Here is a 124,703-nt window from a genome sequence, read left to right on the forward strand (position 1 = left end):
ACCTAGATAGGGAGCCCCGGGGGCACTGCCACGCCTCCTATCATCCCAGAGGCTCCCCTACCTTCTCTCCTGACTTCTTTCCTCTTTGCCATCCCTCCTTCTCCATGTCCGCTTTCCCATTACCTGCAGGGGCTGTGACTCCCATCCAGACTTCTCCAAGTGTCAGCTTTTACCCTGGGTGAGATTATCAAAGGTAGGTCTCTCCTTAAGGTGAATTCTTCTGCCAGACTCTTTCTCCACTTCCTTATTTGACTCTAGATCCTTGCTCCTCTCAGTGGGGTCCTGGACCACCAGCAGCAGATCTACCTGGGAGCTTGTTAGAAATGCAGGGTCGGGCAGGGCGCCTAGATGGCTCAGTGGGTTAAGCCTCTGCCTTCAGCTCCGGTTATGGTCTCGGGGTCCTGGGACCGAGCCCCATATTGGGCTCTCTGCTCAGCGTGGAGTCTGCTTCCCTCCCCCACCCCGCTTTCTCTGCCTGCCTCTCTGCCTGCTTGTGATCTCTGTCTGTCAAATAAATAAATAAAATCTTAAAAAAAAAAAAAAAAAAGAAATACAGGGTCCCAGGTTCTACCCAGGCCTGCTGAATCAGAACCCAATTTTAACAAGATCCCAGGGCATTCATGTACACTTACATTTGGGAAGTGTTGCTTTAGAGACCTTCCCCTGCCCCAGTGTTCCATACTTGCTTCTCCCCTCTCTCCAACCCTCAAACATACCTCTCGCTCTCGAAATTTCCAGCAGACAGCCTACCTCTTACTTAATGGAGAGGGCCCGGGGAACGGTGGCAAGATCCCGCTGTCTCTCTCAGCCGTTCGTGGTTTCCATCCATTCTCAGTCTCATCGCCCATTCTATTCTTTCCTTGGACCCCCACTAAACATGCAGGCTCAGGGACCTCTTTACTAAGTCCCAGCTTCTGCATCTCCTGACGTTGCCCCATCTGATCTGTTTGTATCTTGGTCTTCCTTTCCTCAGCTCAGACCTCCCCATTCTTAAAAGAACTCTCCCCTTGTCCCCGCCTCCTCCTTCGACTTGTGCCCCTCCTATTTCTGAGAGTCCCCAGGAGCACTCCACCAAGGATGTCCTGCCAGCCCCCATCAGGCCACTCCCGGAGCCCTAATGGTCTGGCTCCCTTCCAGCTCTGCCGCTGTGTGCACTGCACTCAGGCCTCAGGCTCTCTGACTCCCTGCAGCCCTGGGCTCTCCAGCCCTCCTCCTTCCCACACACACCCCAGGGAAAGCCATCCTGAGGACCAGAGCTCTCTGCCTCTCTTGCTCCTGTGAGTGCCCCAGGCTGCTGGGCCATGCTTCCTTCTTCCTTCCCCCCTGCCAGAGAGCTCGTGCTGGTCCGCAGCCTCAGAGGCCGTCTTGGGGACACGATCTCCTAGTGTGGGCCTCCATCCTGTTTCTGCCAGTCCTGGTGAGCACAGAGCTGGCCTCAACTCTCGAGGAAGCACCTGCCTCCACAGAGGGTCCCTAACACAATAGCTCTATCCCCCGGAGCCAGAAATGAGGCCGCTTGGTCTGGCAACCCAGCTCTTCCTCCCGTCCTCCTCCCTGTGTCTGTCCATGGCACCTTCTCCTGATATCCATCAGGCTTAGGGGCAGGAGCTCATCTCTGATACTAGCCCCCTCTCTCCAGCAGCCCACCCCAATCACCCTCTGTCCACCTGCCGTCACTTGCTTAGAAACTTACAATTGTCTCTAGTGGCTCCCCAAGTAGACATTTAGGGACCAGTTTAGGGACCGTCTAAGCCCTTTGATGCCTGATCCACCTGTCTCTTGCCAGTCTTCCCTCCATTCCCTTTCTTGCCTGGCGCTGAAGATCTTACTCTTTCCCAAACACAGGTTTGGAAACACCAGCCCTTTCACCTGGCTGTTCTCTCCGGAGCGGGGGTGGGGTGGGGTGGGGGGGGGCAGTGTCCTCACTATTGCCCCGCCTTTCTTCTCTGGGAGGCTGCAGAGTCCGCATTCCTTTTCATGATGGTGGAAGGGCTTTGCTGTTGCAGATCTTCGTGGTTCTGGAAGACTCTCCCCAAAGTAGACTTGGGGCAGAAAGAGGACTTAGTGGCACTGAGCTAAAGTCATCTTGGAAGGGCTCTTTACTTGGACAGTTTTCTGTTCTCTATTAACCACACGGACTAGAAAGAAATCAACCAGGATGGTGTTGGTGGCTTCCTAGGGTCTGGAGTCCCAGAGAACGGCTTTCTGGGTTAGAGCCACTGGACCAAGGGGCAAGCCTGCTGAGTGATGAGGACATCAATTGGGCCAGCAGGTAGAAGGCCAGTGAGCAAATTCTGAGTCAGTCCCTGTGGTTGGAGGTAAGTATCTTTACTTTAGACCCAGCAAGGCTGGTTCTTGGAGCTCTGCGTGCATTTTTATGTTTTGTGTTTTCTGGGCATCACAGTGTGGCAGTGAGAGACTTGTGAACACTCACTTATCCAGAGTGAGTGACCTGGGCCGTTAGAGATGCAGGGGCAGGGACTGGGGCAGCTCGGAAGAAGGGCCCGAGCCTGAGATCAAGACAGTGCATGTAAAGGTCGGTGGGAGCTGAATGCGTTTGCTGTACCTGCTTCAAGGTGGAAGCCTTTAGCTTCCACCTGCAACATCACAGGTGATGTGGAGGAGCATGGCATTTTTCCTGGAAGCCTGGGCCTTAAAACTGTATTTTGAAGATTTTGTTTATCTATTTATTTGAGAGAGAGAGAGAGAGAGAGAGAGAGAGAGAGAGCACGCGTACACGCAGGGGGGACAGCAGAGGGAGAGGGAGAAACAGACTCCCTGCCAAGCAAGGAGCCTGATGAGGGACTCAATGAGGAACTCAATCCCAGGACCCCTGGGATCATGACCTGAGCCAAAGGCAGATGCTTAACCGACTGAGCCACCCAGGAGACCCCAAACAGTGTTTTAGAAAACCAGCAGAACTCACTCTCTTCAAACACGGATGCAACACGACAGAAAACAGATCTAAGGTGGTGTATTAGGTAGAAGGCTCCCGGCCAGGCTGTGTGTTGGGCCATAGCGCCCCCTGGAGGTCCCAGAGCGTCAGTTACTTGGATCCACTTCAAGGTCAAGTTTTCTTGATAGGCATTAACGAGAAGACAAAAAAAAAATATTAAAGCATCCACTAAATACGGTTGCCCACATGTTCCAGGAGGAAAAAGAAAATGCCTGGGGCCATCTCAGAAGGTTTCTGGGTGGGTATGCTCCAGCTTTCAGCCTTCCTCCCAGTTGACTTCCCCCGTTGTTATGGGAAAGACCCACACTACATGTGTTAGTTTTGCCTTGGGGTCCCTCCCACTCCCAAATCTAGGCTGAATTACTCAGTGTTGAATTATACACAATGGGAGTCAACACTTGGGCAAAAGAGCAGAGGTCCCATCTCCAGTTTCTAGGCTGGAAGAAAGAAAAGACTGCATGTCCCTTCCATTTTCCTGGTTGTCCACACTTCTACTGATCACAAACCATCTCAAAGACAACCAGTCTCATGCTCATTGACGAAGAGGAAGGGAACTACTTTAGCTTGTAATATATATATTAATATATAATATGTATTTTTATATTATATATATTATTATATTATATATATATTATATTATATATATATATTATATTTACACATGGGACAAGAGCAAATTCCTTTTCTTATGGTTGTGGGATGGTCAGCAGGAAAGAAAGCCATCATGTTGGAAGTAAGAGTAGGGTAAGGGGTGAGGGGAGTAGAGGAGGGTGGGAGGAGGCCCATTTTTCACCTTGTTCTGGGTGAAGTAGGGAGATGGCCTGGCAAAGGCCAGTTCTCCAGGAGGCTTAAGCTTCAGGGACCCTCATTCTCACAGACCCCTTCCAAGGCCTTTGATATCTCCTTGCAGAGTAGTTCCCATGGTTATATATAATTATGTATTCAAAAGTTTGTCCTTTTCTTCTGAAAGAGCCATACCCTCTCTGGTTTTATGAGCTTCAGGCTCCCCTGAACCCCCAACCTCCCACAGGACCTGGAGTTGGGTAGGAACCATTCAGGTAAGAGATAATGAAAACCTTCAACAAAGGCAGGTCAATGGGGGGAAATGAGAGGAACAGAGGAGAGAGATGCTTTCATGAGAAAGGACTGTCACTGACCGACCTGTAGCTCTTGCTGCTGGGGATTTCTGTCTCTTCTCTGGTGTCCATAGTGTTCAGAACAGTGCCTGGTGCACAAATCCTTGAGTGATGACTATTTGTCTGGGAGGCAGAGGTCAGGAACTCACGACTAATTAGGTATGAGGGGGGTCATACAGGGTGCCCCAAATAGACGAGCTTAGCATGCCTTCCCCCTGTCTCCCAGCCCTGCTCTGCTGCGTCACCCATACCCACTCCTGGGGTAGAAAGCATCAAGGCCTCTGCTTTTTTTTTTTTTTTTAAGATTTTATTTATTTATTTGACACAGAGAGAGAGAGATCACAAGTAGTCAGAGAAGCAGGCAGAGGGAGAGGGGGAAGCAGGCTCCCCGATGAGCAGAGAGCCCGATGCGGGGCTCGATCCCAGGACCCTGAGATCATGACCTGAGCCAAAGGCAGAGGCTTTAACCCACTGAGCCACCCAGGCGCCCCAAGGCCTCTGCTTTTTAACCTTCAGTGGCCACTTGGCCCGTTGGAGCCAGGTCCTTGGAAAACACCACAGGGTGAAAAGGACTTGGGGTCTAGAGACTCAAGTAGGCATAGTTGATATAATCAAATATTCTCGCATAATTATCCTCAGCTTCACTTCCTGGGTAAGCCTGGGATGGCGAGGGTCCATTGGTGTGATGGCTAAGTGTTTAACAACCACCTCTCAAAAAAATAAACCTGATTTGTAAACATTGGCTGATTTTCCTTTTTTTCCTTAAGATTTTAATATATTTATTATTTGAGAGAGAGAGACACAGCCAGAGAGGGAACAGAAGCAGGGGGTGTGGGAGAGGGAGAAGCAGGTGTTCTGCTGAGCAGGGAGCCTGCTGTGGGGCTCGATCCCAGGACCTTGGGATCACGACCTGAGCTGAAGGCAGATGCTTAATGACTGAGCCATCCAGGCACCCCTGCATTTGCTGATTTTCATGAGCTATGTTTCTGCTACGGCTCATTTAAAACGAGTAATGTGATGTGACTGGACATGTGGGGAAGAAATACACACAGTAGGTTCTCCAGAGCCCCATACGAACTGAAACTAGCATGCCCCGGTGTGGGCCCGGTGATAGAAGTCCCCTACCACTTGAATAAGAGTGGTGGACAAAGAGTGGTGGGTCAGGCTGTATGTGGGCCTTTCTTTTTACTGGTGAGATTGCTTCAGGTTGGGTGAAATGTATGTAGATAATCGATTTGGCCCAAAGCCCAATTTTTAAAAAAAATTTTTCAAAAAATGCTGATTTTTAAAAATTAAGGTATAATGCAGTCATACCACATGTATACCTCGATAAAGTTTTTGCACATATATACCCATATAGCCCCTGCCTGTATTAAGATACAAGCCCTTTGCCACATCCCAGCAGTCTTTCGGGTTCCTCCTTCTTGTCAGTGCGTGCCCCATAAATGAGTTTTCTCCATTCTGGAGTTCGTCTAAATGGTATCATGCACTGTGGAGTTTTTTGTATCTGGCTTTTATTCATTGTTAGATCTGTGAAAGTTTATCCATGTTGTCATGTGTAAGAGTCTTCCCACTTCTGTGTAGTATTCCTAGAGCTGACTTTTAATAACTTTAACTCAATAAAAGTTTTTGTTTTCATGCTTCTCATGACTGTTTCTGTCACTCATCTATCAAACCGTGGATTCCATAGGTTGGCTCTCCTGGTCTCAAAATTAGTCCCATGATGCTCTGCTTCTCCTTGGCCCTGACTCAGCCTCCACCACTTCCTCACCTCCCAAAACATTGGCCATACCCCTCAGAATCCCTTCTCCGTAATTAGTCCACTTCTTCCTGTTCTCAACATTTCTTTCAATGCTTCTGTCCTCTCTAGTCTTAACTGACACCTGCATGACACTGGTTATGGACTGAATATTTATGTCCCTCTGAAATTCCTGTTCTGAGCCCTAGCCCCCAACGTGACTGTATTTGGAGCTAGGCCCTGGGAGGTGGTGGTAAAGGTTAAATGACATCACAAGGATGGGGCACTAATCGCATAGGGTTGGTGCCCTTGTGAGGAGTGGAAGGGAGAACTCTCCCCCTACCATGGGAGGACACCGTGAGAATGTGGCCAGCTGCAAGCCAGGCAGAGCGTCCTCATCAGGAAATGAATTGGTTAGCACATTGAGCTTGGACTTCCCAGCCTCCAGCACATAAGACCATAACTGTCTGTGACGCAAGCCCCTCATCCATGGTATTTAGTCCTGGCATGCCAAGCAGACAGCGCCAACACCCAAGGACAGCCCTTCTCCTGAGGCCCTTTTTAGCACTGACCATGTAAGTGTTTGGAATTTGAACTTGCCCTGCTTTCAAGCTAATAAGTTAACCTGTTACTGGATGTGAATGTTGACCTGTTCATGGATGCTGGCTGAAGACATACGATTCCTGGATCAGAGACAATGAGCTTTATTACTCACAGCATAGCAAGTAGTGAAAGCATCCTGTCAGCATCAGTTGCCTTGGCCTCCGAGTCTTCCAGGGGCCAGACAGGGGAGCCCTCTGGGCGCTGTGCATGTGGCCGGCATGAGAATGGGGAAGCTGCCCCTTTTGTAGAAATCAATAAGCAAGCTCTTTGCCCTTGAAGCAACCTCAAGGTTGCTTGCTGCACACACAACCCCGAGACCTACCCGAAGCACAGCAGTCAGGGCCTTATATTCCTGGCATGCCCAGCACAAATGTACAGTGATGCACAGGGCTGATGTGGTTTGCCTCTCCTAACAATCGGCCCTGCACATTCGTGGCTGACTTGAATATTCACAAGAGTATGTCACGCCGTCCGCCACGCTGATTAATCTGATCACAGAGCCTGGGACCAAAGCTGCTCAATCTGTCTCATACAGAATTTAATTAAGTCTACTATCTATAGAACTTGAAGCATCAAAATGAGGCCAACTTTGAGTATTGGCTTCAACCTGGCCACCTAGTGTCCCAGACTCAGTCACCAGTGAACGAGTCCCAAGGGCGATCCAAGGGGGAACAGTAGGTCTAATTTCAGATGGTTGAGATATAGTCTAAACCCAGGTTACAATCCATTACAATTCTCACAAGTGAGTTTTAGATTAATCTACCGACTTTTGATATCACTGCCAATAATGATGGGAGGCAGTAGATGGGCCAAAAAGTAATCCCCATCCCTAACGGAGAGCCATTCCATGGCCCACATACAAACATATGCCTCCACACACGTCACCCCAGTTCAAGATTTGCGGTGAATTCTGATTGGTATCTCCATTGTGCAGATTGGTTAAGCTCTGTGGGCAGTGTCACCAAATCGGTGCAGCCTCGGTTGCCATATATGACCCAAGAACACTCAGGTGACATGAAAAGCGTGTGCATCTGTACCCGTCAGACTGCAACAAAGTTGTACTGGATGGCGCGTTTGTCCAAGGTCAGGGAAGGGGAGGTTCGGCATTTCGGAGCTACCATCATTGGCAAAGGGCACAACCGAATAGTCTAGGACCAGTCATGGGGATGTGAGTTTCCTGTTTCCATAACACGTGGACACAGGACGCCAAAACCAGAAGGGGTCAGTCAGGCTGACCGCTGAAATGTAACTCGTATAAACCACGTGGTGGTTTTGCCAGGTTGCGGGGCTAGACTGGGGGAACACAGAGAAGGTCAGTCACCCTTTCCTCCCTGCACCTCCTGGCATCTGGGGTGTCCCCAGGCCTCTGCACCTGTGGGACCAGTGTCCATTCAGTAGTAGCTAGCACTTTGCCTTTTCTCCAGGCTTTCCCTACTGCACCCTGACCTGTTATCTGGTGGGGCCAGGTGTGAGTGGAACCAAATGCACAGAGACCCCTTATATCTCCAACCTTGGCCTCTGTGGGCCCACGTAGGGGGACCTGGCAAGCAGTGTACTCAACTACGTCATCATTACCTTTATGACCTAGGCTTGTGTAAAGCCATTGGACAGTCCAGGGGGCTAAACCAGAGTGAAGTTTGAATCCCCTAGATCCCCTCTGCCAGGCTGACAACCAGAGGCTGTACCAGCTAGGCTGGCCTGGGGTTGTCCTTGGGGGACAAAAGGAAGCACTATTCCCAGGACTAATCTGAATCCCAAATCTTCAGAAAAGGGCTATATAACTGCCCCCCTCTTTTGTCCTGATCATTACTGGAGAAATGGCTGAGGGATGGCTGGGGACAACTATGCTCAGTGACCACACGGTCTCACTGAAGTGTGTGGACCAGAAGGAGAGGAGGGAGGTAGTCAGAGGCTTGTGAGTAATTTTTGAGGCAGCTATTCCAATGCCCAATAATATGGAATGCCTGCAGATGGCAAGGCGCATGGCATGGCCATCAGATACCTTGACTATGGGCCCCCTGTTGTGTGGCTTTTGCGACAAAGGGTGCATCACTGTCAGGCTGTAGAGAGTGTGAAAAGCCAAAACTTCACATGGCTCAGTTACGAGGGCCACAGAAATGTGGCCAGTCTCCTGGTCAGATTAAGGTAGGAACACGATCACCTAAAATGGACCCCCATTCAGAGGTAGTCAGTTATCTAGGAGCAGACAGGAGCAGTGCCCCATGTGATATGGCTTCTTTACAGTGAGACAAGCAGTCTAATTTCTGGGAGGCATCACAAGTTTTATAGTGCCTCTGCAACGGAAACAGACAGTTCTCTATTTTGTGTCCTGTCCACAATTGTGGCTGTGTTGCCATGTCTGGTGCAATGATGGGTCTAGGCAATGGTGGCAGGTGTATGGCCAACGCAGGCTGGGTTGGCAGCCTGAATCCCGCAGGTCATACTAGAGAAGGGTCCTTACCATGGGCATTCCCATGAATGACCTGGGGTGTGTGATTGGCAGATAGATCTGTTTCCAATTCACAGCTCCTGTGAGAAATGTCTTTGATCTGCCGGTCTCCCCCATGGGACTGCTAGGTCATTGATGACAAGACACAATGCAGTAAAAGTGGGCCACGTTTCATCAGGGGAAGTATCGGCGAGAGCTATCAGCACTGCTTTGAGTTCTGCACATTGAGCTGTGCTGGTGCTGGGGTTGAGTGTGGACATCATCAGGGGTGAGCGTAGCCAAACCACCAGCGAACCAGGCAGGCACTTGGGGGACCCTCTGTGAATCGAGGGCCCCACTGAGCTAGCAAGCGATACTTCAGGTGATGAAGTGAGGAAGGGAGTTCTCCCCAAAGGGATTGCTACCACCCTTCCACGTACAATTCGGGTTATGTTAGGGGCAGGCCAGCTGTACTCTTGAATAAAGCATTTCCATTGGACCGTTAAGGCCTTTTGTGCACTTCTCTTGATAGCCGCCAAATCCAAGCTAACCTATGCCAGAATGCGGGACGTTAGGTGTAAAGTGATAGGACCAGTATGGATCAGTAACAAGGTAGTAGTAGGGTTTTTTCCGTTGTTCTTGTTTTTTTTTTTTTTAAAGCGATGTACTTCACGACTGTGTCCGGCTGGTGGCGCTGTTGTACCCGGAAAGGGCCTTTACGTAATTGCAGCCATAGAGGCTATTTTCCCGTTCACCTTTCTCCTCTTGGAAGCCTGTAGTTTGTTCCATTTGGAGTGCTCAGGAATCACTTGTGGACAAGCAGCAGCCTCCGAATGGGCAAATGCGCTGACACTTAGGGGCACTCACAGCACTAGCCTGAACAAGCACCAATACCAATTATATTTTCAGCAGTGGCATCCCCAACGCAGAGCATTGGCCCAAAGATCCCAGCTACAGGGCGGCTTTAATTTCCCTTCCCTACTGCAAACGTTGCTCAGAGCCCAGCCGTTGAAGATGGGTGATTTTTTTTTTTTTTTTTTACCTTATGGAAAAACAGACCAAGGAGTTTAGTGTGTGCCAATCAGGAGCTGTAGCAACAGTGACAGGAAATAGGAGATTATGCTATCCACCTCCCTTTTTTAAAAAAAGATTTTATTTATTTGTCAGAGAGAGAATACACAAGCAGAGAGAGCAGCAGGTAAAGGGAGAAGTGGACTCCCCACCCAGCAAGGACTTGGATGCCGGACTGGATTCCAGAACTCTGGGATCAGGACCTGACCCAAAGGCAGACACTTAACTGATTGAACCACCCAGGCATTGGGAAATCATGCTATTCCAAGGCAGAGGGGTGGGGAGGTTGGGGGGCTTTTGGGGAGATGCGGGGGCGTGGAGGACGGATGGAGAAGAACAGAAGGTGCTGGGGGGTGGGGGGGGCTAGCCCATGGGACAGCAGTGGGGACAGCTGGTAGGCTTTTATTTTCTCTTGGCTTCTGGCTATAGAGTTGACATACCACTGGCCTCTAGTGTCAGCCCAGAGAGCCCCTGAGCCCGGGGTCATTTTGCCCCAGTCCCACACTGCATTCCTTGGTCCCTTCAGCCATCCCAGCTGCATCTATCCACAGGACATGGTGGTGACAGGCTTGGTAAGGTGACAGGTCCTATAGAGCTACAAATGTCTGAGCCCATCCCTCCATGAAGTTCCCAGCATACTCCACTTTTTCATCAAAGCAGCTGAGGGGGGAGAGGGATCGGGGTGCATGGAGGGACAGAGCAGGTCCTTGCCAGCAAGCAAAGTTTTTTGGTCACTTGGGTTTGAATGGCTCACCCAAATACATGTGTAATGCTTTTGGTTCAGGTTAGGTTCTGTGTCAAACATACTGACCGATACCATTTATTTCAGTTTTTGAGTCCTTTGACTCAGCAGCCAGAGCCATACTGTCACCCCACTGTCATGACTTCTCTTCCACCTCCTGCGCAGATGAGCGTAAGCCAGAACCAAAGTGCCATTCCGGGGGCTTGTTTCAATCCTATCTCTCCCTGCTTTATCTCATTAACAGGTAGGCCATTGGGAGGCCCTCACTGGATCCCTCCTCACCCTGCCACCCACCACTGTGGGAAGAGAATTCACTAACATATGCCAGGGAATCTCTTCTTAACCCTTGGCCTGGTCCACAGGGTCCTTCCTTTTCCAGAAAGGCCATGTCTCCTTTAGCAACACATCCTCACTGCCAAAACCATCATGGTCTGGCATCTGAATTTCTCCTGTGGATCAGTGATTAATTGGCCTCTTACAGTTTCCTGGATGCTGGCCAAGATGAGACTAAGGAGTTTATTACTCAGGGCACAGCAAGCAGCATAAGCAGAGTTTACATCGCCTCCCTTTCCCCCCAAGTCCCACAGGGGCAACGTGGAGGGCCTCAGTGGATGCTGTGTATGCAGTAGGTTTGTATTGTATCTGAGAACACTGAGCCTGGGGAACCCAGGTCTTTTATAGCAGAAAATAATCAAGCCTGCTCTTTGTCCTAGAGGAAGGTATTACCACATTCCTCAAAGCTGCTCTGTAAGCACAAGCCTGAAAAATGGCACAAAGAACAGTTAGGGACCTCACAATCTTGGATACCCATAAAGAATGTGCAGGGACACTCCAAGCTCTCCCCATAGCTCCTACCCTGTGTCCATTTCCAGGCCATGCTTGTCTCTTTTTAATTTTTAAAAATGATTTCTTTATTTGAGAAAGAGAGCGGGTGGTGGGAAGGGCATAGGGAGAGAGACAGAGAGAACCTCAAGCAGACTCCCCTCCAAGCATGGAGCCCAACTTGGGGCTCCATCCCACCAGTCTGAGATCATAACCCAAGCTGAAATCAAAAGTCGGAGGCCTACCTGACTGAGCCAGGTGCGCCTGTTTTCAGGAATGGTTAGAGCGGTCAAAACATGGGCCCATCAGGTCATGATCCCAGGGTCCTGGGATCAAGCCCCGCATCGGGCTCTCTGCTCAGTGGGGAGCCTGCTTCTTCCTCTCTCTCTGCTTGCCTCTCTGCCTACCTGTGATCTCTGTCTGTCAAATAAATAAATAAAATCTTAAAACAAAACAAAACAAAACAAAAAACATGGGCCCAGATCTACATTTTATTATGGGCCTCCTTTTGCAACTGGACTGCTTCACTATGAACATACGTTTGCAGGGACAATGAAAGATATAGTTACCAGATATGCTCACCAGAGTGGGTCTCATTTTGACAGAAGATTTGGATGGGATTTTCGTGGCTTACGTGGAGAACATGATATTGTTAAGATACTGGGAACCAGAGGACCAGAGGACGTAGCCAAAATGGGGATTGTAGAGCATAACAATCAGTGCCAAGCAATCTGTGAAGTGATATTGTGGAAGTCCGCTGTTAGAAGGGTTGGCCAGTGTATTGAACTTGACAATGACTACAACTACAACACTCTGTATCCACAATTCATGGAATCAGTCTAGTGGGTCTTCAAACAACTCTACAACAAAGGGTTTGTGGATAGAGGTGTGGATAGAAAGGCCTTGTGGATAGAGGTATGTCCTTCTCTACCACATGCAACATTCCACTTTCCAACTTTGAATCTCACCAGAAATACAAGGATGTTCAAGATCCTTCAATATTTGTAACTTTCTTTTTGGAGGAAGATGAAACTGTATCTTTGGTTGCTTAGATAACCACTCCCTAGACATCTTAGTAACCTTGTCCTGTGTGTTAACCCAGATACACAGTATATGAAGATTAAAATGTTTTTCAGAGGAAAATTACGGATTTTCACAGAAGCCAGATTATGAGCCCTCCATAAGATGGAGAGTGACTATGAGATCCTTGAAAGACTCCTGGCACCTATCTCAAAGAGCAAGAAATATAGGCCTCTGTTTGACTATTTTGTGCAGGTAAGGAGAATGGTGCTTTTACTGGGCTTGCTGATGGCCCTGTGCAGGAGGTGAAGGGCCCTGGAGTGGCCCACCAGGCTCTTTACTTTGGTGCTGATGATTATTGGGTCTGTGTGGACTTCAGCATCATCTGGAGAGACTTCCCTTGTTCTCCCTATGGATGCTTGAGGTTGTTCAACATCAGAAGTGACTGATTTCACAGGACAGCATGTGAGGGATGTTGACAGAAACATTAAAACATCATCAGGACCCTGAAAAAAGGAGGCCGACTTCTTGTTGCCAGTACCTTCACTCAGAGCTACCCTTCTTGCTGGAGGTTGGTCACTCCCCTCGTTTACAAAGCAGGGCCTAGCTGGTAGAGAAGTTGGTTAGACTGGTTGCTGAGGAATTAATGACCTGTGTTCCTAGGTCCCAGGGTTTGTATGAGAAAAGTGTTTAGGAAACTTGCTGAAGAATGCATGTGACTGGGCAATTTCCAGAAACAGGTAGTGGGGCACCCCTATCCTCAAAGTGATGGCTTTGAGGAGGCAGTATGTCGGGACTTGAAGAACTTGAAGAACTTGAAGAACTGTCAGGAACAAAGATCTCTGATCTGCACAGAGAGAACATTGACCATCTGACCATCCCTGCCTGCTGTGAAAGTTGTTACACCACATCTCTAAAGAGTTTGACCGCTGGTTCAAGAGTGGCAGCATGCCTTATGCTAAGTTTCATTATCATGTGAAAACAAGAAGGAGTTTGAGGATGCTGAGACCAGACCAGAGGATGGGTTTACACTCTGGTGGTGCTGGCCATTGCTCTCTTAGGACAGTGTCTTTTAGGAATGTGATTGTGAACAGGCTCATCCTGGAGAGTGCTGGCCAAAAAATGAGCAAACAAAATAAGAATTATCTGGATCCACTTTCAATCATCCATAAATATGGTGCCAATGCCTTCAGATTGTATCTTATTAACTCCCCTGTGGTGAGAGCTGGAAGCCTAAGCCTCAAGGAGGAGGGTGTGTGTGATATCTTGAAGGATGTGCTGCTCCCTTGGTACAGTGCCTACCGCTTCTTCATCCAGAACGTCCTGAAGTTGCAGAATAAGGAAGAAATGGAATTCTTCTACAACCAGAACATGGCTTAAGAAAGTGCCATCATCACAGACCAGAAGGTCCTGCCCTTCACCCAGGCACTTATTGGGTTTTTTGAGACCGAAATGACAGCTTACAGGCTCTATACTGTTGTGCATTGCCTGATCAAGTTCATGGATGTCCTGATCAACTGGTATGTCAGGAGGAACCAGAGAAGACAAAAGGGTGCAAACAGGGTAGAGGACTATGTTATGGCCCCTGGAGACCTTGTTCAGTGTCCTGTCTTCCCTGTGCAGACATACGACCCCTTATACACCTTTTCCTACTAAACTGATGTCCTGGGATCCAAAGATGCTGACTGACCCTATTTCTGTCCAGGACAGACATACTCAGCGTCCACTACCTCATGCTGCCCTATGTTTGAGAGGAGCTGATTGACAAGAAAACAGAGGGTGCAGTGTCTTGGATGTAGTCTGATTGAATGTAGGTGAATGATTTGAGCCTCCAAAACCATTCTGATAAAGTATCCTTTGAAAGAAATTGCGGTTATCCCCTCAGGATCCAGAAGTCTTACTGAGACCAAGTCTTTGGAGAAGTCTATCGCTGAGGAATTGAATGTTTGAAAAGTTATACTATCTACAGACAAAATACATGTGTGACATTCCCCTAAGGGCAGATCCTGATCCCATGGTCCTGGGGAAGCCTCTGAAGGGAAACTTGAAGGCTGTGATGTGTCCATCAAGCAGCCAAGGGATGAGTTGCTGGAGGGCTTCCAGGAGAGGGACCATTATTGCAGAAGGCAGGAACTGCACGAAGAGGATGTTCGTCTCATGTACACCTTTGATCAGACAACAGGAGGGATGACCCTCAGATGCTCAGGCTTTGGTTCTCTTACATGGATGAAGGAGTAGCTCACAACCAGAAACTTCACAGAAAGTGCAGTCTGGTTGTAACTGATGAAATAATAGTTTATTATGAAGCAAAGTCTGCAGGGAAGTATCCGAATGTTACTGAAAGCCACATGGAGTTCATACTTGCCACCATAAAGGCTCCCTTGAAGCCGTATCCAGTTCCAACATCAGATAAAGTCCTTATTCGAGAAAAAAAAAATTAGGGGCACTTGGGTGGCTCAGTTTGCTGGGCGTCTGACTCTTAATTTTGGCTCAGGTCATGATCTCAGGGTCCTGGGATCAAGCCCTACATCAGGCTCCACGCTAAGCATGGAGTCTGCTTGTCCCTCTCCCTCTGTTCCTCTCCCTGCTTGTTCTCTCTCTCTCAAGTAAACAAATAAAATGTTTAAACAAACAAACACAGTTAAAGGGGTCTGACCTGAACATTACACTCACCAGAAGATCATCCCTGCCTGGCCCTGGTTGTTCGTACATCCATCATAACATTGGTACAAATGGCAGCAAGCAAGGTGGGAGGATTGCTTCTGGAAAAATCCAAAAAGCAACAGTAGGTTACATCTTTTAAAACTGAAGTATTGTTACTAATATTTTGGTGGAAAACATACAGAGCTGGCGGTCCTCCATGGTGAAAGAGAAATATGAAACCAAACCGACCTACAGAGTCTCACCGGAAAAAGCCTTAGGATGGCAGCAGGGTCTGCCTGCGCCATGGTGGAGGGCCAGGCACTGATCTCTGCCAGTGCTCAAGCTGCAGCTCCTGAACAGGCATGGGAGAGCGTTTCATAGGAACAGTGGGTACTCTCCTACTGGAAACCCCCCTTGGGTAGACTTGACTTGCGGCCCCCAAGGTCTTCTGTATGAAGCTGCCAACGCATTCGGCCTTCTGAGCAGGAAGCTAAAACTGTTTCTGAATGAGACTCACAGATGAAATGATGAAGAAATCCCCACGAAGACTTTGAACCTGAAGATGTATGTTTCTATATTCCTGACAACAGCCGACTTCTGACTTTCATTATTAATGCGTTTCAGGCAACCTCCCCCTGGCACATACCTGTCCCTTACACACATACACTGAACACAGCCCCTTCAGGGGCATGTATCATGTGCTGCTTTTGGTCTAAAACTAAAATGGGATTGACCCATCATGTGACTTGGAACCTCCCAGTAACATTCACACTTAACCCCAAATACCTACCCAGTCTTGTTGTGGGGAGGCTACAGTATTACCTGAGCACTTCAGGGTTTATGTCTATGCTTGAAGTCTTCAAGTGTAGATGGCGGAAGTGATTTAAGTGGCATAGTGTGTGAGTATACATTCTGTGGCCTTTTAAAACTTATTTCAGACCTCTTAAAGGAATGGGCAGTGTTAAATATTTCTTTTTTAAGATTTTTATTTATAATTATTTTTTAAAAGATTTTATTTGAGAGAGTGAGAGAGAGAGATAGAGAGAGCATGAGCAAGGAGAGGAAAAGGGAGAAGCAGACTCCCCACCAAACAGGGAGCCCAATGCCAGGCTCGATCCCAGGACCTGAGGATCATGACCTGAGCCGAAGGGAGACGCTCAAATGACTGAGCCACCCAGGCACCCCAATTTCTTTCTTCCCTTAAATTTTATTTGTAAGTCATCTCTACACCCAATGTGGGGCTCCAACTTGCAACCCTGACATCAAGAATCACTTGCTCTAAGAGCCAGCCATAGGCGCCCTGAGATATTTCAGCTACCTGGATTTTCTTGATGGAATATTTTAAGTCTCAGTAAATCAGAACAATAAACTTTCTCTCAGATAAAAAAGAAATCGGAGAATATCTTTATCATCTTTAGAGGAGGCTTCTGAAACAAAAGCCAGAGCTTCGAAGACAAAGACTGACATGTTTCTTTATCACAGAGGATACAGAGATGCTGTAGGACATTTCAGTGTCATTAACGGGCTGGTGGCCTCTGCTCTTCTGCCGGGTCTTTCTTGCTGGCCAGAATACAGACATGATGGCTGGAGCTGTAATAACAGTCTTAGCTCTTGAATGAACTTGGGAATGGAGGCCTTGCAAGGAAGGGTAACAACATAAGGCATCTGAGCCTCTGACACCACAGGGGGCCGACCTTGCTCTGAACCACTAGCACTGAATTATTATATCAGCCAGAAGTAACACCCTCCCTTATTTGGGCCATGGTTATGTTGTGCATTGTTCCCTGCACCTGAATCTAATCCTAACTGAGACACCTGCCCAGCCCCAAGTGCAGGGTCATGAGGAATGTAAGTCACTGGTTCTCAACTCTGGTCCACTTTTAGAATAATCCAGGGAGCTTTTGAAGAACATCAGTATCTGGGCCCCATCCCAGATTGTTACATTAAAGCTCTGACAGTTGGGTCCAAACACAGTTGTTCTTCTTTTTTTTTTTTTAAAGATTTTTATTTATTTATTTGACAGAGAAAGACACAGCGACAGAGGGAACAGAAGCAGGGGGAGTGGGAGAGGGAGAAGCCGGCTTCCCACCGAGCAGGGAGCCCGATGCGGGGCTCCATCCCAGGACCCCGGGACCATGACCTGAGCCAAAGGCAGACGCCCAACAGCTGAGCCACCCAGGTGCCCCTTCTTTTCTTTTTTAAAGATTTTATTTATTTATTTGAGAGAGAGAGAGAGAGCGCATGAGTTGGGGGAGCAGCAGAGAGAGAGGCAGAAGCAGGGTTCCCACTGAGCAGGGATCCCGACAAAATAGTATTTCTGGATGAACCCAAGAGTTAGCTTTCTCCATGAAATCACACACATGATAAATTCACATCACCATCCCAATAGAGTTCCTTGGTATTGCTCATAAACTCCTTTCTACTCTCTCAGTCCTGAGACTTGCACCAACCTTACTCACCACTCCTCACTGTACATCAACTCCTCAAACATGCCTGCTCTCCTAATCGTGCCCCAGAGAACCATGTTCATTCTCACCTCCACCGGGCAGGAGCTGCCTTGTTCAGATCCTCCGCCAGCTGGTGCATCCAGTTTCTCACCTGCTTTGGGTGTTAGTTGTTAACTGCTCACAGCTACCCTCTTCTCTGGTGGGTTGTCTGTGGACAATGGAGCCTCTGAGAGCCACACATGCCGGGAAGGTTAGGCCATGAAGGGCCTAGTGAAATGAGGAATGAAATGCAATTTCTGTTTGTGACAAAGTCAAGGGTACTACAGGTAGCACAATTTCATTCTACCTTCGTAATGAAAGGAAATGCTAAATTTCAGTTGGAGGTGAGTAAGAATAAAGATGTGATTTTTGGATTTTCTCCATCCAAGTTCATGATACTGACTTGTATTCATGGATGGCTGTAGGCTCTGTGGACCCCAGGTTGAGACCCCCATACTAGAGGATTTGTAGGCCTAGGAAACTGGCATTTGATTCACTCAGCCTCACACTACATGGTTCTTAACAGTTAAATAGATTGTTTATCAGTTAAACAGTCCCACCCCTGCCCAAGAGACTGTTTGAGGAACTTTTCAAGGGTCATGACTAAAATTCCCCATTCTCAGGCAGTATCAGTGAGAGATGCCTTCCTGGGGACTGGGAAGGTCAGGAGAGCTCACCAAGCTCACAGGGAAGACACACTGCCTTCAGACAATGATGGTCTCATCTTCTCAACTTGAATCACTTGGTACCCTTCATCAGTCCTTTTCACCCAGGGGACAGCCACATGGTGTCATATCAGGTAGCAGATACTTGAAAGTCAGGCTGGGCTCAATTAAGAGCAGAATGTCTTAGGTATTGCTTCAATGTCAGGCTGGGCAGAATTTAGGGATGAAAATAATGTTGTAGTTATCCTCAAGAAAATTAATGTTTTCTGGGATGAAAATTAGATTATCGGGGTACCCGGATGGCTCAGTTATTTAAGTGTCTGGCTTTGGACCAGGTCATGATCTCAGGGTCTTGGGATTGAGCCTCAGTGGGGAGTCTGCTTCTCCCCCTCACTCTCCCTCTGTGCCCTCTCTCTCTCAAATAAATAAAATCTTAAAAAACAAAGCATTCAGCTATTAAAAAAAAAGAAAATTAGATTATCACCAGAGATTGGATCAAGATTGTACATCTTTCTTCTTTCCCACCCTAAATTTCCCAAAGTAACAAAAAATAGAGATTTTTAAGAAGAGTAAATCTCTCACTTTTTCTTTATCAGAGTGATATTTGGAGGAGTAAAATGGTGGTGAATGGCAATAGCAGCATGGAAGTTGGGACTAGGGAGTCTATGGGAACAAGGTACTGATACACTCTAGTTTTTGTTTGTTTGTTTGCTTGTTTGTTTTTAAGTAGATTCCATGCCCAGCCTAGAGCACAATTTGGGGCTTGACCTCGTGACCCCGAGATTAAGACATGAGCAGAGATCAAGAGTTGGTCACTCAAGCGACTGAGCCACCCAGGTGCCCCTGATTCTCTCTAGTTTTGATTTGTTTCATGGAATAAATGAATGGAGATTGAGGAATAGTAGTATACATTAATAAATTATATTAACTATAATATTTATGGCAGCCTTATATCTACACAGCACTTTTCCTTTGTTCAAGACTCTTAACCATTATCTAATCTTTAAATCTATAAATCTTTTCATCCCATTACTGTAGAGAATGCTCTGTCTGAAGGAATGCGTACATTCTTTCAGAGAAAGAGGTACAAAGTCTGTACTTGATCCCTAAGATTAGAATGACTACATTTCCTCCTTGGGCTGCCAGAATGCCCTGCACTTTTTCCAGATGGATGAGGTATATAAATTACAGAGAACCTAACTAGTATGTGGCTTTCAGTGTGTGTCATCTGGAGGTGCTCATTGAAAATGTATTTCCTGGGGTCCCCAATCTTGAGACTCAGATTCTGCAAGTCTGGGGTAGAATTCCTAAGTCTGCATTTTTTTTTAGAAAATTTTTTTAAAGATTTTTATTTATTTATTGGACAGATAGAGATCACAAGTAGGCAGACACTTGAAGAGAGAGTGGGGGAAGCAGGCTCCCCACTGAGCAGAGAGCCTGATGTGGGGCTTGATCCCAGGACCCTGGGATCATGACCTGAGCTGAAGGCAGAGGCTTTAACCCACTGAGCCACTCAGGCACCCCCTAAGTCTGCTTTTTAAACAAATGCCCCTGGTCCACTTGGACAGGAGATCCAAAAATCACACTTCTAGAATACTGGTTTAGGCAAATCCTCTCTTGCCATTTTGGTTTTAGTCAGGTCACCTGTAAATGACAAGTGAGTGGAATTTTTAAAATTAGTTGGGGAGCCCCTGGCTGGCTCAGTAGAGCATATGTCTCTTGATCTCAGGGTTGTGAGTTCCAGCTCCCTGTTGGGTGTAGAGGTTGTTTAAAAATAAAATCTTAAGGGGCCCCTGGGTGGCTCTGTGGGTTAAAGCCTCTGCCTTTGGCTCAGGTCATAATCCCAGAGTTCTGGGATGGAGCCCCACATCAGGCTCTCTGCTCAGCAGGGAGCCTGCTTCCTCCTCTCTCTCTCTACCTGCCTCTCTGCCTACTTGTGATCTCTGCCTAATAAATTAAAAAAAAAAAAAATCTTTAAAAAATAATAAAAAAAATTTTAAAAATAAAATCTTTAAAAAAAAATCAGTTTAAAATACCCCTTTGGTCACACTTACATGCTTGACGTAATTTCTGTCTCCAGTTAATGGTCCTGCCCAGGGTAGTTGAGGCCTGGGACACACTATCAGAGCAAACAACAAGGCCACATAGGAAAAAACCAAGAAACTTGATTAATACGGAGTAACTGGGCCGGCTAGGAGACTGCAGGAGAAACCAGACAGACACCTTCCCCCATAGGCTATATTGTGTTCATGTACTCTTTTAGTGCCTCATACACGAATGTTCAGCGAGTACTGGCTAAGAGAGAAACAAAGACATAGACACAAAAACATGAAGAAAAGCCAGATTCCTTGTTGTTTCTCAACCCGTTGAACTCAGATACTCGCATGAAATCGCATATTCTCCTTCAGTGTTAGTTTCAGCATAAATATGGAGCCTGAAAACCAAGCAACAGACAGAGCACTTGTGTCTCCCATCAGGCTCCAGGGCAAGGGGTAAGCAGAAGACGGGGAAAGAGCCAGAGACGCAGGAGAGGACAGGCGGCGCTGGTGGAAGGAAGAGAGAACCGCCCACTGCCCCTCACCGCTGTATAGTCCGGACCGGAAGTCGGGGTGCCAGGCCACGCCGGCTTCCGGCGTCACTTCCCCTGGACTTCCTGCTGAAAACATGGCAGCTCGCATAGGTGTCCGCTGTTTGACCCGAGTGAGGCCCGGGTCAGGTCGGGCCGAGGGCGGGCGGGCGGGGAGGCGGCGGGATTGTACCGGGTTCACAGCGGTACTCGGGGGCTGGGACTCCCATACCTGACCTCACAGGCGTGTGCGTCTGTGTCGCAGGCTCTGGTCGCCGCCCCGAACCCCGGGGCATGGAGGAGCCTGTGTACCTCGGCCGTGGCGCACGCCGCATCGCGGAGCCAGGTAAGGGCAGGTCCGACTCCTGCCTGCCCACTCCCCTGACCCCTCATTCCCTCTCCCCGGGAGTCTGTGCCCCCGCCGCAGCTCTAGCTCTGACGGCACTGCTTCCAGGCTGAGGACATGAGAGTTGAGGGAGCCTTTCCCGTGACTATGCTGCCAGGAGACGGCGTGGGGCCCGAACTGATGCACGCTGTCAAGGAGGTGTTCAAGGTGAGGGCCCTGGGGGAATCAGCCAGCACGGACTATGGCGTGGGTTGGAAAGGACTGCTTACTCGTTCCTGACCCAGAGATTTTTGGTACGTGTTCCCAAAGGCTGCCTCTGTCCCAGTGGAGTTCCAGGAGCATCACCTGAGCGAGGTGCAGAATATGGCATCTGAGGAGAAGCTGGAGCAGGTGTTGAGTTCCATGAAGGAAAACAAGGTGGCCATCATTGGTATGTGTGTTCCCTTGCTACGCCACCCACGTGCCCCTTAAAGTCATGTGAGCAAATATTCTTTAAGCTTCTTTCCGCATATGCTAACACATTAAGTCCCCCAAGCTCCCATCACCATTTTGTGGCCGTTTGTTTCTTCTGTCTGTTAACTCAGGAGTGGAGAGATCATGTGAGCTGCCTTTGCAGGAAGGTATCAACGGTTTGAAGTCTGTCAGGGGGCTCCATCATGGGTCATCAAATCTTGTTCATTGTGTTTCTAGAATGCCTCTTCTAGCTGCCTCTTTTCTTCTGTCTTCCCCTCTGCTTCTTTGCTTTAATCTCATTTGTTTGTTTGTTGTTTGTCTTGGGGGCTTCCGGTCCTGCCCCTACAGTCCTCCCTCTGCATCTCTTCTTTTGGAAAGACCAACATGACTTTGTCAGGCCCAGCCTTAGCTTAGGAAAGTAAGTTTTTCATAAGCTGACTCTCACTTCTTCTGCCTTTATTTCCATAACACTTGTTCTGTGCTTTGGTCACACTGGACCGTTAGTTTCCAAATACGTGTACTATCTTGACTATCTTGACTTAGTCATTACTTCTGCCCAGAATGTTCTTTCTCGGATGCTACCTGTTAGATTAGTTCTCACTTACTGTATTACAGTTTCCTAGGGCTACTGTACAAATTACCTCAAAGCTAGGGGCCTAAAATAACAAATCTGTTCTGACAGTTCTGGAGGCCAGAATCCCCAGATTAAGTTGTTGGAAGGGCTTCCTCTGAAGGCTTCAGGGAGAATGCTTCTTTGCGTCATCCAGCTTCTGGTGGCTCCTGGTGTTTCTTTCTTGACTTTGAGATGTATCACTACGATCTTTGCCTCAGTCATCCTATGGCTTTTCCCTCTCTGTATCTGTGTATCTGCTTCTCTTTGTTTTCCTGTAGGAAGACTTACTGGATTTAGGGTACCCTAATTCAATTTGATTTCATCTCAATATCCTTAATTGTGTCTACAATCCCTATTTTCCCAAATAAGGTCACATCATATATTCCCAAATAAGGTCACAAATAAGATCCAGGAATTAGGGTAAATGGTAATGGACATACCATTTGGGGGTCACTATTCAACCTACTGTACTCACTTAACTAAAGGCTTGGCTGAAATGCCAGCTGTTCTATGACATTTCTAGATGTTACCACAGGGAATTTCTTTCTTCTTTTTTTTTTTTTTAATATTTTATTGATTCATTTGACAGAGAGAGAGAAATCACAAGCAGGCAGAGAGGCAGGCAGAGAGAGAGGAGGAAGCAGGCTCCCTGCTGAGCAGAGAGCCAGATGCGGGACTCGAAACCAGGACCCTGAGATCATGACCTGAGCCAAAGGCTGAGGCTTAACCCACTGAGCCACCCAGGTGCCCCACCACAGGGAATTTCTACTCGGGGTTCCTGTACACGACGTTAATACCTCGCCCATGGTATTTATCATGTGTTTTGTGTTATTTGTCTTCCCCGATGTATTGTTTGCCCCTTGAGGACCCGAATTGGGTATTGTGTTTTTTGGTTGAAATCCCTAGTGCCTAACGCATGGCCAATATTAAGTAAGTATCAGTTGAAAAAATGTCAAATGGGTAGACAGGCATACATCAAGAAAGGTCATAGGTTCCTTAGCATTGTTTCTCAGCCTATTAAACCCAGGCTCTTTGATCACATGAAAATGTTTTTTGTCCTTCTTTTAGGTCACCTTGAAGTTTCAATGTAAATTTAAATAGAGTAAAAGTAAAACACTGTTTTGTTTTGTTTTTTAATTAACATATAATATATTGTTTCAGGGGTACAGGTCTGTGATTCATCAGTCTTACACAATTCACAGTGCTCACCATAGCACATACCCTCTCTCATGTCCATCCCCCAGCCACCCCATCCCTCCCACTCCCCTCCACTCCAGCAACTCTGTTTGTTTCCTGAGATTAAGAAACTCTTATGGTTTGTCTCCCTCTCTGGTTTCATCTTGTAAAACCACTGGTTTTTTTTTTTTTTTTTTTAATATTTGGCATTTTTAATTTAGGTTTGTTTTATTTAAGTTTAATGTTAATTCCATGCTGTGTTTCAGTAAGAACAATACAGATTCTGTATCTGTGGCTCCAGTCAGATATCCAGTAGTACAAATTAGCTTCAAGTTACACATACTGAACAAAAGAGGTTGAGCGAGCGAAGGAGGGAGGGGGGGCCCAAAGGGAAAGGGAAGGAGAAGAAACAAAGAATTGAACACGCATGCAGGCTTTTCCATACCACCTTCAATGCTAACCTGCTTTAGAGGGAGAGTATAAGTAGGCAAGAATGAGCAGCCACGGATTGTTGAACTGTTACCAGCACCATGCTTTTCAGCAACGTTTCAGCAGAGTTTGAAACACTTTACAGCAAAACCATTACAACTCTCCAAACAATCTTTAACCACTTCAAGCTAACACCCAATTAATTTTAAACATTGGTATAAAATTCAATTTAAACAATTAGAAAAAGGAAAAATGATACCACAATGCCTCTATAGTGTGATTAACCTCTCTCTTAGATGCTTGCATCACCTAGAAGTCTAATGGATTTTAAATGTAATTTCCATTTCTAATGGTGATCTTGCCACATCTGGCAGGAGACAATACAGTAATGCTGAAAAAGCCTCTATGCAGTCCTGTTAGTGTCTTAAAGAACCTAAAAGCTGGGACCAGTAAAATCCACAGAAATTCACTCTTGCCTTTAAGAACTTTTGAAAACTGTTTAAAAAAAAAAAAAAAAACCCAACAGGGCAGGAACCTAAATTCTGAGACCAAATGTAAAAGTCAGATTTGGTGGTTCTCAGTGACAATGGGGGAATTTCCAATGGGAGTGGGATGGGAAGGAATGGGGTAGTCAGAGATGGTTTCTCTTGTTGGCTTTTATGTCTCACTGATTTTCATCTTCCACATCCTGCAGCGCTTCTTTATTCTGCTCTTCACCATCACCCTGCATGTCTGAAGTCCATAGTGTCAGATTATCACGTAACAACTGCATGATAAGTGTAGAGTCCTTATAGCTTTCTTCACTCAGCGTATCCAGTTCTGCAATTGCATCATCAAAAGCTGCTTTTGCCAACCTGCAGGCACGGTCGGGGGAATTAAGAATTTCATAGTAGAATACGGAAAAGTTGAGAGCAAGACCTAAGCGAATTGGATGCGTTGGTGGAAGTTCTGTCATTGCAATATCACTAGCAGCTTTATAAGCCACTAGGCTGTTCTCCGCAGCCTCCTTCCTGTCATTTCCTGTGGCAAATTCAGCCAGATACCTGTGGTAGTCCCCTTTCATTTTATAATAGAAAACCTTGGACTCGCCAGTGTTAGCTGCTGGAATGAGGTGTTTGTCCAGTACATCCAGAATGTCACAACAGATTAACTTTAGCTTAGTCTCAACCATTTGCCGATATTCCCGAATCATTTTTAGTTTGTCTTCTCCTCCCTTGTTTTCTTCTTTCTGTTCAATGCTGCTGATTATTCTCCAGGAAGCTCTTCTAGCTCCAATCACATTTTTATATGCAACAGATAGGAGGTTTCTTTCTTCAACTGTCAACTCCACATCCATCCCTGCTACTTTCTTCATTGATTCCACCATTTCGTCGTATCGCTCAGCCTGCTCGGCCAGCTTCGCCTGGTACACCAGATCCTCCCGATCATCCATAGCGGCAGCGGCTCCGGCAGGGTCTGCGCGACGGATGGAAGCGGATAGCGTCTCCGACTCTCTCAGCCTCTCGCTCCGTCTAAAACCACTGGTTTTAACAGCATTTTTCTTTGCCTCCAGAGGCACTTAAAAGTCACAGATTTGGGAGTGGGAGAGGAGTCTGGGTTGCATCTTGTCACTGAGAGGATCAGACACTGATCTGGCTTCCCTTGGGCTTGGTGTGTGCCCTACCCTGACCCTTTTGTTTATGCAGGAAAGATCCATACCCCGATGGAATATAAGGGCGAGCTAGCCTCCTACGATATGCGGCTGAGGTAGGTGGTGGGGGCCATGGGTCAGAGGAGTCCTGGAGCACCAGACATGGTGCTAATGGCTCTGCCCCACCCCCAGGCGTAAGTTGGACTTGTTTGCCAATGTAGTCCATGTGAAATCACTTCCTGGGTACAAGACTCGACACAACAATCTAGATCTGGTGATCATTCGGGAGCAGACAGAAGGAGAATACAGCTCCCTGGAACATGAGGTGAGGCCCTAGAAATTGGGGAGGTCAGGGGTGAAGGTGGGAGAGTGGCATAGCTCCTTCCCTTCTTTTCAGGGTCACCTGGCTGCTTCTCTCTTCTTACACAGAGTGCAAGAGGTGTGATTGAGTGCTTGAAGATTGTCACTCGAACCAAATCTCAGCGGATTGCAAAGTTTGCCTTTGACTATGCCACCAAGAAGGGGCGGGGCAAGGTCACGGCTGTCCACAAGGCCAACATCATGTGAGGGACATGGCTTTGCATGGGATAGGCTCCCAGGAAGGTAGCCCGTTGCACTCTTGACTGAATTTGTTCCCTTTGTCCTCACGGACAGGAAACTTGGGGATGGATTGTTCCTGCAGTGCTGTGAGGAAGTTGCTGAATTGTACCCCAAAATCAAGTTTGAGACAATGATCATAGACAACTGCTGCATGCAGGTAATGTCCTCCCCATGTCTCTGCTCTCATGGTGCCGGGGAGGGGCCGGTAGCAGAACTTACTTCTCTTGTATATGCCACACATTTTGCCCCCTAGCTGGTGCAGAATCCTTACCAGTTTGATGTGCTAGTGATGCCCAATCTCTATGGGAACATTATCGACAATCTGGCTGCTGGCTTGGTTGGGGGAGCTGGTGTGGTCCCTGGTGAGAGCTACAGTGCAGAGTACGCAGTCTTTGAGACGGTGAGTGAGGTCCCCACTTCCCCCAGCTTTCTCTGCATGCCTGTCTTCTGACTTGAGGTCCCTTGATAGCTGCCTCCCAACATGCTCCCTTCCTAAATGACTGCTGTGCTCCGTCCCCTTCCCCATGCCTTTTCTCAGTGTCCCTGGCCTGGTTCTCTCTTCCCTTATGCCTTTCCCTGACCTCAGACTTTGCATAACGTCTGCCCCCAGTGACTCTCGTCTGCCCTCTGTCCACAGGGAGCCCGGCACCCGTTTGCCCAGGCAGTGGGCAGGAACATCGCCAACCCCACAGCCATGCTGCTCTCCGCTTCCAACATGCTGCGGCACCTGAAGTGGGTATCTCGAGAAGGTCATGGAGGGCTGGGGCAGGAGGCAGGGTGGTGTTAAGGGGGAGCACAGTGGAGGAGATTGGGAATGCTGTGGGGAGAATCTCAGTTCCTTCCTGTCCACATTGACAGTCTCGAGTATCACTCCAACATGATTGCGGATGCAGTGAAGAAGGTGATCAAGGTTGGCAAGGTGAGTTAGAGAGGCTGTGGGTTTCAGGGCCTTAGCACTCCTCTTTGGGGAACCTGAATTGGGGCCGCCTTTCCCTCCAGGTCCCCAGAACATCTTCTGCTCTCTGATCTTCCCCTGTGGCTCTCAGGGCTGTTCTTCACCTCCCTTCTGGCTGTTTCATCCTCTGGCTCTCCTTTGCCTCTTGGTTACCGTCTGCTATTCCCTCTTTCCTGCTCCGTCCATTGGCTCTTTTATGGCCGCCTGAAGGCAGCACTTGCAGCTCTTTATCCAGGGAGAGCCCGGGGGACGGAGGAGCAGAGGGACATAGCAGGCAGGATGAGGCCCAGGTGGCACCTTCACACCTGGAAGCCTGTCCCCGTCTGCATCCCTGGCCGCCTTTCCCCGCACCTGGTCTTTCTCCAAGGCATCCGTGTCCTGTCTCTGATTCGCATTCTCCATCTCACTTCACGCTCAGCCTCCCTCCCATCCTGCCCCGGCTGCAGCACAGCTCCGACAGGGGCTCTGGCCCTCCGCACATCTGGCCGCCTCCTTGCGACTGCCGCACTGCATCTTCTTCCTGGCCTTGCCATCCTTTCTGGGATTCCATTTCCATCACATTGCCCTGTCCCCCCTTCATGGGCTCTCTTCTCTTCTTCCCCACGGCTGTTGCCGGTGGTGGCTGTAGGTGCGGACTCGAGACATGGGCGGCTACAGCACCACAACCGACTTCATCAAGTCTGTCATCGGCCACCTGCACCCCCATGGGGGCTAGACCCCTTTATTCCCTCCAACCTCACAAGGACCATACTACCTACACCTCCCTTCAGTACAGTGGACCAGAGAAGAGTTCTTAAACCTTTAGACTATAATCATCTGGGCGGAGCCTAGGTTGTCCTGGGGCTGGCTTCCTTAGGGAATGGTGTTACCGGGTGGGGGGCGGGGGAGAGGTTAGGGATGGGGCCTAGGCAGGCCACAGGGATGATGCCAATTCTCCCCTACAGGTTCGAACTTCTGATATGGGTGGCTATGCCACCTGCCAGGACTTCACTGAGGCGGTCATTGGTGCTCTGCCTCAACCATAGGTCCCACCCATAACCATGTAAGGTGTCCAATAAAAACACATATTGACTCTTGTGAAGTTGTTTTTTATTGGGATATAATGGTGGGTTGGGAAAGGGCATGGGGGCTATACCTCCCACCAGGAAATGTCCGACCTAGTCTTCCTGGGCTAGCTTCTGAAGCTTTTTCTTTTTCTTGGAGCTGCTGCTCTTGCTGCCAGCAGCTTCCTCAGGCCCACTGCTGAGTGGCTCCTCCTTGGAAGAGAATTTCCTCTTTTTCTTGGGGATGCTCCTGGTTCCTGCCTCTTCAGCATCACTAACTGGTTCCTCTTTGGGGGCAGATTTCTTCCTCTTGGGAAGACTTACACTGCCAGCTGTCTCTTCAAGATCACTACTAACCAGCTCCTCCTTGGAAAAAGATTTCTTTTTCTTGGGTTTGGAGACAGGGACAGATAGGTCTTCCATTCCATTCTCCTGTGGAGTCTCCTGGGGCTTTTGCTTTTTCTTCTTTTTGGGTCTTTCATTTGTCTCCTAAAGAATGAAATGGGTATGAAACCATCATTCATTGTATGAACACACACATGCCTATTAAAACTGCAGCAACTAAGTAGTTGGGCATAAAGACACGGAAATGATGTGAAAATCACCCAGTGTTTCTGGGATGGTTTAACAGACATTGGAAATCCACCCCAAAGGTGACTCCCACTTAGAAAGGGAGAATGGTCATCTAAGCCCGTGAAATAGCTTCTAGAGAAACCCACAACAGAACCATCATGCCATGTTGCAAAGGGGACCCTGAAAAACTACTTGACAAACTGGGCACTCCATGAAAAATCCCAGGGGTGGAGGGACCCCGATGTTGCACTGTGGAGACCCCTGCCCCAAGCCCCACTAGGAAATGGCACCGCCTCCGGACACATGGCTGAGAACGCGCAGAGCAGGGATTTACACTACCCCCGGTTGAGGACTCCTGGGAGGCAGCCGAGGACAGAACACTTGCCCAGGGACCCGGTGTGCTACAACCAGCTCTCTGGGCTCCTGAGCCAGTTCTCTCAGCACCTATCTCCTTCCTATAGAATCAAGAGGTAGTTGAGATGTTTCAGGTCCTTCTTTCAGTCCAAAAGCCTGGACCCAAGACCATGGCTTGAGGTAGTACATCCTTTGTTCTGCTGTCAAGAACCCTACATCCAGGGTGTTCGCCCTGGGCTGAGGGCCAGCCTGCCTACTGACCTCACACTCCTCCGGGGTACTGCTGCTGTTCTCCGAAGATGCGAGCGCCAGGGCGGCCAGCCGTTTCTTCTCCTTCTTCAGCCGTTTCTTCTCCTGCTTCTCCAGCTTCCTAGCCATCTCAGCAGCCGCTTCCTCTGCCTGGCCCAAAGAAAGGTGCTGAAGAGGCCCTGAAGACTGCAGGCTTTCCAGGCCTCCCTTCTGGCCTCCCTGGATCAGGCTCATTAAATCAGTTTTTTGCCTCCACTCTACGAGGTCAGGCTGAGCCAGCTCATCACTTCCAATGGCCAGCTCTGGTCCTCCTCCCACCCAGCAAAGTCCAAACTGACCTGAACCATTGCTTCCTTCATGACATCCAGATTCTTTCGTGGAATCTCTCCCGTCTCATAGAATGACAGCCGCTCCTCAACTTGCTCTCGAAGCTTCTCCCCAAATACACTTGTGGGCACCTCTAGATGTGTGTGTGTGTGTGTATGTGTGGATAAACAAAGCTTGTCAGCCCCTAAAGGGCCAGCTGCTCCCCGCCCGGTTTCCCCTCTACCCTCAGCTTCACTCAGACCCAAGGTATCAACACTCACTGCTAGGTGAACTGCTGTTGACGAAAAATACTGCCATCATTGTAGAAGCTGCTAGGTAGTCAGCCTTCCCTCCCTCCCAGCCCCTTCTCCTCCAAGTCCCCCCCACCCATACCAGAGAAGCAATCAATTCGTGAGGCAATACTGCATTTGTTTGCCAGGTATCGGGAGATGCGGCCTTTGTTCTTGGCAGCTGCTCGGCCAATGAAGGTGGAGTGGAAAATGAGTCCATATTTTGGGGTGTTACCCCTTGTCTTCAGGGCTCTGGGAGAAGAATATTTAGTGGGGAGTTTTAAGATCAGAAATTCTAACCCTGCTAGCCAAGGCAGCTCCTCCCCTCCCCTGTACCCTTGGTGTCCAGAGCGAGCCTTAGGCCGGTGACCCCACCTCATGCCAACCCACAGCTCCCAGAAGCAGAGGGAAGGCATCCAATGTCGCTGACCTGGAAATCTGGTCCCTTTGCTGGGCCCTGGGAATCACTCAGACACCAGGACTGGCCATCACCCCCATAGCAGAGGTCTGTACAGGTCAGGGAGCCCTGGTCAGCCATCACCGTGATCCCCAAACAAGCAGTGGGCACCAGAAGTGGCACCTGAGTGCGGGCAGGTGCCCTCACTGGTACCTGAACAGGGCCTTTTCAGCCCCAAGGATCTGCACTGTGGACGCTGGATACTTGGCCAGGTTGGTGAGGCTGCCAGCATGAGCAATGAGACGTGCACCTACCTGGAAAAGGAGTCAAGGAATTAGAGAAGCTGGAACTGCCCATCTACCAACTGCCTAATTCTGCTTCACCTCATCAAGTACAGCTGGGGAACATAACAGAGGGTCAGGAAACACAGCAGTATGGACCTATGTGGTAACACTTCTTGGCCCTGTTTTCTGCTCCCTGTGACGCACCGCTTCCCCAATCAGGGCTGAGAGGCTGGGGGCCACTTGGCTCATCTTGGACCGCAGGTAAGTATGCAGGCTCTGGCGGTACTCTGACAAAGACACCACACGGCTGGAGAAGCTCTCGATGTTTATCAAGTCGATGGCCGATATGTCCATGCCTAAGGGACACCCAGTGTGAACGCGGGACCAGATATTCACAGCCCCAAACTTATCTTGGCCACCAGGGCTGTACTGACCCATGGAGGATCGCGAAGCATCCAGAATAGCCTTAGCCTTGGCCCCATCCATCGTCAGCTCTTCCAGCTTCTCCAGCTTCTCTTCGTTCAGCTCCCTCCGGTTGCCAATGAACTGAGCAAGGCGGCAGTATGTAGCGTTGTCGTTGATGATCTTCACCAGCTCAGGAAAGTGATACCCATACCACTCCCTGCAAAGGGCCACAATCACTCCCAGCCGAGAGGGTAGGTCTCAAAACCTCAGCCCTCTCCATAGCTATTCTTTACCCAGAGAAAAGGGATCAAGACCAGTACAAAACCTAAACTCCATGTCCCCCCATTCACAATACAGTCCAGGCAAAAGAGCCTGGGCTGGGGTGTATATGGGTGGATTTACTCTGCCTCCTCTTTCTGTACAGTCAGTGTAAGAACACAGCCTGTGGTAAGCACTGGGAGGCTCGCCCCACCCCATGTTGTTCTACCCACAGGAGCCAGTCCTGATTTTAGCATTCCAAATTCGCTAAACCACAGGGCAAAGACCCCATTTCTCAGGGCTTGCTTGGGCACTTTACCTGACACGCATGGAGAAAGTATTGATGTCCTTATCCAGCTGGTCCAGGAGGCTGATGGACTGGATAATCATATTATCCACCCGGTTCACATTAAACTTAACTTTGGCACGAGAATAGCTGTGTCCCAGCCCCAACTGGGCTTTACAAGCAGACAGATCTGTTAGACCCTTCACCAGGTTGTGGAAATGCAGACGAACCCCTGGAGGAGGGCAAGACAGTGAGCTAGAGAAGGCTCTAAGCCACCTCTGGCACCCATGAGTGCCAGCCAAGCAGAGAGGCTTCCCAAAAGCAACCTTAAGCACCCTGATTAAGTTTGCAGATCCCCCTCCTCAAAGATGTCAAGAATGCTAACAGGTGGTCCCACCTCGCAGGATCTCCGCTATCACGCCTCCAGTCTGGCAGTTGTACCCTAACTCCTCTTGTATAGCAGCACCGATCTTGGGGTCTCCAACCCCCAGGAGCACTTTCTTCTTTTTGGATGGCAGGTGAGTCTCCAAGAGCAGGCGGAGGTCCTCATGAACAACACCTCAAGGCAAAGAACAGAGCTCCCACTAATATGCTGAATAATGCTTAGATCATATAAGGAATCCTTGCCCCTTAACCGCTGACTGAGTGACAAACGGATTCTCACTGGTCCCACAGAGCATGCGGAGATGGCATGCCTATATCCTTCCTTGCTTCAGGCTTTGCTCAGAGACATGGAGACATCAGTGACTGCACTCAGGGGATTGACAGACTCAAGTCATCATTGCAAAGCCTGCATCAACCACAGGATGTACAAGACTAACAGCACGTGTGTTAAATACAGAACGGAAACCTTAAACATCCCCAGGGGGACTATGGAGACAAGTATTTATTATCTGATTTGCCTTCTGGGGCCAAACCTTTTTCTTGGCTCTTCTGTACCAAAATTGCCTTTTCCAATTACTTCAACAATGACCAAAGAACTACCTTCAGCATTAAACCACGCCTCCCTACCAGATTTCACTTAATCAATTATCACTCACAAAGCCTAGGCCTGGATTGTGCACCTCAAATATTTAGTATACCATATTCCCCAGACCTTGGGCTCTGTTTTTTGTTTGTTTTTAAAGATTTTATTCATTTATTTGACAGAAAGAGACATGAGACAGGGAACACAAGCAGCGGGAGTGGGAGAGGGAGAAGCAGGCTTCCCCCCAGCAGGGATCCGGATGTGGGGCTCAATTCCAGAACCCCCGGGATCATGACCTGAGCCGAAGGCAGATGCTTTAACAACTGAGCCACCCAGGCGCCCACCTTGGGCCGTTATAAGCCACATCCTGTACCGGCCAAATACTGCCCAACATGCATCAGATTTAGAACAAACGAGCCAAGGAGATGAAAATGCTATCGCAAACTCCCACGAGGATAAAAGCAGCAGCAACTGAACCTCCGCTCATCTCCCTAAAATACTTGGTTGTGGCCAACTCACCTTCGGACACAGCGTTGGCATTTTCCAAGGCAACCTGGGACGAGGCAAAGGGACAAAAGGCCACGAGACGAACGATGTTATGGAACTTGCCCAGGTTGAGCACGCACTCCTCTACCTTGTGGGAGAAGAGAGCATAAGCGGTTTTCTTCCTTCGCTCTTACCTCTAGGGCGCAGTAAAGCAGCGGTTTCCAGCCCTGGTCACAGGTACCAAGCAACCGCACGCTTCGTAAATGAGCCGATTATAGGTAGGCCCTAAATCCCGGTCCGCTTCACCGTACGGGGTGGAGTCCGGGGGGCTTACTTCTAAATGCTCCTAACGCGACCCTAGTCGCGAAAGCGGGTACGGACCCCCGGCTCTGGGGCTTTCCGGCCCAGTGCAACCCTTGATGCGCTGCCGGCCACGTGGGAGGGCGCGGTGCATGCTGGGGCACGGGGGCCCGAGGGGCTGCGGCGATGCCGGTGAGCCCGCCGCTTTACCCACCTGCGGCAGCAGCAAGCTTATCTCCTCCACCTCCTTCAGCGCCAGCAGCGCGTAGCCGACCGCGTGCTCGAACAGCACGTGCAGGAGCACCTGCAAGAGAGCCGCGGCGCGAGCATCAGCGCGGTCCCAGTGTTCGCCCGTCGTTTTCCAGGGCAGGCTCGGGCCCCGACCCCGGCCCCAGCCCGGGCTCCCGCCCGCACCCAGGCCCAAAGCTCGGCCTTCACCACAACCGCAGGAACAACCACTCCTCACCATGGCGCCCGCTCCCGGCCCGGCTCGCAATGCGGCTAGCGGGCTCTGGCGCGCGGAACGGGGCTCTGGAGGCCACGCCCCCGCGCCGCCGGCCAATCACAGGCCGGGGACGATACCTTTGAGGGCCTTCGGAGGGGTCCGCCACGGTGGTATCGTCCGGAGCGCGGGAGGGGGAGCGCGGGCGCGCGGGTGGCCTTCCGGCTTCTCCTGCGGCGCCGGCCGGCGTGGTTGCCGGGGATGTGCGGACTGGGGCGCGGCCCTGCAGGCCTCATGGGGGTCCTGGGGAGTGCTTTCCCGGATATTACAACCCCTCAGGTCTTCAATCGTAGAAATTCTAGATGGCGGAGCTCGGCAGTCGCCGGGCGGCAGGCCCCTCGTGGGTCACGGCCACCATTCCTGTGCAGAAACTTGCGGAGCCCGCTTTCCGCGGCGGGGGTGACCTGGGGCCAGGGACTAATCCCTGCGCCCCCCAGTCCCCGGGACCCCTGCGTCCCCGATTCCCACTCGGGACCCACCCTGCTCCCGCCGACCGAAGCGGGGCCTGGGGTGCGTCGGCGTAGACCGGGAGGAAACGGCTTCTTGTGCCCGGCTTCGAGCTTTTCGGTTGTATTTTATTTTTTTAATGTTTATCACAGGCGATAAAGTAGAAAAGAACAACGATCTCACCGCTTCCTAAGTCGGTTTCTGGTTCCTCTACAAGAAGAACCAGCTCCTTTTGAAGGACCACGTGTTGCTCGCCCCGTGGAACCCTCAGCTCCAAATGAACTGGAGCTCCTTTCATGTACTCGACGGCGGGTTCTGTGCATTTTGGCGATTATTTTGAAATTACCTTTGCTTTAATAATTAATATTAGAATGATAAAGCCCAAACTTGTTTATCCTAAAGTGGTGTCTGTACTGGTAAAGAGCACAAGCCAGAGGGAAAGTAACAGGGAGAAGCAGACTCCCTGCTGAACGGGAAGCCCAAGGCAGGTCACTATCCCAGGACCCTAGAATCGTCACCTGAGCTGAAGGCAACCACTTAAATGACTGAGCCATCCAGGCGCCCCTTATAAAATCATTAAGGGGATTTTTATTCTGTATAGTCTTATAACTGAAGTGCATTTATACATTTAACATATTTTCTTCTTAAACAATTCCGTTACTTGGTAAACAAAATCCAAGTAGCAAGCTCAGTCTTAAAACTTAGTACAGTGAATCTTAAAGTCTCATAATCTCAATATCGCTTAAAACGTGATGGAATTCTGTTACATATATTTAAATACGGTTATGGGTATGAATCCTCTCACATTTAAAAGTAAAATTGCAAAATTAATCTGTTACATACATCAGTATGTTAAATTCTCTTAAATTATAAATACCAAATTAAGCAGATGATCCCAAAATGTAATGGGAAATATTAATTCTATGACTGATTTTTTTTTCATTATTTCTATATTTAGTGCTAAATATTCCTGGGGTTTCAGGTGCTTATCTACTAAAGTAGAAGTTTTCAAAGAACAAGTCAGAATCCATTAATGGATTGCAGAATTAATTTAGACATTCTTTGCCAGCATTAAGAAAAATAGGATGAAAGAGAATAGAAATAAGAGTATGTTACATACCATATTGATCTGTAAAACTTTGCTTTAGCTAAACGTGTATGTAAAACACGTGTGTACACATACAAATTTAATAGTATATATATGTTACATAAACATACATTTCTGTGGATTAAATACAAGGAGAGTCACGGAGCTGGAAGTTAGCCACAGTCATGCTTGGGAAAGAGTTGAGTCCTCTGGTTACATAGGAGCTGTACTGGGACAGATGCTAACTCAGAAATGATGGAAGAAAACTGCACTTCCACTGGTGAGATACAAACGCATGATTAGATGGGATGTGGGGTAAACACTGAAAATATTCTTTTGGGTTCCTCACTTCCACCTCTTGTACTAAGCTATCTCCCCAATACTTCATGATCTATCCGCAATGGGCATTTCCACAGTGTGTGATATTAGAAACCATACCTTCCTTCCCTTTGGGCTGGGTTCATAACTACCGAGGTTCTGTTCTTCAGCACCAAAGCAGACTTTTGCAAAACTTTTGGTTTCCCCTTCTCCAAGCCACCCTCGTGTTCATTGCCGGGATGATCTTAAACCCAATCATGTTCGGTTTGCAAGTGCTCATCATGGCATGAAGTCATAGGAAGATTAAGGGCTTGGTATATCAGAATCACCTGTGGGAGCTAGTGTCCAAAAATGACCCCCCAGTGATCCAGTGACCTCCTGGGCTGGGTCTGTGATGCATTCTTGGCACTAGAACGTGGCAGGAGTGATTCTGTGCCCTTTCCAAGCCTCAGCCTTTTGCATTCTTGGGGGCCTTGAGTTACCTTATGAGAAATTCAGCTACTCTGCTGGAAAGACCACATAGAGGAGGAAAGGCCCTGATGCTTCACGGACAGGTCCAGCTTTCCCAGCATCTCAACTAAGCCCAGCCTTGCAGCTGTCCCAAGAAAGGAGACACATATAAAGCCGTTTTGTGTGTTCCCAGCCCTTGCCAACATCTGACTGCAGCCATGTGAGCAACCAGAAACAGGACCAGCAGAAGAACCACCTAGTTGAGCCCCACCTATGCACAGAATTGTGAGAAATAATACATTGTGGTTTTCAGCCACTAAATTTTGGGATGATTTGTTAAGCTGTAATAAATATGAATCCGACCATAAACCTGGGTTCAGACCCCAGTCCTACTACTTGTGATGTGACCTAAGTGAATCACCTTCCTGAGCTTTCATTTATTCTGCAGAATGAACACTGAGGATTCATTTATCCCTTCAACAAACATTTTACTGGCCATCTCCTAGGGGCTGGGTATGATACAGGGGTGGTACTGGGCAGATAGTAGGTACTCAACAAAAGTTAGTGGTCTTTCATCTTCTTCTTTTGTACCTTGGTGATAAATAGCCTGATGACATTTCCTTGCATCTGTTCTCAGGTGAGCCCCACTTCTCCCATTGCCTCCCATAGAATCTACCGTAACTGAATTTTTTAATACATCCCGCTGCCATAATTTAATTCTACCACTTCAGCCACTAACTCACCCATGTTGACAGATCACCTGTAGCACGGTTTAGTTTTACATGGTACAACAGGGATGCATACCATTTTTCTACTGCCGGTGGTAGTGGATGGATGGTTCATCATCTGTCCCTCTGATGAAACGTTGCTGGAACCTGGAAAATACGTAAGCTTGCCGATTATTTGTACCTCCTTTGGCTCATTAATTTAAACTTTTCTTCTTACATATACATTACCCTCAAAATACTGCTTTAGTGATAGTCTGCAAATTTTCCTGTGCAATATTTTCCTTCTAATTCACTTCCACAGGAATTCTGGTTTCTGCTATGCATGCTGTTATGACCCACATGTTGTTTGGGCTGGTGATAAAGGCTGTTGTCCTCCTTGTTTCTCGTTGCTGCTTTCTAAGCATTATTTCCTTCTCCTTCTCTTTGAAAAACCTCGGCCACCCATCATTGCTTGGTAGCATCTGATTTTGCCTTGTGAAGGACATTGCTTACCTTTTGGGTAAGGAATCAAGATGCTATTGATGAAAAAGTTTGGGGTGCTCCAAGCTGGTGAGCTTCCTAACCTCAGATTTACTACCCCGATTGTATCGTTCCAACTCAGTCTTACAGGTTCCCGTGTGGCCCCAACAACTGGCATCATTATATGTGCCTGAGGCCCAGGGCTCTCCTTTCAGTCTGCAGACACCTCACAGACATGAAGGTGGAATGGTGACAGCGGCTGGGAGGAGGGAGCAGAAAAATGAGCCCAAAGCTGCCTCCACTCATCTTCTCAGAACCAAACTAAACAACTGAATCCAGCTAGTCTTTTTTGGTCTCCTGGGAACATAGGTAAGTTTTGAATTAGTGAGCACTTTGGACATTGTGTGATCCAGCATCCTTTACAGGTGAGGAATCAGGATGTTCAGGAGTCAGGTTGAGGGGATCTGAGTATTCACGAAGCTACAGAATCAGTTAATTCTACCATTTGTTAAAAAAAAAAAAAGAGGTTTTGGGGCACCTGGGTGGCTTAGTCGTTGAGCATCTGCCTTTGGCTCAGGTCATGATCCCGGGGTCCTGGGATCAAGTCCTGCATTTGGCTTCCTGCTTTGCGGAGAGTCTGTTTCTCCCTCTCCTCTGCCTGCCACTCCCCCTCCTTGTGCATGCATGCTCTCTCTCTCTCTCTCTCTGTCAAATAAATAAAATCTTAAAAAAAAAAGAAGGGTTTTTGTGAGCCTGTAACATCCCAGGTACGTAAGCATGGCACCTAGAAAGCTAGGTGCTGGGGATACAGTAGTCAACAAACCAAGTAAGTCACCGCCATCACGGAGTTCACATTCTTGAAGATAAAACCATTAAGTAAATATATAGTGCATCAGGCGCTGATGTGTTCCAGAAGGTGGTGTGGTGTTACCCAGGTGCTCAGCGAAGAGGCAACACTGAGCCGAGATCTTAAGCAAGGGAGTCAGCAATGCAGAGCTCTGGGAGAGTAATATACACAATGATAACACTAACCTGTGACTTCTGACTCCAGGGACTTTCTGATCCTGGGACACTGGACATGAGCAAGTACTGAGGCGCAGTAGTGTGGGAGGCTGACCGGAAGACCACTTGGGCCAGTGTTCCTGGGGAAGACTTCACAGCTATAATGGTAGTTCTGGGTAGTCACGGAAGAACGTGTAGGTCATCTAGAGATCTAGGATGGAATGAGCGTGGAAGCAAAAGCCAGCAGTGAAAGAAGGAATTGCTAGAAATGTAAGATTCATCCTGGTCAGTAGTTGGACAAAAGACTGGAGGATCTAGTATGTAAGACCCAGAACCTAAGAAGACTTGAAGGAAAGCCAGGATGGGTGGCTTGGGTCAGAACTCTTGTTTTCCATCGCTCAAAGTTTGATTGGAGACTAGTTTGAAGGTGAGATGCAAGACAGATTTCCCAGAAAGTTCCAGCTGAAAAAGTGTCCTGCATGGGCAGAAGGTCTGAAGGGTTGAGGGTTTCCCAGGTGTGTTCCGGGTTCAAGCTTGAAAGTCCTGTGGCACCTGGGGCCTTTTCTTTCTCCGTGTAGGTGGAACTGTCCACTCACCGGGAAGGATCATACTCTATAGCATCTAGTCCTCTTTCATTTAGACCAGGCTGTGGCTCACTGTGTCATCTTGGTGTAAATTAACCCAGAGTTTTTACTCATGGCAACGCTAATGGGCACCTATGGAAATGGAATGGGCTGTTTAAATTCCAGGCTGTAGAGAGCTTCGGGAAAGGAAATTGTGTGAAAGAACCACAAGATGGCGACTCTCTACACTCATTTCTAGAATGGAAAACCCTCCCATAGAATTTGAAAGACTTCTAGGAATTCCTTGGCCCATTTCTCAATCATGGAAAAAACCCCTGCAACAGTAATGAGTTACACATATATACAGTAATTATTCCCATAGACACAGAAGAATGAAAAGCATCTAAGGATGGTCCTCGAGCTCAGCGTTCCTTGTCTTCTGGGTGCAGCTTGTAAAGCCCAGTGTAATCAGGATTGTAGGGTAAACGTTTCGTTCAGCCAGTGCTGTTGGCATTCAGAATCTGAGCCTGAGGAATGTTTGATCTTACCCGTGCCTGTGATCATATCTCTTACTTATAAGCACAGAGCATGGGGCTTGACACTAGTCTTACCTGTGTCCACTTGTAGAATCTTCATAAGAGAATTTGGGGGTGAGGTTTACGTGGCTCATCACCCAGATGTGGTTCAGTGATAAAGATGTCTGTATTCTCTGTATCCCTCACCAACCCCAACCACGATCTTGAGCCTTTCTTTGCATTTTCCAAACTAATACTGCATCAAAGAATTATCTGGCACAATGCTGCAGAGAGCTGTCTTTAATTAGCAATCCTCAACACTCAAAAAGAAGCCTAACTTACAAAATTGGACAGCACTCACACACCTGGGGATTTTGCCCTTGAAGATTGTGTTTTAGTTTTGTTCCCTAGGAACAAAAAGGGATAAAATCCCTAGCGACTCTGTAGGTTTTAATCGTATCTCTTGGAAACAGTGCATGGGATTATAAAATATTCATCTGATCCTCTCTGTCTTCAATCTGCCGAACTTAGTCTGTTTCCATTTATTTTGATTCCTGATATATTCTTTTTCTATCATTTTACACACTTTCTCTTTGCTGTGTTGTTTTTTGTTGCTTTGCTTTCCTCCCCCTCCTTCTGGGAGGGACTGTTAATCTAAGAATATATTTTTTTAAGATTTTATTTATTTATTTGACAGACAGAGATCACAAGTAGGCAGAGAGGCAGGCAGAGAGAGAGAGGAGGAAGCAGGCTCCCCGCTGAGCAGAGAGCCCAATGCAATGCGGGGCTCAATCCCAGGACTCTGGGATCATGACCTGAGCTGAAGGCAGAGGCTTTAACCCATTGAGCCACCCAGGTGCCCCTCTAAGAGTACTTTATTTATTTATTTATTTATTTTTTAATTTTATTTTTTATAAACATATATTTTTATCCCCAGGGGTACAGGTCTGCGAATCGCCAGGTTTACACACTTCACAGCACTCACCATAGCACATACCCTTCCCAATATCCATAACCCCACCCCACCCCCCAACCCCCCTCCCCCCATCAACCCTCAGTTTGTTTTGTGAGATTAAGAGTCACTTATGTTTTGTCTCCCTCCCAATCCCATCTTGTTACATTTATTCTTCTCCTACCCCCTTAACCCCCCATGTTGCATCTCCTCTCCCTCATATCAGGGAGATCATATGATAAGTTGTCTTTCTCCGATTGACTTATTTCGCTAAGCATGATACCCTCTAGTTCCATCCACGTCGTCGCAAATGGCAAGATTTCATTTCTTTTGATGGCTGCATAGTATTCCATTGTGTATATATACCACATCTTCTTTATCCATTCGTTTGTTGATGGACATCTAGGTTCTTTCCATAGTTTGGCTATTGTAGACATTGCTGCTATAAACATTCAGGTGCACGTGCCCCTTCGGATCACTACGTTTGTATCTTTAGGGTAAATACCCAGCAGTGCAATTGCTGGGTCATAGGGTAGTTCTATTTTCAACATTTTGAGGAACCTCCATGCTGTTTTCCAGAGTGGTTGCACCAGCTTGCATTCCCACCAACAGTGAAGTAGGGTTCCCCTTTCTCCGCATCCTCGCCAGCATCTGTCATTTCCTGACTTGTTCATTTTAGCCATTCTGACTGGTGTGCGGTGGTATCTCATTGTGGTTTTGATTTGTATTTCCCTGATGCCGAGTGATATGGAGCACTTTTTCATGTGTCTGTTGGCCATCTGGATGTCTTCTTTGCAGAAATGTCTGTTCATGTCCTCTGCCCATTTCTTGATTGGATTATTTGTTCTTTGGGTGTTGAGTTTGCTAAGTTCTTTATAGATTTTGGACACTAGCCCTTTATCTGATATGTCATTTGCAAATATCTTCTCCCATTCTGTCAGTTGTCTTTTGGTTTTGTTCACTGTTTCCTTTGCTGTGCAAAAGCTTTTGATCTTGATGAAATCCCAAAAGTTCATTTTTGCCCTTGCTTCCCTTGCCTTTGGTGATGTTCCTAGGAAGATGTTGCTGCGGCTGAGGTCGAAGAGGTTGCTGCCTGTGTTCTCCTCGAGGATTTTGATGGATTCCTTTCTCACATTGAGATCCTTCATCCATTTTGAGTCTATTTTCACGTGTGGTGTAAGGAAATGATCCAATTTCATTTTTCTGCATGTGGCTGTCCAATTTTCCCAACACCATTTATTGAAGAGGCTGTCTTTTTTCATTGGACATTCTTTCCTGCTTTGTCGAAGATGAGTTGACCATAGAGTTGAGGGTCCATTTCTGGGCTCTCTATTCTGTTCCATTGATCTATGTGTCTGTTTTTGTGCCAGTACCATGCTGTCTTGATGATGACAGCTTTGTAATAGAGCTTGAAGTCCGGAATTGTGATGCCACCAACTTTGGCTTTCTTTTTCAATATTGCTTTGGCTATTCGAGGTCTTCTCTGGTTCCATATAAATTTTAGGATTATTTGTTCCATTTCTTTGAAAAAAATGGATGGTACTTTGATAGGAATTGCATTAAATGTGTAGATTGCTTTAGGTAGCATAGACATTTTCACAATATTTATTCTTCCAATCCAGGAGCATGGAACATTTTTCCATTTCTTTGTGTCTTCCTCAATTTCTTTCATGAGTACTTTATAGTTTTCTGAGTATAGATTCTTAGTCTCTTTGGTTAGGTTTGTTCCTAGGTATCTTATAGTTTTGGGTGCAATTGTAAATGGGATGGCCTCCTTAATTTCTCTTTCTTCTGTCTTGTTGTTGGTGTAGAGAAATGCAGCTGATTTCTGTGCATTGATTTTATATCCTGACACTTTACTGAATTCCTGTACAAGTTCTAGCAGTTTTGGAGTGGAGTCTTTTGGGTTTTCCACATATAGTATCATATCATCTGCAAAGAGTGATAGTTTGACTTCATCTTTGCCGATTTGGATGCCTTTAATTTCCTTTTGTTGTCTGATTGCTGAGGCTAGGACTTTTAGTACTATGTTGAATAGCAGTGGTGATAACGGACATCCCTGCCGTGTTCCTGACCTTAGCGGAAAAGCTTTCAGTTTTTCTCCATTGAGAATATTTGCGGTGGGTTTTTCATAGATGGCTTTGATAATATTGAGGTATGTGCCATCTATCCCTACATTTTGAAGAGTTTTGATCAGGAAGGGATGCTGTACTTTGTCAAATGCTTTTTCAGCATCTGTGGAGAGTATCATATGATTCTTGTTCTTTCTTTTATTACTGTGTTGTATCACATTGATTGATTTGCAGATGTTGAACCAACCTTGCAGCCCTGGAATAAATCCCACTTGGTCGTGGTGAATAATCCTTTTAATGTACTGTTGAATCCTATTGGCTAGTATTTTGGCGATAATTTTTGCATCTGTGTTCATCAAGGATATTGGTCTGTAGTTCTCTTTTTTGATGGGATCCTTGTCTGGTTTTGGGATCAAGGTGATGCTGGCCTCATAAAATGAGTTTGGAAGTTTTCCTTCCATTTCTATTTTTTGGAACAGTTTCAGGAGAATAGGAATTAGTTCTTCTTTAAATGTTTGGTAGAATTCCCCCGGGAAGCCGTCTGGCCCTGGGCTTTTGTTTGTTTGGAGATTTTTGATGACTGTTTCAATCTCCTTACTGGTTATGGGCCTGTTCAGGCTTTCCATTTCTTCCTGGTTCAGTTGTGGTAGTTTATATGTCTCTAGGAATGCATCCATTTCTTCCAGATTGTCAAATTTGTTGGCGTAGAGTTGCTCATAGTATGTTCTTATAATTGTCTGTATTTCTTTGGTGTTTGTTGTGATCTCTCCTCTTTCATTCATGATTTTATTTATTTGGGTCCTCTCTCTTTTCTTTTTGATAAGTCTGGCCAGGGGTTTATCAATCTTATTAATTTTTCAAAGAACCAGCTCCTAGTTTCGTTGATTTGTTCTATTGTTTTTTTGGTTTCTATTTCATTGATTTCTGCTCTGATCTTTATGATTTCTCTTCTCCTGCTGGGTTTAGGGTTTCTTTCTTGTTCTTTCTCCAGCTCCTTTAGGTGTAGGGTTAGGTTGTGTACCTGAGACCTTTCTTGTTTCTTGAGAAAGGCTTGTACCGCTATATATTTTCCTCTCAGGACTGCCTTTGTTGTGTCCCACAGATTCTGAACCGTTGTGTTTTCATTATCATTTGTTTCCATAAATTTTTTCAATTCTTCTTTAATTTCCTGGTTGACCCATTCATTCTTTAGAAGGATGCTGTTTAGTCTCCATGTATTTGGGTTCTTTCCAAATTTCCTCTTGTGATTGAGTTCTAGCTTTAGAGCATTGTGGTCTGAAAATATGCAGGGAATGATCCCAATCTTTTGATACCGGTTGAGACTTGATTTAGGACCAAGAATGTGATCTATTCTGGAGAACGTTCCATGTGCACTAGAGAAGAATGTGTATTCTGTTGCTTTGGGATGAAATGTTCTGAATATATCTGTGATGTCCATCTGGTCCAGTGTGTCATTTAAGGCCTTGATTTCCTTGTTGATCTTTTGCTTGGATGATCTGTCCATTTCAGTGAGGGGAGTGTTAAAATCCCCTACTATTATTGTATTCTTGTCGATGTGTTTCTTTGATTTTGTTATTAATTGGTTTATATAGTTGGCTGCTCCCACGTTAGGGGCGTAGATATTTAAAATTGTTAGATCTTCTTGTTGGACAGTTCCTTTGAGTATGATATAGTGTCCTTCCTCATCTCTTATTATAGTCTTTGGCTTAAAATCTAATTGATCTGCTATAAGGATTGCCACTCCTGCTTTCTTCTGATGTCCATTAGCATGGTAAATTCTTTTCCACCCCCTCACTTTAAACCTGGAGGTGTGTTCGGGTTTAAGATGAGTTTCTTGTAGGCAACATATAGATGGGTTTTGTTTTTTTTTATCCATTCTGATACCCTGTGTCTTTTGATTGGGGCATTTAGCCCATTAACATTCAGGGTAAGTATTGAGAGATATGAATTTAGTGCCATTGTATTGCCTGTAAGGTGACTGTTATTGTATATTGTCTCTGTTTCTTTCTGATCTACTACTTTGAGGGTCTCTCTTTGCTTAGAGGACCCCTTTCAATATTTCCTGTAGAGCTCGTTTGGTATTTGCAAATTCTTTCAGTTTTTGTTTGTCCTGGAAGCTTTTATCTCTCCTTCTATTTTCAATGATAGCCTAGCTGGATATAGTATTCTTGGCTGCATGTTTTTCTCATTTAGTACTCTGAATATATCATGCCAGCTCTTTCTGGCCTGCCAGGTCTCTGTGGATAAGTCTGCTGCCAATCTAATATTTTTACCATTGTACATTACAGACTTCTTTTCCCGGGCTGCTTTCGGGATCTTCTCTTTGTCACTAAGACTTGTCAATTTTACTATTAGGTGACGGGGTGTGGACCTATTCTTATTGATCTTGAGGGGGGTTCTCTGAACCTGCTGGATTTTTTTTTAATTTTTTTATTTTTTCAGCATAACAGTATTCATTATTTTTGCACCACACCCAGTGCTCCATGCAATCCATGCCCTCTACAATACCCACCACCTGGTGCCCCCAACCCCCCACCCCCCACCCCTTCAAAATTCTCAGATCGTTTTTCAGAGTCCATAGTCTCTCATGGTTCACCTCCCCTTCCAATTTCCCTCAACTCCCTTCTCCTCTCCATCTCCCCTTGTGAACCTGCTGGATTTTGATGCTTGTTCCCTTTGCCATATTGGGGAAATTCTCTCCAATAATTCTCTCCAATATACCTTCTGCTCCCCTGTCCGTTTCCTCTTCTTCTGGAATCCCAATTATTCTAATGTTGTTTCGTCTTATGGTGTCACTTATCTCTCGAATTCTCCCCTCGTGGTCCAGTAGCTGTTTGTCCCTCTTTTGCTCAGCTTCTTTATTCTCTGTCATTTGGTCTTCTATATCGCTAATTCTTTCTTTTGCCTCATTTATCCTAGCAGTGAGAGCCTCCATTTTTGATTGCACCTCATTAATAGCTTTTTTGATTTCAACTTGGTTAGATTTTAGTTCTTTTATTTCTCCAGAAAGGGCTTTTATATCTCCCGAGAGGGTTGCTTTAATATCTTCCATGCCTTTTTCAAGCCCGGCTAGAACCTTGAGAATCATCATTCTGAACTCTATATCTGACATATTACCAATGTCTGTATTGATTAGGTCCCTAGCCTTTGGTACTGCCTCTTGTTATTTTTTTTGTTGTGAATTTTTCCGCCTTGTCATTTTGTCCAGATAAGAGTATATGAAGGAGCAAGTAAAATACTAAAAGGGTGGCAACAACCCCCAGGAAAATATGCTTTAGCCAAATCAGAAGAGATCCCAAATCGTGAGGGGGGAGAAAGGGGATAAAATGGGGTTCAGAAAGAAAAAAGAAAAAAAAAGAAACTATTAAAAAAAGAAAGCCGATAAAAAATATAAAAAGGAAAAATATATATATATTTTAGATAAACTATTTAAAAAACGTTAAGAAAGAAAACAGTAAAAGTTAAAAAAATTTAGCAGAAGAAGAGAAAAAAATTGAAAAAGAAAGAAAAAAAATTAAATTAACTGCAAGGCTAAAGACTCATGGGGAGAAAGCCATGAGTTCCGTGCTTTGCTTTCTTCTCCTTGGAATTCCGCCGCTCTCCTTGGTATTGAAACTGCACTCCTTGGTAGGTGAACTTGGTCCTGGCTGGGTTTCCCGTTGATCTTCTGGGGGAGGGGCCTGTTGTAGTGATTCTCAAGCCTCTTTGCCCCAGGCGGAGTTGCACCGCCCTTACCCTGGGCCAGGCTGAGTAATCCGCTCGGGTTTGCTGGGTTTGCTTTCAGGAGCTTTTGTTCCCTGAGCGCTTTCCGTAGAGTTCCGGAGGACGGGAATGAAGATGGCGGCCTCCCGGTGTCCGGCCCGGAGGAGCCGAGAGCCCGGGGCCCCACTCCTCAGTGCGCCCTCAGAGAACATCGCCCAATTACTCCCATCACCCTGGCCTCGGGCCGCGCTCCGAGCTGACCGAGCCTGCGACCGGTTCAAGGTAACCCCGAGTTTAGAGCTCACTCCTCGGCTCTGTCTCTGTAGCCAGCTTCCCCGTTCTAATACCGGTAAGCTCTGCGACACTCAGACACCCCCGATCCTTCTGTGACCCTGTGGGACCTGAGGCCGCGCTGACCCCGCCTGGGCTTCACCCTAGTTAAGTCTCTGGAGCGATGTCCCTCAGCGGAACAGACTTTTTTTTTTTTTTTTTTAATTTATTTATTTGACAGAGAGAAATCACAAGCAGGCAGAGAGGCAGGCAGAGAGAGAGAGGAGGAAGCAGGCTTCCCGCCGAGCAGAAAGCCTGATGCGGGGCTCGAACCCAGGACCTGGGATCATGACCCGAGCCGAAGGCAGCGGCTCAACCCACTGAGCCACCCAGGCGCCCCGCGGAACAGACTTTTAAAAGTCCTGATTTTGTGCTCCGTTGCTCGGCCGCTCGCCGGGAGCCGGCCCCTCCCCCCGCGGTCTATCTTCCAGTCGCTTTGGATTCACTTCTCCGCCAGTCCTACCTTTCAGATATGGTTGATTTTCTGTTTCTAGAATTGCTGTTCTTCTCTTCGATCTCCCGTTGGATTTGTAGGTGTTTGCAATCTTTAGATAAGCTATTTAGCTGATCTCCCGCTTCCTGAAGTAGTCTCAGCTGCTACTTCTCCGCCATCTTGACTCCTCCTCCCTCTAAGAGTACTTTAAATTAAAATCTTCCATTTGAGGTTTTTGAAGCACACAGGTGGTGTGGGAATTTAGATCCTCTGTGTGAGGGTTGCCTTGTGGATATAAATTCTCAAGGGAGACTTTTTCTCCCCACTTGCTGCCAAGGTCAAAGGAGACAAGTGTCCCTTTCTGCAGTGCATGTTTCTTATAATCCCTTACAGGAATTATATTATTATATATAATCTAATATATAATAATGTATATATTATTGGGTGGAGCTCTATAAAGCATATCTGAAGCATATCTGAAGGGAATTTACTAAACGGAGGGTCACCAGCATAGCAGACCGTGCTGGTACCTGGCCCAGCTCCCCCTACTGGCTGGTGTCTCACTCTCCAGTTTCTGTGAGTATGACAGGTGTCTCCTTTGACCTTCACCCAAGGTGTGTTTCGACCTATGTGAGTCTGTGTACAGAGGAATTGTTGTTCTTTATGGGCATTCCGACAGAGAAAATCCAGAGTCTCTTTCATTCCCCCCCCAGTAAAAATGTATAAACTCGGGTGATATCAGTAAGACAACGGTTGTAGTTCTCTGGATAATTTGTTAAATTTATTGTTAAATCATTCTTAGGAGAGCTGAGGAAAGAAAGAGAGGCGGGGGGAGGAGAGAAGGAAGGAGGGAGGGAGGAAAGAAGAAAGAGTGATGTTCATGCCTGATGGCTCCTGGATAGGCTGAAGCTAAGTGTTAAGATGGAATGAGCTAGCAGGTCAAACCCAAGAATGCAGAGATGATGGGACTGCTTTCTAATAACACGTCCCCACTCTAAAGCCAGAGCAGCACCCTTCCTCTCTTACCCATGCCTTCTTCCTCTGCCTGTTTCCCAGCTCACGGGAAGTTTCCTGCTGCTTGAGGGTCCTGGGAGCCACCATGAGCCAATTCTCTGAAGAACATCTCTTGAAAAATCTTTGAGTTGTCTTGAGAGTGGTCTTGCAACTATTTGAATTAGGAAACCTCCTGTTAAACTATTTCCATAAATTCTTGGATAAGCCCCTTCAAGAGATGGAGCCTAATTTCCTTTCCTTGAGTGGAAGCTATACTTAGTGACTGAGTTCTAATGGATAGAAAGTGGTAGGATTGATGGTGTAACTTCTGAGACTGGTTATAAAAGGCACATGGCTTCCTATTTGTTCTCTCTCTTGTCACTAGCTCTGGGAGACACCAGCTGCTGAGTTGCGAGGACACCCCAGCAGCCCTGCGGAGAGGTCCATGTGGGCAGTAATCAAAGTCTCCTGTTAACAGCCAGCAAGGAGTGACTCCTCCTATCCACAGCCATGTGTATGAACCAGCTTGAGAACAGATCTTCCAGTCCCAGTCAGCTCTTACAGGGCTGATAGCCGCACCTGAGATCTTGCGCTCTACCCAGAAACAGAACTGCTCGGCAAAGCCACTCCCAAGTTGTTGACCCACAGAAACTGTGTGAGATGATCAGTGTTTCTTTCTTTAAGCCATTAAGTTTGGGGGATAATCTGATGTGCAGAAACAGACAATGAAGACATTCCCTCACATAAAATTGTGCATCACCAGGACAGGATCATGTTTTGTGTTTATGGTGGGTGTTCAGGCATGTTGGTAGCCATTGGAAGCCTGACAATAATCACTGTCCCTCCCTAGGGGCTGGCATTACCCAGGCAGGTAGTCTTGAAGGCCAGGGGTCATGTGGTGGCCATTTTTGGGCCTCTCAGTCCTGCTTGGTTGGGTTAGATTGCCTGGATCCTGGTGTCAGAGTGTCAGGCATATAAGCTCAGGGCCAACGTGTGTCCTCTCAGAAGAGGCATAAGGCACAGCATAATTTGGGATTGGAGGTTGGACCTGAGTTTCACGGATAGGAGGCCCATGAAACATCTTCACCTGGAGATGCATGGGGGCAAAAGCACTGATTTCTTTCTTCTGGTCATGCGTCTCCATTCCCATGCCATTCTAGGTCATGTGTGAAGTGCTGGTGCTGGGTGGGGAAGGGGAAGGAATTGGGAGGGAACCTGGGAAATACTTTAATTCATAGCTTATGAAGTCTCTGTAAAATATCTATCTCCCCACCAGGACTTGGGCTGACTTCCAGGGTGTGGGAGATTCTCCTGAGAACCCCTGGGGCCATGGTTGTGCAGTGGGTAGGGGAGAGGACTCCCTTTAGAACAATCAGAGACATGGCATGAGATGATTTTGAAGTTATATTGCGTCCATGGGGTATGGGAACATGGGGCCGAGGAGAGGAGGAAACCACCCATAGGACTCCTGCAACTTCAGAGTCTTACACTGTGACTCGCATGCTGCTGAGCCTTTGTCCTTGTTGCCAAGGCCCTCTCAATGGTCTGATCTCCCTGGCTTATGCCCCCAAGGAGACATTCTGCCTAGAACCACACCATGACACTAGTTCAACAGAGAATCCCCAGAGACAAGGCTCTGCATTGCACCATTTGCCAAACTCCTCAAAGAAACCATCTTCAACGTTCCTTACACAGTAAGCAGACTATCAAATTCCTTTTCAGATTTGGTGCTTGAGAAGGACTTTTCTGCCCTGAGCAATCTATGTTGTCTCTAGTCAGAAGAAACACTTGCTCCTTGCCTTATTGCTAGAAGGCTCCCATGCATTTTTGCTGCTTAATGGGGTCAGCTCCCCTCAGGCTGGGTTCTGGGGGACAATCATCTTCCTATTCACCATGGCTGGACTTTGGTTCACTACCTTTTTTTTTTTTTTTTTTGAAAATTTTATTTATTTATTTGAGAGAGAGCATGAGCAAGGAGAAGGTCAGAGGAAGAAGCAGACTCCCCTTGGAGCTGGGAGCCTGATGCGGGACTTGATCCCGGAACTCCAAGATCATGACCTGAGCCGAAGGCAGTCGTCCAACCAACTGAGCCACCCAGGCGTCCCTGGTTCACTACCTTTATATTCAGTGACTTCTTGTACCTTTCATTTAAACCACCTCATCTCCTTTGGATAGAGGTGATGGTCAGGAATGGGGGCTGCTCTGTCTCACATCTTCCTCCCAGTTAGTAAGGTTAGCAGAAACCGGTGTCCCAACATGGTGGCCATGAAAAAAGTCTATGGTGGTGATTGAGGCCCTGCCCCCTCCTCTCAAATTCTGGAGCGGAGGGAACCACAGTGAGTGTAAGGTCCAGAACTGCCTGAACCAAGATACTGGAAAGTGCAGTTTATGGGGAGTGAGGAGAGACTCAGCTTCCCTGAAGATTGGACGACACCATTGTCCTCCCAGTGCGGTAGCCAACAAGTGCCTGAGAGTAAATAATCAAAATTCCCACAATGACAGGTGAGAGAGAGAGAGAGAGAGAGAGAGAGAGAGAGTGTGTGTGTGTGTGTGTGTGTGTGTGTCTGTAGAGAGAGAGAGGAACAGAGAATATCATTTTGGGTGTGTGAGCTGGTGGGGCCGAAGGATCAGCCCCAGAATGGTGATTCTGTGAGTCCCAGCTGTCAGTGGGAAGGTCTCAGAGCACTCTTTCCAGAGGCTGACCTCCAAGGATGAGTCTGAGGCTGAGCAGGGCCAGAATCTGGTCTGACACCAGTAAGCCGAGCTCCAGAGAGGTGCCGGGAGGCAGGCAGTGTGGTCCCGCTGGCAGAACTGGAGGTCCCAGGATCCTGGACCTTCTTGTCTGTGGTCTGGTTTTGGCTGGCAGGGTGAGATGTGGTACCTGGAAAAGGAACCAAGATTAAGAATGAGGATGTGGGGGAATCTGCTTCAGTTTCCTGGTATCAAACGGGAGCCCTCTGGAGCTGCCCTGCTGTGTGTGTGTATATCAGTCCCATTTGGTGAAGTGAGAATGGTCAGATGGCCCTAGGTGTCTGGGGGCATCTTGGCCCGGCCTTGGCATAAACAGATTTGTTGGAAGAATATGGTCCGCTGGCTGGAGAGCTAGGTTTTGAACACCGGCCTTACACTGGACTCTCTGAGCCTTGGTTTTCTGGAATACAAAGCTGGGACAACAGTAACATATGATGCTGGCAGGGGCTGTGTGACCTGCATGGAATCATATCCAACTTCCAGTGCTCCCATTTACTTGTCTTCTGCCCTTGCCCTAACTCTGGCCTCAGGGTGATACTGGCTTGCTCTTTACCAACCTCAGTTCCTGCGACACAGAAACGGACTAGGTTTCCCTGGTGGGTGAATGTGGCCTGTGCCTGAAGTCCAGGCTTTGACGTGCCCCACTTCCTCCCTGCCCCTCCCCCTTGTGCCTGTCTGGGGTAGGTGGAGTCACCAGGTGGAAGGAGCCAGCATCCTTGCAGCAGCGTCCCTTGAGAAGAAAGTTGCCGTCAAGTGGAAACACACAATTTAGACTTCACGTTGAGTGAGACGTCAACTTTCATTGTGTTTGAGTCATTACTTGCTTGGGCCTATTTGTTATAGTAACTGGCATCATTCTAGCGACTACTTCGAGAAGAGAAGCTAAGTGAGGGCAGCCATGGAGGCCACTGGTGGCCATCTTCCCAGGCTTTCCCCCATAGCCTACTCCCACTGATGTGTTCAGATCACACTAATTTAAAAAAATCAAACACTGCAGTACCGAGGTAAGCAGTACAAAATGAAAAGAACTTTGGATCCGTACTAAAAACTCACATTTGGAGAGGGGCAAACTTTAAAGCAGCAGTCTAGTAGAGCAAGGCAGGGAAGAAGTGCGTCATTGGGACTGTGGGGACATGAGCCGACCACTGTCAAACCAGTGTAAGTTCCTTGGTTTCTCATAGAAAACATTTTGTACACCTATTGTTTTCCTTCCATACTTAAGTCCATCAGTGTCCAAATAGGTCCATTCCATTTTCTCATTTTTTAAAAAGATTTTATTTATTTATTTGACAGAGATCACAAGTAGGCAGAGAGGCAGGCAGAGAGATGGGGGGAGGCAGGCTGTCTGCTGAGCAGAGAGCCCGATGTGGGGCTCGATCCCAGGACCCTGGGATCATGACCTGAGCCAAAGGCAGAGGCTTTAACCTACTGAGCCACCAAGGTGCCCCCCATTTTCTCATTTTTGTTGGTGATACTACAATATAACATTGCATGTACTCCATTTCCTGCCCCGTGTGGGACAATTAGGTGATTTCAAATATTTTCTTCAGTGTCATGATAAGCTGCTAGCCAGTCACTCTTCTACATTTCAACCCTGAACCAGTCTTGGAGAGCATTAAGGACTGCCAGCCGATCTGACCAACAAGGAGGTCTGTAGCTTTGAAATGCCTTCCATTTATTTTGGGAGAATCACTAGGGACAGGTTCTATTGTGACACAGACTTCTTGTCTTCTTTCTGCAATATCCACTTGTTTACTTGCTACCAACCATTCAGTAGTAATTCATTACTATTTCAGTGTCAATACTGATATTGACAAGTATTCCAATACCAACACAGGGTTTGCCAGGGATCAAAAGTTTCCTGACCTGCTTCCACAGCCACTTCCATCATGGTTGGACCTCAAAAATGAAAAATACACCAGTGGGGCACCTGGGTGGCTCAGTGGGTTAAACCTCTGCCTTCGGCTCAGGTCATGATCTCAGTGTCCTGGGACCAAGACCTGTATCGGGCTCTCTGCTCAACAGGGAGCCTGCTCCCCCCGCCCTGCCTGCCTCTCTGCCTACTTGTGATCTTTCTATCTGTCAAATAAATAAATAAAATCTTTAAAAAAAAGAAAAAGAAAAAGAAAAATATGCCAACAGAGGACGTTCGCCTTGTAGGGAGATAATACTGTGCGGTTTAAATTCTTTGTTTCTGTTTTTTGTGATCTTGCTTATATGTCATAAAGTCATCAAATAAATAATACAGTTTCTGCATTAAAAATTCGAACTCCTGAACTGTCAGCCATTTCTTGTGCATCTTATTCACTTTTGGTATCAGAGGCCAAAATCACAGCACGCTGATGTGGTTTAATTATACAATAGGGACAAGCTTTTGGACATGGGGTCACCTAGGAGATGGTCTCTTTTGGCTTGACATTTCCTCTCTCAAGGTGGAGATGGTCTGTGACCAATCCGTGCTGAAGTCCTATGACACTTTCTTTGGAACACATGTGGTCATTTCTTATCCTTCCATTCTAGATATTCCAGTGCTTCTCGTTTTTAAGAGAATACAAATTGGTTCTGGTAGGAGTAGCAACTGCCGGATTCAAATCTGTTTTTCCTTCTAAAGAAAACATTCAAGACAACACAGAGAACAAATACCTCCTCCATCCCCAGGTGACTGTGACCCCCTGTCAGCCAACCCTCAGGGTATCTTAGCGGCATCTGGGTAGGACACCAGCAGTGCTCCTCCATTGGGTTAAAGAGCCAGATAGAAAGAGGATATCAGAAGGGGACTGTCAGACTCAAGAGAGAAAGTGAAGTAGACGAAATCGTTTCAGAAAAGAAGGCTCACTTGTGGCGAAAGTCAAGAGTCACCATAGAAAATGCAGCGAGAGACTTGGTGGGTAGAGGTGAGGGAGACAGCCCCAGAGGAGAAGTGGAGATGCTTCCCCATGTCAAGACGCCCCTCCCAGCTCATAGTCATGGGTTCTCTCTCTGTGTGCCAGGCCTCTGTGAAGCTCGCCTCTTGCAGAATCCCATCTCATTCTCCCCACCCCATGAGGTAGGACCTATGACCCATTCTTAGCTTAATGTGCTCAGCTTCGCACAGTTAATTGTCAGAATTCTGACTTCATCCCAGTTCCATCTGATTTCTCAGCTGATGTTCTATACACCCTCCCATGTGGCCCCATGAAGAAGGAATCATCATGAAATAGAATTTACCTTCTTTGGTGAGTTGGAGCTGGGTGGCATTTTTGGAGGTGTCTTTAGCTGTGTCCTCTGAATCTTGGACTCTGGTTCTGCCTTTGACAGATTTGTGGCTCTTCTCAACTTCACGGAGCTGCAGGAAAAGAATGAACGGTTCTCAGGGAAATGGGTGTTTGAGGAACAGAGCCCACGATGGCAAGGTCTGGGGGACAAGGAATCCATCTTCAGTTTTTGGTAACTACCTTAAATTGCCAGGTCTTGGTCCTTGCCGCTGGTTGGACAGAGGAGCCCAAGATTCAGCTTTATACAGCATTTGAAGGGACATCTGGCCAGGGGAGGACAGAAACCCTGCCAATCCTGCATTTCAAGGTTCTTTGTATCTGGGCAGGAGGAAGTGAGGTTAACAGAGGGAGATGCAGAGGGGGAGCTGGCTGCGAGGCAGATGAGATTAGTTCCAGAAGAGGGAGCAAGGAACAAGGAGGACAGGGCTTAGAGCGGGGTGGGGTCTGCCCTTCACTGCTTTTGGGGAGGTGGTTGGGGAGGTTGGGTGCTGGGAGAGACAAGAGAGCAGTTAGAACTCAGCTGGTGGGGAGAGAGGCTATCTGTGTGCAGCCGGGGGCTTAAGAGACCTCTTAGGCTGTGTGCACAAGCACTATGTCATTCTGACAATATTTTCTCTAGTATTTATGGTATTAGTTTTAATCCATACATATTACTGGGGGTACTGGTTTTACTATGTATGAACATTGCTTGAGTCCATTGAATTTCTCCTGTTCTTTAACAACCTCTCCAAATTTAAGCCATCATTATTGTGTGCCCCCTGAATAACCTCAAAATAGAAATGTATGTTGTTCAATCTTACAAGGCTTCCTGTAACACAGATACTTTGGGATCTGGTTTGGAAGGAAGCCATTTAGCTAATACAACTGGGCTCACAGAGCAAATTAGCAAAAACCAAAACCATGACATCTTTTCAAATGAAAACTCCCGACAGACTCACCGCTTGAATTTTCTTTCTCAGCTGGGCATTAGCTCGGGAAAGGCTTTTGGAAACTGAGTTCAGGTAGTAGATGGCCAGGCTGCAAGAGAAAAGTGAACCTCCTGTGATAAGGCAGTCTTGGAAAATGACAAGAGCTGGACCCCTTCTGGAGGAATCAAGGCAGGCTTCCTGCAGTAGTTTGCCTCTGGGCACGGTGGAGAGATTAAGCTCCCGAGAAGGTTCTGGACACCCTATTTTCTATTTTATTAAAAGCGGAAATGACATACACATTTTAAGCTCTCAGAGTGCTCAGTAAATGTTGGCTAAGAGAATCATTCTTCTTGGAAATCTGAAGAGGTGGGGGAGGGGCAGGGGTTCTTGAAAGCAGAAGAAGCTGCTTATACTTCCTGGGGAGCTGCCTTGGGTCAGGCTATGTGTCATACATGTCCCACTCCACCACATCTGTGGTTTTCATGGAAACCCCATGAAGTTGAAAGGATGTCTCCCATCTTTCCAAATCAGTCTCCTAGAAGTCAGAGAGGTTAAGTACTTTGTCAAAATTTACCCCATCTATCAGTACTTGTTGGAGCCAAACATTTAAAGCCAAAGTTCCTTCCCCAGTCATCAAGGGCTAAGAGAGGAAGGTCTGGATGCTAGGTGCCTGCTCCAAGTTAGCCTAGAAACACAAGTGCAGAAGGCCTGGAGGTCCCTGCTTAGGGAGCACTGATGGGAATGCCTGGTCCTGGGCTGGTTTTCAGAGTCCAGCTCCCACCAGGTGTCCTTTGAAGCTTCCCTTTCAGAGGACCTAAGGTCGAGGGCTATGACCTAGGTGCACCACCTGAGAGGGGAGGGGCCACAAAAGCCAAGGTACCACGTGGATTGGGTGCCTCACCATCCTGTTACTTGGGAGCTTTTGAGCTTCACCCTTTATCATTTTTCTCCATAGATTTCAAGTCTTAGCTGCTCCAGCTTGGGTCTTCTAAGTCTTCCTCTCAGGGCGGGGCCACCCAGAGCCAATTCATTGAGTCCACGAGCTCTTTCCAGCCAGAGAAGAGGAATCCCGTTGTGTTTAGGGCAGAGTGTGGGTCAGAGGCTATCCCATGAGGCCACGGCAGCAGAGACTCAGGGGGAGTCAGGGAGGACAGTGGGAGGCAGCAGGACCTGTTTTGTAAGGCTCCTACCCTGAAGGCCAGACCTCACCTTCTCTCCTAACTAACCACCCATCTATTAGGGAGGAGCTGGAGGTCAGAGAGGAGGAAATGCTCATGGGTGGCTGTGTCCCTCCATTCCCAAATTCAGCATTTCCCTTTGCTGCCTGTAAGGGGTCAGGTCTGGGTTCCAGAATTTCCTCAGTCATTCAAGGGGTAGTACAGGTGGTCACTATCATGCCAGTCCTTTCTTAGGCCTTGACTAGGAGCAGAAGATGTTCCAGTCAAAGATGTAAGAAAATACACCTATTTGGGGGAATAGTTCAGCACTCTCTAGAAGGATTGGGGAAACACATACCTATGAATCTGCACTTCTACTTCCAGAGGTCTGTCCAAGAGAAGCCCTCACACATCTGCACAAGGACCACGTTTGCAATAGCAAAAAAGTTGGAAACCTAACCACCTTTCTGCAGAGGGACAGAAAAACTGTAGTTTAATCACACTGCAGAGCGGAGTAGAGCCGGTCATAGAGGAGTAGAGCTCCTGGATCCACATGGATACATTCCCCAAACATAATGTTGAGTGAGAAAGTGAACCATTCCTGAAAAAATTTAAAGCCCAGAAAAGGATAGCACACCTGTGCCTGATGAAAACACCTGACTACGTGTGGAAATGATCACAGTGAATTCCTACTTTTGGGGAGGGAAGAAGAGAGCTGGATTGGGTGGGAGAGGGCTTGAAGTGTATCTGTAATATTTTATTTCTTGTAAAGGACAGATTGGTGCAAATAATGCAAACTAGTAACATCTGTTTACTCTTGTGATCCCATTCATGTTGTCTGTACTTTTCTGTATGTTAGGAATATTTCACAAATTTTAAAAAAGCATGCCAAAATGGTTTTTTGTAAAGAAAAAACACCCTAATATTTTCACCAGTACATTTTCGATGACCATAATTCAAATTCAGGAGTCTCACTTCCCACCTTCTTCTTTTCTTTCTTCCCTTGCTCCTTCCTTGAACGTGTGTTATTTGCCTCCTCTGCCCTAGGCCTGGGGCTGGTGTTGGGGGTCCAGAGATCATCCAACCTATTCACCATTCTCACGGTTTCTCGGTCTTTGGTGGGAGGGAGAGTGGGGAATGAACCAAAGGTTCCAGTGCACCCAAGGACAGGCTGAATCAGACCCTCTGCTTTCTCAGAGACCCAGAGCCCAGACGTCTTTGATATTTCTAAGGGGTGTTTAGGAGAGTGTTACAGATACTGTCAGTGGCCATCCATATTCCTTGGGCCCCATCTTTCAGTGTGCTCCCTGAAAGACTTATGACCAGCAGTTCCTTTACCTCTGTGCCTGGAGCCTCCCTTCCATCCCCTGCAGAAACCCTTTGACCCAGGAATGCAGCTGACCCAGATTGCCAAGGAACTAACCCACCCCGCTCCCTTTTTAGGTTTCCCAGTCCAACCCACCAGTGAGCGATGGGTGCTGGTCTACGGATGCCCCATCCCTGACCCGTGAGCTGGATAACTCTGAGACCCACTGTTTCCCAGTGTTCCCCAGCAGGATTAAAGTCATCCCAGTGGTAATGACCTTGCTGTGCCCTTCCCCATCTCACTTCCTTCCCTCGCTCCCCAGTGAACTATCTGCCTTTGCATCTTTGTCTCAGGATCTGCTTCTGGGAAATGCAGATTAAGGAAGAGGGCTGGGCGTTGCGGGAGAAGGACCTGCCTGGGAAGTCTCAAGTGTAAAGGGAAGGTTGCCAGGAGGCAGAGCCCCTAACTTACAACATCAGCAGGATGGCGGGGATGATCAGGCCAGGGTTGGCGAGGAAAGCAAAGATCTTGCCCAGGAAGGTTGGAAAATCATTTTCAATTGTCTCTTGGATGACATCATACATTCTGTTTTTCCCACTGTGAAGAAGAGAGAACACATGACAGCTCAGTATATGAAGCTTGTGTGGCGAACACAGCTGCACCCATGTCCCCGTGGGTCCCAAGCTGCCACTCACCACTGCTTTCCCAGAAGAACCAGAGCTCTGCTCCAAAGGGGCTGCATGTAAAACATGCCCCATGAGGGGCTGCCATTTGGCTCTGTCTTATAGCTGGTCAGCCCCCCCGGCCAGCGTCATGTCCTTGGAGCCTCAGAACTTCTCAACCTGCATGGGTCTCCTGGGTCTGACATCTTCCTCAGCAAGATGAAAATGGGTTTTCTACTCTACTCTCCTGGGAGAAAATTGCCTGCCAGCTGGTTGTAAGATCAACATGGAGCTCCCTTTGGGCCCCCAGGGAAGGAAAGAGCTCTCCAGAGGCTTATGTGGGAGACAACTTCATGGGGCCGCTCAGAAATACCTACAAATTGTCTTCAGATGATAGTTTCAGGAGATTGGATCACTTAGGACAGGCTCCTGGACAGGTCACAGTGGTAATTTTGTTTTCTTCAAATACCCAAGAACTATTATGCAGACTGACTTCCACAAATGCCTGCCCAGAGACTACGGTCCCTTGCTGGCTATGGTTAATCATTTCAGGGCCAAGAAATGGACTTTAGGGCTTGAAATTCCTGGTTCAAATCCTTGCTCCTTCATCTATTAGCTGTGGGACACACGGGATAATTTACTTATTCTCTTTCTGCCTGTTTCTCTCAGTTCCCTCGGTCTCCCCATTAGAGCTGTGTTGTTCAGTGTAGCTATTAAAAAAGAAAGAATAAAATAAAAATTTAAAAGTTAATTTAAAAAAATACAAGGTGTCCAGCTAAATTTGAATTTCAGAAGTATAAGAATGTCTCATAGAGCAAATTATTCATTATCTATCTAAAATTTAAACTCAGCTGGGCATCCTGTATTTTCTCTGGCAGATCAATACCAGAGCACTCAGTTTCTCATTCTGATTTGCTCTAGGTCTGTCTTTTTTCCCTTTTCTACAGAGGAAAACAGCAAATATGGACAGGTGCAGCTGATGGCTGAAAATGATGAGCACTAAGAAGTCAACATCCAGCACCCTTTATGTTGTTTATGTTTATTAGTTAGTTATTGGACCGTTTCCCTTTTCATGATTAAACAACTCTTTTGATAAAAAAAGTTAATTAAAATTAAGTAAAATTAAAAGTTCAGTTTTTTAGTCTCACATTTCAAGTATTCTCAGTAGTCATGGGACTAGTAGCTACTATTTTTGAAGAGTAGATATGGAATTTTTTTTCATCACATAGAAAATTCTATCAGACAGTGCTGTAGATGTTTGATATCTTTGGCCAAGATACTGAAAATTTCTCTGCTGTATAATACAGCATAATAATGATAATATTCTGTATAATATAGCATAATATTATGCTATATTATCTGTATAATATAGCATAATATTATGCTATATTATCTGTATAATATAGCATAATAATGATACAGTATAATATGGTATTATGAGTAGAATAATTGTATTTGCCTCAGAGAATTGTTTAGAGGGTGTAGATACAACTTTATATAAAACACTATGTATGGGGTCATCAAATGATAAGTGCCCTCCAATGTTGCAGCCAGAAGCTTCATCTTTCTCTTCTGTAAAGTATTGATCAAAGGTTGGCAAATAATGGCCCATGGGCCAGATTTGGCTTATGACTTGTTTTCCTATGGCCTGAAAACGAAGAATGGTTTTCATGTATTTCAGTGGTTGGGGGGGAAAAAAGAAGAATATTTTGTGATATATAAAAACTGAAGTAGGAAATTCAAACTTTAGTGTCACTAAGTAAAATATTATTGGAACACAGCCATGCCTGTTTATTTATATATGGTCTGTGGTCCTTTTTATGCTCTAATGGCTGACAAGAAATAGTTGTGTCAGAGACCACTCATGGCCATCTCAATGCTTAGCGCTTTTAAGTGCCATGTGTATCATATTATGACATTTAATAAATTCATTTTTTATTCTTATTCATGCATACCTGTCATGTAAAACCAGGAAAAGTGAATTTCACCTGTTATGCTTTTAAGTCACAATTAAGTATGGGTTATTTTGTCCTTGAATCATGATGTATTAGATGATGTATTAGTTTCCAGTGGGTGTTATAACAAATTGCCACACAGGTGACTTTAAACAATACAAATTTGTTCTCTTATAGTACTGCATGCCAAAAGTCTGATGTGTTTCACTAGGTTGACACCAAGGTGTTGGCAGGGCTGCACTCCCTTCAGAGGGAGGTGCTAGGGGAGAATCTGTTTCCTCGCTTTTTCCCCAGCATCTCATGCTTTATTTCTGGCATTCCTTGGCTCATGGCCCCTTCCTCTGTCTTCAAAGCTGGTAACACCTCTCCTTTCATATTTCACTTTCTGTTCTTCTGTAGTCAAATATCCCTGTGCCTCCCTCTTATAAGGACACTTGTGATTTAGGGCTCATCTGGATAATCCAGGATAATCTCTCCACCTCAAGATCCTTAACTTAATCACATTGGCAAAGGTCACTTTGCTGTGTAAAATAAGGTCCACAGGTTCCAGGGATGAGAAGCAAATATCTTCAGGAGCCATTATTCAGCCCATCACCTTATGCTCTCTAGTCCTTGAAGATTCATGTTCATCTCACCTGCAAAATACACTCATTGCCATCCATGTATCCCCCAAAGTTGCAACCCATTAAAGCATTAACCCACAGTCCAAAATCTCATCTAAATATCATCAGCACAAAAGTCCCAAATCTCACCATCTAAATTACATATAGGTGAGACCTTGGGTATGATTCATCTTGGGGCAAAATTCTTCTCTCTATGGACCCATAAAACTAGAAAATGAGTTATTTACTCCCAAAATACAGTGGTGTGTCAGCCCTAAGATAACAGTAAAAGATGGCAGTGTTACTGCTCATATGACATTCTTAAATATCTGGTGGGTCTTCCATGTATGTCATGGGAATTCAGTCCATTAGACAAGAGGGTCCCACACAGATCTTTACTGGAGAATTCTATCTCTATGCTTGCCTTCTGCTGAGATGGTTGAGAGGATCCCAGTCCTTAAAAAAATCCTCTGCATGAATGAATATTTAGGTTTTTTGATCCCTCAGAGGCACTTGCAAAAGTTGCTCAGCCTGCCCCTTGTTTTTTTTTTTTTTTCTTTAGAGCATGCTTTCCTGACAGTAAATCTGTTTGCAGTGTCTTTTGCAATCTGGACAGGCTGAGAACTTCCCAAATCATCAGGTTCTGGTTCCTTTTGGCTTATCAGTTCTTTTCTCAATTTGTCTCTTTCCTCTCATATTTTAGTAGAAGCAGCAGGATGAAACCAGGTTGCACCTTCAATACTTCGCTTAGGAATCTCCTTAGCCAAACATCCAAGTTCATTATTTACAGATTCAGATTTCCATATACCTGTAGGACATCATTCAGCTAAGCTTTCTGTTCTCTATATAGCAAGGACTCCCCTTTCCTCCACTTCCCAAAATCACGTTCCTCACTGACCAGTGGTGAAGTGATTAAATTGTATTTGATTGCAGGAGCTGAAGAAATGTATCTGGAGGAAGTAAACTTGCTTAAGACTTGGAGAATTTCCAGCAAAAGCAGCTGCTTGAAGAGTTGAGGACATTGAGAACAAGAGTGTATTCCAAGAGAGGTAAATGTCAAGTGGTTTTCTTTGACCCTTGATGAGTCAGTAGATGTTACTGATGCTGCTCAGTTGTTTAACTGAGGAACGAATGCCAAGTTTGAAGTGACCGAAGAACTGATTTCTATGAATACACCATGTGGAACAAATATGGAAGAAATTTTCTCAAAGAAGTTGAGAATATGTTAATTCAGTACAACTGAATGGAATGGAATTTGGTACAATTGATGTGGGATCTGCTATGACATGCTACAGTTGACAATGGTCAAAATATATATAGGGCAGAAGAAGGCTTAGCTGGACAAATTTATAAAGCTTGTGAAATTTTAGGTGTGGATAGACTACGGTTATTCACTATCTTACTCATCATTGGGTAATTTGCAGAAAATATTTAAATCTATCATGTGCTGCTGCAATCAGTCAATAATGTCAATAGTGAATTTCATCTGCTCTCATAAGTTAATCATTTTCCGAACTGCACATTTTGTCAGAAATAGAAACAGGATTCTCGCTTGCCCAACTGCATAGCAGTTCAATGGCTTAGTAGTAGTAAAGCTTTATGGGAATTTTTCTTCTAGGGTAGGAGATGTCTGTCATGTCTGGTAAAAAGATGGACTGTACTGCTCTCTAAGAAGTAAATCTGACGTTGATGACAAGGGACAGTAACTTTGAGCCCCAGTTATGTGAGATATTATCATCACCTTCCCCTCAAGAACTCCATTCTTTTCATCGGTAGACCTATATTACAGAACTTATCCTCTATTATTATCATATCTTGAGTTTTGTCAATAATATAAACTTTGTGACCAATTGTTTCTCTAATTATAGAAGTATTTACATAATATTCTTGATTTTTTTCTCCTGATTCCCGAGCTGAAAATATTTACTGTCAGGCTCTTACCAGAAAAAGGTAGCTGAGCCCTGGTGTAGATGATGCTTCCCACCTCATAGCCTTGTTAGGTGTACCAACTACCCCCAACTTGGGCAGGGCTCAGGCTTCACAAACTCGTATATACACCTTACCATGGAAATTAGCACCCTCCTTTAAGTGTTTTGCAAATAATACACTAAATCCTCATAACAACACTAGGACAGAAGCACTACAATTATTTCCATGTTATAGGCAATTAACTTGTGGTGTAGGGAGTTAAGTAACTTCACGAGATGACCCAGCTGGCAACTGACTGAGCTGACTCTAGAGTTACGGGGTTGAGAAGTTTTCCTTCTGGGAACAGCTAATAATAAAGATTTTAGGCTTTGTGAACCAGATGGTCTCTGTTGACATGACTCCATTGTGCTGTTGTAGTAAGAAATCTGTGGCAACAGATTATATGTAAGCAAATGGGTGTGGCTGTGCTCCAATGAAACTCTACAAAAATTCTATGTCTCATCTGTTAATGTTGTCTGTTTGGATCTGGTTGAAACCCCAAGTCCCTCCAGGTAAAAGTGAATTTTTGTGATGTGAAGGGTCTAGTTTGAACACTGACCATAAACTAGGCATTCTCTTCTAGACCCTGGGTATAAGGCAGTAAGAAAGGAAGCAAAAATCACACCCTCCTGGAGCTTATGTCCTGGTGAAGGCGATAGACAATGAACACAATAAATAAGCAAAAAACCTGGACTGTTAGATGTTGATCAGGAGATACAATAAGCAGAAACAATGATAAGAAGACTGTATGTGTGATATTTTAGTTAGGCTCTCCAGGGAAGGTCTCACTGAGAAGGTGACCTTTGAGAAAACACCTGAAGCAAGTGAGAGAGAGAACAGCTGTAGAAATATCTGAGGAATGAACTAACTGTTGGTGAGTTTTGATGAGAAGGGTGACAGGAAGGCGGTGGCAGCCATGTTTCCTTCTGAGTTCCGTTTTCAGATTCCTTTCCTGCTCTCTGGCTGTAGGCTGTCAGGGCCTCTCAGGGTAGCAGACGAAGCAAGGGTGGGGCAGAGGGCAAGGGCCAGGCATGGCTTAGGCCTGCCCTTGGGCCTCCTTTCTGGCGGCAGGTAGGCAGCCTGAACAAAGGAGCACTGGCATTTGTATCTAGAGCTCAGCCCTCCAAACCTTGCTTAGGAAGAAGTCAAGAGAGGGTTCTACCATTCTTATCATGTGGTTCTCCCTTCAGCCTGGCATCCCAGGCCTTCTACAGCTCAGCAAATTCTTCTTCTCTAGATCTGGTCACCCCCAATCGCATTCCTTCCATCTGAACCTCTGTGCAGCCAGATCTCACTCTGCCTCGAGCATGCCACTAATGCCTCTGAGCATCACAGCACTCGCTGGGAGTATGTGTGGGGGGGTGCACACTACAGGGCTTTAGCTACATAAGTCCCTTCTAAATGGAAAAGTACCAGAGCAGCATTTCCCCATGTGTTGATCCACTATGGTAGGCCCAGAGCCAGGATCAGAGTGAGCTGGGTCAGGCCCTGGGATGCACAACGGAAGGAGCTACTCACTCGTAGTGTCGTGCAAGCTCAGAATCGGTGCCTCACCCACCTCACCTCACTCCTGGCCCTGGATGAGTGTTCCATGAAGAGTCTATGGTCAAGAAGGACAGAAATGCTGGCTTGCACAAATTATCTTATTGCATGATTCTTCTGATCCATTAATAGTGTGCCCTAAGCATTTTTAAGTGAGAAGGTGGCAGATAAAATGGTCAGCATGTTCCAAACTGCTTGAACCACAGAACTCCTTCTTATGGAGTAGAGAGATGGCTTTATTTCCAGAGGGTCTTATGCTTGGAAAGAGAGCAGCAGATGCATATTATTTCTCAATGTACCTCCTTATCTCATTACTTATACATTCTTTATACAATGCCCAGTCTCCTAAACTGGTCTGCTTATACCCTGAACCCACAGCGCTGACAAATGCTCTGCAGGGGATGGGGACCCAGTCAAAAATCTCAGTTGCTGCTTCCGATGCGAATGGCACTTATAAATGTATGGTTATTTCATCTTCAGACTATCCCCCCCATTACTCATCCTATGGTAAGGTAATCCAGGGTAGTAGACTATCCACTTGTTAAAAGGTCAGAGCTGCACTGTCCAATATGGTAGCCATCAGGCATGGGAGGTTATTTAAATCACAGTGAATTGTAATGGAATAAAGAAATTCAGTTTCTTCGTTGTCATTCCAATGTTCAAGAGCCACACGTGGCTGGGGACTACCATATTGGATCATGCAGAGATAGAACATGTCCATCCTTGCAGAAAACGCCATTGAATGGCTCTGATGATTTGCACAGAGCTCCATGGCCTTTTGCAGGCTGATGAGATGCTAGAAGAGGACTTCTGAGCCATGGCTCCCTCAACAGACTGCTCTGGGGGAGGAGCTGCTCCCATGCAACTGGGACTATGCACCTGAATGGTCCGCAGTCGAAGGAGGGCGGGAGGGACATGATGGTGTAAGCCACTGGCAGGAGGCTGAGGAAGAGCACCAGCAGCAGGAGGCCCATGTAGAAGTTGTTGGATCGGGAGGCTTTGAACACGCGTTCGTGGGGCACATTGCTGCTCATCACTGCCCAGCACTGGAAGTACATGGAGGTCAGCAGGCGCAGCACGTTGATGCCTATCAGTCCCGGAGCGTAGAAGGAGCCCATCCTGGAAGGGCAGAAACCGCATACTCGGTTGGCCCCCCAGCAGGTGAGGCCAAGGAAGGATGACAGGAGGAAATGGCATAGATGGGTTAGGAGCATGAGGCTTCACTGCTTTCCCCACATGTTCTGAAGTCAGTGGTCTCCCATTTAAGCTGGACATTATTGCCAAGCTGCAGCCACCCATTCCTCAGGAGAGGGAGATCTCCAAGCACCAGTGGCCTGGGTTCTGACCACGAGGCACCTAACAAATTATTTGGCCTCCTGTCTCTTTCTTTGTGGTTCCCCTAAAACAATAGTGCTGCTCAGAAAATTATCTGAAGCTCTTAAATGAAGAGAATGGGACACTGGCTTTCAGTGAGCCCTCAGTCTCTTAAAAGTCTTTGGTTGAGCAAGTTGGGGGAAATTGGAAGGGGAGGTGAACAATGAGAGACTATGGACTCTGAAAAACAATCTGAAGGGTTTGAAGAGGTGGGGGGGTGGGAGGTTGGGGGAACCAGGTGGTGGGTATTAGAGAGGGCACGGACTGCATGGAGCACTGGGTGTGGTACAAAAACAATGAATACTGTTATGCTGAAAATAAATTAAAAAAAAGATTAAAAAAAACCGTCTTTGGTTGAAATTACTCAGCCTTTTCTTCTAACTGCCTCAGAGGAGGAAGACCCTTGGCTCCTTTCCTCATCCTCTCCTACCTATTTTCTCCCTCCTCCCTCTTCTCTTTCCTCCTCTGTTTCTCCTCCTCTCTCCCTTTTGCCTCTTCCTTCCTCCCTTCTCTACTTTGTCCTTTTTTCCTTCCTCCTTCTCATTCCCCTTCAGCCTTCCTCTATTCCTCTCCTTTCCTCTTTGTCCGTGGTAGCCCATGAGTAGGCTGGATATGGTCCTGGTTCTCATCTTGTCCTGTCTTCTATTTGTCATCTGAAAAGAGGCAGCTCAGAGAGGCCTGAGGATTTATCTAACCTCTTCCCGAGCTAGCTGGGGGGCCAAGCCTGGGATTCCAGTTTTCTGACTTCCCTGATGAGGTGGTCCCCAAACAAAACACATAGCTCACCAGATCATTCCTTGGTTGAAGATCAAACCAAGTACATTTCCACTAATATCAAACTCAGCATATGACGGCTGCAGGGGGAGGCAGACAGAGAGAAAGGAAGTTGTTAGGCATTAGCTAGCCTCCATGACCAGCCAACTGGCTAAGCCAGAGACACCCTATCCCAAAGAGCTTGCTCCGGTGATCTGAGAGGAGCCTTGGATTCATGGTTCTGTTTCTTTAACACATTTTCCACGTTTCAAGGAAGGTTTTGAAATTCTCAAAGTTGAAAGTTTTTCCAATTACTTTTTCCATTAAAAAAGTGAGAGTTTTTAACCTTTTAGGGCCTGCAGGCCAACTATGTATTCTTGGGAGGACCCTGGCCCCAACGAGAACATTTTATCAATGCTCTAATCAGAAATTTACCTTAAAATTATAATCAAGGAATAAATCTAATAGGTAACCAAATGCAAATAATTAAATGAGGGGTCAAATGATAGTTTTAAAACAAACACGCAAACACAATAATTAAACCACTCCTCCAACTGTCTTTTCTCCTTCTCATTTTCCTCTAGTCTGAGAGTAGTTCATGCAAAGGAAAGAGCTCAGCCAGACTCTGATTTTCACAATTTTGGAGATTCGTCAACTATTTGAAAGACTGCAGATTGTGTGAGCAATGGGGAGTGAGGGCTCCTCAGGCAACATGCTTAAACCGACTTCCCCATTTGTCCTCTGGAAATGGATGTCAAGAGAGACAGAGATGAGGAAGAGGAAGAAATTAGGAGAGAAAGAAGGGTCAGGCATGGATCAAAGGAGGAAGAGGAAATGTGCATTTTCCAAATAAATGAGGGCTTAGTCTTGGGACCTTAAAATGAAATGTTTAAAAATATTTTTGAAAACTTCTCATCTCTGTGTTTTGTGTCCTGGTTAGAAAAATTGTCCTCACCCCAAGATTGTAACTTTATATATGCTTTCTTTTAGACATTTATGATTTAATTTTTTGATGATGAAAACTTTGATCTACCTACAATTTATGTATGTAGGTGAAATGGGTGAGAGATATAGTCCCTTCCCCCAGTGGTCAACCAGTTGTCTCCACCCTTTGTTATAAAATCCTTTCCCACTGGGTTGAAAGACTGCCTTTATCCTAAACTAAATTTCCACATAGATTATTTCATATAGATTGTATTTCTGGATTTTCTATTCTGTTCCATTGATAACTTTGGCTGTTCCCTAGTACTAGTTTTAATTATTATAGCTTCATAATATGTTTTAACATAATGGTAGGTCTAGTCCCTTTCATTTTGCTGTCTTAAAATTTTTTCTGGCTATTTCTACATGTTTATTTTTAGAATGAAATTTAGTATTATTTGGGGATCTTGTTAAACTTATAAGTTAATTTGAGGGCAATGATATCTTAGCAGTTTCCTTTTGTCCTATTAAAGATGGCATCTTCTTTGAGCATGAGGTTCTTTCAACCTTGTTCTCGGATGAGATTATGAAGTTTTCCTCACTGTGAAGAGAAGTTGAGTAGGCTTGTGCAAAATTGTGGCTGGCGACTAAAAGAAAAAAAAAATATGATAGAAACCTGTACTGGAGCCCTTACCTAGGCCAGGTACCTTATTGTAGGTCATGATGATGACACGGGTAAACAAGATATGGAGATCAGTTAAGGGGTTGTGCCCCTCCCACCCCCCAACAACAGTGACTTATAGGGACAGTGAGTGAGGTGTTGTGGAAGAGACACACAGGACCGAGGAAGCCAGACATTCTGCCTTATCACAGAAGGCCACTACAGAGAGGAGATGACACACATTTAGAAGGAGCAGTTTCCCAGGTAGGGGAGGAAGAAGAGTATCTCAGGTGGAGGGAATGAGTGCAAAGAGGTTTATCAAAGCTTATCAGAAGACAGCACCAATGGTTACTATGTTCTTGGTTTGTCCCAAGACTTTCTAAAACATTCACGTCCACCTGCCCTCTCCCACCCCAGGATTTCATTACAGTCTCAAAAATTAAGAACTACCATTTCTAGGCTGCTTGGGTAGCTCAGTTGGTTAAGTGTCTGCTTCTGGCTCAGGTCATGATCTCAGGGTCCTGGGATCAAGCCCTGCTTCAGGCTCCCTGTTCAGCAGGGAGTCTGCTTCTCCCTCTACTCATCCCTCATGCTCGCTCTTGCTCTCTCTCTTTCTCTCAAATAAATAAATAAGATCTTAAAAAAAAAAGAAACTACCATTTTGTCTTATCCACTTCTGTTACCATTCCTATACCTTGCTCGGTGTGGACTCCAAAGGATGGTGGTCTTTGACTTCCCTAATGAGAGTTGATGCCACTTTGGCATTTCTCTACTACTGTCTGCTCAGTACCAAAGCATGTGATCTCCCAAGGCCAAATGCCAGATAGGAAGGTCATATTGTTAATTACATGGGGAAAAAGTGGAGTTTACTCTCGGAAGGCAAATAGGTCACTTAAAGGAAATACAGATGAAATGCTTCACTATTTTGCAGAGCAGAGACTGGCATCAATTATCCAAATAAATGCCCAAGAATGCATCTGACATATCAGATAGGATGGTTGAGACCCCTCTTTGTGGCGTGTTCATGAAACGGTGACCTACAAATCCAGCTTCCAGGTCCCAGCACCAACAGTAGTTCATGAACCGGACAAAACAAGCCCGCAGGAAGTCCCCCAGCAGGATGGTGATGTACGTTACCAGCATGTCAGACACCGTCAGCCTCATAAATTCCTGCAAGGGGCAGCACAGGAAAAAAAGGCATGGTCAGGGTCAAACCTTGTCCATTTCTCCCAGCTGACTGCAGCCATGAAAAGTCTTCCCTACCCACTTGAATCTTTTCTGTGACCTGCTGGTTCGTGGTGGTACAGAGGCGGTACAGAAAAAGGACCCCAGGCTTTGGAAAATCCTTACTTTTAGTTCCCAGCTCTACAAGTTACCAATCATCTTTTGCTTTTGGAATAGTCATATTCCAAAATAGTGATATCAACCTTGCAGGGTTATTGGGAAGCTTAGCGATTATGCATGCAAATTGCCTGGGACATTGGCAATGCCCAGTGTATGGCAGTTATCAGCACTATTGCACAGAGAGAGGATCTGAAGGCTCCCTCCTTGCTTCCTGCACCTCCTCTGAAGTGTAGCTGCCCCCAGCTAAGACTGAATCTGACCATTGTCCCTGGGGACAAGAGCCAGCATTCTTCATCTCCTGCTAATTGGATTTTTGGCTTGTTATACAGAGATAATAATGCAGGTTTTTCATGAGGCACATAGTAGAAGAGCCAAAAGCAAAGTTTTTCTCTGCTTTATAGAGTGTATATAATTTATTAATTTAAAAAATTGGAAAAGGTCTACCAGGCATCATCACAACCTTTAAGACATCTGTCTAATAGCCTTGGAGTTCCTTGGGGGCACAGGGTCTGCTTTATTCATTTTTGTATCCTTCAAGATGATTAAAGAATGTTTGCTGGATGAACAGCTAATGAGTTTTCAGGATTATTCCTCAAAAAGAATTCAAGTTAATGCTCCTAAGTAACAGACAAATCAACATGTATCAGGTCTCCACTTCTGTGCAAGGTGATGCTCTGGGACGTGTGGTGGAGGCGGTGAAGGATACAGGTGAGCAGGAGGTAACAGATTAAACCCATCATTACTGACATGTTCAGAAAGAGACAAGCTTTAACCAGTGTTGGGAACAGTGATGGGCATTCAGGGAGGAGGGCAAGAGAGACATCTTCCAAGGGCACGAGACAGGACATTAGAAATTCTATTGCAGAGTATTCCAAAGGAACCACGTAGGTAATGGGCTCTCTTTTTCCTTCTAAGGAGGGTGGGTTTTATTGACTTGAAGACTCTTTCTCTTTTATACTCCATGATGGCTTTAGAAATGCAGGAGCTTGGGAACCTGGATTGCTTTGTACATGAATGTACAAAGGAAGATTTCAAGAGTATGGGGGGAATCTGGACTAAAAGAAATAAGAAATGGTGAGTCTGAGCCTCCACGGAGGAACTAGGGAAAAAAGGCTCCCGGGACCCCAAGGGAAGGAAACTCTGCTACAGGAAAATATCTGCTGGTGGATTTATAGGCAATGTTTGATGGACTACGTGATACATCCCTTCCTTCATTGTACTTCACCACCCTCAGTTAAAAACACTGCTGTCTAATGCTTTGTGTGATTGGGTTCTTCAGGGAACCCATGAAGAAGTAATAAACTCTGCATCTCAGTGTGGTGGCATAGGAAAGAAAGCCCTGGGCAGGAGATGGAGTTGAGGAAGAGAGGACAGCTGATCCCTGTGTTATCTGAAAATACTTCAAGTTTCTGCCCAGGAAGGCAAAGAACATTAGCCTTTGAAGTCCATACTATGCAAGCTACTGGAATGGTGGTGACAGTGCATAAGGTGAAATGGTAGTTGTTAATATTTGGGACTAATGAAAACCATTAATTCTCTTTACAAAAATGCACAGATGCATATATGGACACAAATCCTGCCCCCAGTTTTTAGGACTATTTATTCCTTATTTTGAGATGGAGAACCTCGGGCTTTCAGTGAAATCTACAGTAAGACTCTAAATGAATCCAAGTGGTATTAGACCGATGAATGGAGCATGTAGAAAAGTATATGGGATGCTGAAAAAAAAAATGGGAAAGAGAAAAGGTAAAAGTTTCCTAGGAAATACTGGCTTGAATTTTGGTGGCTTAAAAATAGAAACATCCAGAAAGAAATAACAAAGAACTGAGAACAGGGATCACTTTTGTAGGACAGTGTAATTACTCACAATGCCCACGGCTGTCTCCCAGCAAGAACCCCGGGGCACATCTGCGGGGTGCAAGGGTGACCGGGGGACACTCTCATTCCAACCCGAGGCATTGTAATAGTTAAACAGAGTCCAGTGAGTGATGTTCTTTATTGTCTCTTCATTAGAAAGCTAGAATGGAAGATGGAAATGTAGGGTTGGAAGGAGCCAGGGATGGTTCAATTGTTTCCAAGGGAACAACAATTAAAGCTAGAATATGCCACCAGTCTACCACCTAGCCTCTGCCCTACCCCTCAGTGGTCTCTACAGAAATACCCTCCCCAGCCTTTCAGTCTATACAGTAGAGGGGGCATTTGGCTGAAGTCCTTGGTTCTTTTCCATGAGATTTTTTCTAAGTTACTATCTGTCTGTCCATCCATCCATTCGTCCGTCCATCCATCCATCCAACCTTCCATCCAACCAACCATCATCCAGTCATTCATTCTTCTTTTGAGAGTAATGTTTTTCAGGATCTATTCTAGGCATGTAAGGTAGAGGTGACACAAGAGCGAAAAAGAGAGACAGGCTTCCCTCAGAAAGTTCATAGCCTGGAGGTGACAGAGGTGAACAGACAATTCAATTATAGAATAAAGTGATAAGAGCTATGGGAAATACTCCCCAGGGACCAAGGAAATCCATATCAGACCATGGGGCCACAGAGAACTTACTGGGAGCAATGACATCTGAGACAAAACCTCAGGAAGGATTAGTCAATGAGTTAAACATGGGGAGAAGGGTGGAGAGACAGGCAAGAGAAAATTCTGTCCCATGGAGGAAATGTGAGATTCAAGAGAGTGGAAGAGTTCACTGGGGTAGGATGAAAGCCAGAGATGAAGGTGGAGGGGTAGGCAAGTTACTTCCATGCCTAGAATCTTCCAATATTTTTCTGTCAAACTCAGGTAAAAGTTCATACAGCTCAGTAATGAGGAGGAAGAGGTGGGGAAGAGGACCATTATCATCTGACCCTTTCCTTGGGTTCATTTCCCCCTTCTTCCTTCCACTCTATTCTTTGTCATCCTACAGTTCCTTGTTTGCACCAACTGTTCCCTCTGCTTTTTCCAATGTCTGGTAGGACTCCCCAGGTTGGGTGGGGAATTCTGGAGTCCCTCCTATGGATTGTCATGCTTCCCTGGGCTTGCCCCCACTGGAGCACATGCCACAATATGCTGTACTGAATGAGTCTGTCTCCCAGCCTAGATCCTAGATGTAAATATCCTTGGAACAGGACTGTGTCTTGCTGTCTGCTGTACCCTCAAGGCCTGATATAGTGGGTGCTCGATGACCATCTAGTGAGCAGTGATGGAAGGTGGGGTCAACCATGAGATAACATGTCAATAGACACTTATTTGGCTGGTAAATATTTATGGCAGCTATGAAGCAATATAGGAAAGGCTGCAGATAAACTATTAAGGATACCAAATGGCATGTATATGATATAAAAAGACTACCTAAGAAAAAGACAGTAATGACCTGCAACAAAATATTAACAATGGTTGTATTTGGGTAATAGGATTCTGGGGATACTTTTTTCTTCATTTTACTTTTCTCAATTTTCCAAAATTTCTTTAATTAGTAGGGATTATGCATTAGGAAAATATAGTTGAAAAAGGAAATCTCATAGGCACCAGGGATTAGAAGAGTTTGTGGTCTTTACCTTGAGATGAACATCATCCATCAGGGCCAAGAGAAACGTGTAGAGGTTCCCCAAGAAGAGTGCAAAGATGCGTCCCAGCTGCCACTTTAGTCCAATGCGTGGGTGATAATTCTCCAGAGCAGCGATGGTTTCAAACAAAGGGGGACAAAACATACCAAGCAGGGACATCACAATTTCTACCTAGGAAATCAGGAAAGCCTGGATTACTTGGGTCATCTGTATCACTTGTTTGGCCACCATCTCTGTACTCCCTAGGGCCATGCATCTCCATCTCCCTGTTGCCTCCTCTTCTGCCTCTGGAGATGCCCTCAGGACTCCACAACTTACTGTGTGACTGTGCCTAAGCTGCCAACATGCCTGGAACTGTCAGCCTATGTCCCAGACATCATAATTGCTCTGTGACTGGATGCCATCATGATTTTGCTATTAGTATTGATATAAATGGCAAATTTTCTTTGAGAACTAAATGAGTTAACATATGGAACAGTTCTTTGTGTTTGGTGAAAGTCATGAGCTGGGCAAGAGTCACTGTGGTAGCTCTTATCTCAGGAGCACGGAATACAGGAAGCTGAGATCACAGAAGGGAACTAACAGCAGAGGGACGTGGTAAAGAGTATGGCATCTGGAGTCAGTTCTCTGGGTTTGAGCTCCAGCTCTATCCCTTGCTGGGTTTGTAACTTAGGACAAGTTACATAATTTTTCTGAGTTTCTTGTTTCTTCACGTGTAAAGTGAGGATGACAGTTTTTTATTGTGAGAGTCAGACGAGATTGTGGACATAAGTCTGCTAGCCTGGAGCCTGGTAAGCACTGAATTTGGCTCCAATTTTGGGAGAATCCTGACTTGTATAACTGAACCTGACCATGGTAGAACATTTTTTTTTTTCCAACTAAAACTGCTCATCTAGTAGAGAGTAAATCTTTGAACTGCTGACCAAAGTGCAGGTGGGTCAACTCTTCTGGGCTGGTTCTGACTCCCTTATACTCTATCACACTGACTGTTGGCTTGGCTACTTATCACCTTCACACCTGTTCATGCAGTGTTTTCCACCTGGACAGCCATCACTGTGGTGCATCACTGCACCACATCCACCACTGCCCTTCTTCACATGTGTGTTTAATGCATAGCCTAATCCTGCCTTTCCCACAAAGTCCCTCTGCCTCTCCAGCTCACATAGAACTCTCCACCTGGCACACATCTGTAAGCCAAAACATCTTGGTTGATCACTATTCCTGCCCACTGCTGTTCGTGCTTTGGTTTATTCCTGTCAAGTCTGCTTCCTAAGGAAACTGTAATCTGCTTAAGGGCAGAATCCATCTCAGGCATCTTTTGTATCCCTCTCATACTTTAGTGATCTGATGTTTTAGATAAGTTAATTGTAAATAGCATGTAGCTTAAAAACATTCATTCTGATTATTGCCTTTATTTTAAGAAAAGAATTTATTTATTTACTAGAGAGAGAGAGAGTGAAAGAGAGAGCACAGAGGGAGAGGGAGAGGGAGAAGGAGATCACTGAGCAGGGAGCCCAATGTGGGGCTTGATCCCAGTATCCTGGGATCATGACCTGAGCCAAAGGCAGACACTTAACCACTTGAATCACACAGTGCCCCATTATTGCTTTTAAACCATAGCTTTAATCCATTTATATTTATTGTAATCATGACATTAATTCTATCTGATTTTATGCTTTATATTTGTCCTACCAGTTGCACATTTCTTTTTTTATCCTTTTTTGCTTCATGGGAAGAGATAGATTCTTTTTTATTACTTAATTTATCTAGCTCATGATTCTGTAGATCAGTATTTTTTCTCTGGGCTTAGGTAGGTGGTTCTTTTGCTGGTCTCATGTGGATTCATTCATATATCTATGGTCAGATGGTTGATGACTTCATTCATATGTCTGCTAGTTGACTGGCTATCATGTAGAGTGATGAGATAACTGGGCTATATGTCTCTCACCATTCAACAGCCTAGTCTGGAACTGTTCACATGGTGGAGGTCTTAGGGTTTCCAAGAGGGTAAGTTCCAATACACAAGCATTTTTCAAGTCTACTTAAATCATGGTTGATATTGTCTCATTGTTAAAGCCATTCACATGGCTAACCTAGCTGGATTCCAAGGGTGGGGAAACAGATTCTACCTCTTCATGAGAGGAGCTAGAAAATCATATTGCAAAGAAATATAGGAATATAAGAAGAGGAAAAACTTGTAGCCATTTTGCCAACTACTAAAGATGTTAAGTTCCCAAAAGAGATTTATGGACTCAATATAACCACAATGAAACTTTAATGAGTTTTATTGTGGATCTTGATGAGAGAACTCACTTTACCAGATATCAAGACATACTTTAAAGGCATAGTTTATCAGTGTATTTCTTAGGGCAGGAACAGGTAAATAAACCAGTGGTATAGAATAGAGAGCCTAGAATCACATTCATACATTAACAGATACTTGATTTAATTTGATACTTGATTTATGATGTATGGCACTATAGAGCTGTGAAGAAAGGATCACCTTTTTAATAGTTCGTGCTAAGACAACTTATTATTCAGTTGACTGACATGCTAATTATAATCCAGCTTTAATAACCTATAAGAGACTAATAAGACGTGACTCTTTGTTCAAATGTTCATGCTACTTAACTGGAAAGGGATGTGATTTCACTTTTTAAATATGTCCTATAGGGTGGCTCAGTCATTGGGTGTCTGCATTTGGCTCAGGTCAAGATCCTGGCATACTGGGATTGAGTCCCACATTGTGCTCCCTGCTCTGCAGGAGGCCTGCTTCTCCCTCTCCCACTCCCCCTGCTTGTGTGCCCTCTCTTGCTGTGTCTCTCTCTGTCAAATGAATAAATAAAATCTTTAAAAAAATTAATAAAATATGTCCTATAATCCAGATTTTCAATAATTCAGCTGAATTGCATAGGAACCAGTATAATTTTCCATGTTTGCCCTCAGCATTCACTTCTACAGAGATGGCCTTTTTACCTCATTTCTTTCATACCAGCTGACATTCTGCATTTTGGAGAATTCCTGGGATCGCTTCACCACAAAGTAAATGAGGTACCCACTTCCACATAAACAGCAGATGATAAGAAAATTGGCCAGGACCCGGAGAAATCTTGTCAGATGGATATTTTCTTCTTTGTTACTCTCTTGTTCATCCACTATTGATTCCTTAATGTGTGGAAATAAGATGTGAGTAAGGACAGGCTAGGAACAAATTGGGTTCCTGAAATGACTACTTAGTATATTATCATAAATGAAATAATACAGAGGAGGTGCTGCAGAGCACTGTTGCCCTATAGAGAATTTTCTTCCTTCCTTCCTTCCTTCCTTCCTTCCTTCCTTCCTTCCCTCCTTCCTAAGATTTATTTATCTATTTTTAGAGAGAGAGAGAGAGAGAATTTCAAGCAGACTCCTCACTCAGCATGGAGCCCCACGTAGGACCCAACAAGCGGCCCAATCCCATGACCCCAAGACCATGACCTGAGCCAAAATGAAAAGTCCAGTGCTCAACCGACTGAGCCACTTAGGCGCCTCAAGAATTGTTTTCTTTAAGAAGATATACCTTGTTGTTATTCCCATTTTGGTACACGTGAAAACAAAAGCTTAGATTTATTGAATACCTACTGTATGCCAGTTGTGGTGCTAAACACCTGTTTTGTATCACCCTCATAATCCCAATAACAAACCAATGTGGTAATTTCTATTATCACCCATGTCATAGATACCTGGCCTAGAGAGATCTCAGCAACTGTCTGACTGGGATTGTTTTAAAACTATAGAGCAAATAGATTAAAATGACATGTTAACAATACTGAGTCTTCTAATCCAGGGACCAGCAAACATTTTCTATTAAGAGCCATAATAGTAGGGGTGCCTGGGTGGCTCAGTCAGTTGTGTCAAACTCCTGATTTCAGCTTGGGTCATGATCTCAGGGTTGTGAGACTGAGCACTGCATCATGCTAAATGTTCATTGCAGTGTCTGCTTGTCCCTCTCCCTCCGCCAACTTCTACTCTCTTTCTCAAATAAATAAATGAAATCTTTTTAAATTTTAATTATTTTTTTAAGATTTTATTTATTTATTTATCTATTTATTTGACATAGAGAGATACAATGAGAGAGGGAACACAGGCAGGGGGAGTGGGAGAGGGAGAGCAGGGAGCCCAATGTGGGGCTCGATACCAGGACCCCAGGATCATAACCTGAACAGAAGGCAGACGCCCAATGACTGAGCCACTGAGGCACCCCTAAAATCTTTTTTTTCTTTTTAAAGAGCCATATAGTAAATAGTTTTGGCTTTGCAAGCCATGTGGTCTCTTTCACAACTACTCAACTACCCCATAATATATGAAAGCAACCACTGACAATATGGGAATAAATAGGCATTGATTTGTTTCTATAAAATCTTATTTACAAAAGTAGGCAGCAGGTTGGATTTTCCCCTGGACAATAATTTGTTGATCCCTGTCTAATCTATGAACATGGTATATCCCCTTTATTTAGGGTTTCTTAATTTCTTTCAGAAATGCCTTATATTTGTTGTTGTTAATTCTATTCTTAAGAATTTTATGTAATTTTATTGTAAATGGGATTAAAATTATTTTCTTGTTTGCTGTTGTATTTAAAAATATAATAGTCATATATATATATTTAATTTTAATTTTAATTTTTTTTTTTAAGTAGGCTTCATGCCCAGCATGGAATCCAATGCAGGGCTTGAACTCATGACTCCGATATCAAGACCTGAGTTGAGATCAAGAATCAGATACTTAGGGGCACCTGAGCGGCTCAGTGGGTTAAAGCCTCTGCCTTCTGCTCAGGTCATGATCCCAGGGTCCTGGGATGGAGCCCCGCATTGGAGCCTGCTTCCCCGCCCACTGCCTACTTAACTGACTGAGCCACCAGGCACCCCTAGATTTTTTATTATAGACTTTGCATCCTGCATCAGTAACTCTCTATGAAGACAGAAATAGTTCATGGTGGTCCCAAGACAGTAAATGAGGTCTCCTGATTACCAAAGTACTGGGAAGGAGACTTTTCTAATCAATGAACAGTTACTATATTCAGGTCCAGGTTTAACTAATTTGTCAAGCAGTTAATATACATTAGCTCCACAGTTTTCATATATGCTCTGTTATATAAAGTTATTATCTCTGGTTTTAATAGACTCAGAGAAAAAGCCTTCACCTTGCCAGATGTTCAAAGGGCTTCAGACATAGGCACTGACCTTCTTTTTCTCTCTTGGGTAGGTCTGGAGGAAGAGACAAAGCCTCCGTTGACCCCTCTTTTGCCCTTGGATGCTCCACCAGTGCCTCCCCCCACCGCTTAACTGCTGCCAGAAGGAGGAGGGAGGAGAGCCCAGTCAGCTCCCTGCACTACCCACTGCCAAGCTGTCAGGACTGTGGGCTCATGAAACCATGTAGCGAGCTGCTCAGCCCATGCTCTGCCCCTGGTGGGTGTACCTGCCCTTTGTAGGCATTGGTGAGTGGGCAGCTGCCAGAAAGGGCCAGAAGAGAGGAGAGGGAAGAAGACAAGGCAATTAAGCGTGTTGTAAATCTGACCTTTGGCAGGTCTTGGGGGAAAGAAAGTCTGATCAGATGGGGAGACATATTGAACTATAAGAACTCTGAATGGTTTTTATAGACATGGAGGGAAAAAATAAGATGTGCTGCTCTTCAACATACTAGCTTCTGTCTTCATTCATTTGTTTACCCCTAGGTTTGCTTTTATTCTAAAAAATAGAGATGTGTAGGCCACTTCACATGTCTTTTGTGAACAAATTTATGAGGTAATTAAGTAGGAAGTTGCTGCATATTTAATTGACTCCTTCCACCCACACAAACCAGAATTCTCAACTCTTTCTGGGGTTTCTAATCACTCAGGGAGCCTTTAAAGAATTTAATGCCAGGAAGGCCCCAGCCCCTGACCAATTATACTAGAATCTCTGGGGGTTTGGGCCCAAAAGATTTTTAAAGCTGCTTAGGTGATTCAAACATACATCAAAGGTTGAGAAGTGCAGCCCCAAATGATTCCTTCCAGTTTCTCTGGCAGAAAAGAGTTCCACAAGGAAACAGTCAGGACTAGGTCCCAGCAACCAAGATTCTCTTTATTATTACGAAATATATTACGAAACAGATGTGGGTACCAGTCATGGCCATTCTTTCTTGAAGGCTTGAGACCTCGGCTCACACCTCTGGTAAAGCCCTTTCCACAAATTACTTGGGGATCTTACCTATCATGCCCCAACTTGGTGAAGTCTCCTAATGAGCAAAGGGACCCAGAATTCCTCGAGGAAGTGGGAACCACCCTGGGACACCTACCTTGAAGCTGGTGGTGATGGAGGCATATTTATTGTCGGCTGTCTCTGAATTCCCAATCAGGTAATCCCAGCTAGTGAACATCTTGAAGCTGAATGTGAAGTTAGCACTCTCCCCCTCACTCGCACTGCCCTGGGTATTGCTGGCCATCCTGTAGGGTGCATACCACTGCTGTTAGCTCAGGGGAACCTTGGCCTCAGCTGGGCTGGGGCACAGGTAGTAGACATGCAATGAGGGGAAAGAGCCAAGATGATTCAAATTGAACTAATTATACCCAGGATGCCTTCCCTCCAGATTCAGAGTCCACAGCAAGCACACATGGTATCATCTGGACAATGAACCACTGAACCATGTTTTCTACCCTGACATTTGACTTCCTGTGGCTAGACTCATCTGCCAATGTTGTTTGAGAACTCTTTGTGGGAACTCAATTCTCAAACCAGAATATCCCCTTCTAATTCACATATTTTCTTAAGCAGAAAAGATAGTTATTTTCTGATATAAAGCCCAACAATCCATGAAGTAGTTGTTATGGAAACTAGTGACAGGTACATCCTTCTCTTAAGCAAACTTGGTTGAAAGTTCCTTGGACCTGCCTCGTTACCCACCCATTTTATCCTACCTAGACTCAACCTTGCTGTGGGAATCAGAATTCCAAGCAGATCCTCTCTCAGATACAATGTGTGTACGATAGAATTTGTGCCTCTTTATCTTCTGGGTCAGCTTTTGGGATCTGCTATTCCATGGGTTTAGTTGACTTAGGTTTTTGGTTCATTAGGAAAACCTTCTATATCCCTATACTTATCTGGGATAATAACAAGGAACATTGCAACAAACACGAGGGCTAAGAATAAAAGCAAGACTATCTCCCCTGATAGATCTGGCTGGGCAGCCACCCATCACCAAATGATCACTATTGTGCTGGGCAGTCCCTCATGAACAGCAACATTTCCCCTTGAGAGGACGTGACAGAAAGCCATACTGGGCTAACAACTGACTTTTTGGAGTTTTTAACACCTGCTCTACTCCTCTCCTGAAGACACAGCTCCTTGTGCTCTTCCTGGAGGAATGCTAAAGGGTGGATGGGGCCCGGTAGTCAGATTTGTGCAGGAGACGGTGTCCCCCACCCTACATCAGCCTTTGCTGATTGGGGTCCCCTGGCTTAGAAGAAGGCAATTCATGGGCCAGAGTTTTTCCTCAGAGAACATAAATTAAGAGACACAGACATATTAAAATGTCATTTCTGGGTGCCTGGGTGGCTCAGTCATTAAGCATCTGCCTTTGGAGGGGCACCTGGGTGGTTCAGTGGATTAAAGCATCTGCCTTTGGCTCAGGTCATGATCCCAGGGTTCTGGGATCGAGTCCTAAATTGGGATCCCTGCTCAGCAGGGAGCCTGCTTCTCCCATTCCTACTCTCCCTGCTTGTGTGTCCCCCCCCCCCGTCAAATAAATAAATAAAATCTTCAAAAAAAAAAAAAGGTCATTTCTGGCCACAGAGACAGATAGAGTTGGGGCCAAGAGGACACCATGGTTAATCACACCACATATGTTCCTTCACAGTTTTTATTGATATTTTTACAAATGCGGAGCTCAGTACTCACAAGCAAACTAGAGTTACAGAGAAGCAGAAGAGTTTTTCTGAGGAAGCTGAGCTCTGGGGAAAGTAAAAACAGACTTGAAGACTTCTCCAGCCTTATCTTACCAGGTACATGCTCTCTCTCAAACCACACTGGCCTTTTGACAGGTTTTGGGACTTACTAAGATATTTGCTGCCTCAGGGCCTTTGCACATGCTCTTCCTTTGTGAAAACGCTGTGCCCCAGACTTTTAAGGTGACTGGCAGTTCTCAGCATCATGTAAAGGTATTTTTATCCCTTTTCCAAAAACTTCCCCTATTACCCTGTTTATATCTTTTATATCACATATGACAATCCATATCTGCTTTATATGTCTCCTTGTTTTCTCTCTAAATCCCCATAAGAAGGTAAGGAGGCACAGGGTGGCCATGGGAGTGGGTTGTTTGTGTGAAGAAAATGAAAAGCCTGTAAAAGAGACGGTCATACTTACGATCTAATGACAATCATCAGGCTATAGCCGAACACGCTGACCCCCACCATAAAGTATGCCATGGGCAACCTGTACCTCAGCCACCCAATAGTCCTCTGGTTGTTGTAGTAGCCGTAGAAGAGAGCAGAATACTTGATGTAACCCTGTGGGATAGGTCCAAATGTTCTGGGTTCGTAAGCTTAGCACAGATGGTCTCCAGACACTTTCATTCTACCTGGGATTTCTTTCTCAGGATGTAATGGGAATCTGAGGGGTAAAAGGAGGAATTCTGCGCATCCTTATTCTTCCTTCAAATTCCCCCAGTTTCTCCAGAGTCTATCCATGTCCCTGCGTCTCCCCTTCATTCTCTTTGTTCTCCATTACACAGAATGCATACAGATACAGAACAAGGAGGACAGCGTTGCTAACATTGTGGATACAATGTGTGTGTGTGTGTGCCTGTGCGCACCCATGCACAAAGAGCTCCAAATTCTTTCCCCTCACATTTCCGGGATCTTAATGTCACACTCTGGAAGTAGGCTGGAGTCTGTGAACTTTCTCAGTATAAAACTTACAAAGAAAACCATACCTTTACAGGGCTTACAGTCTAATCTAAACCTCAAGTTTTGTTTTGTTTTGGTTTTTAGGTATAATTGGCTTTAGGTATAATCAGTACACTTTTCAGGTGTGATACTAGCTTGGAATTATAGCGTTTCTTGTATGTCTTTGCTGAAGTTAAATGAGATTATTCTGGCCTCACACAGATATGTATTCAGAAAGGGGAGGCAAATATTAATAATCTTTTCATATACTTAAGGTTGTTTCTTCTTTGATATGATACCTAAACTCAATAATAAATAGTCATCACTTAAATATTAGTTGTAATGTGGAACCTGAATCACATATTAAGCTTTTCATACCTTGTTACATTAAACTCCATCACACTCCCCAAAATACTGAATAATTGAAAGGAGAAAAATACTAACTTTGCCATAAGGAATCCTGACAGACAAGACTTTACCCAAGTGGTCACAATGTTGCCAATCATAACACGTATCAACATAGTATTACCCCAATTTGCCACCCTGAGAAGGGCATATTACCTCTGTGGCAGCCTTCCCAATAATGTATGATCTCACTACAATCATGAGGGAACATCAAATAAACTCATATTGAGGGACATTTTCCAAAACAACTGACCAGTTCTCCTCAAAAGTGTCAAGGGCACTGAAAGAGAATTGTCACAGATTTGGAGGAGACTAAGGAGATAGGACAAATACAATGTGAGATTTTGAATTTGGTCCTGGAATAGAAAAGGAATATTAGTGAAAAAATTGATGAAATCCAAATAAATTCTACACTTTAATTAATAATATTGTACCAAGGTTAATTTCTTAGTTTTGAAAATTGTTCTATGGGTAGATAAGATGTTATCATAAAGTGAAGCTAGGTGAAGGGTATACGAGAACTCTATACTATTTTTTGTGTAGGGGGAATCTCTGTACTATTTATGCAACTCTTCTGTAAGTCTAAAATTATCTCAAGATTTGAAGTTTTTAAAGCTTAATTGCTCTATCTTGTACTATCAAGATGTGGGATCTTTTACCCACACATAATTCCGTAAGATCATGGATTGGTCAAGTGGAAAATAATGGTTCCCTGAGTTATAAAAATCTGCCAAATGTTGAGGCACTTTGTACACAATGTAAAAAATCATATGTGTTAATATCTTCATTGATCTCATCAGAAAAGCATTTACCCATTGAGACACTGCCACTGTGATGGTGATGGATATAAGTTTTCCAAAGCTTTAATTTTAGCTTGAAAAATACAATTTAAGGGCCACCTGGCTGGCTCAGTTGGTGGGGCATACAACTCTTGATCTTGGGGTTGTGAGTTTGAGCCCCATGCTGGGTGTAGAGATTATTTTTTAAAAAACACATTAAAAAAAAAAGAAAAAATTTTTTACCATTGGTAACAACAACAACAACAACAACAAAACAGAGGATTATTGTTGAACAAATTCAGTTTGTTTTGGGCAGCTAGGATGTTTCCTTAGGGGTCCTTGAGTGAAATAAAGAATAAAGGAAATCCTTAGTGGTAGTACACAGTAGTAGTAGTATATAATACTTAGTAGTATAGAAATGTAGTAGTTGTTTGGAACACCCTTATTCTGAATGACTTGGAAAAATACTCCAACACACTACCACATGTACCTGAGAAGTATGAACCTGACCTGAACTTGAACCTGACTACGAGAATGAAGGATGGCAGCAGCGATGACCTGTTGCCTGAACTTCCCAGCCTCAGGAACTCTTTGGAGTTGCAGACAGAACTCTACAAAGGCATAGAGGTGAGGAGACTCAAAAGGAGAAAGGGGTATTCCAGGCCATGTCCTGAGCAAAAGTAGGGAGGCACTAGTATGTGATGCGTTCAGGGACTTGCTCCAAACTTGATAAAAACTGGAAATTAAAGTATGAGGTCTGAGACAGAAATGGAGCTGGAAAGGGAGAGAGCAGCCAAGTGGTGAACAGTTCTTTTGTAAACCTGATTTAAAACACTGGATTTTATTCCCTTTAGGAATGGGAATAAATGGATATCCAAGGTAGGGGAGTGACAGGGTCAGGTTTGCCTTTCAAAAAGATCACTCTGACAGCAGAGCAAATGGAGATTTTAGGAGCCAAGTCAAAGCAGGAAGCAGAGGTAGAAGATTCTGACATGGTCCTGGTATGGTGTGGGCATTATCCAAAGAAGAAGTAAGAGGCATAGAGAAAGGGGGACTGAATTAAGATAGAGTTAGTGGTTGGTTTGTTGTGTGGGGTGGGGGGAGGTGGTAGTGAGGAAGAGTGATAAGTGTAGGATGACTTTCAGGTCTCACACTTGAACGGTTGGGTGAATGGTGGTTCCAATAAAGGAGATGGGAAAACGCAATGTGGGTTTGGCTGGATAGATGTTGAATTTGAGGATGCCATGTGAAGCTTGGGAACGGCTGAGCTGGCGATAGCCCTGGAGTCTTCCTGTGGGTATGGGAAGAGAAATCTGTCCTGTAGGATCACTTACATGGATCTGGCAGAGAGAGAGAGGAGCGGTGTGTGGCTGCAGGAAGGACCTATGAAAGGGTCTTAGGAGGACAGCGTTGGCTAGCTCATTTTGCATAGTGGGGATCTCATTTGAGTTAAGCACTGGTTTTCCAATGACTAAATGCAATATTTCACACTTATCCATGCAAACTTTAGGTCTTACAATCACATAGTAGAAAGGCATTGGCATGTTAGTGTTGGTACCTCAAAATCCCAAAGGACAGAAAAATCCATGGCTTTTTCTTCCTCAGCCCGAGGCACTGTCTTCCTGGGAATGCTGCCATAGGGCACGCCCATCAGTACCTTGTGTAGGGACAGAACGACAGCATGATGAGTGGAGAAAATACAAACACATGGAGACATTAATATACTGGGTTAAATATCTCCCTTCTCAGAGCAGGACACACCCCACTTTCTTCTTTAGAGAATATTAATCCTTTCCTGGTATAGAACTATCACATACTCATTGTAGAAAATGTGAAAAAGTACAGAAGAGCATTTAAAAAAATTCCCCATCACTGGAGCGCCTGGGTGGCTTAGCCACTTAAACATCTTACTCTTGGTTTTGGCTCAGGTTGTGATCTCAGGGTCCTGAGATGGAGCCCCAAATCCAGCTCTGTGTTCATCATGGAGTCTGCTTGAGATTCTCTCTCCCTTTCCCTCTGTGCCCTCCTGCTTGTGCTTGCTCGCACAAGCAGGAGGGCAATGTAATAAATACATTTTTAAAAAGATTTTATTTATTTATTTGACAGAGAAAGAGATCACAAGTAGGCGGGGGGGGTGGTGCGGGAAGAGGGCCCTCTGCTGAGCAGAGAGCACGATGAGGGGCTCGATCCCAGGACCCTGAGATCGGGACCTGAGCTGAAGTTAGAGGCTTAACCCACTGAGCCATCCAGGTGCCCCGATAATAAATACATCTTTAAAAAAATCCCTATCACCACCATATCCCAAAGATAATGATGGTTAGATAATCATAGATTTCCTTACGGTTGTTTCTGAGTTTTATTTATATTTTAGTCTGGTTATTTAGCTTAATATTATTTTATGACCAATTCTCTATGGCATATGGTATGTCTCTGAATAAAATGACTTCAGAATATTTAATCCCATCTATCTACCATAAATTTACTTAAAAAATCACCTGTTGTTGGATATTAGAATGTTGCCAGTTCTTCATGTGTACATGGTTATGTTATTAATAACCTAATATATATGCCTGTATTTGCATCCTTAATTCTAAAAAAATCAGAATTGTATGAAGTTTACATATTGATTTAAGAGGGATTGACTTTTTTATTTTACAATATTAAGTATTCCCTTCCAAGAACATATCCTCCTGTGTATTCAGTTGTATTTTGGTCCTGTAATGCTTGACGGTGTTCTGCCCAGAAGTCTTCTAATTTGTCAGATTTCCCTTGGAAAAGATCCCAGACCAACACTCTGGAGACCTGGATCTCATTTACTACAAACTTACTGTGTGACTTCGCACAAGTTGCTTGCTTATTCTTTTCCTGTCTCTCAGTTACTCATCTATAGGTAGGTACGCACATACATCTGTATAAGATTATATCTGGGAGAATAGTGAGGAATACAATTTAAATGCAGGTTTGTTTGTTTTTTTTAAGTAACTTATGACACAATGCATTCTCTCTCTCTTTTTTTTTTCAGGGTAAAGAAAAAAACTTACCAAGACGCTAATTCTCCACTAATCTTAAAATAAAACAAAAGACAGAAAAATGTAGGGTCCATGTCTTAATTTAGAAACACAAGTATCTTGAACCCACCCCTCATTTGTTTGGTTGGATTGGCCTAGGGGACTGGAGGTGCCCCTCCCCACCCATGGGGCACAGGGACCCACTGGGTGGGCCACGGGGCCAGCTGAGCAGGTGAGCTCTCTGGGGAAGGACTGGCATCAGCCTTGAGGGATGACATGTGAGAAATGTGGAAAGACGCTGATGTCAGGGGGCCTTGCTGAGCATGAAGGCAAGCCCTATTACAATCATCCCTCTTATGACGCCATGTTTGGACTCAAAGGCATTGGGTGGGGTGGAGCTGAGAGTCACACCTTTGAAAAAACCCAAGTCATGGAAACGCCATCCCTGGCTGCCCATCGGGTCACTGCCCTTCCAGGCTGATTCCAGACCTTATCTGCAGACATCCCATGCCCTCAATAAAGCTGAACACTCTGAAAAAAAAAAAAAAAAAGGAACACAAGTATTTTGGTTCCGTTTTTTGTCCTAAGCTATCTGGGCAATGGATGGGAGTAGAGAACTTAAAATGAATGACTGATTTTTTGTAAAACGGAGAGTATTTTATTAATATAAATGAGGATGGTGGTCATGATAAGCCTCCACACTCTCTAGAGATCTAGGAAGCTCTTGTCTTACCTCTGGGATGATAACTAGACCAAATATTAAGCCAAAAAGGACGAGGTTAACTCCATACATCCATCGGAGAAAGATGAAATATGATGCCACAGAAGAACCAAAGTGACCTGGCATAAGGAAAGGCAGCAGGGTTTAAATGTTGTGGAAGGAGGAAGATAGCATGACCGAGCTCTTCATGTGTGTGTGATGGATTCCGTTTTCATGTCAGTCTGTGGAACGGATGTTCCAGATAAATAACCTGGGGGCTCTGAGGGGCTAACCCATTTACCTGCGCTCCTGCAATAAGAAAATGAAGAAACAGGATTTAAATCTGGGTCTGACTCGCTCAAAGGCCATCCTGTTGTCTAAGACCACAGGTCCTGTGGAATAACCTGATCAGCTGGTCAAGAACACAATCCAAGCCCTTGGAAAACTCGTTAGGAAACCAGCTCAACACAGTTACACCAAAATACTTACTTTCAATGTCCTTGATCTTCATTTCCCAGGGTATACATTGAGTCTTGAAGTTATGGAAGTCTCTCTTAAACTTGACCCACTTCTGAAATTAAACAGGTAATACACTCAGTACATTAACAACCTGCCTTGGGGCCTGGAGGAACACACTGCAGGGACATGTTGATGCTGACACGTCAACACCAAAGTCAAGAGTGGGGCGAGAGAGAAGCCAGCATGGCACAGTGCCCTGTGTTTGCTGATAAAATTTCATGTTTGGACAGTATATATGTGAACTTAGGAATTCTGTATATACTTCTGGTTTGGGGGATCAAATTGGGTTAGCAACCTCTGGTGCAACTTTTTTTTTTTTTTAATTCTTAAACATTTAAAGGAGGGAAAAATCTCACAAGGCTTACGTTCACATTTGGCAGACAGCCAAGTGCATAAATCTGATAAGAACTTTGCTCAACCTTCGTGGTGCTGGAATTGGTAGGACCTCGACCCGTGGCTTCCATTCTTTTCCTGGTGAGAACAACGGCCTGTTTTTTTGGTTCTTGTTTCTGTTTTTCTGAAAGAAGTTAGGTGTTTTGCTTCTTTCCAAGGTCTGTTCTCAGCACCAACATTCAGAGTTGGTACCAGCTGGAAACCTGAGTAGCTGTCTGTCTGCTGACTGGGTGAAAATTTGTCAACTCTCAAGGGGGTTGCTCTTCCAATAACCGTACTCCCTGGAAATACATCTATTTGGAATTAAAAAAAAAACAAACTCATAGAAAACAGCAGACAAAGAGGTAGTCTGGAGAAGACCCTGGGATCAGTTTCTATCATAACAAAGGCCTCCTAAGGACTTGTTTGTAAAGGAAGTGGGGTTTTCCATGTAAAGTCACTAAAGGCTCAAAAGGAACATTTATCTGAAGGGATCAGATGCGTTTCCAGACCTGTAGGCTTTGAATGTATCCTGATGGGATGATTGCTATACAAGGAAGGAAGCACCTGTTGAAAAGGACGGTGGTCACAGGTGCAAAAGAGAAGAGGAGTGTGTAAGCAAAATCCTGGTTGATAACAATGGCAAAGCAATCCCTACAACAGGAAGAGGTATGGAGACTAGCATTGGGCATTCTAGTTCCACTGCTTTATCTACCTTCCCTAGCTCTGATTCCACACTCAAAATTCATCTTTGGTGGTTTATTTGGCTTTCTATTTAAGTCTGTCTGTAAGGAAAACTGCCCATCACCTGGGCTGTGAGTATTTTGATTTCTATGATAATGATTTGTGGTTGCAAGTTAATAGATTGGAATTGGGATTATGGTTAGCTACCCACATAAAGTAACTCTACTATCCAAAAAAAAAAAAAAAAAAAGGTGCTGCTGATGTGAATTCTTCATATTTCAAGTTCTCTCATGGTTATTTCTTCTTGTAAATTAATAATCCAGCACCTGGTTTTACCTATCAGTCTCAGAAGCTTTATTAATGTGATCCCCCCAACCCCGAGGGATGGATCCCCTGTCGGGTGCTGATAATATCAGTACAGAATATAGACTTGCAAGGCTGAGGGCCAAGACGGGTAATGAACATTACCAAGGGAGGCCCCTGGGGACAGCCTGCCAGTTAGCTGATTACTTGGCCACCATCTGACAGTCCCTCGGGGCTGTGGGCATCAAACAGTGTGTCCGGATTTGGGGCTTGGGAAATAAGATCTCAGTGCTTTCACCCCATCAGTTTTGCGAGTTTATAGTTTTTCACTGGAGAGGAAATGAATCTCAGATACACCGAAGCCCTTACAGATAAATGTAGAGAAACTGACAACAAACGGTCTCCATTCTTGGACAAATCGGCTAGTCAGCCGGACCTCTCAGGGGGGGTCCTGGGGGAACTAGACAGAAATGAAGAGGCTGGGCAAGGGCCTGTGATGGTCACCCAGGTTCAGAGGTTGAGCAAACATTTCTGAGGGTTTGGCTGTCTCTGTGCCACCCACCTTAGCGACCAGCATCCTACAGGCGTAGAGTCGCTTGCCTTTCCCCTTTCCCAAGGCTCCTTCATACTTCTCCACAAACTCTTGGGCCTCCCTGGTTAGGAAAAAAAAAAAAAAGGAGGCGGGGGTAGAGGCAGAACTGCAATTAATACCAAACCAAAAGAAATCTGAAGGGTTTTTACACTCTTAGTTAGAATGTAAGCTCCACGACGGCAGGACTCTTTGTCTGTTTCATTCATTGAAGTTTCCCAAATGCTAAGAAGAATGCTTAGTACATGGTAGGCACCCATAGGCAGAATTTGGGCCCCCATGAGGGTAGCTCCCTGGTGGCACACCCATGAATGGCAAAAGGGATTGGCAGACATAATTAAAATTCTGGAATTTAAAATATATTGTCCTGGATTCTTGGGAAGGGCCCAGGAGAATCACATGAGCCCCTAAACATAGAAGAAGGCAGAGAGTCAGAGAGAGAGACGTAGCAAAAGGAAAAGTCAGAGAAATTAGAAGCAAGAGAATTCTCCACCCTCTGTTGCTGTGACCCCTGGAGAGGAAGCCACATGGTAAGCAAGAGAAGGAAGCGATTTCTGCCAAAACCCAGCAAGCTTGGAAGAAGACCTCTAGCCCCACGTGGGAACCTCAGCCCTGCTAATACCTTGATTTTAGCCAGGTGAGACCCTGTGCAGAGAGAGAATGCAGCTGTGTCCTGCTGGACTTGTGGCCAGCAGCGCTGTGAGCTGGTAGATAGGGGAGTAGCAGCTCAGACAGTTGCACTGTGGCAGTGTGTTGTAGCAGCAATAGAAATAGACATGGCAAAACAGGTGAAGGAGTTAAAAGGGTAAAAAATTCCAGTAATAATGGCCAGGACTAGAAGAGATTATGCTGAGTGAAATAAATCAAGCAGAGAAAGTCAATTATCATATGGTTTCACTTACTTGTGGAGCATAGGGAGTAACATGGAGGACATTAGGAGAAGGAAAGGAAAAGTGAGTTGGGGGCAATCAGAGGGGTAGACAAAGCACGAGAGACTGTGGACTCTGAGAAACAAACTGAGGGTTTTGGAGGGGAGGAGGTGGGGGTTGGGTGAGCCTGGTGGTGGGTATTAAGGAGGGCACGTATTGCATGGAGTACTGGGTGTGGTGCATAAACAATGAATCTTGGAACACTGAAAAAAATAAAATTAAATTTAAAAAAATTCCAGTTATAAAATAACTAAGTCATGGGGAGGCAAAGTACAGCCTAGGGAAGATAGCCAATAATACTAATAACATTGTATGGTGACAGATGGTAGCTAGGCTTATAGTGGCGAGCGTTGCGTGGTGTATGCTTATGTCGAATCATGCACACCTGAAATGAATATAATTTTATATGTCAATTATACTTCGGTAAAGAAAAGGAGAATGAATACAACATTCAAGAGATTTGTGGACTGCATGAATGTTGAATGAGGGACTGCATAACCCAGGAAGGTTGGATGAGAACAACATGGATCAGTTTGTCTATTAGGTATTCTGGGGGGTGTGCTGGGGCTGGTGAGAAAGGCTCCTGAGAACCCGATGTTAAATATTCAGGAACTTGGCCACCCGGCTGTTAAACTGTTGGTAGCTTGAAATTGGCCACAGCGGGAGTATTTAGACAGTGGAAATCAGCAAATGCTGCAAATCAGGCCCCCTCCTTCGCAGACCCCAGAAAGCCAGTTTTTCATCAGCCCCTGGATAGAGCACCACAAATGGATGAGGAATGAAGTCCATTTCAGGGTGGCCCCGGGGCAGGTGGGGGGAAGGCGTCGTGGAGCTGTGTGTTTGGGGGCTATTGCTACAGCCCTCCCTGTATGCTACACAATCCCTATCCCACCTCCAAAGAGCGACTGCAGGCAGATCAAAAGCCAAAGTCACATTCTAACCTCAGGTTAATCCTGAAGCTGGTTTTATTCCGTTTTCTCCATATTAATGAGGCTGACTGTCTAGCTCCCGAGCCCCAGGGTTAAAAGCTGGTCTGTAGGGGATTAAGGCTCCTTAATGGGATCAGCTCCCTGTTTCCCCCCAGGCAGGACATGTCCTGGCAGCTATCTGTGGCTACCAACTAGGCACAGCACAAAAACATGTTTTCATGAAATTTGTATTTTTGTTCTCTTCCTGTATTTGACAAGTGGGCAGAGGCTCCTAAGCACTTGGAGTTTGTGAGTTTAAATGCACCAGCTTTTGGGGCGCCTGGGTGGCTCCATCAGTCGAGCTTCCGACTCAAGTCATGATCTCGTGGGCCATGGGATCAAGCCCCAACTGGTTGGATTCCATGTTTAGTGGGGAGTCTGCTTGGAGATTTTCTCCCTCTGCCCTTCTCCGTAGTCTCTTGCTCTAGAACAAATAAATAAATCCTTAAATGTGCCAGCTTTTAAGATTGGGGACTTCAAGTGAAACTTCCCAAAGTAAGAGCCAGCTCATGTTCCTGAGCTGTTGGGCCCAGCAGCAAATACTTCTCTCCTTAAGATCCAGACTCTGTGTCTAGACCCCCAGACAGTGCTCAGGAGATCAGAAGGCCATGCCCAGCAGTGGGTGCAAACTCCAGGGATTGTTCACTATGAAGAGCCCACCTGGTTTAAGAATTTTGGTGGACACAGCGAGCTTTTCTGGATATAGTGAAGGTACATAAATAGTAACAACTAACGTTTTGCAGAAAACTCCTTTTTAAACACGTTACCTATAATCCAGACTGTCCCGTTCTTCCTTACCAGAGAGGATTTGGTTTATAGAAACATTGGCTCCTGCCCTGTACTTCTCAATTGTTGCAAATCTTACTTCTGTCCCTTCCTTGTCACCAAGTGTCCTTTGAAGTTGGGGACTTCCCGCAAACTTGTCTCCCTTTTTTCCTCAGACCAGATGATATGTGGTAAATGCAGTGAAAAGGCAAAGAGAGGAGGAGGGATCTGTTGTTTTGAGGAAGAGTTTAGGGGTGTGGATCTCAACGAAGTAGGAGGGAAGCCCTGATGGTCAAAAGGAAGTAGCTAGGGGCTGGGGATGGCCAGAGGTTGAAGGTGGTCTGGGCCATGCTGGTTTGGGGCCTCCCTTTTTCCCTGTGCAATTTCCATTTTTAGTTGTGGAGACAAGAATCAAATAAATGCTGAGCTCACACTAAGTAGAAATTTGGATGGGCCAGGTGAGGATCTGTGTCCAAGGGCAGTGGAGGTTAACCAAGCATGCCTGGCTTCCATAGGTGGTGGTTTAAAATATGGTAGCAAATTGTTATTCTTCCCTTTAAAATGGAGAAGTAGGGGTTCCTGGGGCTCTCAATTGGTTAAATGTCTGACTTTTGATTTTGGCTCAGGTCATGATCTCCGGGTGGTGAGGCTAAGCCCCGTATCAGGCTTCTCACTCAGTGTGGAATCTGCTTGTCCTTCTCCCTCTGCTCCTACCTTGCACTCTCTCTCTCTCTCTCTCTCTCTCAAATAAATAAATAAAATCTTAAAATAAATAAATAAATAAATAAATAAATAAATAAATAAATAAATAAAATGGAGAACTGAATTCTCCTCCCCTGGAATGTGGGCCAGACTTAGTGACTTGTCTCCAATGAACAGAAAGTGGTAGAAGTGACTATTTATGACTTCTGAGACTAGGACAATAAAGGGTAATTGTGACTTCCTCCTCTTCTGAGGGATGCCAGCTGCCATGTCTTGAGAAAATTCAAGCAGCCTATGGAGAGAAACTGAGACTAACAACCACCAGCCCCAGTCAAGCCTTCAGATGACAGCAGCCCTGCCCAACATCCTGACCCAACCTTATGAGAGACTCCAAGATGGAACTGCCCCATTAAGCTGCTCCTGAACTCCTGGCCAATAGAAGGCAGTACATGTTCATTACTATTTTAAACTGCTAAGTTTACACATCCCTAGATACTGCACTGCAGAACCCAAACCACTTGGTGCTCACACATTTAGGTTTGCTATGTTTTTGTCTTAATGGATTGACACTTTTATCACTCTATAATATTCCTTTCTGTCCCTGTTAATTTCCTTTACTCTGAAGTTGACTTTATTTGATGTTTACACTGCCCCATCTACTACTTTATTTTGGTTAACGTTTGCATGGCATATATTTTTTGGTCATCTTTATACACTCAACCTATATATATCATCATATTTAAAGTGAATTTCTTGGGATGCCTGGGTGGCTCAGTTGGTTAGGTGTCTGCCTTCAGCTCAGGTCATGATCCCAGGGTCCTGGGATCGAGTCCTGTGTCAGGCTCCCTCCTCAGTGGGGAGCCTGCTTCTCCCTCTCCCATTTCCCCTGCTTGTGTTCCCTCTTTCTCTGTGTCTATCTCTGTCAAATAAATAAATAAATAAATAAAATCTTAAAAAAAATAAAGTGAGTTTCTTACAGACTGTATGCAGTTAAGTCATTTTTAAAATTACTCTGCCAGTCTGTCTTTTAACTGGTATATTTAGACAACTTACATTTATATAGTTATTGATATGTTAAGATTTAAACCTAATGGGGCACGTGGGAGGCTCAGTGGGTTAAACCTCTACCTTTGGCTCAGGTCACGATCTCAGGGTCCGGGAATGAGCCCTGTATCAGGCTTTCTGCTCAGCAGGGAGCCTGCTTCCCTCTCTCTCTCTCTGCCTGCCTCTCTGCCTACTTGTGATCTCTATCTCTCTGTCAAATTAATAAATAAAATCTTAAAAAAAAAAGATTTAAACCTACTGTTTTACTTTTGTTTGTTTATTCTTTCTGTTTTTCATTTCTATAATCCTTTTTCCTGAAAGTTACTTCAACATTTTTTAGAATTCCATTTTGGTTTATCTGTGATACTTTTCAGTGTTATCTCTTTGTATGGTCTTTTCAGTAGTTGCTCTAAGTATTACTACATATTACTGTATAATGTAATATGTAATGTAAGATGTGTGTTCCTTATGTCCCTTTATCCTCTCATTTATAATTGTCTTAAATATTTTCTCTACATTCATTGAGAACTACATTAAATGTTGTTATAATTTTTTCTTCAACTGTTAAACATAATTTTAAATACTCATGGGGAGAAGGAAAATCTATGACAGTTTCCAATATTTTAGCTCTTACCATGTTCTTCCTTCCTGATGTTCCAAGAGTCTTTGTTTTATCATTTCTTTTTTATTTAGAGAATTTAGCCATTCTTTTAGGGTTGGTTTGCTGGTAACAAATTCTTTTATGTTTCCTTCATCTGAGAATGTCTTGATTTCTTTTTACTTTAAAAGAAATATTTTATTTATTTATTTGAGAGAGAGAGAGAGAGAGAACATGAGCAGGGGGAGGGATGGAGGGTAAGCAGATTCACCACTGAATCTGGGGCTCGGTGCAGGGCTTGATCCCAGGACCCTCAGATCACAGCTTGAGCAAAGTCAGGTGTCCCGATTTCTTCTTCTTCTTCTTAAAGGATATTTTTGCTGGCTATAGAATTCTGGGCTAACAATTCTTTTATATAGCACTTGAAAAATTGTGTCACCTTCCTCTGTCCTCCAGGGCTTCTGATAAGAAATTTGCTTTCATTCTAATTGTTTTCCCCTATAGGTAATGCATTGTTTCTCTCTGACTGCTGGTAAGAAGTTTGACTATTATGTGTCTTGACATGGATTACTTTGGGTTCATTCCTTGTAGGGTTTCTTTCATTTTCTTGAGTCTGTAAGTTTTGCCAAATTTGAAAATTTTTAGTCATTATTTCTTTGAAGGTTTTTTTTCAGCCCCACCCTCTCTCTTCTCTTTTCTGGGACTCCTCCCCCTGACCCTCTCATACCCAGGGCAAGGGATATGGAAGAAACACTAATGTTAGAACATTTATTGTAGTCCCACATGTCCCTGAGGTTCTGTTCATTCCCCCCCCAGATTATTTTCTCTGTATTGTTTAGATTGGGTAATTTCTCTTGTTCTAACTTCAATTTCATTGATTCTTTGTGTTCTCCATTCTGCTGTTGAGACCGCTCATTCATTTTTTAAAAATTTCAGTTGTTCTATTTTTTACTTCTAAAATTTCTAGTTGTTTTTCTTTACATCTTCTATTTCTTTTCTTAGATTTTCTACTTCTTCATTAGTTTCATGTCCTCATAATTGCTCAGTGAAACACTTTTATGGTGGTTTCTTTAAAAATTTTGCCAGATAATTGTAGCATCTATGTCATCTTGGTGTTAGCATCTTTAGTTGTCTTTTATCATTCAGCTTGAGATCATCCTAGTTTTTGGTATGATGAGTGATTTTCAGTTGAAGCCTGGACACTTTGGATATTATAAAACTCTGGATCTTGTTTAAATCTTCTGCTTTAACAGGCATCCTCTGACTTTGGGTGAAAAGGAAAGGATACTGTCTGGTTCCTTCCAGATGGCAGTCCATGCTCCTCATTTGGCCCCTTTTGGCATTCAAGACTGGGTAGGAACTCTTCATTACTGCTGAGAAAGAATGGGAGTGTCCCTGCAGAGGGGACACTTGGCCCCAGTCTTGCAGGATATGTGGGAATTAGCCAGGTGGGCTGGCAGAAAGCAAAGATCAAGGCAGAGGCACCAGCTTGCTTGGAGACTCAGAGGCTCTCTGGCCTTGGACTTGAGCCTGAGATAAGGAGTCTTGGGAGAGGGAAGAGGGAAGAAGGCCAACATTGGCTGAAGATCCCTGCTCCAAGGAGAAACACATGGGCCTTTCCCCACGCTTTAGCCATTTGTCACCCATCCCAAGAGCAGAAGCTCTGTCCTCTGGCTGGAGGAGATGTCACACTTCTCCTCCAGGCAGCTAGACAGCCCTCAGGAAATCTCCCAGTCCCCGTGACTTCCAGCTGCCTGGAGATCTCATTTCCATAAGCACCTTGGTTGCTCTTTTTCCACTGTTAATAAAAGATGTGTTCAGGTGACACCTGAGTGGGGGTGAGGTCCTGTGAGGGTGACAGATGGCTGTTCTGTGCCCCCCTGCAGGAAGAAGAACCTGGCCCTGAGGGACTAGGGAGAAGAGTCTCAGGAAAAGAGGCTAAGTGGGAAGACAGCCACCGATGAGAGCTATCCCTGTCGCTGGAACTGTAGCCACCAGCCACAGGGGATGATTTAATTTAAATAAATTAAAATAAAACCCCCAAATCCGTGTCTCAGTCACACTCGTTACTCTCCAAGAGCTTACTGGCCACCTATAGCTGGTGGCAGGAGTATTAGTACAGATTTAGAGCACTCCCATCATTCCCAGAGGTCCTGTTGGGACACACTGGCTGGTGGGCACCGCAGGGACACCTTTCTTCCCACAACTGTGTAGGACACAATGTGGTCATTTGCTGGCATGGAGTAAGCTCTGTTCACCAGAAGCCCGACCTGTGTTTGTGCAACTAGCATCTGGGCGGTGCCTCTCGGAGGGGCAAACCGTGAATCCCAATGTGTCCAAATACAGCTGCCAGATTGTTCTACCCAATAGAGGATGAGGCATTTGACTTGAGCCGCTGGGAAACGCACGTGTGAGAGGAGCCAGGGAAAAGGGCTTCACAAAGAGGGAAAGGGAGAGGGAGCATTCCCTGCCCAGCCCTGCAGCAGAAAAGCCAAGAGAGTACTTGTGGGGGGAAATGGTAATGTTGGATGGTTTTTTGTTTTTTTTTTTTAAGTAGAAAACCAGAAGTTAAGCAATGTGACTCTCGCCCTTAGGAGACATGAGGCTCATAACGTGTGTGGCGTGCTGGCCTTTGTATGGAAGCCAGAGAAGGGCCAGCTGGAAACAGGAGTCAGGGGCTGGGGCCTGAGGAGGCCGGAACAATATTCATGGAACATGCTGGTGAGCTTGACCCGGGGTCAGTCCCTCAGGCTGCAGGAGTAGCTGAGACAGACCCAGTTCCTGCTCCCCACATGTAAGTGGGAGTGTGCTACACCTGGAGAGGTTCTGGGTGCCTAAGGAACATGAAGGGAGTTCTGACCTTGCAGAGGCAGAGGAAGTTCATAGAGAGCCCCCCAACGAAGGCATGTCTATGTTGGGTTGTGAGGAAGGCGCAGGAACCTTCGCCATGAAGGTGAAGGGGTACGGGACAGAAGAAACATCAGGCAGAGTGGCAGGGTTGGCTCTAGGCCAGAGCACCATGATCCTCATCTCGCCCCCCAGATCCTGCTTGGTGCTGGCCAACCGCAGGCCCTCTGTTCGCAGTAACGACTCCTGTTTGTCTGGGCTCTAACAGACCCCACTCAGGCACTGTGCTTGTGCTGGGGAGCAGAGGGACCAAAGCAGAGTGGGAGAGTGAATCCCACTTCCTCTCAAGTCCTCTTGCGGCGGACAGGGGGAAGGGGTTTGGGGCCCATGGGAAGGACTTGCGCCCTTTGGACTTCCAGAGGCCCCGGTTGACCACCCCTGGCTCACCTGAGCTCTCTGAGCTTTTTCGCCATGGGCCAGGGCTTGTTCCGCATGGTGGCGATGAGCTTCTTCTTGTCTTCCACCTGCTCCAGGATCCGGGCCAGTTCCTCCTCTGAGAGAGACTCCATTCCAGAGGCACGGGAGGCCAAGGAGGGTGATCTGGAAGGCAGAGCCGGGCAGAGCAGGGGAGAGTGAAAAGTTGGCAAGTGTCTTCAGGTGCTCTGTGGAACGGAGAGGAACCCACAGGCAAGGCAGGTGGGCTGTGTTCCCTGGCCTTCCCAGCGCTGATCACCCCTCAGAGGACTGCGCCTGAGCAGAAGCCCTCAGTGACTCCCACTGCCCATCAGAAGAGGCCATGCTCTGTCCTGTAGCCCAAAACACCAAGAGGGTTGCCTCCCCCGACTCCATTTCTCTGAGTCCTCCCCACCCACCACACTTGAGCACAGTGCTGCTCAACAGAAACGTAACCTGAGCCACGTGTTGTAATTTTAAATTTTCTAGGAACCATACTAAAATGACAAGGGGCGCCTGGGGGGCTCATTTGTTCAGCATCTGCCTTTGGCTCAGGTCATGGTCCCAGAGTCCTGGGATTGAGCTCCCCATCGAGCTCCCTGCTCAACAGGGAGTCTGCTTCTCCCTCTGCCTCTCACCCTGCTCATGCTCACTCTTTCTCACTCTCTCTCTCTCTCTCTCAAATAAGTAAAATCTCTAAAAAAAAAAATGGCAAAAGGAGGTGGGCAAGCTAGTTTTTTTTTTAAAAGATTTTATTTATTTATTTGACAGAGAGAGATTACAAGTAGACAGAGAGGCAGGCAGAGAGAGAGGGAAGCAGGCTCCCTGCTGAGCAGAGAGCCCGATGCGGGACTCGATCCCAGGACCCTGAGATCATGACCCGAGCCGAAGGCAGCGGCTTAACCCACTGAGCCACCCAGGCGCCCCGGGCAAGCTAGTTTTAATAATACATTTCATTGACTCCTATATGTCAAAAATTGTTATTTTAACATGTAACCAATATAAAAAATTATTAATGAGAAATTTTATATTCTTCTTGTACTGTCTTCAAAATCTGGTGTTCATCCCACAACTGTTGTGCATATCAATTCAGACGTTAAATTTTCCTTGAACATATTTCATCCATATCTGGATTTCAGAAAATTTGTCGTTGAAAAGGTGAATTTACATACCCAGGTTGTTTCAGACATACTTAGAAGTTTCCCAACAAATGACTCGAGTAGCCAAATGCCATTTCCCTTTGACATTTGCATCTGCATTGACAAAAGCAGTTTGCCTTTTATTTTTTAGAGATTTGAAATGCGCCGGCTTCAAAGTTAAATTGATTTCAAAGCTACAGCTGTCTCTCCGGGTTAAGTAAATTCACTAACTCTTGTGTTAACTCGGTAGTAATAACACTGAATTAGAATGAAAGGAAATTAGAAATTCAGTGTCTTGGTCTGCGTGGGCCACAGTTCAAGGGCTCAGCACAGGGCTGACAGGGATGGTACTGGACAGCACAAGGGGAGGGAGCATCCAGCCGGAATCCTTCTCCCCAGGTGAGGAACCCTTCTCCCCACGTGAGGAGCCTCAGCATCTCACAGACAAGATGATGTGTTCAGCTGCCACAAAATCTTAGTTCTTGTGTGTGCTTCTCACGCTGTCCTTCACTCGCAGACCAAGTGACTCTGGGAGGGACAGCAGCCCCCCCGCCACCCCGAGGTGAGGGGGCACAGGAAAAGGCTATGCCCCAGCTGCTTCTTAGCAAGTTCCATAAATGGAAACACCAGGATGTGGGCTCGACTTAGAGAACAATTTACAGGAGCCCCTATGAGTCTTAATTTCTGAGGAGCTCAGAAGAGGACAGAGGTGAGAGGAGGGGCCGACACTTCACTTCTGGGAACACTCGGGCACAGGAGTGTCTTGTCACACCTCAGACACACCCCATGATTACCTGCTTTTGAGTTTTTCCACAGGGGTTCCCTTAACCTGGGGGTGGGGGGGCTTCAGTCATTTCTTGTTCAAATGTCACCTGGGCTTCCATGACCGGCCAAAAAGCTTACCTTTTCCATGGAGAAACCCTGATGTCCCAGCACCCCCCAGGAAGGCATTTCGTTAAATCCTTTCTCAGATCCTATTGTTTTCTGCCTTGTCTTGTGATGACTGCTGCCCAAGGCCTCTCTCCCCTGCCAGACTCAGCACCTGGGAAACAGGACTGAGTCTTTTCCATCTCTCTATACCTGTCGCAGCACTTAGCTGAGAATGACATGAATGAACCCCTGTCTGTACCCCTTACTTTGCATCTGCCATCCAGACACTGGGAGTCTGTTTCTGGGTAGGGGGAGGGCAGCCTCCCTGTAAAGTTCAGGACACTCCAGGGCCCAATCTGCTTGCTTTAAATTCTCTTTCAATTGCTAAGGGCACCTTTACCCCTTTAGTTGATGTCCAAAGACCATTAGACAGTAGAAAAAAGCCCCAATCAAGCCAGGGATGGCTGGCATGGTGACAAGAAATCAGTGGGCTCTTTTGAGGGTCCCAGTTCCCTCTGTAAAGGCGGAGAGGTCCGGTGGAAGAGCCTAGAGCCCTGTGGGAAGGAACACCATTTTCACCATAACCCCGATTCCTTCAACTATTTCGAAAGCCTCCCCAGTCATTATCAAGAGGGATTCTTAAAACATCCCAAGAAGTGAGTAATGTCAAAGAAGGACAGGAAAAGTTGATGTTCCATCAAAATTTATAGCAAAGTTTAAGGGGGTAGGAGAAGAGTAAATGAAACAAGATGGGATTGGGAGGGAGACAAACCATAAGTGACTCTTAATCTCACAAAACAAACTGAGGGTTGATGGGGGGAGGGGGTTGGGAGAGGGGGGTGGGGTTATGGATATTGGGGAGGGTATGTGCTATGGTGAGTGCTGTGAAGTGTGTAAACCTGGCGATTCGCAGACCTGTACCCCTGGGGATAAAAATATATGTTTATAAAGCTTGAAAAAAAAAAGAAAAAGAAAAAAGAAAGGATGAATACCCAAGTTTTGTAGCAACATGGACGGGACTGGAAGAGATTATGCTGAGTGAAATAAGTCAAGCAGAGAGAGTCAATTATCATATGGTTTCACTTATTTGTGGAGCATAACAAATAGCATGGAGGACAAGGGGAGATGGAGAGGAGAAGAGAGTTGAGGGAAATTGGAAGGGGAGGTGAACCGTGAGAGACTATGGACTCTGAAAAACGATCTGAGAATTTTGAAGGGGTGGGGGGTGGGAGGTTGGGGGCACCAGGTGGTGGGTATTGTAGAGGGCACGGATTGTATGGAGCACTGGGTGTGGTGCAAAAATAATGAATACTGTTATGCTGAAAAAATAAAAAATTAATAAAAAAAAATTTATAGCAAAGAATGGACCAAATCCTGACTTGCTGATTCTATAAGCTGGCTTAGTCCACAGAACCCCATGTGCCAGTGCTAATGAGACAAAGGAAACAAAACAAATACCCCCTCCCCCCAAATCCCAAGTTTCAGGGCTGTTGGAATCCCCGACGGTCCTCTAGATCAATGCCACACATCACAGAAGAGGACACAGGTCCAGACTGGGGAGATGGCGTGCTTAAGTCCCACGATGACTGCTGCATCCAATTTTGTTAGTGTCTCTCAGTGCCTCTTCTGGAGCTGTGGTGAGTCACCAGCTGAAATTCAGGAGACTTGGGATCTTGTCCCACCTGGCTGCCATGTCACACACCCCCACCCTCCCCACCCACGCCATTGCTTCCACTCACACCTGCCAGACAGGGGGCATTGGCTCTGAGAGTGCCCAGGGGCCAATCTGCCTGGAATGACCAAGACCCTCATCCCATTTCTGCCCCAGGGCAGTGGACAAGGCAGGGACGAACAGAAGCAGCCCTCCTATACCGATGGAGAGGACCTCAGCCCTTCATCAGGGCAGGGTGAAGGGCCAAAGGAGAGGAGGGTGCCAGTCAAAAAAGGCACCTGAATCAGAATCACAACATACCTGTGTTTCTTTGGCCGCTTCCACATCTCCTCCTTTCTTGGCACCTCCTTTTCCTTCTTTGGGGAAGCTCTCTGCTCCTTGAGGGAAGCCCTCCCATCTCTCTTCCTCCTCCCTTCACAGGTCCTCTCTGTGGAGCTCCGCCCCTGTTCCCCCAGCTCTTCTCCGTGTCTCCTGCGCTCTGCCTGCTTCCTGCGGGGAGACCCCGGCCTTGGGCTGCCCGCAGCCCGCTCCTTCTGGCCAGGTTGAGCTCCACGCCTGTCTGCTGCAGCACCCTCAGCTCCGGGAGCCTGCTTCCGTGAGGGTCTCCTCCCGGACCTGTCACCTGCAGGGGGAGGAAATGGACAGTTCTGGCCTCACTGGCCTCCTGCAGGAAAGTGCCCCAGCCTGTGAGGAATCAGATGTCCAAGATGCTTTCTGGAGCTTATTAGCTCCAAAGGCCACCTCTTCCAGAAACTCTGGTTTGGGGTGAGAATTAATGTCTCCCTCTTCTGACCAGCTGGCATTTCCACACTCTTGCCTTAACCTTAGGTTAGAAACCTAGGCACATGCCTTTCCTCTTTTTGGGTGTAGCTCCTCGGGGTCAGAACTGAGTCATCTCCTGACCCCCCGGGCCAGCCAAGCACGGGTCTCTGTTTGGCAAGGCAGGACCACTGGCACAGGAAGGGCTGGGTGGGTTCCTTTGTCCAGGGGCTGCTGCCTGATGAGCTCCTCTTGCGTTTGAGTGTGTGTGTGTGTGTGTGTGTGTGTGTGTGTGTGTGTGTGTGTAAACCATGACTTCCAGCATTGATATGACTTCGAGGCATTGACAAAAGGCCTGGTTGAACGGAATCGACAGTATGAAATCTCCTCAACAGTTTGCCCAATGACTATGCTAACTACAACTCTTTGTATAAGCATTTACAAATCAAATGCTGGGAAATTATCATACAGTTCTGGTATTAATAGCCAACCTCTCTCCCACTCACTAGCTGGGTGTCTTGAGCAAGTCACTTGACCTCTCTGAGTCTCCGCTCATCTCTAACATGGGCGATGTTCATCCTTACCCTATTAGCTTCTTAATGAACACAGGACAGTGACTGACGTCTGAGGACAGATGTCATTACCCTGATACTTTTACCCAGAAATAAAATATATTTTGCCTATAGGAAAAACACAGGTTTCGAGCTAGACTGGTTTGCCTGAAAAGATCATTTCTACCCTCTTTTATCTCTGTAAAAGATGCACCTCAGTTTCTCTTTTCTGCTTTTCTGCACCTCAGTTTCCTCATCTGTATAATGGCTCTAGGAGCTCCCATTTCCTTTCTTGATTGGGGGCAGGGTGCTAATTAAAAACAGGAGTAAAAGTTCTGGCCAGTGGGAAATACTCAGCAAAGGCTCCCTCCCCTCCTGTCTCCAGCCTGCCTTGCCACTCTTGTGCTCTGAGCCCCTGCGTCCGAGTGGGCAGTGCCTAGAAACCGTCTTCTGTAGGGCACTCGTTCCCATTGCCCACATGGGTCCCCATCCAGCCTTTTCCACCATGGGCAGACAGATATCCCCAGCTGCATTGCCAAAGGCCCAACTTGGGGCAAAACAGAGGAGAAGTTTGCCACCTGCCATTCCCAGCAGCAGCTGTAGACTCTGGGAAGGTGGAGTCCCAGGTTCCCAAATTCTCAACTCTACCCTCCTCCTTATCCAGCCCCTCAAAGTTGTGTGTTCAATATGGAGGCCCCAGAGACCTTTCCTCTCTGCTTCTCTGGCCCTTGAGATTTTATACTCTGAGAAGCAAGCCAGCCTGTCAAACAGCAACCAGAATTAGTCCATGGTAAGTGGGGCTGGATCTGGGGATTCAGAGTCTGGACGTCTGGGCTTGACGTCTGGTTCTGATGGTTTTTGTCTGGGTAACTCTGGGCAGGTTGCTTATTGTTTCAGAGTCAGCTTTCTTGTAGGTAATCTAGTAAGTGCCAGTGGTGGTCTACCCAGATTCCCATTACCTGGCCACTGGGTCCTCCCCTAGGTGCCGTGTGTGGTGGCTCTAACAGCTCACAGGTTCTCCCTTCTTGGTTGACGGGAACCATCTTGCTGGAAAATGCCTGGAAATTTACAGTCCACTCCTCTCCTTAAGTCAGCCCATAACTAATTACTAACTGATACAGAGGCACAAAATCCAGTGTGTAAGTCAAGGCTGGGCAAGTCTGTGGCTCATTCATGCTCTCGCGCTTCCTGCAGGATCAGGCCTTGGCTAGACTCCACCTGGGCCACATCCTTGTTTCTCTTGTCCTTCTCTGCCCTACTTCCTTCCCTCACTTCTTACCTCCGGAGAGCCACCCTTGATAAAATTATATGCTCAAGAATCCCTATCTCAGGCTCTGCTTCCAGGGAACTGGACTGGTCCATAGGCACCTATCTCAAAGTGTGGTAGGGAAATCCAACCGAGATAACATCTGTCCAAGTGTGATGGAAGCTGGAGCGTGCTAGATTTGTGAATGGGATTTGCATTGAGGTTCAGGGAGAAACTGCTCCAAGTTCTCTTTCTGGGTTTCAAACTAGGATACTGGTGACACATTCATATGGACAGGGTGCCTGGCTGCCTGGCCAACTGAGCTGGCCAAGAACTCAAAGGCCTTTTATTCGCTAATTCACTCACCCAAACCAAAACATTTATTGATCATTGATTAGATGCTACGGAGGCTAGAGCAGCAAATGATACTGAAAAGATTCTGTCCCTCAGCACATTTTGAGTTAGTGGAGAGGCAATGTGATCAATTCTATGATTCAAGAAGCACAAGGGTGGGCTTGACCCAGACTTCAAGCAAGGCAGGGGGAGGGGCAGAGGGAGAGGGAGAGAGAGACTCTTAAGCAGGCTCCATGCCCGATGTGGCAGGGCTTGATCTCACCACCCTGAGATCATGACCTGAGCTGAAATCAAATGTCAGATGCTTGACCAACTGAGCCACCCAGGCGCCCCAAAAGGGAGAAACTTTTAAGCTGAGATCTGAGAACTTCTTCTTCCTCTTCTTTTCTTTTTTTTTTAAGATATTTATTTATTTATTTATTTATTTATTTATTTATTTATTAGATAGAAAGAGACAGTGAGAGAGAAAGAGCACAAGCAGGGGGAGAGGCAGAGGGAGAGGCAAGCTCCCAGCTGCACAAAGAGCCCCATGTTGTACTTCATCCCAGGACCCTTGGATCATGACCGAAGCAGATGCTTAACAGACTGAGCCACTCAGGCATCCTGAGATCTTATTCTTAACTGATCCGACAGATAAGAGTTTGTTTAAAATAACGCTAGCAACCATGTATTGGATGACTGTAGCTTATGGAAAAGTGAAATGAATGGCAGTGGTGTTCAAGGGCCATGGAGGAGGAACTGGGAACACGCTGTTTTAATGCACTTGCATTACCCATGGAGTGGCCTGGTGTTCTTTGGAAGTGGACTTGGATTAATTGTAAACCGATACTGCGAACTCTAGTGAAACCACTAAGAAAAGTGAAAAAAAAAAAAGAACTATAAAACTATAACTGATATGCTAAAAAGCTGGAATCATATGAAATGCTCAGTCAAAACCACAAGAGGTAGGATAGTGGAAGACAAAAATAGGAACAAAGAACAAGGGCAATGATTAGAAAACAGCATCAACTATGGCAAATATTAATCCAACTATATTAACAATCACTTTAACAGCAATGGTCTAACTACACCAGTTAAAGAAAGAGATTGTCAGAGTCGATAGCAAAAAAGGCCCAACAAGAAACTGTCTACAAGAAATCCACTTTAAATAGGAAGAAAAATTCAGATTACAAGGGAAAGGGTGTAGGAGACTATGCCATGCTAACACAAACCAAAAGAAAGCTGGAGTAACTGTACTAATTTCAGACGAAGCAGATTTTAGAGCAGGGAAAATTATCACGGAAAACGTAGAGCATCACATTGCATAATGTTAAAGAGATCAGTTCTCCAGAAAGGCATAACATTTCTTAATATGCATACGCCTAACAACAGAACATCGAAAACTGGTAGAACTGCAGGGAGAAATGGGCAAATCCATGATTACAGCTGGAGAGTCCAGCCCCCTCTGTTACTAATCAAGAGATCCAGCAGGCACAAAGTCAATAAGGACATAGTTAAACGGAACAGCACCGTCAAGCAACTGAATCTAATTGATGTTTCTAGAACACTTAATCCAACCACAACAGAATACACCTTCTTCTTGAGCCCACATGGAACATTCACCAAGACAGACTACATTCTGGCCTATAAAACAAATGAGTAGGCAAATATAATATTGTTTCTAAGGCACCCACAATCCTATCTTTTTTTTTTTTAACTTTTTTTTTTTTAAACTTTATTTATTTATTTGACACAGAGAAAGAGAGAGAGAGCACAAGCAGGGGGAGAGCAGGCTCCCTTCTGAGTAAGGAGCCCAATGCAGGACTCATTCTCAGGACCCTGAGATCATGACCTGAGCCAAAGGCAGACATATAACCAATGGAGCCACCCATGTGTCCCCCCATGATCTTAAGTGTTCATATCTGACAACTTTTGATTTCTTCTTTCCAAGACTGACTCCTAAGTGTAAAATGAAGTAAAATAACTTTTAGGATATCTTTTGTGTCTAAAACTATCTTTGAGATTTCCCAAAGGTCCTGGAAAATCACAAAAACTTCCTCTTCCACCTTATGAAAAAGAGAGGTGCCAGAAACAATCAGGATTATTTGATGTTACTGTTGGAGTTTCATGAGAAGAGCTGTCAAATCAGAAGAGAGGCTCAGCCTTTTCTAGGTTAAGTTGGTTTAGGTCGAATGTTTAAATATTTCAGCAACTGAATGCTCTGTGGGCAGTTCCTAGAAATTTGTCATTGCCCTTGCTGTCCATGACTTGTTTCCATTAATCAGAGTCCTGAAGGTGCTTTGCCTAATGTTAGGCAACAGTGTAATAATCAAAGTTCAGTTATCATTTAAAATGTTTACTTGGTATCAAGTCTTTAATTTGAATCTGGCATCTTTTAGGCCAGTGCTTTTCAGCTGGAAATACTGATCAGATTTACCTATGGAGTTTTATTAAAATATACATGCTTAGAGGAGCCTGGGTGGCTCAGTCGGTTTAGTGTGTGACTCTTGATTTTGGCTCAGGTCATGATCTTGGGGTCCTGGGATTGAGCCCCATGTCAGCCTCTGCACTGAGCATAAAGCCTCTTTGAGAACCTCTCTCTCTCTCTCTCCCTCTGCCCCTCCCCTCGCTCACTCTTTCTCTGAAAAAAACCACACATGCTTAGGACCTACTCTGGACTCGCTGAATCTCTTTACTTAATATTCTTGATCTCTTTTTCTTATATGTTTGTTATATTCTTGTTATATTGCATATATGTCTTTATCTAATTATATATTATACCTCAAGATATTTTTCTCCGTAAAGACTAGGTTAAACCATCTTTGTAAGTCAGAGATAATGTTCCTTGTCTGTAAAAACATGTTTAATCATTAAAAGCATTTTGCCCAAAACTTTCAGATTGCCTTATTAATGTTTGTTTTGCATCCTATAGGAATGACCAAATTTCCTTGTCAGTTTCACTATTGCTATGAATAACATTTCACTTTTGAAAGTTATCGGTAATAAGTTACCATTGCCATTTTAAGTCTCTCACTTACGGATGTTACATGTTGTATCCTGAAAGTTCCTTGAAACCTCAACTGTAGACCAGTGTTTTTGTCTTCAACCACCGGACCGTCTTGGAACCCCGACAGGAAGGACTCTAGTGGGTACTGCTAACTAGCACAGTAGTATAACTGTCAAAGGGATTGATTCTTGGATTCATGTCCTTCAACTGAAAAGACATCACCATCCTCAAATTACCGGAAGACCATCCATCCCTACTGGTGACCTTGGTTTGAGGGTTAAAGCAGACAGTCTTTGGATATAGAAAGCTGTGCTCAAAATCCACTGGAACAAGACCACAGATTGTCACTTTGTAACCTGTATTCTTCTGTTTTCTAGTCTTTAATCTAATTCTATCCTGCACTAACTTAAGGTTATTTATTTATTTTTTTAAAGATTACTTGTTTTAAAATAAAGATTTTTATTTACTTATTTGACAGACAGAGATCACAACTAGGCAGAGAGGCAGGCAGAGAGAGAAGAAGGGAAGCAGGCTACCTGCTGAGCAGAGATCCTGATGCGGGGCTCAATTCCAGGACTCTGGGATCATGGCCTGAGCCGAAGGCAGAGGCTTTAACCCACTGAGCCACCCAGGCTCCCCTACTTAAGGTTATTTTTAATTGTGTTACTAATAAGCCTCTATTTCTAATATTGCTCTTTTCATCCTTAATCCCTCCTTGGTATGAATCCAATACCCAGTTACAATTCATTCATGAACTGACTAAAGTACTTATTTCCCAGTCAGCTTTCTTTGGTTCCAGTTTCTTGTAAGAAATCAGTTGGTTTCCTGAGTAACTGGACCCCACCTTTGGGCGATGTATTAGATGAGAAATCCCACAGCAGGCCAGCTGGTGAGAAATCTAAAACTCCCATCACTTCCTAGGAGGGTCTTGACTCTCTGAAGCAATACTTCAGAGATGTATTGTCAAATACAGAGATGTATTTGTCAAAAATTGACAGAGATGTCACAACTTTGAACTTTCACCGAAAGAGAATTTGGGAGGAGATCAGGGTATATTTTTGGACACCATCTCACTTTCACAGATCTACAAGTAAGACATGTTACTCTTCTTTTCCTTTAGTCCCACCTAATGATCTCCATACTAGAAAATTCACTACACCAAACTACTCTTGATGAACAGTGCCAAAAGATTACAGCATTACTTCACAATACTCCTTTGCAAAGGAGTATTTTAGCCAAAACCAGATCACTCTGTGGTCCCCAGTGACTGGTATTGGATCTGGTACAGAAGTCTACAGTTACTCACAAGTCAGACAGGAAATTATTACTTTGGTAAAAAGTAATAATTAATACTAAATAATTAATTAACATTAATATGTTGATACCTATTCTCAGGATAGCCTGTGACATCTCCCAGGATCTATTTTGGACCATTAGTTTGTCCTTTAGGAAAACAGGATAAATAGTTTAATGGAAGGAGAAAAAGTGTGCCCTGATTCCCTAACTACTCTAGGAGAACTGTGAAATTCAGGACTTGCATTTCCGCACGTTACAAGACGTCTGGAGAGTGAAGTGAATCTTATATGTTATGATTAAGAGAATAGCGGGTAAGTGGACAATACCATCAAGAACACATATCCTGAGAGGTTTATGAAATTAGACAGGTGATGGCTTAGAATGGAGCTGCCTTATTTTTTCAAGTTTTATTTATTTAAGTAATCTCTACACCCAATGTGGGGCTTAAACTCATGACCCTGGGATCAAGAGTCCCAGGTTCCTCTCACTGAGCCAGTCAGATGCCCCTAGAACAGAGCTGCTTTAGATATATGTTGGCCTTTGGTTCTATGGACTTTTCTGATTGGGCAGGAGTTTTGTTCTTTTATTTAGTCTGGACATTCTTGGCTCCTGGCGGAAAACGGAACCATAAAAAGTCCGGTCATAATCCTCTTCACATCTGTCTGTGTACCAAAATTCAGACGGGTGATCTCCAGGGTTTTCAATGCTGTTGTACAGCTGCTGTGTGTCAAATGATTCAGCAAAGGGTCATTCAGAAGAAGGAGCCGGAAAACTTCACACACAGGTTGAAACAATTTCCCCCAGAAATCTGGAATTCCAAACAGTTATCCTAACTGACATTCAGTTAGGATTCCTCAAACAGTGGTGAAGATCTGGATTGGCATTCTTCAGTCTGGGCTAAATAATGACCTCAAAGACCAACTGAGAACTGAAACCATCTATCCCACATTCATCCCAGACACGGAGAACCCAACCTACACCATCGTGTCTTCATTAAGATGGACTTTGTGCTATATCTCTGTCTTCATTGGCATGACTTTATTTTTCCAGGAGTCTCCTGCCCAGGCAAGTGGCTTGACTGGTCATTGCAGGATTTCCCCAAAGACTCATCAGCTCTTCAATGGAAAGCATCACAGACAATTTGCCACCCTAAGTTTCCTTGAATGCTTTGCCTCAAAACCCTGGCCTTGCTGTTTATTGTAGACTGTTGTACGGTAATTCTTACCCAATCCCAGTCAAGCCCCCCACTTTGGAAGTCCTGCCTTAAATCAAACTCTCGATTTTCAAGAAATTCTGACCTTACCTTCCCCTTTCTGAGACCTTGCCTGCTGTAAGCAACAAGGCAGCTTTGTATTATCGATAAGCTGGGTTGGTGATACTTAGGAAGCCAGTTTTTGATAATAACTCAGATGCACATATTTTTGTTTTTAAAAAGAGGGAACAAATGGTGGATGAAAAAAAAAAGCCACGGGAATACAGAGAGAGTGGGACAGGGTATAATTGGAACAGATGTTTACTCTGATTGCTGAAGATGAACAGGAGTTTGCCAAGAGAAGAAGGGGAGGAGGGTGTTGCTAGCAGGGTGAGGGGATTCTAGGCAGAGGAAACAGGGGACTGAGGGGCTCCAGTGGAAATGCAAGAGGTCGGAGATAGGGGTGAACAATGCAGAGCTGAGTCTCAGGTGGGATCCGGTAGCTGGGGATGGGGACTGTGCTAAGGGGAGGTCGCCCAGAGAGCTATACTGGTGGGGCTGCTGGGTTGAAATCTGGAGGGTGAGGGTGTGATAGTGCAGCCTGTTTTGCAGGATGTGGTCTGCACCCAAGGATCATGCTAACAACACGGCAGAGGCTGTCGTGGAACATGGACACCAGCTCCCAGTCACTGCAGAGAAACGCCCGCCCTGCCCCCAACAAGTGCGAGTGTGTTTGCTGTGGCTGCTTCACCCACTGTGAACGCACAAAAGGACACCAAGCAAGGGTCTGACTCCACCATTAACAATCTCTGGGGTTCGGTTCTAATTGGGGCAATTACTGCTTGAGCTAACTGGTCGTAAGCACATTGAAAAGCAGTGAGTGCTGTTTATGGATGGAAAGAGAGATGATTGTGTGTGTGAGTGTGGTGGGGTCGGGGGTGGGGAGGCGGGGACAGGTTTTCTTGGCCCACACCAGCCCTGGTCTCAGTCAGAAAATGTAAAGCAGGATTATTTGAGTATAATGAGAACTCATCCAAGTTAGGAAGCTGGTCAGTGTCAGCTAATGAGAGGTGGGTTTGTCCCCTAGATGTTCTTCCCCATGGCTCTGGAAGGCTTCAGCCCCCATCTTGGAGGAGGGATGGAGACAGAAACAAATCCACTCCCTCCAAAGACCGAGGAGCAAGTGTGAGAAAGTGTGTGTCCCTGCTGCTGTGACCCCTAGGAAAGTTCTAGAATTGAGAGAGAGGACAGAAGAGCAAAGAGTGTGTGCAAGAGGTGAAGGAGAAGGATCTCCTAGGCCCACATACACTACTGACACCATATTGCTTGGAAGAACTGGGTAAGAATGTCAACATCTGTCTGCGTCTTCTTCTGAGCACTGTGTGTTCTCAATCAGCTAACAAATGGTCTTCTTTTTGGTAATGATCTGTATCAGGCGTTCTTTCAAACACTGTAGGTAGAAGTTGGGGGTTCATGCATTTTTTATACGCTGTGATTTCCGTTTTAATCTTATTTCCCATCTGAACGCAATTCATATGGAACTTGGAGAGCAACAGAAAATGAGCTATTTTTTTAGTTTTTTTTTTCTTTGCAGCCAGTTTTCCATGGACTCCATGTAATGAATAATTTAGGAGCCAGGAAAGCAGCTGCTCCATTAGGAAGACCTCCAAGTCCAGCACACTCTCCCTCACACGTCATAGGCCTCCTCATGTGTACGCACATGACCTAAGGTGAAAATAGGCTGAGGAGAAGCTGGAAGGCCCAATGGATCTGGCTCACCCTCCAACTAGGTGATTTTAACCTGTTAAGTACATTTAGCAAATGGTCTGGAAGGAGGAAGAGTTCTGACCCTTTTTGTCAACTAGTAGAATAACGAATTGTAATTATTTTGAGAAAATAACTTTGTGCAATTGCACTGCTGGGTATTTACCCTAAAGATACAAATGTAGTGATCCGAAGGGGCACATGCACCCGAATGTTTATAGCAGCAATGTCTACAATAGCCAAACTATGGAAAGAACCTAGATGTCCATCAACAGACGAATGGACAAAGAAGATGTGGTATATATACACAATGGAATACTATGCAGCCATCAAAAGAAATGAAATCTTGCCATTTGCAACGACATGGATGGAACTAGAGGGTATCATGCTTAGCGAAATAAGTCAGTCGGAGAAAGACAACTATCATATGATCTCCCTGATATGAGGGAGAGGAGATGCAACATGGGGGGTTAAGGGGGTAGGAGAAGAGTAAATGAAGCAAGATGGGATTGGGAGGGAGACAAACCATAAGTGACTCTTTTTTTTTTTTTTTTTTTGACAGACAGAGATCACAGGTAGGTAGAGAGGCAGCCAGAGAGAGAGGAAGGGAAGCAGGCTTCCTGCTGAGCAGAGAGCCCGATGCGGGGCTCGATCCCAGGACCCTGGGATCATGACCTGAGCCGAAGGCAGAGGCTTTAACCCACTGAGCCACCCAGGCGCCCCCATAAGTGACTCTTAATCTCACAAAACAAACTGAGGGTTGATGGGGGAGGGGGGTTGGGACATCAGGGAGGGTATGTGCTATGGTGAGTGCTGTGAAGTGTGTAAACCTGGCGATTCACAGACCTGTACCCCTGGGGATAAAAATATATTATATGTTTATAAAAATATATTATATGTTTATAAAAATATATGTTTATAATATAATTATATTATATAAAATATATGTTTATAAAAAATAAAATTAAAAAAAAAGAAAATAACTTTGTATTCTCAGACTTTTTTTTTTTCCTCCTTGTAGACCATAAGCTGAAGGAATACACTATCAGGTCCCCTCAGAGGTGACTCCAGAGGAGATTTAAAATGGAAATCTTTATGTAATTGGGTTTCAGTTCATTTAGTGGATTCCCAATATTTAGCTTTGCTGTATTCCTTGACTATCTGGACCCCTAAATGAAAATTCTTCTTTCGTTAAGGGTGGGGCTGTGAGTGGCATATTTCAGGAAGAAAAGGTTTGTATTTTAGGCAGAATGACTTTCCATTTCAGTCCTGCTTAAAGGACCATGTGCCCACAGGTGACCCCCCAAGAGTAGCATCTTTGGCTGGGGCAGAGGGGAGAGAGGTTGGGTCCAGAAGGGACAGCAACTGGAGGACTACAAGGAGAATGGAATGTGGAGAACCAGATCTGAGCGTCCTATGTCTAGACACTGTCACCAAGAGCACCAACCCTCCCATGAGGAAGGGTTTTCTCATCCAGTCACACTCAGGCACATTTTTGAACGCTCGTCCCCATGTCTGGAGGGAAAGAATGATGGGATGGTGGGTGCAGTGGGGAGGACAGACATGGCTGAGGGGCAGTTCTGGGGGTAGGAGGGGGTATTGAGATGCCAGGGGTGCCTCCCTGTGGGCCTTCTTCCTGCCCAGGATCCTGGCTTTTCCACCAGTCTTGCTCCTGGGTCTCCCCCTCTGTCACAGACCTGCCTCAGCAGGGACTCAGTCCCCTGGCAGTGGGGGAGCAGTGATTGACAAGAGGGAAGGGCTTGGCAGAGGAGGGCTGATCCTCGTCAGCTCCCCCACATACCTCAGTGTGCCTGAGTCAGGGCTGGACAAGTCCCTCCCCCTCGGAATTGTCCAGGGGGACTCTCTTCCACCCCCATCTCGGAAGTCCATTCTTTCCTGAGAGTCTGCTCCCTCACTTACTGGTGGGTGTGCAGGCCCTGCCTGTGAGTCAAGAAGGAGAAAATGGCATCCTATCTCCATCCTGTCTCAGGACTTGAAGTGTAGGATGGCCTGACCTGTGGGTATGGCTTCTGCCTACCTCATGGCAGTGGAGGGTCTTGTCTCCTGCATATGACTTCCTCTAGCTCCTCCTGGAGCAAGTGGGCCCACTGTCTGGGGTCTCCCCACTTTACCTCAGAGAGGTAAATCCCTCTCTGCTTCACAGAAGAGCCATGGCCACATTCCTAATGGGAAGGTGGCCTAGCCCCACTCCTGCAGGTGCTTTGTGGAGGTGAAGAGTGTGCCGTCTGGAGTCCTGTGGCCTGGGTGTGAGTCCTGGCCCCACCAGCTTCCCTGCCCCCCAGGCTGATGAATGGTCACTGCTTCCGGAGGCTCAACTCAGTGTCACTAACTCTGGGCTGTGGGCAGGCCCTCTCTTGACCTCCCCCTCAGGTTGAACCACCCGCCCCCAGGGCTAGTTACATGTGAGGGAGGGAGGGACAGAAGAAGGGAGAGAGGAAGGAGGATGGAAGAGAACTCTGGGTGGTGGCTGGACTGGGAATACACCACCCCATCTCACACACACACTGCCTCAAGCACCATCCCGCCTCACCTGTTCCCGGAGAGCCTCTCCTCGCCCGCCCTCTGGCTCCACCGTCTGTTGGAAGAGATGGTGTGTGAGGGATGGCTGACCTCTGGGAGTCCCCCTGCCATGTCACCCTTGTTTCACAGTGGGAACCCTCAGCTGGGGGCTGCTGCCTCAGACCAGGACCTGACCCTGACTATTTTACTAACCAGCATCCCCAGTCCTGACGTAGCTCTGACACCCCGCAGCAGACATTAAGTCAGAAAGTCCCACATCCTGCTGCCCCAGACAGACAGACAAGTCTGCTGCGGGGATTGCTGAGGAAAGGTGATTTTAACCAAGAGAGCAGGAGGCTGAAAGCCCCGGTGCGCTCTGAGCGTCACGGCCACTCAACCCCAACATGGGCGCTGAGGCCAAGAGAGGCTGGGTAAGCAGACTGGGGTCACTCAGTGAGCAAGTGGCAGGCCCTGGACTCAAGCCCAGTCCTGTGCCTCGAGAGTCCCCCTCTGCTTTGCCTGGTCCTCTGCTGCTGCCCAGGAACCCCGTGGGTGCTCCCCTCAGAGATGAGGACCACTCACCTTCCTCCCCCAGGCCCTTCAGCTGCCGGCTCATGGTCAGCTGGGTTCTCGGCACGGCTCACACGGCTTGCTAGTCTGCACACACCTTCAACCGGGGATGCCTTTCCTCCCTCATGGTGGCTGGGCTCTCTTTCTGGGCCCCGCCAGCTGCCAGGGCTCCTGGGCTTGTTAGAGACTGAACCCAAGGAGGGGGAAGGTTGGGAGAGAGGCGGGCAAGAGGCGGGGAGTTCCCAGCCCTTCAATCCGTCCACACACTCCTCCGCTCAGGTTCCCCAGCAAAGAGGTAGTGTGGCCTCACGTTTCAGGCATCACTTACACACGGAGGGGCCCTGGAGGGGCTGGGAGCTGCCAGCTCACCTCCCAGCCATGACGCCACCTGCCCCGGGAGATCTGAGGAGCGTTCCCAGGGCTCTTTCCCTCTACCTTGAGTCCCTGATCGGGACAAGGCACCAGGGAAATCCTAGGATATTGGTGAAAATCAATCACGGGGGCTTCTGTTTAAAATGCAGATTCCCAGGACTGACATGGGGCATTCGAATCAGTAGGTCTGGGCAGCACTTGAGGAATCTACACCTGGTGTCCTGATGCCGAGTCCTGGGTCCCCTCTGATGAGCTAGCTGTTCCCCTCCTGCCGCCTGTCACTTACTTCGTAGCTCTTCCCACTGCTGCCCGTCTTCTCAAAGGGCAAATCTGGCTGCTCGAGGTTCCGAGTAGATTCTCTGGAAGGCAGTCACCGGCCCTCGGGGATGGGGTTCTTCACCTGGGGTCCCTGGGAGCAGAAAGAGGGGAACATAACAATTTTATTTTTCTTAGTCTTTGAACGGACATTCAGCATTTCCCTCAAAAATGTGTGATTTTGTCCCCAAAATAGACATTTCCTCAGCCCATTAAGCCATGAAGGGCTTCTCAAAGTATCATTTATGCTTATATCGCTACTTCGAAAGTATGATAATTATAAACCTGCTCCTAGACCTTGTTATTTGCTTATCAGGATGGCTTGTGGCCTGGCCACCTTCGTGAAGGGAAGGGGCAAAAGAACCATCCCGTGCGGTAGCAACTGAAATGCACATGGTTCAGTTCAGGCTTTAAAACTTTCCCTGTGTCACCTGGCCTCCCTGATCCAGAAACTTCCGGCAGCACACCCCAGCCCCAGGACTCCAGGGCAGTGAGGGGATTCTGTTGCATTCTGTGACCTCCATGCTTTAGCACGGGGTGGGGCAGGGGGGAGGCTAGTGGGCCTGCAGCCAGAGCAAACCCCTGTAGGGCTCCCTGCGCCCACTGCAGCAACCCACCATCCTCCCCTCCCCTAGTGCTCCCAGCTCACCTGCCCACCTCTGCTGACAAGTGAGGACCCTCCCAGCCCTTCCCCGTTTTCTATTGTCTGAGGAGGAAGGCTTTCTTTCTTTCTTTTTAAATTTTTATTTATTTTAAAAATTTCTTTTCAGTGTTCCAGAATTCATTGTTTATGCACCACACCCAGTGCTCCATGCAATACGTGCCCTCCATAATACCCACCACCAGGCTCACCCAACCTCCCACCCCCAGCCCCTCCAAAACCCTCAGATAGTTTCTCAGAGTCCACAGTCTCTCATAGCTCATATCCCCCTCCAATTTCCCCCAACTCCCTTCTCCTCTCCATCTCCCCACGTCCTCCCTGTTACTCTTTATGCTCCACAAATAAGCAAAACCATATGGTAATTGACTCTCTCTGCTTGACTTATTTCACTCAGCATAATCTCTTCCAGTCCCGTTCATGTTGATACAAAAAGTTGGAAGGGAAGGCTTTCTACACCAACGTCACCGCTGGAGGGAAATGCCCTCGCAGGCCAGCATCTGGCCCATCTACGCCAAAGAAAACACCATTTCTCTGCTTCCCACAGAGCATGGCGAGCACCCACGAGGGCTCGACTCATTTGTAGGGATGGGGGAATCATCAGTGACTAAAGCAGAGACCCCTGCCATGCAGGGGGAGGCTATTTCTGCTGTCTCTGCTGCGTGAGGGAGGCCTTCACGTCTCGAGGGGAAAGCTGGGAATTCGGAAATGTCTCCTTTCTCCCAACAAAGCCTGTGACAACTCTTGATAGAGAATTCAAAGTCCAAGTTTGGGAGTCAAGACAAATATTGAGTATTCTGCTTTATTGGTGGCTCACCATTCACATCAATACTCCTGAGGTAAACACCTCTTCTGCTATCATACTGCCCTGAGGAACGGAGGAAGGGGAGTCTGTCCTCATCTCCAAGCCCCCCCCCACCCCAAACAACAGGGTGGCAGCAACAGGGGGTGGGGAAGCTAGGGCTTGTGAGGCACAGGGACCTGGGTTTGAGCCACTCGCTCAAGGAGTGACAGAAAGAGATGACATTAATATTTTATAACTCTTATTCATGTCGCATGTGTGTTGTGTGGCGCTGGGATCTCTCTGAAAGGTTTCTCTTTTCCTTTCTGTCAGGCATTTGCCAAGCCCTTTAAACGACTGATGTATCACCCCAACCATCTGAAGCTCTTAGTCTCATTTTCTCCTCCTCTTCCTCCTCCTTTTTCTTCTTCTTCTTCCTTTTTTTTTTCTTTAAACAGATGAGGAACCTGAGGTTAAGATAAATAACATGTCCCCAAAGTCCCCAGGAACAGGGACCAGCACTGGTGACTGCTCTCACTCCTAGGCCAGGCTTCTATCCTCCACACGCTTCACCTCTCAGAAAAAATCTGGACCATACCACATCCTTCCTTTGAAAGATCGCTGTGTCTACATCCTACCTGGGCCCCGGGCTTCTGGCCCTGCCCCTTCCACCTCCCTCCTGCATGGCAGTGGGGGGAGCCCCCAAACAGAAGTCTGACCACATTTTGACCCGCATTAACACCATGTCCTAGAACCCCACAGCCTCAGACTCCCTAACCTGCCAGTTAAGCATCCCCCACCCCCCACCCCGAGAGCTCCGGGCCCCTCCAGCTCCCCTCTGCCTCTGCATTTCAGTCTTATTCCAACCTACCAATGCACCTTGCTCTGGGGCTGGGACTATGCTTTCCTTTCGCTTTTGCTTCTACTGTCCTTTCTGCCTGGAGCACAACTCTGAAGGCTGCTGCAGCACACTGGCCATTCGACATTTAAAAATATGACCCAGGGGGTGCCTGGGTGGCTCAGTCAGTTAAGTGGCTGCCTTCGGCTCAGGTCATGATCCCGGGGTCCCGGAATCGAGCCCTGCATCTGGCTCCCTGAGCAGGGAGCCTTCTTCTTCCTCTGCCTGCTGCTCTGCCTACTTGTGCTCTCTTTGTCAAATAAAATAAAATCTTTTTTAAAAATTAAAAAAATGTAAAAGTAGAAAAAAATTAAAAATAAAAATAAATAATAAAAGCAAAAAAAATTTAAAAAATTTTAAAAAATAAATAAACATTGTTCTGAAGGATAGTGATATTGTAGTGGCTCCTAATATTTCATCGGGAAATAAAACCCTCAAATCCAGTATGACAGCCACAAAAATAATGCACAATTTCAACTAAAAGCTTCAGGGCGTCTAAACCCAGTGGTGATTTTGTCTCAAAAGGCTTTGTTAATTGGGAAGCTCCTTGAGCCATCTTGTTGCTTTCTCTCTCTCATCAATAAAATAAAATAAAATAAAATAAAATAAAATAAAATAAAATAAAATAAAATAAATAAGGAGCGCCTGGGTGGCTGAGTGGGTTAAGCCTCTGCCTTCAGCTCAGGTCATGATCTCAGGGTCCTGGGATCAAGCCCTGCATAGGGCTCTCTGCTCAGCTGGGAGCCTGCTTCCCTCTCTCTCTCTGCCTGCCTCTCTGCCTACTTGTGATCTCTGTCTGTCAAATAAATAAATAAAATCTTAAGAAAAAATAAGTAAACAAATAAAAAATAAAAATATATAACATAAATAATAGTAAATTAAAAATAAAACAATATTATATATAATAAATAATAATAAAAAAATTAATTAATTTAAAAAATATAATTAGCTCTGGGTATCTGCTTACCAAACCTCCAGTGTTGCTTGTGGATGCTGTAAAGTAGCACAATGCGGAGGCTCGGGTGAGGGGCGGTAATGCCCTTTCCGGATAGTGTGAGCAGGCATTGGCTGCCAGGCACAACCATCCACCTGCTAACCTGCCACAAAGACCCACGCTGGGCTTGCGTGTGGTGCCGGGGAGCAGAGAAGCTGTAGAAGATCTGGCCAGTGGCCACATGCCCCCTTCCCACATTATAAGATTTGGGGATGTTTATTTTGAACAGATTATTTCTCAGTTCTTGGACTTTCCTCAGTGAGAACTGAAGATGGGGCAGAAGGGTCTTGTTTGCAAGGAACTGAGAGAGTTGTCTCTGCCATTTAGGGCTCTTAGTTTGAAGGGAGATTCACACCTGGGGGGTTTGTAACCTGAGGGACATTTGTCCCAAGGCAGGGGCGACTCCTGCCAGGTTAAAGCCAGACAGACAGAGAGCCCTAGCTAGACACCTCCTACACAGCCCGTGAAGAAAGCCGCTGCCAGGTGGGGTCTATGGGCCACGATTCTATGTGTCTGCTTCTTCCTGCCTCCACCCCGGGAGGTAGAGTCAGGGAAAGAGAGATGGGAGCCAGGATTCCGGGGTTCTATTACTTCTGCCTGTAGGTGAAAGGGCGATTAACAACCGGAAAACTCTCACAAGCAAATGTGTTAAATGACAAAAGCCAAACCCCATTTACAGACGGTGACAAATCCTCTTTCAGCAGTCTACCAGGTGTAGGTCGTAAGCAAGCTGCTGAAGATTTCTGTACCCTCCTTTTCTTCACCTGATGGGTGGAGGTAATTCTGCTACAATTCCTACAAGGGTCCTTTGGGCATAGAGGGAGACAACACGGCTACAGACAGAACATCTCGACGCCCCGAGTAGTTCAGAGGGGTCTCTGGAATGCCTGCCCACCGTCACTTGGACAGGCCATCACTTGGCTCACAGCTGCAGTGCGTGGGATGAGGGAACAGAAGGCAAGCTGAGGACAAAGCAGAAGCTGACACCCCACAACCCTCCTCCCCTTCAGGTGGGATATATGTGACATTCCTCCAAGCATCCTGGGCTGCCCTAAAGCTAAGGAAAGGAAAAACAAATAGTTAAACTTACAGAGATCACAATCCTGCAGGAGGGGAGTCTCCCTCCGTTTACAAATATCTTAGCGATCTGCAAGAACAAAGCATTTCTATCAATCACCTAGCTTCCAGGAGGAAATGTAGATACAATTAAATGTCCTTATAATCTGCAGCCCAAGGACAGATACTTGAAGTGGGCCGAGTGTAATGTTCCTCCAGGAAGATCCCAAATATCTTACTGTTACTGCTTTACTAGAAGGAAAAACAACCTTAACTTGACAAGGGTAAGGCCTCTGGTTATCCTGTGAGTGTTTTTTGGTTTTTGTTTTTTTAAGATATTTATTTATTTATTTATTTATTTCCTTCACAGACAGAGATCACAAGCAGGCAGAGAGGCAGGTGGCGGGGGTGGGGGGGATGGGGGGGTGGAGGAGGGTGGGGGGGGAGGGAGAGCAGGCTCCCCACCGAGCAGAGAGCCCTGGGATCTTTTTTTTTTTTTTTTAAGATTTTATTTATTTATTTGACAGATCACAAGTAGGCAGAGAGGCAAGCAGAGAGAGAGGAGGAAGCAGGCTCCCTGCTGAGCAGAGAGCCCGATGCGGGCTCGATCCCAGGACCCCGAGATCATGACCTGAGCTGAAGGCAGAGGCTTTAACCCACTGAGCCACCCAGGTGCCCCGAGCCCTGGGATCTTGACCTGAGCTGAAGGCAGAAGCTTTAACCCACTGAGCCATCCAGGCGCCCCTCCTGTGAGTGTTCTTTAACATATGAAAATCCTTTTGAAAACTTCCTTCTCCTTATCCCCTCCCCCAACCCCATAGTATATAATCAGCCACCACTCACAACCTCGAGGCAGCAGCGCCTTCTGCCCTGGGGTCCTGTCCCCATGCTTTAATAAGCCACTTTGCACCAAAGATGTCTCAAGAATTCTTTCTTGGTTGTCAGCTCCGGACTCCACACCTATATTCCAAACCCCATTAGGTGGACCTGTGGTGGATGGCGGGCCCCACTTCTATGAGGCACAGACCCGCCCCTTTTCCTCTGCTCCTTTATGCACCTGCCACAAAGCCCTTTACTGTGTGCAACTGCTTCACAGAAGGATGGCTACAGTGGCAGAAGGGTCAAACTCGCTCTATCTCTCTCTGCCCCTGCTCTGCTTCCTCCATGGACCACGGCAAAGAAAGCTGGAAAGGACGCCGAGGGACTTCAGATGGGATGCATATGTTTGTCAGGGACATCATTAAGCTCTCTTAGTCACTTGGGTAAGCGCTCCTATGTCCTCACTTTTTGGATGTTTGTTTTATTGCCTAAGCACTGGGGGCGGCCGGCGGGGATCCAGGTGGGCTTTAAGCAAGGGACTCAGCTTCTGAATGGAGAATGGGGAAGTTGGCCTCCCGGACCAGCTGTAAGCAAAGTGCTCCCTAAAGGTCCCCACCGCCTTCCACCCTCCCCACCTCGGCCTCGGGCCAGGAAAGGACCAGATAGGGGAGGGCGCTGTCGAGCCAGCGGCGGAGCCGGGTGGGGTCTCACGTCGCCCGGCACCTGGGGCTTCCAGCCAATCCGGGCCCTCTACCGCCCGCTGGCCCCCGACGTGAGAACTGGGAGGGGAAGCTGTTGGCCTGCCTGGGTCCAGGCTGGTCCGTCGGGCGCCCCCTGTCGGCCAAGCCGAGACTTGGCTATTGCGCAGGCCTCAGGGTTCAGGGGCAGAGGCTCGCGGGGGGAACAGACCTGCAGCCAGGACCAGAACCAGCCTCCGGAAGGGGCCTGGAGAGACCCATCGAGCTGCAGCACGGGTAGATACTAACCGGCATGTGTGAAAACAGCCTCAAAATCACACAATTGTTTGCCAAGATCAGCATTTGTTAGGGCAACTTTAGATGATTCTGAGCAGTATAATTTAAAAGAGGCTCAGATCTTTGATCTCAAAAGTAGCTTTTTATTTTTATTTATTTTAAAGTTTTTATTACGTAATCTCTACAGCCAATATGGAGCTTGAACTCATGACCCTGAGATAAAAAGTCGCATGCTCTTCTGAATGAGACAGCCAGGAGCCGCCCCCCCCCCCGTTTTTTTTTTTATTCTTAACATTAGAATTTCTCAAGAGAATAGTTGGCATTAGTAGAGATTGAAATTAATATTGGCTGCTGTAGTCAATGATTATTTATTTCAGCTGATGATTTCTGGGCTAGATTACTAGGTTATTTCCAAAGAAATCCGGTTTCCCAAATATATTTTCCTTAGAATTCATAAGAAAACAAAAGGAAGAACCCAGAACAGTAACAAGCTATGTGGATGATTAAAATCAACTTTCTAGGGGCACCTGGGTGTCTCAGTCGGTCAAGTGTCTGGCTTTTTTTTTTTTTTTTTTTGTAGTTGTTTATTTATTTGACAGAGAGAGAGACAGTGAGAGAGAGAGCACAAGTAAGGGGAGTTGGAGGCAGAAGAAGGCTCCCTATGGAGCAGTCAGCTCATTGTGGGGCTCAAGGCTTGAGGGAGAAGGAGAGGGAGAGAAAGCCAAAGGTAGACGCTTAATGACTGAGGCACCCAGGCGCCCCAGTGTCTGACTTTTGATCTCAGTTCAAGTCTTGATCTCAAGGTAGTGAGTTCAAGCCCCACGCTGGGCTCCATGTTGGGAGTGGAACCTACTTTAAAAATAAATAAATAAATAAATAAATAAATAAATAAATAAATAAATTTAAAAAATCAACATTTTACTATGGCTTTGGTCGTGACATAAGAACACAGAACAGGCTTTCGCTGGGAAGTTGGAAGTCTGATGCAGACTGGCAGAACTACGTTTTGTTTTTGTGGTAAAAGTCACTTCTTGGGATGCCTGGGTGGCTCAGCCAGTTGAGCGGCTGCCTTTGGCTCAGGTCATGATCCTGGGGTCCTGGGACGGAGTTCCGCTTCGGGCTCCTTGCACGGTGGGAGCCTGCTTCTCCCTCTGCCTGCCACTCCCCGTGCTTATGCTTTCTCTCTCTAATTAAAAAAAAAAAAAAAAAGTCACTTCTTACAGTGAGTAAGAGCAAACACAAATGTAATTAAGCCGTTGATGTTAAAATTAAGACCAAGCTATATTGACTTCTTATCAGGAGCTAGAGCACATTAGCTCAGAAAGGCACATTAGCAAATTAGCTCAGAAAGACGCATCTCAAATTAAATATCTTATTGCAAGTCAGAACAAATTAAGATAAATCTAAGTAGTATTCCTAAACCTAACTTCCTATGGGAAATTAGAATACATTGCATCTCTGTGAAATTGGGCTCAAAATCATGCGTTTGTGATCAAATGTATGAGCTTTAAAGTGTGATGTAAAAATTTCTTTATGTGTAGAGACACACTGTCACATCAGAAGTTTAGTGCAAATTTGAGCAAATTAAGTAGATTAAGTAAAAACAGTGTTACATCACACAGTGATATGTAAAGTAAATTAAAAGTAACATGTTGAGTTAGTGAAAATAAAATGAAACTAAACTATGTGTATAAGCAAGCAATGGATCTGTAAACAAGCTAAGAATCAGACATTTCCCTCCAAGGAAACATCCGATGGTGACAAAGAGCAAATAAAAATGAGTTAAACCCAATTTAGATAAATCTAAGCAGTATTAGGGAATATGTCATCATTCCTTCATCTACCTTGTTAGGAGGAATTAGAGTAAATAGATTTAATAGAGGCACTTTCGGTGAAATCAAGTTCCAAATCACTCATTCATTTCCAATGAAACTCCTTATTGCCACTTAAAGATAATTCATATGTAAAAGTTAATATTTCTTTTTTTTTTTAAAGATTTTATTTATTTGAGAGAGAGGGAGAGAGCATGCAAGGGGCGAGGTGCAGAGGGAGAAGCTGGCTCCCCAATGAGCAGAGGGCCTGATGTGGGACTTGATCCTGGGACTCCAGGATCATGACCTGACCCAAAGGCAGTTGCTTAACCAACTGAGCCACCCAGGTACCCTGTAAAAGTTAATATTAACACAAGTCCCATTCAAGCATTCTTGAAAGGACATTCTTAGAGTAATTTAGAGTGTATCTAAGGGTTTATGTGAAATCAAGCTCAAAACCATTCAATCATTTCAAAAAAATCTTTTAAGCTTCATAAGTACTATGTAAACTTTATGTATGCAGGGGCACCTGGGTGGCTCAGTGGGTTAAGCCTCTGCCTTTGGCTCAGGTCATGATCTCAGGGTCCTGGGATCAAGCCCTGCACTGGGCTCTCTGCTAAGCAGGGAGCCTGCTTCCCACCCCCCCACCCCCGCCTGCCTCTATCCCTACTTGTGATCTCTCTCTCTCTCTGTCAAATAAATAAATAGAAATTTAAGAAAAAAAAAACTTGATGTGTGCAAAAAAGCTCAGAACACATTCATCTTAAAATTTCCTGCTTCTCTCACTTGCTAGGGGGAGCTCTTCAGGTCTAGCATAAAGGCCCCTCTTTTCCCAGACAGAAATGGTTTTGAGGGAGACTACCAGCACCTACATCTCTGCTTCCCCCTCCAGAGACTGAGTCCAGATTTCAGCTCCAGAAGCTTAGCCCCCATCTCCCATTTGTGGGAAGTGAAGATTCCACTCCTCACACCAGAGGTTAAGACCCTACTTTTCCATACAGACGCAAAGACCCCACCACATGTCCTGCTGGTGAGAGTCTCATTTTGGCCCTAGGGGCCACTTGTTACCCCACAGGCTACATCCCACTTCCCAAACCGAAATGCATTCTTATCTAAGGTAACTTCCTATGGTGACTGAGCTAAAATCCAAATGAAAATAAGCAGAATAATTGAAAACAGGCAGAAAACCATACTTTCAGTTAAGGTCCAGGAACATTTCAAATGAAATTTCTTATTGTGCGTTAGAACATGTTTAGACCCAGACCCAGACCCTGACCCTGACTTGCACAGTGAACCTGACTCTAACTTTGACCCTGACAATTATTTTCAGTCACAATTTAATGTCCCTATAACCTATGTAAGGGCCTATTTAGCCAGAGCGATTCCATCTGGTTAAACAGTGATTTTGTTGTTTATGCAGTAAAACTTAAACTTACCCTGCCCCCCCCCCCTCAGGGAACTTACTTAAAAGCAAGTCCGGGAAACCAGTCCCAGGTAACAAAGCCCAAATACAAGGGTGGGTCAGGCCAGGTGGAGACATCCAATCAGTGGGGCACGCATACTGTTTCCCTAGCTACCAAGGAGTGTGGGTCCCACCTTTTGGGCAACAATTCTGACCAAGGTGATAGGCTAGTTCAAACATCTACTAGGGTAAATTGTAATTCAATTGGCCACCTGTGTGTGACCTAGCATGACTGTGCAGCTTTCTCTGTGTGTTACAATCTCATTGGCCACCTCTGTGTGGCCAGGCCCAACCACATGGCCTTCGCTCTATAAAAGTTAGTCTGTAAGGCAGGGAGGGGTTGTCTCTTTGTAAGAGACGGCCCTGGCCAGTTGGTTTGATTCTCAATGCTTGGCTCAAAATAAAGCTTTGCTTGACCTTCGCTTCGTATCAGTCTCGCTCCTTTGATCACGGACCCATTATTGGGGGACCTTTCACCTGCAGCCCATTGACTAACACTTGAAGCTGGCAGAGTATGATGTTCCTCTCAGAAGTTCCCAACTATA

The 124,703-nt window shown here is 45.8% G+C and overlaps 4 protein-coding genes, 5 non-coding genes and 1 pseudogene across 11 annotated transcripts; 2 read left to right on the forward strand and 8 right to left on the reverse strand.

Annotated features, from left to right (window-relative positions):
- The first annotated feature begins 12,174 nt into the window (after positions 1–12,174).
- Positions 12,175–15,760, forward strand: LOC125109161 (isoleucine--tRNA ligase, cytoplasmic-like; annotated as a pseudogene).
- Positions 15,761–20,898: 5,138 nt separating this feature from the next.
- Positions 20,899–28,155, forward strand: IDH3B (isocitrate dehydrogenase (NAD(+)) 3 non-catalytic subunit beta). 2 transcript variants are annotated; one of them, XM_047744834.1, is made up of 12 exons: positions 20,899–21,010; positions 21,142–21,222; positions 21,331–21,429; positions 21,532–21,652; positions 25,579–25,639; positions 25,716–25,848; positions 25,953–26,086; positions 26,178–26,280; positions 26,377–26,523; positions 26,761–26,855; positions 26,982–27,042; positions 28,023–28,155. In XM_047744834.1, exons 1-12 carry the CDS (start codon positions 20,975–20,977, stop codon positions 28,101–28,103), a joined length of 1,152 nt encoding a protein of 383 aa, XP_047600790.1. In that variant the 5' UTR covers positions 20,899–20,974; the 3' UTR covers positions 28,104–28,155. The 2 variants fall into 2 exon arrangements, with proteins under 2 accessions (XP_047600790.1, XP_047600789.1); XM_047744833.1 differs by lacking the exon at positions 28,023–28,155 and adding an exon at positions 27,707–27,978.
- Positions 23,667–25,399, reverse strand: LOC125108683 (14-3-3 protein epsilon-like). Its single transcript, XM_047744835.1, has one exon. The coding sequence runs from the start codon at positions 25,323–25,325 to the stop codon at positions 24,558–24,560; it is 768 nt and encodes a 255-aa protein (XP_047600791.1). The 5' UTR covers positions 25,326–25,399; the 3' UTR covers positions 23,667–24,557.
- Positions 28,151–33,863, reverse strand: NOP56 (NOP56 ribonucleoprotein). 2 transcript variants are annotated; one of them, XR_007129990.1, is made up of 13 exons: positions 33,743–33,863; positions 33,491–33,580; positions 33,010–33,124; positions 31,921–32,082; positions 31,557–31,755; positions 31,009–31,196; positions 30,779–30,930; positions 30,504–30,604; positions 29,997–30,145; positions 29,636–29,757; positions 29,310–29,447; positions 29,034–29,149; positions 28,510–28,610 (listed from the first exon to the last, which is right to left on the reverse strand). XR_007129990.1 is itself a non-coding variant. In XM_047744832.1 (12 exons), exons 1-12 carry the CDS (start codon positions 33,743–33,745, stop codon positions 28,236–28,238), a joined length of 1,794 nt encoding a protein of 597 aa, XP_047600788.1. In that variant the 5' UTR covers positions 33,746–33,861; the 3' UTR covers positions 28,151–28,235. The 2 variants fall into 2 exon arrangements, 1 of the variants encoding a protein (XP_047600788.1); XM_047744832.1 differs by lacking the exon at positions 29,034–29,149 and having other exon boundaries at positions 28,151–28,610; positions 33,743–33,861.
- Positions 29,519–29,589, reverse strand: LOC125110177 (small nucleolar RNA SNORD57). Its single transcript, XR_007130499.1, has one exon. It is a non-coding gene; the product is annotated as a small nucleolar RNA SNORD57 (small nucleolar RNA).
- Positions 29,856–29,929, reverse strand: LOC125110178 (small nucleolar RNA SNORD56). The gene has a single exon (XR_007130500.1). It is a non-coding gene; the product is annotated as a small nucleolar RNA SNORD56 (small nucleolar RNA).
- LOC125110195 (small nucleolar RNA SNORD86) lies at positions 30,356–30,441 on the reverse strand. The gene has a single exon (XR_007130517.1). It is a non-coding gene; the product is annotated as a small nucleolar RNA SNORD86 (small nucleolar RNA).
- LOC125110188 (small nucleolar RNA SNORA51) lies at positions 31,312–31,443 on the reverse strand. Its single transcript, XR_007130510.1, has one exon. It is a non-coding gene; the product is annotated as a small nucleolar RNA SNORA51 (small nucleolar RNA).
- On the reverse strand, positions 32,243–32,310 carry LOC125110196 (small nucleolar RNA SNORD110). The gene has a single exon (XR_007130518.1). It is a non-coding gene; the product is annotated as a small nucleolar RNA SNORD110 (small nucleolar RNA).
- A 16,598-nt stretch (positions 33,864–50,461) lies between the features above and the next one.
- On the reverse strand, positions 50,462–114,064 carry TMC2 (transmembrane channel like 2). The gene is made up of 19 exons (XM_047746971.1): positions 114,031–114,064; positions 101,081–101,402; positions 97,094–97,246; positions 88,767–88,857; positions 86,816–86,897; positions 86,360–86,466; positions 84,177–84,275; positions 80,914–81,056; positions 78,851–78,998; positions 75,512–75,700; positions 72,527–72,706; positions 70,855–71,004; positions 68,685–68,813; positions 66,095–66,162; positions 64,814–65,053; positions 57,677–57,802; positions 54,773–54,851; positions 53,788–53,905; positions 50,462–50,710 (listed from the first exon to the last, which is right to left on the reverse strand). The coding sequence occupies exons 1-19, from the start codon at positions 114,062–114,064 to the stop codon at positions 50,493–50,495; spliced, it is 2,676 nt and encodes an 891-aa protein (XP_047602927.1). The 3' UTR covers positions 50,462–50,492.
- Positions 114,065–124,703: the final 10,639 nt, after the last annotated feature.

The sequence above is a fragment of the Lutra lutra genome, chromosome 9 (assembly GCF_902655055.1).
Source record: "Lutra lutra chromosome 9, mLutLut1.2, whole genome shotgun sequence".
NCBI classification, from domain to species: domain Eukaryota; kingdom Metazoa; phylum Chordata; class Mammalia; order Carnivora; family Mustelidae; genus Lutra; species Lutra lutra.

Bases quoted from the DNA above. Each gene is read 5' to 3' on its own strand.
- IDH3B (XM_047744833.1), top strand. From the start codon at position 20,975: ATGGCAGCTCGCATAGGTGTCCGCTGTTTGACCCGA. The intron at 21,011-21,141 runs GTGAGGCCCGGG...TCTGTGTCGCAG, and splicing joins GTGTCCGCTGTTTGACCCGA to GCTCTGGTCGCCGCCCCGAA. The intron at 26,856-26,981 runs GTGGGTATCTCG...CCACATTGACAG, and splicing joins AACATGCTGCGGCACCTGAA to TCTCGAGTATCACTCCAACA.
- NOP56 (XM_047744832.1), bottom strand. The intron at 31,197-31,556 runs GTAAAGTGCCCA...GGCCCTTTGCAG, and splicing joins ACTTTCTCCATGCGTGTCAG to GGAGTGGTATGGGTATCACT. The intron at 28,611-29,309 runs GTCAGTAGGCAG...TTCATTCTTTAG, and splicing joins GTACCCCGGAGGAGTGTGAG to GAGACAAATGAAAGACCCAA.
- LOC125108683 (XM_047744835.1), bottom strand. From the start codon at position 25,325: ATGGATGATCGGGAGGATCTGGTGTACCAGGCGAAGCTGGCCGAGCAG.
- TMC2 (XM_047746971.1), bottom strand. From the start codon at position 114,064: ATGAGCCGGCAGCTGAAGGGCCTGGGGGAGGAAG. The intron at 71,005-72,526 runs GTAAAGACCACA...CTTCCATTCTAG, and splicing joins TGGATGATGTTCATCTCAAG to CTTTCTAATGAAGAGACAAT. The intron at 54,852-57,676 runs GTAAGTTAGGGG...TTTCTCTTGCAG, and splicing joins CCCGCCATCCTGCTGATGTT to CCTGGCCATCTACTACCTGA.